The following is a 141193-nucleotide window of genomic DNA, read 5'->3' as shown; positions in this document are numbered from 1 at the left end:
TTCTTTCATCATCTTTAAATTCTATATACTATTTTAGTGAAAGGTTTGGAAATCTAACTCTCTCTCCCCCAACAGCCGTCCATTCTTCCCAGTACTTATTGCAAAACACTATCCCCTTGCCATTGGTTTTCTAGTATACATTCTTATATATACTGTAGACAGAGCCTGAACTTTGTTTTCTTTTTTTTTTTTTTAATTTTTTTTTCCAACGTTTTTATTTATTTTTGGGACAGAGAGAGACAGAGCATGAACGGGGGAGGGGCAGAGAGAGAGGGAGACACAGAATCGGAAACAGGCTCCAGGCTCCGAGCCATCAGCCCAGAGCCTGACGCGGGGCTCGAACTCCCGGACCGCGAGATCGTGACCTGGCTGAAGTCGGACGCTCAACCGACTGCGCCACCCAGGCGCCCCCTGAACTTTGTTTTCTCTTCTGCTGAGGTTTCTATCTTGTTGCCAGTGCCATTCTGTTTTAATTATTGTTGCCTTTTTAAAGCCTTACTACAACAGAAGAGCAAATCTTCACTCATTACTTTTTTTCAAAGATTTTATTGCTATTCTCGCCTGTGTATTCATCCACATAAGCGCTAATTCTTTTTGGAATTGTAAGAGAAATTGTTATGAGAAAAATTAGTATCATTACAAGCAATAGCTATTTAAAATCATGGTATACTCCCTAAAATTTGGAGTAAGACAAGGATGTCCTCTCTCCGCTTCTATTCAACATTGTGCTGGAGGTTCAAGCCAGGGCAATTTGGCAAGAAAAATAAATAAAAGTAATCCAGATTGGAAAGGAAGGGTAAAATTATCTCTGTTTGCAGATGACGTGATCTTATAAATAGAAAATCCAAAGGAATCCACTAAGAGACTATTAGAACTAACAAATGGGTTCAGCAAGGTTACAGGATACAGGTTCAAAATACTAAAATCAATTGTATTTCTGCACACTAGTAATAAACAATTGAAAAGAAAAATGAAGAACAATTCCATTTGTAAAAGCATCAAAAAATAAAATATAGGGTTGCCTGGGTGGCTTAGTCGGTTGAGCATCCAACTTTGGCTCAGGTCATGATCTCGCAGTTCATGGGTTTGAGCCCCGCATTGGGCTCTGTGCTGACAGCTCAGACCCTGGAGCCTGCTTTGGATTCTGTGTCTCCCTCTCTCTCTGTCCCTCCCTTGCTCCCACTCTATTTTTCTTTCTCTCAAAAATGAATAAACACTAAAAAAAAATTTTTAAGAAGTTGTTATGGTCAATGTCATTTAGAAAAGCCTTCAAAAAATTAAACAAAATACCAAGAAATGAACTTAATGAAGTATAAAAGTTGTACACTGGAAACTACAAAACATCACTGAAAGAAATTAACAAAGACCTAAATAAATGGAAAGATGTTCCATGTTCTTGGATAGAAGACAATATTGTTAAGATGGCAACACTCCTCAAATTGATCTATAGACTCAACACATTTTCCAACAAAATCCCGTTTTTTTGCAGAAATTGACAAGCTGGTCTTTAAAATCATATGGAAATGGGAGGGACCCAGAAGAGCCAAATAAATCTTGAAAAAAGGACAAATTTAGGGGACTCCTACTTCCCAACTTCAAAATTTATCTACAAATCAGGACAGTATGATACTGGCATAAGGATAGACATATAGATCAGTGGAAGAATTGAGAATCCAGAAAGAAACCCATATATTTATGGCCAATTGATTTTTCAACAGAGGTGCCAAGAGCATTCAGTGAACCTTTTCAACAAATGTGTTGGAACAGCTAGATATTCACATGCAAAAGAATTAATTGTACCCCTTCCTTACACCATACACAAAAATTAACTCAAAATAGATCATAGACTAAATGGAAGTGCTAAAACAATAAAACTCTCAGATGAAAAGGGAGTAAATCTTCATGACTTGGATTAGGCAAAGCTTTCTTAGAACACCAAAAGCACAAGCAACCGAAGAAAAAATAGATAAACTAGCCTTCATCAAAGCTAAAAGTTTTTGTGCTTCAAAGAACACCCTTAAGAAAGTGAAAAGACAACTTGCAGGATGGGAGAAAATATTTGTAAATCATACATCTGATAAGAGACTGGTATGCAGAATATATAAAGAACTGTTACAACTCAACAATAGAAAGATAATCCAACTCTAAAAGGGGCAAATGAGAGGGGTCTGGGTGGCTCAGTCGATTGAGCGTCCAACTTTGGCTCAGGTCATGATCTCGCAGTCCGTGGGTTCGAGCCCCATATAGAGCCTGATTGCCTGGAGCCTGCTTCAGATTCTGTCTTTCTCTCTCTCTCCCTCTCTCTCTCTCTCTGCCCCTCCCCCACTCAAGTTTTGTCTCTCTCTCTCTCTCAAAAATAAACATTTAAAAAAATCATTTTAAAAACATTTTTTCAAATGATTTGAATAGATATTTCCTAAAGAAGATAGACAAATGGCCAATATGCACATGAAAAGAAATAAAAAAACATTAGTCATTAGGAAATGTAAATCAAAACCACAATGAGACACCACCTGAAACCCACTGGGTGTGGAAACATTGAAGCCCTCATTCATACATTGCTGGTGGGAATGTAAAAGGGTGCAGCCGCTGTTCAAAACAGTTTGGCAGTTCCTCAAATTGTTAAATATGGCAGTTACCGTATGACCCAGCAATTTCATTGGAATAGAAATATACAGAAATATATCCAAAAGAAATGAAAACATGTGTCTACATAAAAAGTTGTGGATGAATATTGATTCCCAGATTCCCACCCTAAAACCTACAAACTAATCACCACTTACATTTCTCCCATCTCAGAGGAAGAGGTATTCCTATGTGCTTAATTTCCCTCTCTTTGCTTTGGGGCACTCCAGGTTTCCATCTCCTCCTTCATTTTGGTATTTCTCATCCACTGGCTCCTTCCTGTCATAATATGAATGTGTTCAAGTCCCTGCCAAGAAAAACAGAGAAAATATCAAGCTGCTTCTCGCTGTCAGCCTACACCATGTCCTGCTTTCCATCAGATTTGCTGAAGATGATTTATCCTCCTAGTCCTTATCCCCTTCTCCAGTCACACCCCAAACCACTGCAGCCTGGGCTCTCCATGCCCCCACTCACTCATAATTGTAAAACCCCAAGGCCTTTCTTCAGTCTTTATCTTACTTGACCTCTCTTTGGCATTGAGTAGTTAACCACTGCCTTCTCCAAACTCCCTCAACTCCACTCTCTGCCTCAGACTCCATTCTTCCACACTTTTGCTCCTGCCTATCCCTCGACCCACTATCTCTGGGTCTCCTTCAAGGGCTTCTCTTCCCCCATTTCTTAACATTGGTTTATTTCTGAGCCCTCTCCTCATTTCACTCGTCAGATTCTCCCTGGAGATTCACCCTTATATACGTGGTTTGATCCACCCTGTATATGTTCCCAATTCCCACAGGTCTGCTTCCAGCTGTCTTCTTTCCTGAACCCCAGATCCACACTTACAACTGCGAAGCAACATCCGTGGATGCTTCAAACTCAACAGGTTCTTAGGAGTTTGCTAAGGCTGCCATAACAAAATACCACCGACTGGGTGGCTCAAACCACACAAATCTATTTTTTCACAGTTCTGGAGGCTAGAAGTCCAAGATCAAGGTGCTGTTAAGTTGGTTTCTTCTGAGGCCTCTCTTCTTGCCTTGCAGGTGGCCGTCTTCTTGCTGAATTCTCACATGACTGTCCCTTGGTCTCTGTGTTGTCTGTGCCCTAATCTTCTGTTCTTTTTTTTTTTTTTAAGTTTATTTATTTTGAGAGAAAGAGAGAGAAAGACAGTGAGCACAAGTGGGAGAGGGGCAGAGAGAGAGAGAGAGAGAGAGAGAGAGAGAGAGAGAGAGAATCCCAAGCAAGCTCTGCACTGACAGTATAGGCTTGATGTGGGGCTCGAACGCAGGAACCATTAGATCATGACCTGAGCTGAAATGGGACACTTAACCGACTGAGCCACTCAGATGTCCATAATCTTTTATTCTTATAAAGAACATCAGTCACTTTGGATTATGGAGGAGGGACCCATCCATATGCTTGCATTTTACCTTACTTACCTATGTAAGGCCCTATCTCCAAATATAATCTGAGGTACTGGGAATAAGGTTTTCAACATAGGAATTTGTGAGGAACACAATTCAGCCCACAGCAAAGTTAAAAGCTGCGCTCATCGAGGTGCCTGGGTGGCTCAGTCAGTTAAGCATTCAACTTCGGCTCAGGTCATGATCTCACGGTTTGTGAGTTCAAGCCATGCACACATCGGGCTTTTTGCTGTCAGCATAGGGCCCGTTTTGGATCCTCTGTTCCCATCTCTCTCTCGGCCCCACCCCCACTGGTTCTCTCTATCTCAAGATAAATGAATAAACTTAAAAACAAAAAGTTGTACTCATCATTTTCGCCACCTCCAGCGGCTCCCTCTTCTGTAGTCCCTCTCTGCTGAACCCCTCAAGGCTCTAACCAGAAACCTAGAGGGTACAGTGTTTCCTCTTCAAAGATGGGACTAAGCAGAGGTGCTCTCACCAAACCTGCAGGCTACAGAGGGCATCTGCCTCTTGCCTGCTTCCCAGATGACATCAAAGACCTACTAGGATTGTCAGAAAGGACTCAGAAGCCAACTTGAGAGGCTTCCACGGGCCAATGGTGGAACAAATAGAGCATGGCCAAGGATAACAATCAATGGATTGAAATATATTAAATATACTTAAATCCATGACTTCATAATTATTTTTAAATGTTTATTTATTTTTTGGGGGGGGGCAGAGAGAGAGGAGGACAGAGGATCTGAAAAGGGCTCTGTGCTGACAGCAGAGAGCCTGACACGGGGCTTGAATCCAGGAACCATGAGATCATGACCTGAGCCCAAATCAGACGGTTAGGAGGGCAAATCCTGCCTGGTAAATCGGAAGATGACCCTTTTGTTTCCGTCGGACACCTGAGGAGTTCCAGATGAAGAACGCTGGTCTGGGAGCTGAGTTTTCAAAGAGAACTGAACCTGAATTGCTGTGTAGAGTGAGGATTTCGTTTCCCAGAGTCATCTAGTAATCCAGGAGGGAGGGGCAGGTGCAAGAGTTCTGAGGGCGTTCTGAGAGCAAGCAAAATTACAAGAGGCATGTGCTTTTAAGCCTTACTTTGTTATTAATTCATGATTTTAGTGCACTGTGGGCAGATGACATGATCTGTGTGTTATTGATTCTGTGAAATTTGTTATAGCTTCTTTTATAGCCAATGCAAATGTTCCTCCTGTGCTCCAAAAGAATACAAATTCTCTCTTGGGCGCGGAGTTCCATTATAGCTAATACAGCAAACATATTAGTTGCGTTTTTAGATCTTCACTATCTCTGTTTTTTTTCTGTTTGCTCCCTTGGTTTCTGAGAGGAGTGACTTTGCAGTAATACAGGCTGTAGGATATTTATTTAAAAGTAAAAAGATGAAGATTAATATTTAAAAGTTAAACATTTTTCAAATTGCTGGAAGTGGGGAGAAACAATGAAGAAAACAGACCAGGAAACAAATGATGGAAAGCAGCAAGGGAGTATTAAAAAACAATCTGAAATTATAAAAGATGATAAGAGTAAACCTATCAATCTGTATAACAATAACTGAATGGTGGAAACTTGCCAACTCAAAGACAATACTTTCCGATATGGTTTAAAAATGCAAAAATATGATAGCAATAAAAGATACACCTAAAACAAAGTTGCTCAAGGAGTTTGGGAAAGGCAAATCTCAGTGGGTTTTAAAATAACTTGGGGCGCCTGGGTGGCGCAGTCGGTTAAGCGTCCGACTTCAGCCAGGTCACGATCTCGCGGTCCGTGAGTTCGAGTCCCGCGTCAGGCTCTGGGCTGATGGCTCGGAGCCTGGAGCCTGTTTCCGATTCTGTGTCTCCCTCTCTCTCTGCCCCTCCCCCGTTCATGCTCTGTCTCTCTCTGTCCCAAAAATAAAAAAACGTTGAAAAAAAAATTTTTAAAATAACTTGACATCATTGATTCTCAAGTATATTCGAAAGAGTAGAATACAGAGTGACAAATATTTGTTGAGTGCCTACTGGGTACCAGGCATGTGTTACAAAGCTGCAATGATTCAGACAATGTGGGGTGAAGCCAGAATTCGGCAAACAGTCAGCAGAAACAGAGTGGAGTCTGGAAACAGTCTTTCACTTGTATAAGAATTTAACCTATGATAAAGATGGTATTTCAAATATGTAGGGAAAAGACAACTTTAACCTCCATCTTTAAAAAAGAACAGTAATAGGGGCACGTGGCTGGAGTGCAGGTTGCAGTCAGGAGAGCATGCAACTCTTGATCTCAGGGTTGTGAGTTCAAGCCCCACGTTGGGTGTAGAAGTTACTTATAAACAAACAAACAAAACACTTAAAAAAAATAGTGGGGCACCTGGATGGCTCGGTTGGTAGAACATCCAACTCTTGATTTCAGCTCAGGTCATGATCCCAGGGTCGTTGGATCAACCCCCCTGGAGTTCCACACTGAGTGTGGAGCCTGCTTAAGATTCTCTCTCCCTCTGCTCTTCTCCCCGACTCACGCACATGCTCTCTCTCTAAAATTAATAACAATAATAATAGCAATAAGTATTAAACACAGAGTTAGAGTTCCAACGCATAAAAAAATCATTCCCGATAGATTAAAGATATGGACATAAAAACCTCACTCAAGTAACAGAATAAAATATAGGAGTATATTTTTTATATTAGGGCTCTACCTGAATTGCTCAAAGAATTTGAATAAACAGTTCCCGGCAAATACAAAGGGCAATTAAACATGAAAAAATGCTTAACCTCACTACTAGTTTAAAATTGCAAATTAGCACAACAGTGGTATGCAGGGTGGGGGGGGGGGGCTGGGCAAAGGGGACACCCTTGGTGTGAATATGAACTGGCACAGCCTTTTTGAAGATCAGTTCAGCAGTATATACCAATAATTTTAAATGGGTCATCCCTTTAATCTGGCAATCCCATTTCTACGAGTTTACCCTGTGGAAATCTTCACACAGTGTTCAAAGATCTTTGTAGAAGGATGTTCAGTTCCAGGGGATTTAAAACAGCAAACCACTTGGGGTGGAGCCTAAATTTCCATTAACAGAGATGAAGAGGTCATAGCACATCAGAGAAGGCCAGGAGCTGTGTGGGCCACTGAGGAAAGGGGAGTTATGGGCTTGGCTTCTCCCCTCTCAGAGCCAGCCTCCCCACACTGGGCCTTGTACTGAGGAAAGCTTTCCTCTGCAGGGACCATGGTCTCAGCATCCCAGAGGATTTGGACCTTCCCATCCGGAAGGAGCTGTGGTCTCCATGCATGAGAGTTTATGTTCTTAGTCATCATCTTTGCTGATTTCACATTTATTTTGAGAAAAACACTTAAGTCTTGGGCCTTTTGGTTAGGCAAACTATCAAGATACATCATTGGGTGTATCTTATTTTAAATACAAGGGTTCAAAAGAGTGAGAAGCTCTGCATATTTTAAATTGTTGGGGATGGCTGAGGTTGAGAGTGTCTTTGTAAATGGTTCCCTTTCATTCATTTATGGATTCAACAAATGTGGGACCGACAGACACAGCCTCTCAAGAAGCTCCTCTCATGAGAGGAACTCTCGTGAGGGAGACAGTAAATACAAAACCCCAAAAATATAAAACTTCAAGTGACGGTAAGTGCTGTGAGGGGAGAGCGAAGGATTATGGGTGTCTGTGTTTGGGGTTCTACAGGGAATATAGAGGAACTTCCTTCCAGTTGGGAGGTCAGGGAAGGTTTCCCTGAGGAAATTACTTTAGGCGAGACCACAGAAAGATGAGGAGTGGAAAAGGAGCCCAGAACAGTTTGCATAAAGAGGGAAGGGTTTGTACAAAGGTCCAAGACAGGGAATAGCTGGGAGATTTATGCCGTTATGAGTTTTAACGCTGGTGTGGCCTGAGCACTGAGTGGGATGGCAAGATGGAAAGAAGCTACCGATTCAGGATCTGTGGGCCACTCTTAAGATCTATAATTTTCTACTAAGGTCATTGCAAACCTATTTATGGGTGAGGAAAATGTTTCTTTTTAACGAATAATATTCAGAGCAGGCAGTCCCTGCAGTCCTATTTTGGGCAAGGGGGTGGGTATACCCTGGTCAAAGCCATTACCCACAGGAAATTGGGAGGAAGGCCAGAAAGGTAGCCAAAAGAACCTGAGACGAATTTCCTCTTGAGAATGGAGACCACTGAGAGGCCTCCACAGGCATTGCTGAAGCACTTCCGTGAAACTGTTTCATGAGGCTGTGCATAGGCTCCAATCCAGACTGAAGAATCCAGACTCTGGGAGGTGCACTGGCCAGAGAGGTGGTGTCCTCCAGCAGGGACGGGGGGCAGCAAGTGAGCGGGTGTCTGGAAAACTGTGAGTCTTTCTATTTTGATGAGGTACCAATAGTTCATTTTTGCTTTTGTTTCCCTGGCCCCTGGAGACGTGTTGAGTAAGAAGTTGCTGCAGCCAAGGTCAAAGAGGTTTTTGCCTGCTTTCTCCTTGAGGATTTTGATGGCTTCCTATCTCACATTTTGGTCTTTCATCCGTTCTGAGTTTATTTCTGTGTATGGTGTAAGAAAGAGGTCCGGGTTCACTCTTCTGCATGTCGCCGTCCAGTTTTCCCAGCACCACTTGCTAAAGAGACTGTCTTTATTCCACTGGATATTCTTTCCTGCTTTGTCAAAGGTTAGTTGGCCATATGTTTGCGGGTCCATTTCTGGGTTCCCTATTCTGTTCCATTGATCTGAGTGTCTGTTCTTGTGCCAGTATCATACTGTCTTGATGATTACAGCTTTGTAGAATAGCTTGATGTCTGGGATTGTGATGCCTCCTGCTTTGGTTTTCTTTTTCAAGATTGCTTTGGCTATCCGGGGTCTTTTCTGGTTCCATACAAATTTTAGGATTGTTTGTTCTAGCTCTGTGAAGAATGCTGGTGTTATTTCGATAGGGACTGAATTGAATATGTAGGTTGCTTTGGGTAGTATCGACATTTTAACAATATTTGCTCTTCCTATCCAGTTGCATGGAATGTGTGTGTGTGTGTGTGTGTGTGTGTGTGTGTGTGTGTTCTTCTGCACAGCAAAGGAAACAATCAGCAAAACTAAAAGGCAACCGACAAAACAGGAGAAGATATTTGCAAATGACATATCAGATAAAGGGTCAGTATCCAAAATCTATAAAGAACTTAGCAAACTCAACACCCAAAAAACAAATAATCCAGTGAAGACATGGGCAAAAGACATGAATAGACACTTTTCCAAAGAAGACATCCAGATGGCCAACCATCACATGAAAAAATGCTCAGCATCATTCATCATCAGGGAAATACAAATCAAAACCACAAGGAGATACCACCTCACACCTGTCAGAATGGCTAACATAACAACGCAGGCAACAACAGATGTTGGCAAGGATGCGGAGAAAGAGGATCTCTTTTGCACTGCTGGTGGGAATGCAAACTGGTGCTGCCACTCTGGAAAACAGTATGGCGGTTCCTCAAAAAATTAAAAATAGAACTACCCTACGACCCAGCAATTGCACTACTAGGTATTTATCCAAGGGATACAGGTATGTTGTTTCGAAGGGACACATGCACCCCCACGTTTATAGCAGCACTATCAACAATAGCCAAAGTATGGAAAGAGCCCAAATGTCCATCAATGGATGAATGGATAAAGAAAATGTGGTATATATATACAATGGACTATTACTCAACAATCAGAAAGAAATCTTGCCATTTGCAACTATGTGGATGGAACTAGAGGGTATTATGCTAAACGAAATTAGTCAGTCAGAGAAAGACAAATATCATATGACTTCACTCATATGAGGACTTTAAGACACAGAACAGATGAACATAAGGGATGGGAAGCAAAAAGAGTATAAAAACGGGGAGGGGCACAAAACATAAGAGACTCTTAAATATAGAGAACAAACAGAGGGTTGCTGGAGAGGTTGTGGGAGGGTGGATGAGCTAAATGGGTAAGGGGCACTAAGGAATCTACTCCTGAAATCATTGTTGCACTATATGCTAACTAATTTGGATGTAAATTTAAAACATAAAATCAATAAAAAGCAAAAAAACAAAACTGTGAGTCTTTCCACAAGGGGATTGGTCAGAGTGTGGAAAGACCAACCATGGTGGCATCTGACCTGAAAAAGGGCTTCGAGAGCCCAGGCTTCTGGGTGGAGGGAGTTGAGGGATAGGAGAGAGGGAGTGCCCAGACAGGAACTGAAGTGGAGGCACTTGATCTTGAATGCTGGAGCATTTTCTCACACCTACTTTTTTAAGACTTCTCTTTTGTGCCTCATAGTTCACCCCAAGATTTTGGCGAAGTCTGCGGACCTTTCACCTGTGCTGATGCAAATCAGTGCACGGTCTGTGTTCACACCTCAGACTCAAGGATGGCTTTCCCAATGGCCCCCTCCTGCCTCTCTTCTGAGGCCTCCAAGATGCTGACAGCACCTTTCAAGAGAAGGTAGTGGTCCTGGAACCCCAGGAGGTAATGGATCAGAACACGGTAAAATGGAAAAAAAACAAGCAAAGTGTGAACATGAGAGACTCCCTGCCCCCAAATATTCTACAAAGGCCAGAAGCTTGACAGACAAATCTGATAATGCAAGCAAGAGCTCTTTAGTCAGCAGAACCCTTACATGACACAGGATGAACTAATTAGGCAGCTTTATGAGTGACCCCTCTTTCCTCTTTGACCCTCTCAAAAAGAAGATAGTTATAATCCATGCTAGTGAGGAAGATGCCACATTCAGGGCCGTGTCTTCAGATGCAGAAAGCTATGGCAACCATTCTATATTAATTTTTTTAATGTTCATTTTTATTTTTGAGAGAGGGAAGGAGAGACAGTACGAGTGGGGCAGGGGCAGAAAGAGGAGACACAGAATCCGAAGCAGGCTCCAGGCTCTGAGCTGTCAGCACAGAGCCCCAGACAGGGCTCAAACTCACGAACCTCGAGATCATGACCTCTGCAGAAGTCGGACACTTAACTGACTGAGCCACCCAGGTGCCCCAGTAACCATTCTAAAGTAGGAGACACAGGGGAGCCTGGGTGGCTCAGTGGGTTAAGCCTCTGACTCTTGATTTGGGCTCAGATCATGATCTCACAGTTGTGAGATCGAGTCCTATGTCACCCTCCACGCTGGGCATGGAGCCTGATTAAGATTCTGTCTCCCTGTGCCCCTTTCCCCTGCTCACACACCCCCTTTCTCTCTAAAATAAATAAGTAAATAAAGTAAAGTAGGAGGCACAAACTCCCATCTGGCTACAGGATGCAGGCATACGTAGAGAATAAACAGGCCACAGGAAGACCACAAAGCTGATGGAGCATGACTCAGTTCTGGCCAATTATTATCATATTGAGGGGGAAGACCTATGCTGCCTAATTTTCCCATTTAAAAAAAGCCCACATAAATCTAGATTATAATGTGAAATTTACAAGTTTTTATGTATTTGCAACTAATTCAAAATTTATAAAATGCATACCAAATCTGTTTGAGGTTGGATATTATATTCATTTCCTATGGCACTGTAACAAATTGCCACCAACTTGGTGACCTGAAGCAGCACAGGTGTATTCCCTTACTGTTCTGGAGGCCAGAAGTCTGACATCAATTTTACTGGGCTGAAGTCAGGGCGTCACCAGGTCCACATTCCTTTTGGAGGCTCTGGGGGAGAATCTGCTTCTTCTCATTTCCTAGCTTCTGGAGGCAGTCTGCATTCTGTGGCTCATGACCCCTTCCTCCGCTCCTCGCGTCCACATTCTCATCTCTTATCACTGTGTCAAATCTCCCGCTGTCCCCTACTTACAAGAGCATCTGTGATTAACTGCAGGGCCCGACTAACTGGATAATCCAGAATAACCTTCCCATTCCAAGACCCTTAACTGAATCACATGTGCAAAGTCCCTTTTGCCGTTTGAGATTATACTTACAGGTTCCAGGGATTAGGACCTGAATATCTTTGGAGCCATTATTGATCCCATCACAGGTATGTAGTTGGATATAGCCCTCAGATTTGAGCCTATCAGAGATTTTCCTGCAGCTAGAATAAAATATCCCTCAATTACCCCAATACTTTGGTCCCTGAACCTATGATTCTTTTTTTTAACAGCTTTATTGAAGTTTAATGTAAATACCATAAAATAACATATTCATCCATTGTAAGTGTACAATTCAATTATTTTTAGTAAATGTATAGAGCTGTGCAACTATCACAACGATCCAAATTTGGAACATTTTCATCACCCCAAAAAGTTCCCTTGCAGTGCTCATTTGCAGTCAGTCCCTATTCCCAGATCCAGCCCAGGCAACCACTGACCTACTTCTACGTGTATAAATTTGCCTTTTCTGTATAGTTCACATAAATGGGATCATACAAGATACAGTCTTTTGTGTCTATAATGTTTTTGAGGTTCATCTATGTCATGTGTGTATCAGTTATCAGTAATTATTCCTTTTAATTGCTGAGCAGTCTTCCAGTGTGAATACACCACATTTGGTTTATCCATTAACCTGTTGATAGGCATTTGGATTGTTTCCTGGTTTTAGCTATTATGCATAATGCTGCTACGAATATTCATGTACAAATCTTTGTGTGGACATGTTTTCATTTCTCTCAGTAGATAGTTAGGAATGGAATTTCTGGGTTGAAGGGTAGGTTTATTTTTAACTTTTTAAGAAACTGCCAAACTGCTCTCCAAAGTGGCTGTACCATTTTACACTCCTGTTGGGAATGTATGAGGGATACAGTTTCTCCACATCCTTGCCAACAGTTGTATAGAATATCTTTTTCCCATTGTATTTCCTTGGCACCTGCGCCAAAAGTAAATTGACCTTACATGTGAAGTCTTATTTCTGACTCTCAATTCTGGGCCATCGGTCTATATGTCCATCTTACTATCGGTACCACATTGTTTTGATTACTATAGTTTTGTAGTAAGTTTTGCAATCAGAAAGTCTGAGTCCTTCAACTTTATTCTTTTTCAAAAAATTTTTGGCTATTCTGGATCCTTTGCATTTCCACTTTGATGATAGAATTAGTTTGTCAATATCTACAAAGAAGGCAGCTGGGACTTGGATAGGGATTACATTAAATTTGTACATCAATTTGGGCAGTGTTGCCATGTTAAGAATAGTTTTTTTACGAATTTCTTAGGAATTTGTATATACAGGACCATGTCATCTGTGAATACACTTTTACTTCCTTTCCAATGTGGATATCTTTTTTTTTACTTGTTTACTTTTTTACTTTTTACTTACTATTCAGATTTTATATTCTTGAATCAATTTTCATAATCCATATCTTGCTAGGAACTTGTCCATTTCAACCAGGTTATTGAATTTGTAATATTCCTTTATATTCTTTTTATTTCTGTAGGATCAGTCGTGATTTTGCAATTCATATTTTTCTTTTTCTTTTTCCTTTTTTTTTTTAAATTTTGGTCAGCCTAACTAAAGATATGTCAATTTTGTTAATCTTTTCCAAAAAACCTAACTTTTTTTTTTTATTTTTGTCTCTGTTGTTTTTCTGTTTTCTATTTCATTTGTTTACACTTTAATCTATATTATTTTCTACCTTCTGCTTGCTTTGGACTCAGTTGGCTCCTTTTCTCCAGGTTATTAATGTGGAAGCTTAAGTTATTGATATGAGACCATTTTTTCTTTTCTAATATAGGTGTTTAAAGCTATACCTTTCCCTAAAAGCGCTGCTTTTGCTGCCTCCCATAAATTTTGATACGTCAAATTTTCTTTTTTTTTTTTTAATGTTTTTATTATTTTTGAGATAGAGAGAGAGCAAGCAGGGGAAAGTCAGAGAGGGGGAGAGAGAATTCCAAGCAGGTTTTGCACTGTCAGCATGGAGCCCAACACAGAGCCTGAACCCATGAACCCTGAGATCATGACCTGAGCTGAAATCAAGAGTCTGATGCCTAACCGACAGAGCCATCTAGGCACCCCAAGTTTTCTTTTTTATTCAATGCAAAAATAATTTTCCTTTTGATTTTTTTCTTTGAACCATGGGTTATATCAAAATGTGTTGTTTATAAGACACTGCTAAATATACAGAACAAACAGAGGGTTGTGGAGGCGGATGGGCTAAAAGAATAAGGGGCATTAAGGAATCTACTCCTGAAATTGTTGCACTATATGCTAACTAACTTGGATGTAAAATAAATGAATGAATGAATGAATGAACAAATAAATAAAAATTTTTTAAAGAATGTATTGTTTAATTTCCAAGAACTTAGGCATTTCCCAAATTTCTATCTACTTCCAATCTACTATCAATTTAGTATTGTCTAGAATATTAATTTGGGACTATTATGGGTATACTTCCTCTATTTCCTTTTCTCAGTCTTAAGTTTGTTGTTCTTGCTGTTGTTGTTTAGACAACAGAAATTTCACCAATGTATCAAATCACTCTTACTCTATTTCTTGCAAAGTCTCCTGGATTTGTATCTCTTCATATTTGCGTATTGCCTCCAAAATGTTTTAAACATTTTTTGTTATGAAAACTCCCAAACTTCTAGAAAAGTAAATTCAATAAACATCAATATATCCCTCCACCTATATTTAATAATTGTTAACATTTTGTAAACAACTTGCTTTATATATTAGGATAAACCATCTGGAATCATTCCATTTACCTTTTCATGCATCCTTGCTTTCTGGCACTCCAGAGATGTTTTCTCATGTGGCTCTTTTATGAGAAGCATTTTGAGACCTTGTTGCCTTAGAATTTTTTTCACGTTTGAATGACAACCTGGCTGGATATAAAACTTCAAGTTCAAAATTATTTTCTTCTGGTACTTAAGAAATATTATTCCACTATCTTCTTACGCCCAGTGTTGCAACGGAGAGATCTAATGTCGATCTAATACTTTTCAAGTTTTCTCTTTGGTATTTTTAGATTTTACCATCTGGTATCTTGTATGGGTTTTCCCTTCTCTCTTTTATGTTCCACTCTGTAGCCCTTCCAATCTGAAGCCATTCATTCTTTTCAAACCTGGAAAATGTGTGTCTATTATTTCTTCAAATAGATTCTTCTATGCATTTTCATTTTTTCATTCTGAATTCCTGTTATAGATGTGGGCATTTACTTCTACCTTCCTGATCTCCCAATTTTATTTTTTTTATCTCCTCATTCTTTTTTTTAATTATTTTTTATTTTTTATTTATTTTAGAAAGGGACAGAGTGTAAGCAGGAGAGGGGCAGAGAGAGGGAGACACAGAATCTGAAGCAGGCTCCAGGCTCTGAGTTGTCAGCACAGAGCCCAATGCGAGGCTCAAACCCATGAACCATGAGATCATGACCTGAGCTGAACTCGGACACTTAACCGACTGAGCCACCCAGGTGCCCCTATCTCCTCATTCTTTAATGAGTCCTTTTTGGAGTGTTTCTCAAAATGATATTCTCTAATTAATTTATTTTTCATTGGTTATATATCTCACTTATTGTGCTCTTTATTTCAACTACTATCTTTTTCTTACCTAATATTTTCATTTGGCTCTTCTAAACTTTTTCTGGTTTTTGCTTTATAGTGCTAATACTACTTTTGTATATTTGTAGATCTGATTTGAAATCCCTGGTCCATCTGTACTAATTCTCCTGCTTCTGTCCTCCTGCTTCTTCTGATGTTACATGTGATGCATTTTGCTTTTCTTTTGGTTTAATTTTATGCCTTGAGTGTACCACTACTTAGGCTTGTGGGACTATATTCCCTGAGGGTATTCCCTACTCTGCTCCATACAGCCTTTTGGGGAGGGACAGAAGGCCACTCAGTGTCTGTTAGCCTATTAAGTTCAAGGAGAGAACAGGGACTCCGATCTCTAGTGGGGCACCCCAAGCACCACACAATCACATGGCATCACGTCTGCTTGTCTTCACCTGGCCCCAAACTCCTTGGGGTCTTGGTTTTATTCCTCCCCTCCCCCCTGGGCTGGAAGGAAGCTGCCTTTCCCGATTGGAAGGGCCAGCCTGGGGATCTGGAGGGCAAAGAGTAAAGGAGTGAGGATACACTCAAAGACAGTTGTTCCCCTAATTTATCTACTCTTTTTTTTTTAATTTTTTTTTTAACGTTTATTTATTTTTTTGGGACAGAGAGAGAGAGAGAGAGCATGAACGGGGGAGGGGCAGAGAGAGAGGGAGACACAGAATCAGAAACAGGCTCCAGGCTCTGAGCCATCAGCCCAGAGCCCGACGCGGGGCTCGAACTCACGGACCGTGAGATCGTGACCTGGCTGAAGTCGGACGCTTAACCGACTGCGCCACCCAGGCGCCCCCTAATTTATCTACTCTTGACCCTGATAGGGCTTTCATGCTGTTCTGAGTTCATTCCCATGGACACGCTGACCAGTGGCCTGAGCCACTGCCTCTGCAGTTCTACAGAGAGAGGCAATGTCTGTCTGATGCAAAGGTATGGGAGAGGCAAGAACAGAAAGTCCATTACTTTTCTTTTATCCTTATGATTACTGTCACCTCTGCCTCAGGCTGCAACTACTCTACACACACGCACACACACACACACACACGCACGCACGCACGCGCGTGCAATTTTGTTCTAAAGAGGCTTTTAGCTCCCCAGGCGTTTCTTCTTTGTTGTTGCTATTTCCTGGATTTCATACTGCTCTCTATAATTCCTCCTATGTTTAGTTTGGGGAGGAGGCCAGCAGCCCAAGTGAATTCTCATCTTGGCAGAATTGGAACAGTCAAGAGATGTCTATTAGTCAAAGGAGAGGTAAACTAGACCATTGGATAGGTAAGGAATAGAATAGACTGGGCCTAGAGATACATATTTGGGAGTCATCAGGGCATATGTGGCTTTTCCAGCCACGAACCTGGATGAGATCTCTTGGGGAAGGATTATAGATATAGGAGGCACCTTTTGAAGAATATACTCTGGTGGTGCATGGGTGGCTCAGTCGGTTAAGCATCTGGCTCTTGATTTCAGCACAGGTCAAGATCTCACGATTTGTGGGATCAAGCCCTGCATTGGGCTCTTTGCTTGCAGCATGAAGCCTTCTTGGGATTCTCTGTCTCCCTCTTTCTGTGTCTCTCCCAACTCTCTCTCTCACACAGGCTCTCTCTCTCTCTCTCAAAATAAATAAATAGACATTTTTTTAAAAGAAAAATATATCCCTTACTGTAAATAAAAGTTTAGATCTGGCTTGTATATCAATCTCTTATCAGTTTGGCCGGTGTGAATCGGTCCTGGTGAGACTGCTCACTTTGGGGACCCCACGAAATTCAAGTGTCTGGCCCAGCAAATCTAAAGCTCAGACTCTGACCTACAGGGTCTCCATAGTTCTGTGCCAAGCCCCACCACCAGACTCCCTCTGTTAATATTTCCTTTATCATTTTAGAAAATGTGAGCAACAGAAAAAATGGTGCTTATGAAAATGTTTTGGCAAGTCACAGGGTGTGAACAACCATAAAACACCGAATCATTCTAACTGTAAATGGCCTCTTTCTCTATGAGCAAGCAAACAGGTGTTCACATGATCACAGGAAACTCCAAGACGTGAGGAATAGCCTGTGCACAGGCATGAGATCTAGGAGTCAGCAGATCCTGAGGCGGATGGAAGAGCACTACTGATGTGTTGTAACTGCCTGAGGGGTGCCCAGAAGCTCAGATGGGCTCCGACTCAGCCAGGAAGTAAACTGAAGGGTGAGTGAAAGCACAGACAAAGGAGAACATGCGATCAAAGACCAACACATAGGAAAGCCAGAGACAGAAGTGTAGAAAAGCTGAGACCTGGTAGGAAGGGGAGGGCACTTCAGTTCTTAAGATCTTCTAACACTCATAAATCCTCACTGTTCTGTGATTTCCTAAACAGACCTTGTCCCCCAACCCACTCCATCAAGCCATAGCTGAGCTTTGGTCATGACCAAAACCATCCCAGTGTTGATACCATAACCTCTCAATACACCACTTTGTGACCACAACCTCCTGTTCCTCCAGCCCCTACACGCTTAGTCTCACAACACTTGCTCTTCAATCTTATTGAGGCTTCTAATCCCTTGAAAACAGTCAGCAAGTATTGGTTGAGCATCTACTATGTGCCAGGTATGGTATCAGGTGACTTCCTTCCTCATTCCCTTCCTTGTTCAACTGGATTCTAAGAGGCATCACTTCACCCATTTCTGACAGCTCTCTCAACCTGGCCCCTGAATCTCCCCTGCACCCGTCCTAAACAAGGGTCACCATTCAATGTCAATGACCCTGCTCCGTAGTCAGGCCCCAATGCTTTCAGCCCCCACCCCAGCCATCACACACACTCAGAGAAATGAGCCACTAATGCCCTGGAATGATATTCACAGGATGCTTCCTGAACAAATCACCCTGACCCATCTACCTTTCTCAACCTGTTCCTGATCCTTCAGACTCTGTTTCTAGTTTCCTGTTTTCCCGTTCAGGACCATATCTCATCCCTCACACCTGGCTCAGGCAGATGTCTTTGCTCCCAAACTCCGTCTTACTGGAAACTTTACTCACCTGCTCCTATCTGCTGTCTTCCTTGCCCTTCTGACGCTTCTCATAGGTGAGCTTCCCACCTCGATGCTGGCGTCCCCTCATCCCTGCAGCCTGCCATCCACCCCACCCGCAGTTCTTCTTAACGTCATCAATAGCCTCTGGTTGCCAAATTGAGTGGACTCTGCAGTCCTGCCTTGGCCTCTCCGAGGCAATTGACAATGCAGACAACTTCCTTCCTAACAGGGAATTTACGGAAGTAACATGTAAGTATATTCTCATTGTACCAGAAAAAAAGAAGAAATCAAACCATACTGATGTATATAAAGAGTGAAACTCTGCCTTAGCCCCCACCCTACCTAGCTGTCTCCTGCACCATAGGTAACTATTATTAACAGATTGCCTGGAGCTCTTCGAGGCCTGTTTCTATGTATTTGCCTCCATATATATTGACTAGGACTTTTTCTTGGACAATTTCAAATACACCCAAAGAGTGGGGAGAACAGTTTAATGAATTCCCGTAAGAGTATTACCCACATTCAACAATTATCAAACCTTTGTCAAACTTACTTCATCTTTTCCTTGTGTGTGTGTGTGTGTGTGTGTGTGTGTGCTGCTACTGAAGTATTTTAAATAAATTCTACACTTAATGCATCTCTAAAATATGTCAATGTTTTCTTACAAAGATGTAATGTCATTATCACATTTAACAATAATTCCTTGGATTTCTGTAATAGTAGGTCATATTCAAATTTCCCCAGTTGTCTCAAAATGTCTTTTTTGATAGTCGGTCTATTTGCATTAGGACTCACATACTGAATTTGGTAATTGTGTTTCTTAAATTTCTCTTAGTCTAGAGCAATCCCTCTTTTGTTGTTTTTTGTTTATGCATTTTGAAATTTTATAAATATCATGTAAGTGATTTCATAGTATTCATTTTATGTAGATATAATAATTTACTTAGGTGTTCAGCTAATGATGAAACGTAATCTTACTCTAGTTTTTCGATAAACAATACCACAATAAAAAAGCACCTCACTGAGTACACTGAATATTAAAAAACACAGATTAGACGCAGCTGAAAAGAGAAATCATGAAGAAATTGTTGACGGAATTACTTAAAACACAGCAAAGAGAAACAGGAGAAGAATATTGTGACAGAGGATATAAGAGTTATGGTGTACAGAATGAAAGGACCTGTCATTTGTCTAATTGAATCGCAGGGTGTGCCTGGGTAGCTCAGGTGGTCAAGTATCAGACTTCAGCTCAGGTCATGAACTGATGGTTCATGAGTTTGAGCCCCACGTTGGGCTCTGTGCTGACAGCTCAGAGCCTGGAGCCTGCTTCAGATTCTGTCTTCCTCTCTCTCTCTGCCCCTCCCCTGCTCATGCTCTGTCTCTCTCTCTCTCAAAAATAAACATTAAAAAAAAGAAAGAAATCATAAGACGGGGTCACCTGAGTGGCTCAGTCGTTAAGCGTCTGACTTAAGCTCAGGTCATATTCACACAGTTCTTGCATTAGAGCCCCAAGTCATTGGGCTCTCCTCTGACAGCTTGGAGCCTGCAACCTGCTTTGGATTCTCCCTCTCTCTCTGCCCCTCCCCTGCTTGCATGTTTTCTCTCTCTCTCTCTCTCTCTCTCTCTCTCTCTCTCTCTCAAAAATAAATTAAATAAATGAGCATTAAAAAAAGAGAGAAATCACAGGAAGGCATTATGGAAAGAATGTAGGAGAAGCAATATGTGAAGAGGAAAAGGAAGAGTATTCCAGAACTGATGAAATATATGAACTCACAACACAGGATGCACCATATGATAGCAAGCAGAATAAATAAAAAGAAATCCACCCCAGATGCTTATAAGGAAACTGAAGAATACTAAAGACAGAGTTGTAAAAGCAGCCAGAGATTAAAGTTTTTAAAAGTGCAGTTGAAAACCTTTGTAATCTTAAAATTGAATTGGAAACATAGATATAAACTCACTATTTCCTTTTCTTTCTAAATAATAGGTATTTTCCAGCTCTGTCCTCTGTAGAAATGACAACCTGGTAGCAATAAGCACCCTTAACAACCAAAGTTTGCTCTCTAAATATCATTCTCACTAAAAGGAACCAGCGTTCCCTGGAAAAATGGCTGATTCCGTATCTGAGGCAGGAAATATACAAGATGGACCTAGGAGATTTCATTGACTCATAAAGTAATAAAGTTGTCAATGACTACCAGAGTAATGCCAAAAAGTTACAGGAGCCAAACTGAAAGGACTAAAGATGGGATAATCTCAGCATCTAAAATAATAATGGCTGTATTTTATTGAGCACATTAAATACACAAACTTCCATAATTTGATAATCTCACACACATACCCTTCATTAGTTACCTTGATATGACATCAAGTGCATTTCAATCAAGTAGTTGACGAAAATTTTCTAATAGATTAATTCCAACTAATAAATGGAGAAGGAATGATAGAATTAGGAGGAAATAACCATTTTGTGCCCTCCAATTCAGTAATGGATGCATTTAACATCAAAGTGCAATAACCAAACACAATTATGCTTCTTAGCATAATGCAACTGGAATGTCATCTACGACAGCATTTTGCCAAAATAACCTAAATCTAATCAACTCTCTAGAGTGAACTACCAATTTATGGGAAATACAGGAGCTAGAGGAACAAGTGAGATGACACCATGAGGAAGCAATCAGACAAATCCTGATTGTGGATATTCCACAAGACAAATGGCCTATTTTTTAATCAAGACATGAGTGGCATAAAAAAGGAGGTGGAGTGGGGCTGTGATAGATGAAAAGAGACTTAATAGCCATATCAACCAAATGCATGATGTGGACTCTGGATGCTGAGTCAAACAAACCAACTGTAAAAAGACCTTTTTGAGACAATCAGAGAAATTTGAACATGCATGAGGAATTAGATGATATTAAGAGATTAGCAAAAATAAAATAAAGCAAAAAATCCTGAGTTATCAACAGCACAATCTAATCCTTATGTATATCTGGAATTTGCTCTTTTTTAACTTTTTTTTTTTTTTTTTTTTTAAGTAAGCTCTACACCTAACAAGGTGCTTGAACTCAAGGCCCTGAGATCAAGAGTCACATGTTCTACTGACTGAGCCAGCCAGGCACCCATGGAATTTGCTTTAAATACTCCAGCAAAAACAAAACAAAATGCCTCAGGGAAGGGGAGGCAGAATAGAGGAAACACTATTGACAAAATATCCTTAACTGTTGATGTCAGGTGTTGGGAATGTGGAAGTTCATTAAACTCTTCTCTCTACTTTGGGGTATGTTTGAAATTTTCCATAAAAAAAATTTTTAAGGCAAAAAAAAAAAATGTTAAGGCAATCAGAAAGGAAAGTCATATCACCTACAAGTAAACAACGATTAAGCTGACGAAGATTTCTCAACAGCAAGAGTGGAATACAGAAAATAGCAAAATAATGTTCTAAAGGATTAAAAGGAAGTAACTGCCAGGATTGAATTATATATTCAGCAAAACTGTCTTTGAAGAATGATGTGAATTAGGGACGTATCTAAATAAACAAAAACTGACGTTTAGCACTAATAAACCTGCATTAAGGGACTGCTAAAGAATGTTCTTTCAGGAAGAAGGGGAAAATCCTAGAAGGAAAATCAGAGATTCAAGAAGGAATGGTGAGCAAAGAAATCGGTAAACAAGCAGGTATTGTTGCCTGTATAAAATGATTCTAGTAATGTCTAATTCATGTAAAAACAGAATTAAAATAACAAACAATAATGGCATCTGGGAACATGGTATGTCTCTCCATTTATTTCACATTTCTTTTCTTTTTTTATTTATTTTTTTAAACTTTTTTTTTTAATGTTTATTTTTGAGAGCGAGAGACAGAGTGTGAGTGGGGGAGGGACAGAGAGAGGAAGACACAGAATCTGAAGCAGGCTCCAGGCTCTGAGCCGTTAGCACAGAGCCCAATGCAGGACTCAAACCCACCAGCTGTGAGATCATGACCTGAGCCAAAGTCTGATGCTCAACCTACGAGCCACCCAGGCACCCCTCTTCTTTTCTTTTAAGCAATGCTTTAGAGTTTTCTTTATATGGGTGGTACACTTTTTAAAAAAAGTAAATCCTGGGGCGCCTGGGTGGCGCAGTCGGTTAAGTGTCTGACTTCAGCCAGGTCACGATCTCGCGGTCCGTGAGTTCGAGCCCCGCGTCGGGCTCTGGGCTGATGGCTCGGAGCCTGGAGCCTGTTTCCGATTCTGTGTCTCCCTCTCTCTCTGCCCCTCCCCCGTTCATGCTGTCTCTCTCTGTCCCAAAAATAAATAAACGCTTAAAAATAAATAAATAAATAAATAAATAAATAAATAAAGTAAATCCTAGGTATTGTATTTTTTTTTGTTTTTATTGTGCAAAATATACATAACAAAATTTACCATTTTAACTACTGTTAAGTGTATAGGTACAGTATTTTATAGTTTCTAGTCGCTACTAGAAATGGTATGTTTTGATCTTCATGGTTTGTTTTGTTTTTGAATGTTTGTTTATTTTTTAGAAAGAGAGAGAGAGAGAGAGAGTGCGTGTGCAAGCAGGGGAGAGGCAGAGACAGAAGGGGACAGAGGATCCAAAGTGGGCTCTGTGCTGACAGCAGACAGCCCAAAGCAGGGCTTGAACTCACAAACTCATGAAATCATGTCAGATGCTTAACTGACTGAGCCACCCAGGCACCCCAACCTTTATGTTTTTTAATCACTTACTATCGGTATGTAAAAGAACTGTTGATTCTTATATGTTGATCTTGTATTGGCCACTTAATTCTCTTGTTAGTTATAATAATTTTTCAGGTATCCCTCTTTTCTGGGTACATAACAACATCTGCAAATAATGATATTCTGGTTTCTTCCTTTCCAAAAATTGTACTTTCTTTGTGTCTTCTTCTCAAAGTAGGATCTACACTACAATGTTGAATAATGACAGCAATAAAGCACATTTTTGTCTTGGTCTTACATGTTATAGGAATGACTTCAATATTTTACCATGAAGTTTGTTCTTGATTCCTGGGAGTTTCCTTTTGTTAAGGAAGGTTTTGTGTGTGTGTGTGTGTGTGTGTGTGTGTGTGTGTCTGTGTGTGTGTGTGTCTGTGTGTTGTTTTTTTTTTTTTTTAATTTTTTTTCAACTTTTATTTATTTTTGGGACAGAGAGAGACAGAGCATGAACGGGGGAGGGGCAGAGAGAGAGGGAGACACAGAATCGGAAGCAGGCTCCAGGCTCTGAGCCATCAGCCCAGAGCCCGACGCGGGGCTCGAACTCACGGACCGCGAGATCGTGACCTGGCTGAAGTCGGACGCTTAACCGACTGCGCCACCCAGGCGCCCCGCGTGTTTGTTTTTTAATGTATTGTTTCTATTAAGTACTTACCTCTCTAGCTAAGGGCCCCATCTTCTCTCCAGCCTCTTGATTTTATCTCTCTTTTCCCACCCTCTGGACCATACATTATACAGATCCTGGGACCAGGCTGGCAAAGTCTCTTTTATTTATTTTATTTTTTTAAGTGTATTTATTTTGTGTGTGTGTGTGTGTGTGTGAGAGAGAGAGAGAGAGAGAGAGAGAGAGAGAGAGAGGCAGAGAGAGAATCCCAAGCAGGCTCTGCACTGTCTGCACAGAGCCTGATGCAGGGCTCAAACCCACAAACTGTGAGATCATGACCTGAGCCAAAATCAGAGTCAGACGCTTAACAGACTGAGCCACTCAGGTGCCCCCCCCTTTTTTAATGTTTTACTTATTTTTGAGAGAGAGAGAGAGAGAGAGCGTGCACATGCACTCATGAGTGGGGAAAGAGCAGAGAGAGGGGAGACAGGATCCAAAGCAGGCTCTGCACTGACCATAGTGAGCCCAATGCAGGGTTCGAACTCATGAACTCTGAGATCATGACCTGAGCCGAAATTGGATGCTCAACTGACTGAGCCACCCAGGGGTCTCCAAAGTCTCTTCTTTAGAGGGCTGGCAATGGGGACACTCATCTACTTTAAAATTCTCTCATCCCTTGTCATCCACCACACTCTCCCTTGGTTATTCTACAACTTCGCTGATATGCCCACCCTCTCTCTTCCCAGCCCCTTAAAAAGATACTGATGCTCCCCAGTCCTCTGCCTTTGGCTTGCCTCGTGCTCATGCTCCCTATGCAATCTCAGCTACTTCAGACATTGCACTTATTGCAACATGACCCCAAATCTGCATGTTTAACCGCCCCCCCTCCCGTCTTCCCCAAAGCTCCAGAACTGTATACTAGTTGCCCAGTACGCGTCTCCCATCGGATATCCGTCAGGACCTCACGTTCCACAGGTTCAAACCCCACTCACTTTCTCTGAGTACCACCACACCTCTCCCCTCCTGTATTCCTGAGTTTGGGGTGGCATACAGGAGAGAAGCGTGAAAGGCAGCTCATTTCTCCCTCATACTTGCTCCCCACATTCTGTACCATAGGCGAACCTTCCCATCGGAGCCTACCACACATACCCCGCCCCGCACGGAGCAGAGGCGAACTCAGGTCTCCCTCTGCTGGCGATTTGAAGAACTACAGTTCCTTCCTGTGGCCGCGCTCCCGCAGTGGCTGGCCTGAACAGGGCTTGGACTCCAGTGTTTCCGCTGAATAAGGTCGTTTTGCCCCTATCAGTAAGGCTGCCCTTTCGGGAAGTCAGCAAGCGGCGAGGAAATTAGTCATCCCCTCCTCTTCTAGACCCTGGCCATCCCACTGCCCCCACATTTCCACCATGCACACCCCCCCTCCACCCCTTTTCCTCGCAGTTCCTCCCTCCTATCCTGGCTCGCAGCCCGATGGGACCTCCCGGAAGGCAGAAGCCCCTTTTCTCCTGGGCTCAGCCAGCGGTGCCGGTGCCAAGCAAATGTAAGGTGGGCATGCAGCCTGCTGGACTAGACGCTGGGCATGGAGGGATCTCATCTCGCTTTTCAGCGTGTGGAAAGAAGTGTCCCTTCTGATGCAGCCCTGAGGATATGCAGCTTAAAAGGCACCCCTTCCCCCTGGATGGAAGAGGGCGGGGCTAGGGAAGTGTGAAGGTAAACCCTTGCCAGGTCCCACAGCTTGGTGCCCTGAGAGCAGGCTGGATTTCATTCTCCCATAGCATCTTGTTAAGTAAGGTGCCCTGGGATCACAGCTCTGCTGCCTCTGAGATAGGTCCCATAGCGTCAGGGAGAAACAGAGAAACAACAGACAAAAGAAGATGGTGGAGGGAGGCCAACAGCTTCTCCCGTCATTCAGAAGGTGGAATCAACTAGGCTTGGGGTTGATTAAAGTCATTAATACTAATTGAGTGTCCTGAGTGCCAGGCACTGTGTGGAGGTTGAGGAAGAGGGGGAAGTGACTCCTAAGTCCTCACATGAGAAACTGAAATGGGGACAGAGAAGAAGAGACTGGAGAGACTAGGGGAGGGAGATGATGGGCCCTGTGCGGACAAGCCCAGTGTAGTGAATCTGAGACCTCCAAGTGAGAGGCCCAGAGGACAGCTGACATACAGGCCGGAGCTCAGGCCCAACATCAGACAGCTGATGGGACCTGGTGGGAGCCCCTCACATACAGACATAACTGAAGCCAAGGGGTGAGTGTGTTCCCCAGACAGGGGGTGTAGAACGAGGAGGGAAGAGGGCCAAGGAGAGAGCAGGCCCAAGAGCATTGGCTCTGAAGGGGCCACAGAGGAGCAGGCAGACAGGGAAAAAGGGAGAAAGTGTGTGGAAACCCAGAAGAAGGAGGCAGGGGCCAGCAGCAGGAAGTCCCAGGGTAATAAAGGCCCCAAGAAGGGTCTGTTAGACTTAGCTACAAGGAGACTGGGGGAACAGTTTTGCTGAATGGTGCCAGGAAGAGGAGTACTACAGTGGACCGAGGGTTTGGAGATGAGGAAGGGGAAGAAGCTGTGAATGTACACATTATTGGGAAATAAGAGGGTTGCTTGTTTTCATGGAAAAGACCAAAGCAAGGTCTGGAAAGGGATCAAGGGGTGGAGGTTGAAGATAAAGGACAACAGGGGTGAAAGAGGAGGTAGTATAACGTGTGGCCCCAAACAATGTGACCAGAGGTAATCCGTTTTGAGAAGGGATGATAGTACTTAAATATCCAAAAAGGGATTGGTTAGGTCAAATAAATGTCTCCCAATATGGGATTTACTGCAAAAATAATTGCCCAATGATAGGCAACTAATTGGAACAAACACAACCTCTAACAATATATATTTAAATGTTTTGTTATGGTTTCTCATCATAAAACAATACACAGTTATTTCAGGAAAAATCAGAATACACCATCAAAAAAGGCACTTTAGAAAACACCCATAATTCCACACACCCGAAGTCACTTATACTGGTACTCTTGGTCCCCAATCCTTTCCTATGCATGTATCATTATTCTGCAAGAAGTGGAAGCATAGCATGCATATTAGGATATATGTTCTTTATAGCTCCTGCTGCAGAGCAAATTACCCCAATTCTTAGTGGTCTAAAACAACAGATATTTACAGTGAATCCCCATTATTCATGTATTCTGTATTTGCAAGCTTACTCGCTAAAATTAATTTGTAAGCCCAAAATCAAGACTTGAAGTGCTTTCATGGTCATTTGCAGACAGGCGCAGAGCAAGGAAAATTTTAGGTTGCCCTATACACACATTCCCAGCTGAGACTGAACAAGGTGATGCTCCGCCTTCTTGTTTCAGCTCTCATGTCTGTGTAGTGCCATGTTTTTCTATACTTTCTGTTGGTGATTTCACAGCTTAAAATGGCCCCCCAGTGCAGGGCTTCCGTGCTGTCTAGTGTTCTTTAGCACAAGAAAGCTTACGGAGAAAATGTGCATTATATAACCTTTGTTCAGACATGAGTTCTGGTGCAGTTGGCCATGAGTTCAATGTTAATGAATCAACAATATATATTAAATACAGTATTATTAAACAGAAATACACATGAAACAAGGCTACATATTGATCAGTTGGAAATGTGACCAGAGGCTAACAGGAACCTAACCGCGTATTTACCCTAAGAGCAACGGTTCAGTATTCGAGAAGTCAGTGTTCTTGGTGACTTTATAGAACCAACTGCTGTGAACAACAAGACTCAATTGTGTTATGTCACACTTTCTGTGGGCCAGAAATTTGGGAGCAGCTCAGCGGGGAGCAGCTCAGGTTTTGGCTCATGGTGTCTTATGAGGCTGTGGTCAAATGTCAGTGGGCACTGTGATTATCCGAAGGCTTGTCTGAGGCTGGAGGCTCTGCTTCCAGGATGGCTTCCTCTCGTGGCTGTTGGCAGGGGGCCCCAGTTCCTTGTCTCCCCAGAGGGCTGCTTGAATGTCCTGTAGGAGAGCACAGGAAGGGGGAGGCTGCAATGCCTTTGATGCCCTAGTCTTAGAAGTCTACAACACCACAAGCAACTCACTAAGCCCAGCCCATGCTCAAAGGAGGGATAATCAAAGAATTTTTGGACATTTTTAAAAGCTCACCATACAATATGTCTGAGAAAATACACAAGATACTAATAATACTTGTTTCCTGTGAGGAAAAGAACTAGGTGGCTGGGAGACGGAAAGGGGAAAGAGTTTACTTTGTACCCCTTTTATCTTTAAAATTTTTAACAATGTAAGTCTATTCTTTATCCAAAAATAAATAAATTGAATTTTAAATGACTCTAGAATATTATTATTATTTTGACCAAATAGCTATGCTGTTCAGCTTGATTTGGGCCAAACTGGTTTCAGTCCAGCTTAATTTCTAAAATGAGATCTCTGTGAAGACAGGACCAGTTGGAGCAGGAGCAGAGATTGGATTCATGGTGAAGAGGAGAGAAGCCTGGGGGCAAGAGTTGAGGTATTCCCTTTCTAAGGCAGTACTTTCTCTGTGATGTGGGGGACTTTGGGGGAAGTGGCATTTAGCTAAGCCATAAAGGAGGGGATAGATTTGCTCTGGTTGAGATGAGGGTGATGGCACCCCCAGCAAGGAATGTGTGAGCCAAGAAGGACATGTGGGAATGAGAAGACGCATCAGAACAGCTGGAGACTCAGGTGCACATGGTGGGTGAGATGCACAGGTTGGGCCCAGTGCATGGAGGGCCTTGAATGGCAAGCCTGACATCAGGGCTCTATTTGGAGGCAGGGAAGGTATGTGATCAGAGCTGTGGTGTAATTAGAGCAATATCTTGGGAAGATCTATCTGTGAGTTAAGTGTCAGTTGGACTTGGTAAGTCTGGAGGCCAGCCAATCTAGACTAAGACAATCTCACTGAGTAAGGGGGTACAACAGTGTAGTCACAAGCACAGGCTCCGGACTGCTTGGGACCTTGGGTCCACCACTTCCTAGATGTGTTACTGAATCTGAGCTTTAAACGACAATCTTTTTTTTTTTTTAAGTTTATTTATGTATTTTGAGAGACAGTGTGTGAGCAGGGGAGGGGGCAGAGGGAGAGGGAGAGAGAATCTTAAGCAGGCTTCATGCCCAGAGGAAAGCCTGATATGGGGCTTGATCCCACAACCTTGAGATCATGACCTGAGCCAAAATCAAGAGTTGGATACTTAACCAACTGAGCCACCTAGGCGCCCCAAGAATCTTTCTTATAAGGCTGTGTGAGGTGTACATTTGATTGGTAATTCTTGCACAGGGCCTGGCACATTGTTATGGGAAGCAGAGTCCCAGGGTGATTGATCCTAGGATTAGAAGAGAAAGAACCATGAGAAAGGCAACTTTTGGTGACTGATTAATGGGAGAGTGAGCGGATACAGTACATGTCTGTGCATGAGAGGGGGACACAAAGTCTCCCAGTTTCCTGGCAGCATAGCAGACCCATAAATAAAGCCAGAGAAAGCAGGCGAGGACAAGCTTTGGAGGGTAGAGAGATGCAGTGTTAGGTTTAGGGTGTCAGTCTCACAGGGTGGGCAGGAAGTTGACTACAGCTGAGAACAAAGGTCAGAACTATGGACATAAAATGAGAGCTACCTGAAAGCAAGTGTGACTGAAGATGTGGAGGACAGGAGAGAGCTGAGTGGATCCTGCTGAGGGTCTGCAGAACGGCTGGGGGGAAGGGGAAAGGGAGAAGAGACTGTGAGAGATGTGGGGAACCAAGAGAAACCAGAAGCCCCTGAAAGGAATATTTCAAACAGAAGGGCAGGGTCTACAACATTGCCTGCCTCAGAGAATCCAGGAGGACGAGGGATGTAGGGCCAGCGGTGGCCTTGGTGAGGGCAGTTTCACTGGTGTGGTGGGGGCTATGGTCAGAGGAGGAGGGAAGGAGGGGAGCAACCAGTGATGAGGGTGTATATTATTCTCATAGGAACTCCACCTGTGACTTACCCCATAGTTGTGCTCAACACTGGCACATGAAACATATACAGGGATGTTCATTACAAGTTCAAAAAAATTAGAAATCAATAAATAAGGCACGGTACCTCCATATATGGACTACCATGGAGCTATGGGAAAGAGTGAGACAGAAGTATATGAATTAAGAGGGAATAACCTTCAAGATCCATTGAATGAAAAAGGCAACAAAAGCAAAATATGTGCATTATCTGATATTTGTGGGGGGTTTTTTGTTGTGTGTGTGTGTGTGTGTGTTTTTAAATGTTTATTTATTTTTGAGAGACAGAGCATGGGCTGGGAGGTGCAGAGAGAGAGGGGGACAGAGGATCTGAAGCAGGCTCCATGTCAACAGCAGTGAGCCAAATGTGGGACTCGAACTCACAACTATGGATCATGACCTGATCTGAAGTTGATGCTCAACCAACTGAGCCACCCAGGCACCCCATTTTTTTTTAACATTATATGTTTTTTTTTCTTTTCCCCTCCCCCCCCCCCCCCCCCATCTTTGGAAAAATACAAAGAAAAAGGTAATGGCAGTTGCCTGGAGAGCCAAAAGACTGGGAAGGAGATTTGCTCTCTTTCTTTCCTTTTAAATAATTTGCATATGACCTAGCAATCCCACTCTTCGGTATTTACCCATGACATGTGAAAACTTATGCTCTTGCAAAAACCTGTACCAATGTACAAATAGCAGCTTTTTAAATCATAGCCCCAACCCAGAAACTGTCCAAATATCTGTTAACTTGTAAGGGATATGCAAACTGTGGTACACCCACACAGGAGAATACTGCTTAGCAGTGAAAAGGAACAAACTGTTAATACATGCAACAACATGAGTGCACCTCCAACGCATTGTGCTGAGTGAAAGAAGACACACTTAAAAGGCTACATGCTCTAGCATTCTATTTCCAGACATTTCTGGAAAAGGGAAAACTACAGGGAAGAAGTACAAAGGAGTGGTTGTTGGGTTGGGTGGAGGGGAGGCTGAGTAAAAGGAGAGAGAAGGAGGACATTTTGGAGGGTGATGGGAATATTCTACATCTTGGCTTCGGTGGTGGTTACAGGCTCTCTGCATTTGTCAAACCTCGAAACCGCATACCCAGAAGTGTCAATTTACCTTACACTGGATTTGTTCTACCCTTTTGTTCTTTGTCTCATATGAGGTAATTCCAAAAGAAGAAACATAGCCGTCCTGAAGGTTACTTTTAAGACTTTCGGATGCTGTTTTCAAGTTTCTAAGTTGAAAACACCATGCCCTAATATTCAGAAGACGACCCAGTTGAAGGCTTCAGGGTCCAGTGATGGTTGAGCTAGGCCTGTCTGGGGGTGTGCACAGGAGCCAGGCCAGGGAAAGGGTTTTCAGGAGCGGGGTATTAAGGAGCCTTTCGCTGGGCTGGAGAGGGGAGGAGGGAGGCTGACCTGAGCCACGCACCTGGTGGAGGGGAGGAACCGAGGTGCACAGGGGGGCCAGAGGCGGCACCCCACCTTCGCTGGGGTGTTTGGACCGCCAGGAAAAGGGTGAAGTGAGCCGTTTAGAGGTAGATCTTGGGTGTCTGTCCCTCACCCGAGGTCAGAGTCGGGGGGGGGGGGGGGGGCGAGTCCTGGCTTGGGTGCCCGTGATCGCAGAGATAGGCTTGGTTCTGGGCGGGTGTGGGAGCAGGGAGTCAGGGGCAGTGGTCAAGCCCCAGGGCGCGGTCACAAGGGAACGGGAGTCATGGCTTATCAGCCCCATCAGAGCCCGCCACACTCCATCTCCCCTCACCCCCACCACTTCAGCCCGCAGAGCTGGCCGAGAGGAGAGGGTGGAAATGGGCTCTCCCGGATTTCATTCATTTCTGCAGTCAATTGACCTCTAAAGCACTTCCCCCTGGCCCACCCGCCCCACCTTCACAGCAGGAGCAATCAGGAGGGAAAGCAGTATAATAGTAATAGCTTACACTTACTGCCCATTGGCACTGTGGTGATCTTTACAACTCCTTGAGGGAAGGAAGTATTTTTATCTATGCCCGTTTTACAGATGAAGAAACACTGAGATGCACAGAGGTTAAGAAACTTGCCCAAGGCCACACAGCTAGTGGTGAGGACCTGGGTTTTGAATTTGGGTAGAATTTGGTTTCCACCTTTAGGACTGGGCTACCTCAGGGCACCTGAGGGCACCAGTTTGTTAAGTCTGACTTCAGCTCAGGTCATGACCTCATGGTTCATGGGTTTGAGCCCTGCGTAGGGCTCTGGGCTGACAGCTCAGAGCCTGGAGCCTGCTTCGGATTCTGTGTCTCCCTGTGTCTCTGCCCCTCCCCTGCTCACGCTCTGTCTCTGTCTCTCAAAAATAAATAAATGTTAAATCTTTAAAAATAAAAAAAAAAAAAAAGAGTAGCCTACCTCAGGGGAGAAGGTCTCACTCTTGTGGAATGTTTTTGGTTCTCTCTCTCTCTCTCTTCTTCCCTCCCTCCTTCCTCTTTCTTTCTTTCTTTCTTTCTTTCTTTCTTTCTTTCTTTCTTTCATGATTAGTAGGCGATGGTTCAGTTCTGGTTCATAAAGGATTGATTCTGGTTCATAATGGTTCAAAGACAGACCTGTGTGCTGGTAGCAGATGCAGCCAGCGCTGCCATCCTGTGGTCATGCCAAGTAAGAAAATCTCTCCATGAGGGGAAGGGGTGCCTGGTGGCCAAGACTTTCCTAAGAGACCCCCCAGTTTAGGCAGTGTCTTCCAAACTGTAGCTTGGGACCCATTAATACTCATGAAACCTATTTGGAGGATCACAACTAGCATTTTTAAAGGAACATTAGAAAAGAATAGAAAATACTAGGGTGCAGGATATGTACCAAATAGAAACATCATTTTGTGGAATTTCTGTTTCAAATATATACGTGTGCTGGGATCTGCCGAAAATCTACTTCTTGCTATGACATGAGGCCAAAATGATTGGAAAATACTGATTCAAGAATCTAGATTCCCTGGGGTTAAGAATCTATTTTCTTCATTTATCATAACTCCTACATCCTGCTCTGTGCCAGTTTTTTAACACAGCTATTTTTTTTTAATTTCTAACAGTATTCTTCACTATATATTTTTTTGTTTTAATTATAGAAGTGATAGAACACATTCCAGTTGTAAGAGTCGAGCATTCCAGACGTGCAGAGAGCCACAGGAGAACAGTCACCTCTCCTCACCCCACTCACAGGCACGAGGGTCTCCCCTGGGGGCAGTTGGGCGTGCCTCCTTCTGGCCCTCTTTCATAGATGTGCAGGTACATGCATTCAAGTGCACATTAGTTGTTACTTATACTAAATTAAACTGCATTTAATGCATGGTGCCTGCATTTTTTTTTAATTTATGGTATCTTGGAGATCTTTTGATGTCCATGCCATGTAAACTTATTTCACTTCTTTTAAGGACTGAGTGATATTCCACAGTATGAACGAACCTTAGCCTCTCCCCTGTAGGCACCTTAGTCCGTGGTCTACTGCCCCTCCTATGAGCCTCAGCCTCCCTATTCTAAGCGCCCCTCCTGGCCTTCTCTCCCCAGGGCACTCATCTCCCTCATCTCTGCCTGGAAACTTTGGGGGCACCGCACCCCCACCCCCAGCTTCCTGGCTCCTCCCACCAGCCTTTTCTTTGTCAGTACAGGCCAGGCCCTGGCTGGCAGCAGCCACGGCCTGGCATGAGGAAGCCTCCAGGACGGGAAGACATTTGCTGAGGATGCTTAGCAACACTCTGAGTTAATTATTTAATTGGGTGAAACATCCATTAGGGAGGATTCTCACTTTCCAGACAGCCTGTGAGTAAACATGTCGAGAAGAGAAGAGTGAGGTGTTGGCGAAAGCTGCCATTCACCCTGGCTCCTCCCCAGCCCCCCACTCCTCAGCGGGGGAACGGGACCCCGAAGGACTCTGCCCAGACGTTTCCCCTGGCTGGGCCAGGCAGGGCAGGCTGGCCGGGCAGGCCTCGTAGATGGACTGTGTCCGTGAAGATGGAAGATGTGGCTCAGGGCCCTGCTACCTGCCAGTTTGAGGAATGCGGCAGCAGGAAACCCACTCACACCAGGTGGCTCACTCCGGAGGGAATTTAATTTGAGAACCCAGTAACAGGAGTGTTGGAAGAGCTGAAAATGGGAAGGTGAGGCAACTTCAAGATTAATAATTGCAAGAAGCTGCTACTGCCCCTGGAGCTGGACAGTGGAGGAGAGGGCATCCCCCGGAGCCCAGAGCTGGGACTGCCAGGTCAGAGCTACAACTCTGGAGGGGCCAACAGCTGGGAGCCGGAGGCCTTTGCCGGTAGTGTCTGACGGAAGTTGGAAGCACAGAATAGATGCCACTGTTAGCAGAGGGAGAGAGAAGACAAGAAATAATCTGGCCTGTTCCCTCTTTCTGCCTTCCAGTGCCTTACATTAGTTGAATGCAACAGAAAACCGGTGGACAGAGTGGCCCGAGAAATGTAATTTGCAGGAGTGGCTCCCTGCATGCAGAACAGTGCAGGGGAAGGGCAGGAAATGAATGCCAGTGCAAACAGGCATTGACCAGCACATGAGCTGGGCAGCTCAGAGGCCGATTGCAGTGCCAGGTCTGCTGGTATGAAGAAGCTTTGTTAGGAGAAGGAGACCTATGTTAGGTGCTGTGCTGCAGGTGTCTAGAAGAAAGAGAAGGCCTGGTTTGCTTGCACCTGTGCAAGGCTCTGCAGAGAAAACCCCTCTGGGCATGTTAACCAAGGAGATATTTAATACAGAGAATCAAGTACTTTCAAAATTGTTGGAGGGGCCAGTATAGAGGTTTCTAACCTGAACATCCAGGAATAATTTCCAGAAGAATTCTGAACTGACCTCAGCGGCACCACCACCTCTGAAACCATCCCTTGAACTATGGGTTTAAAACCATTGTGTCTGCAATACAGAGATCACAATATCAGAATTGAGTGACTACTGACATTGTCACCACTGTCATTGCCTCATGACACGGAGAAGCTAGAGAATGAATCTGCAGAAAACAAACAAACAAAAGGCCAGAAACAACCAGAGGCAGGAAACAGCCTCAGGCTCATGTCTACCTTCCAGATTTCAAGGTATAACCGACTGGTGGAATCCTATTCACTTCCAGAACCCTGGCTGCAAGGGGTTCTGGGAAATGTAGTTTTTCATTTTACAACACCTCCAGGCAAAAAGGAGATGGCAGGGAGGTTGAAGGAGCCCGCCCTCAGTGTCCACCACCCCATCTGGGGAAAGCTCCACCAGGTGGAAGAAACGGTGCAAGACCGTGGGACTCAATACATGTTGGGGACGCCAAACGGCACAGCAGTTCTGAGAGGGCAGCTCCCCCTCTGGCTTCCCAGAGTGGTAAGCTAACATATGTACGTTTAAGAGGGCTGCGCCCTGTACCGGCTCATTCCATTGTTCCACCTACCTCAGGAGACAGGGTTTATTTAGTACGTCCCCACTTACTCACAGGGAACCAAGGCTCAGAAATAACGCGCCCAAGAGCACATGCAGGTAAAGGGCAGAGCGGGGCACAGAAGCAGGCTGCTTGACACCAAAGCCCTTTTGGCTGGGTGTGAAGAGAGGCATGGGAACAGAGTAGATGGGCGTGGGTGGGAGGGGGCTGAAGGAAGAGCTTCCAGGTGAGGATCCTGGCACGAGCAGACACACTGAGGGGTTTGGGCATGGTGAACAGGGCCTGCTGCGAGCTGGGGGTGTGGTGGGGAGTGGGCATGCTGAGAAGGAGGGCAGAGAAGGGGTGAAGCCATGATTGGGAGGAGCGTTCCTGCTGCATACACCATACGTACTCAATGGGCACAGAGGGAAGGGGAGCTACAGGCCTGGCACGGGGGCAAGAGCCCATGGGAAAAGGGGCAGGAATGGGAGGCAGGCACTGATGAGGCAAAGAGCAGGGCCAAGGCCAAAAGAGGAAGCTGAGGCTCAGGTGAGCACCAGAGCATGGGGCATCCCTCACCCAGTTGGAAGCTGTTCTCTCCACCACCAAGTAAACATCACTTCTGGGCTGGAGAACAGCCACTGCCAGGTGGAAACATAGCTGTGCTGACAGCTGGTGGGAAGGGGGGGGGGGGGGGCCCGGCCTTATTCCTCCTCCAGAAAGCCTTCTTAGATTACATCCACCCATTGCTCCTAGAGCCAGGGCCAGCAGCATGGGTATCTGTCCTGCATGGTTGCCCAGGCCCCATGGTCAGACGAAGCCCCCCATGCTTGGTTTAGTGCTCTGCCATGACCGTCTGGGAATTCTCAATAATTTTTTTTTAATGTTGATTTATTTCTGAGAGAGAGAGAGAGAGAGAGCACAGGGGAGGGGAAAAGAGAGAGGGAGACAGAGGATCCAAAGACATCAGAGGATCTGATGCAGGACTCAATCTCATGAATCATGAGACCATGACCTGAGCTGAAGTCAGATGCTTAACTGACTGAGCCACCCAGGTGCCCCTCAATAATTTTTTAACCAGGGGCCCTGCATTTTCATTTTGCACTGGTCCCTGCAAACTATGAATCTAGTCCTGCCTGGAATGAAGAATAATTTAAGAAAGATTTCCACACATAACTCCTGGGGAGGGGGGAGGGGGGGAGTGTACAAAGCTCCCTTGGGACCTTTCAGGGAAGGTGGGTTGAAGGCCTTAAAAGGAATTCCTCCTGTTGTTTCCGATTTCATGTCTACCCCCTGCCGCCTCGATTCCCACACCTCACACACACCAGGAATATTCCTTTATAAACCTCTGTGACTTCCCCACATTCTGTACCCAGCCCTGCTGTAAGCTCTGAGAAGCAGGGCCTGTGTCATCCATCTGTTTAGTGCACATCTGACTCCCTCTGACTCCTCTCCACCCCCTCTGACTCTCCCTCCACCCCCTCTGACTCCACAAATGGTCATGCATATAATGGGTGCTCCGTGGGGCTTGCTGAGCTGATCAGAAGGCCAGGCGGGGAACCTAGGTGGACAGACTGACCATTTCCCATGGTCCTCTTCAGCAGCCTAGGCAGAAGCGCAGGAGAGGAAGAAGGGAGGGAGTGTGTGTGTGCACGCGCATGTGTGTGTGTGTGTGTGTCTGAAGGAGGGGGCGCATAAAACAGAAACAAATAAAGAGTTCAAATGTGAAACGATTAAAAAAAATAAATCGAAGGGAGTGAGATAAGGCACTGGAGCCTCTGCTCCCTAGTTAACATTCATTGGATTGAATAATCAGGCTTCATTATCTCAAATTGTCTGCATATTTGCCCTCAAAATGCTAATTTACAGTTGGCTGGGAGCAGTCTCGGCCTATTTTGACTAAAATATTATTTCACTTTATTGAGCATTGTTCTTAGCTGTCGGGCATCTTGCTTTGCGAGGGAAAGGAGGGGAAGAAATAGAGGGAGAGAGGAAAACATTTTCTATCAAAGCTCTGCCCCGCTCAAGTCTGATTATGGGCTCCCTGTTTTGCGTAGAAATGGCATTTCTAAGCCTCCAAGTAAAATTAGAGTCTTTATCATTTTCTTTTAGGGGACAGACAGTTTATCATTAATCTCAGAGAAGGAAATAGGAGAAATAATTTTTTTGTTTGTTTTACTGAAGGGGTGAAAAATCTTGCTCATCACCCCCTCCTCCCTCCTCAGCACTGAAGCAGCCAGATGGTCCTCCACCTCCACCTCCACCTTCTCATGACCTCCAAAGGCCCGAATTCTCTGCCTCTTGTCCTTCTCTGTCCTCTAGGCCCCAGGAACCAAAAAAATGGTCATAAGCCACTCACATCAGCTCTGGAGTCCGGCTGGAATTTCCCAGAATCTCAGCCTTGAAAGTCTACAGATGTGACCTCCAAATTTAATTCTAGGATTGAGTTAGAAAGACACGGCCTTCCTTGGAGCTAAAAGTCTGTAACAGTCCTTTCAAGTCTTTGCTCACACATGAACATGGTGTTTCAGACAGCAAGATGGGACTCTGGGCTGGGTTTTCAGCCTGGGGATGGACTGCACTGAGCCATCCTGACTCCCCACTCCCACCGCCACCCCACCCCCGCGCCATGTCCCTGTGAATGGGGACGGGAACTAGCGTGACCTTCATCTGGGGCAGCCCAAGGCCGGGCCAGTTCTGTCTGTGGTTAGAGTCATGGGAGAAAGAACCTTAAAATCATTTTATGCCAACTCCCAGAATCAGATGACAAAACTGAGACCAGAAAGGAGGTTACAAATCTAGTTCTGGGTCATCTTGGTGACTCAGGTTACTGTTTGGAGGCTTCTCTCCTCTCCTCTATCAGACTCCTTGCTCTTTTCGGTCCGCCCTCTTTCTATTTTTTTTGTAGTCTCTTCCCTGTCATAGCTCTTCTGTGGGCAATAAGTGGTTATTCCGGCACTCTGTGGAACAATAAGCTTCTAGACTGCTAGTCCCTTCTGCCCTGCCTTCACTGTGAAGGCCAGCCCGGGAGAGGGGATGCCCAGCCAATAGGCCTCCAGCTATCCTGCTCCAAAGCTATCCCCACCCCAGTCAGTCAGGCCTTCCTCTCCTCCAAAGCCTGAGGAGGACATCCTCTTTTCTGCTTCAGAAGAAGCAGAACTCGCAGGTTCGCAGGCCAAGACCCAGGGCCACTGTGTACAGTCTGGCAGGTTGTACACTGCACAAGGGCCAGGTGGGCAGTGGGGCTGAAATCCAACTCTTTCTTTCTTCACTGAGTCCTGTGCCCTGTAGAATATGGAGCTGCCTCTACCCAGAAAGATGCCAATGGGGCTAGCCATCCAGAGCTGGCTTACTTTTCTTTTTTTTTTTTTTTTTTTAATTTTTTTTTAACGTTTATTTACTTTTGAGACAGAGAGAGACAGAGCATGAATGGGGGAGGGTCAGAGAGAGAGAGGGAGACACAGAATCTAAAAGAGGCTCCAGGCTCTGAGCTGTCAGCACAGAGCCCGACGAGGGGCTCAAACTCACGAACCGTGATATCATGACCTGAGCCGAAGTTGGCCGCTTAACCGACTGAGCCACCCAGGCGCCCCAAGAGCTGGCTTACTTTTCTAACCCACCTGCCCCAACCATCTCAGCTCAGCCTCCCCCCAGCACTCCTCTCCTTCTAAATCATCCTGAGACTGAAAGTGTTGCCTGGATTCAGGTCCAGACTTGACATGTCCAGTCCCCTTCCCTGCCCTGGGATCTGTGTGCTGCGTGGGGCTTTGCCATCTGTATCCAATCGGATTTGAGGCCTCCTGGCACTGCCTCTGTCCACTTACTGCAGCCAGCACCTGTCCCCGTCTGGGTTTCCATGCACCCTGGTCACAATAGTTACTGCTGTCTTTCAGCTTCCTGACCTCCCGAGACACTGGACTCCCAGACCCTCTGTGCATGTCTCCCTAGCCAGCCCAGGCATAGGGTAACTGATCTGGGGATGTCATTAGGCATTTTACACAGGAGTTTCCGGAAGGCAGCATCATAATACAGCCTGCAGGCACGACAGCCACCTACGTGCACACAGAGCAGACATTACACACATACATCCCAGCCAGCACTGCACACACTCTGCAGACACACCCCACAGATACCACTCACCCTCACCCTCAGCAAACACTACAAACACACAGACAGAACCCAAGAGATACTACATTACACGCCCACACTCAGCAGACACACACAGCCAACACCCCCCCACACCAACCTACACTCATGCCCAACGGAATCCACACACACCCTCCACTGACACCACATACACACACCTCCCCAGGCACACACACATCCATTCACAGCAGACACCAGACACACACACACACACCCCCGGCAGACATCGCATACACGCCCACCCATTCGCACGTGCTCTGTCACATTCACTGGAGCTGGTGGCCATGCACCTGGTATGATATGAGAAAGCTGAGAAGCCCCCACCAGCCCACGCCCACATGCATAAGGCGGTGTTGTGCCCTCATAATTTGCCTGATGCAATTACTAAACGTGAGGAGGAGATTCCACTGCTTCTGAGATGCGGGACTCTGGCTTTAGGTCAGCTCTGTCACTGCAGAGACATGTGACCCAGATCACCCTCTCCTCAACCACAAATAAGGGGTTAGGACTTGTCCAGGCTTCAGATGCCCCGGGGTTCAGCATATAGCACATACTGAGTGTCACCCTGGGCTGAGTGCTGCAGGCCAGATAAGGAATTCCAGGCCAGACTTGGGCTCTGTCCTTGGGGAGTCAGTGTCTGACTGGAGAGAGAAGCAGCGCTTAATATCAGAGGATGTGAGAACAAACACATACCAGATGTGCAAATTCACGCTCAGGCAGAAGGCCTGAGGATTAAATGGAGTTCAAGGTAAAGCAAGCAACCCCAGGGTGGCCGCTGCAGCTGGCCATGTCTAGAGGGAAAAATTCACACTTGGGGTGAGGAGGGTGGAAGATTCTGGGGGCATTTATTCATTCATCAGCTACATTTAGCACTCACTGTCTACGTAGGACTTCGAGGGATGTGGTCACTGCCTTGGGCAGCACCATCCCAGCTGGGAGACAGTCAGTACCAACCAAGTGAATAGTGAAGATAACGTCAGGGTGATGTGCCTGATGTGCCTCAGGCTATGAGGCAAATCAGCAGGTCATGGGCAGTAACTGGAGCTCCCTTTGGCCAGGGGAGGGCTCACTTAGGACAATGAGGGCAGGCATGAGACCAAGGTGAGGCAAGGAGGCACTCTCTCTCAGGTGCTGACCCTGCATTGGCATGACCTTGAGAGGCAGTGCCTCCTTAAATTTGTGCCCTTCTTACCTCACCCTAGTCCTGGCCCTGTGCAAGGGTGTGGGGAGGGGAGGCACCTAGGCATGAGGTTCTAGGTCTCTGTCCAGTCCTTTTAGCCTGTTTTCTCTCCTACATCTCTGCTTGTACGTTCCATTTCTGCAGCCCTATGCTTGCCCTACCCCAGCCTCTGCCCCCAGCCCTAGCTTTCCTTCCCTGGGCCTCAGGGTGTTGGAGGAGGCCTCTGCTCCAAGGTCCTGCTCCTGGCACCCTTAAGGACTGCAGCAACAAGACTTGCCCCTACACAGAGAAGCCAAGCTTTGAACTGTCAGCTTAGGCCCAGGGAGGTCGCTCAGAAGGTCAAGCCTCATTTTTCTTGGCCTAGCGTGGCTGTTCTGGGAGAGGAAAGGGTGCATGCTGGAGGTCTGGAAGTGAGAGGGAAGAAAACTCACCCCAGCTAGTAAGTCTTGTCCCTGTGAGGCCATCGCTCAGTTCCTCTGCCCACAAAGGCTCTCATATTACTCTATTTCTCTCTTCCCCGGCACTGACCTCTCTCATTAAGGACTTGTAGAAGGGTCCATGTCTATTTCCCACTGGAAGCACTTGGGGCTCTGCACTCCACCTCCCTCAGTGAATGAATGACTGAATGAGGCCTCCACGAGGCCTAGGGCCCTCTGGGCAGACCATAGGAAGCAGGCCCTGGCCACTGCAGAAGCACTGGTGGTTTGAGTACACAGGAACCTCCCAACCCCCAGCTCCATACCGGGGCTCTCAGGATGTCAAGTCCAGCCGGGCCCCTGTGGATCCTCTGCAACCCCTCCCTGACCTTGCTTAGTACAGCGTGGTCTGAGGGTCTCACTTCCCTCGGCCTGGGGTGTGCCTGGACAAGTGTTCCCCTCCTCCCTCTACCCATCTTACCCCAGGCAACCTCAATGCCCTTTCCAGGGACATTCTCCGCCTCCAAGTCCGGCTGGAGAGGGGCTGGGGGATCAGAGGAGTGAGGGACGGGGAGAGGGTCGTGACTGCATTCTAGGCGCAGGGTGTGGAGCGGGTCTCCCCTCCCGGGGCTGGGCTGAGCCCTAGCCTTCCGCGCTAATCAATGGGCCGCAGCCGGCGGGAGGGGCAGGGCGGCAGGATTAGGGGCGGAGAAGGGCAATTACCCCCACAGGCCGCGCTCCGGCTTTCCTCCCGCGGTGCGGCTCAAATGCCACATTTCGGATGCAGCGCCGCGCTCGGCCTGTTTGCTCGGGAAGCCGGGGCCCCGGGGCAGGAAACCAACTCGCAAGTGTATCGGAGATTAGGGCCGGCGGCGGCGGGGGCGGACACTGGGCAAACACGCAGCGGCCGCCTCAATCCCCCGTCCTCGATTCTGCCCGCGGCAGCGCCGGCCAGGCCGCGACTCTGCTGCGAGAGGCTGGGTGGCGGGGGAGGCCGGGGCCCCCTCCCCCGCCGGGGTGGTGGGGCTCTGCGCGAGCCCCTGGGGAGGCTTGGCCGCCCGGGCCCGCCAGCAGGTGGGGGCCGCTCCAAGGGGACAGGCACCAGGCGGAGGAGCCAAGCAATTTTTTCTCCCTTCCAATGTTAAGAATTTTGCACCCTTTCCTTAATAAGTTTACACGTGGAGGACGAACTCCCATAAAAATTGGCTTGGTACAAAAGGTCAAGGTGCGAGAAGGAGAGGGGGGGGCGGGAGAGAGAGCAGGGCTGGAGAGGGGTTACGAGGCAGGGAAAGGGGGGAGGAACGGGAAGAGGGAAGGCGAGTGGGGGAAACCCAGGCATGGTCTCCTCTAGTCCCTCGGACCCTCGTTGACTCGCCTTCCAGGGCTGGTTCTAAACCTGCCCTCTCCCCGCACCCCTAGTTCACCGTCTGCCGGCTGGCGCGAGGAACCCCTAGCTGGGTTTGGGGAAGGAAAAAGAGCCAAGAGTGGAGATATGAAGACGAGAGTGGTAGGCCGCAGATTTTCGGCCGCACCAGCGGTCCCCGGGACGGAGCAGCCCCGAGCCAGCCCAGCGGGGCATGGCGCCTCCTGGTGTCCAGGGGACTGCGCTGCTTGGCGTTGACCGCCGCCCAAGCTCTGAGTCCTGGGCTGCTCAGGGAAGCAAGCCTTTGACAGGCTTCCAGCAGCCCCAGGGGACATGTCCAGAGTCTTAAGCCAGATCTTCCAGGGCCCCAGAGGTTGGAAGGACAATCTAAAACTCCTGAGCAAATCCTCTTCTTGCTTCTGTGGGATAGCCCCACTCCAGCCTCTCCCACATCCCTAGCTAGAGCTCCTCTGCCCTGCCCACCCAACTCACCCTCAATCCCTGCTCCTTCCTGTTCCCTGAACAGACTGATCGCTTCTACAAACGCCTTTGCTCAGGATTCTCAGCGGTTCCAAATCTTGCCCGTTCACGAAGGCACAAATAGCTGCCAACCTTTTCCTCCAGAAAGCCCTCCAGGATTTCTGCAGCTCAGAGGCATTTTGAACCAGTTTAGCACCTGATTTGGTCTTGGGATCCCTCTGGGAAGGACCTTAGCCATCTGTCTTCTCCTTTAAAGACAGGCTATATGTTGGAGCTGGGAGGTTTGGCCAGGGATAGACTTTCCCTCCACCACCAGACAGATGCTGGAGCTTGAAAAAGTAGTGGGCTGGTCCCTAAGGCACCTGTGCCTTTCCCTCAAGAGTGATACAGTTTCCCTCCCAGGGACCCTCACTGGTGCCTCACACAGAGGACTGGCTCCTCTGCCCCCCCCCCCCCCAGCCTCCACCTTGGGAGATAAAACCAGTGCTTTATCACTGCTCTTTTTGTAGGTAATGAAGTCCTTTCCCATACCATTGACATTTCTGAATTGAACAAACAAATCCAGTTCCCTGACCTGTGTGCCCCCTTCCTTTTCACCCTCCCCTAAGTTCCTTAGTGAGCTGCTGGAACCTCCAGAAGTGACCAGGTCAGGCAACTACCAGTTCCACGAGTGGAGGGGTTCCAGCCTCACCTACAGAGAGGTTGTGGCTAAACCCACCAGGAACTTGCCCTCGCTGTGGGTGAACATACTGGCCAGGCATTCAGCTTGTGGGTGCAGCATAGCAACTTCAGCCAATATTCAAATGAGCCGATCTCTTATCCCAGAAAATGAACTTTTAAGAATTTCTCCTAAATAGGGGGTGCCTGGGTGGCTCAGTCGGTTAAGCCTCCAACTTGTGGTTTCGGCTCAGGTCATGATCTCACAGTTGGTGAGTTCAAGCCCCACATTGGGCTCCGCACTGACAGTGTGGAACCCACTTGAGATTCTCTCTCTTCCTCTCTCTCTCTGCCCCTTCCCTGCTCGCTCTGTGTCTCTCTCAAAATAAATAAACTTAGGGGCGCCTGGGTGGCGCAGTCGGTTAAGCGTCCGACTTCAGCCAGGTCACGATCTCGCGGTCTGTGAGTTCGAGCCCCGCGTCGGGCTCTGGGCTGATGGCTCAGAGCCTGGACCCTGTTTCTGATTCTGTGTCTCCCTCTCTCTCTGCCCCTCCCCCGTTCATGCTCTGTCTCTCTCTGTCCCAAAAAAATAAATAAACGTTAAAAAATTTAAATAAATAAATAAATAAATAAACTTAAAAAAAATTTTTTAATTAAAAAAAAAAAAAAAAAAGAATCTCTCCTAAATAGTAACTTGCAGGGAACACAGTGCCAGTAGGGATGCTTGTCCTGAGGGGACATGGAAAACCATCGTAAGGCCTATCAGCAGCTGGCTGCCTCAGGTATATCAAGCATGCTGCACAACCACTTATTAAAAGTGAGGTGCAACTATATATATACCGACATGGTGTCCAACGTTAAGTGAAAAATGAAGCAAGTTAAAGAACAGTGTTACAGTTTGAGTCAATGATTTTTGTAAAAATCATTGTAATAAATATTTATGTTAGTGTATGTACAGAATAGAAATAAACCTGAAAAATGACGCTCACGGTGGTTATTTTGCTAGGGGATTATGGGAAGGCTTTCATTTTAATGGTAATTTCAGTATCGCTTTATTTTTATGCAACATGTATATATTAGTTTTGGAATCAGAAAAGAACCTTTACTGACAGGACAGAAGGGCCTTGGACATTTGAGGCTGGCCAGGATTGTGGTGTGGGAGCAGGAAAATGGGGTCCCCTATGTACTACACGCTGCCACCTCCCAGCTGGGACTGCGTAGGAGCGAGGGTCGCTTCCCTTGCCCCTCACCCCTCCAGGGTCGGGAGAGGAATCAGATGAAAAATGAGATATTTTTCGTTTTGACATTTGGGTATCTCCTGCAGTTACATTCTCTCGCCTGGGAGGTGGGGGTGCTTGTTTCTCCCCCCGCAGTGAGAAAGTGTTGACCACAACCAGACCGAGAGCAGTGAGAGCAGCGGTGGTCAGCGCCCTCACCGCTTCCTTTCTCCCGCCTGTGCTCTACTGCCCTCCGGACGCAGCGCTGCGCCCCTCCTCCTCGACTCAGGCTTCTTGTCCTGGAGCTTCTGAGGGGTCTACAGGCCAAACTGATCCTCTTAGGCTCCTACGTGAGGGGCCTTGCCGCCTGCCGCATCACACGGTCTGCGCGCGCCCCCTGCTGCCTGCCGCGAGAGACACTTGCCGTAGGCCCTGCCCTTCAATCTGCCCGTTCTAGGCACCCTCCACCTCTCCCGTCCAGGAGCATTCTCGTGGCCTCGCTGGGACCGTGCCCAGAAGGCATAGGCATTTAAAAAGCAAAATGGTGCGGGGCGAGTCGGTTAAGCGTCCGACTTCAGCCAGGTCACGATCTCGCGGTCCGTGAGTTCGAGCCCCGCATCAGGCTCTGGGCTGATGGCTCAGAGCCTGGAGCCTGTTTCCGATTCTGTGTCTCCCTCTCTCTCTGCCCCTCCCCTGTTCATGCTCTGTCTCTCTCTGTCCCAAAAAAAAATAAAGTTTAAAAAAAAATTTAAAAAAAAAAAAAAAAAAGCAAAATGGTGCCTCCATAAATGGAATCAGCACCCCCTTGAGGCTATCACCTCACTTTGCAAGGGGCCTAAGTGACTTTCCTGCATCTTGTCACACAGCAAGTTAGATACAGGGCCAGACCAGAGCCTAGGTTTCCTGACAGCAAGTCGAGAACTCTACAAACCACTGCTGAAACAGAGAGCTTAAATTCTCCAGGGCATTGTACGAGGAGCTTTCCAGAGACTTGAGAAAACCGGGTCCTGCCTCCCAGGAACCTTGAGCCCCAGAGCAGGTGCAGGCCTGATTCTGGGTTCTGCACACACAGGCCAGTGGCCAGCATCATGAGCCCACCTGTTCTGTTTCTGGGCACAGCCTACCCAGGTAGTGAGCACACAGGATCCTCCTCAGCACCAAGTTCAAATGTCATCCCAGCCAGCAGAGAAACACCAGCCCAGAAAAGCTCCAGAAGCATCCCCACCCCCCAGGCTGAGGCTATAAGTTCCCTGAGGAAGTGTGGACAATGTAAGGTCAGAGCCAGAGGAGCTTGGAGGCAGGAAGGAGTGTCCCTCTCTTCAGCCATGTACTAGCTGTATCACCTTGATAGGTGGCTTACCCTCCTTTCTGAGTCTTGTGTTCCTTATTTGTAAAGAAGTATTGATTTGGTCAAGGGAAAGCCAGAAGGCCAGTGTGGCTAGAGCAGAGTGTGTGCGTACATATGGGGTGAGGGGTGGTGAATAGTAGTGGATGAGATTAGAGAGAAAAGAGCTCTCGAGGGCCTTGTCAGTCTCTACCTGGGATGACTTGGGAAGTCATTGGAGGATATTTAGCAAAGAAGTGACCTGCTCTAAGCCCATTTACCAAAACTACCCTGGCTGCTGGGCTGGAGACTGGAAAGGGGCAAGGATGGGAACAAAGACACAGATAGGTAGCTCTTGTAGTGATCCCAACAAAAGACAAGAGGCTCAGCCCCCCTGTGGTAGCAGTGGAAGTGGCTGGATGAAGTCTGATTCTGGCTATATTTGAAAGGTAGGGCTTTGTAAGAATTATGCTGATGGACTGGATATGAGGATGAGAGAAAGGCTGGATCCAAGGAAGCCTGGGTTTTTTGGCCTGAACAGCTAAAGGGATGAAGTTGCCATTTTCTGGGATGGGAAAAGCTGCAAGGGGAGCGGGATGGGGACAGATGAGGAGGTGTGAGTCTCCCCAAACTCTCACTATGTGACTGTGCACACGCCTAATGTAAGCCTAGGTCTGTCTGACTTCTGAGACCATTCTTTTGCTCCACCACACTGCCTTCCCAGGGAAAAGGGAAAGCAAACAGGGTCCTGTCCTTGCCTCCTCTGCCTTCCCCCAGGTCAGCATCTTCTGGTGAAGGGTTGGCTGGAAGTCTGGGACCTCTCTCAAACTCTCCACGTGACTAGCTTGGGCTTCTTAGATGGAAACTGGATCCTGAGAGTGAGCATCCTGAATGGCAAAGGGAAAACGTCAGATCATTAGGCCCAGCCTTAGAAATTACACAGTGTCACTTTCTCTACATTCTACAGACTAAAACAAGTCATAGGTCTAGCCTAGATCCAAGAAGAGTGGCTGGGGAAGTGACAAGGCCTCCTTGTAACAGATTATATGGGAGGAAAATATTATTACAGCCATCCTTAGAACCATACCCTACCACAGAATGTTTGTGGCCTGTATGCCCATCAGGCCTACTTTCCCAAGAGGACAGAGAGGGCTGTTCCTGTTGCTTTTCCTCCTGCCCTCTGCTATACTCCCAACTGGAGCTAGTTGAATTGGTTTGTCTCAGGTAGGGTCAGGGATCTGTTTGGTCCACGGAGACTCTGAGAATGACTGGCCTTGGCCAGTGTCTGTGAGGTCTGTTGCTTACTGACCAAGTAAGGTAGTGGGAAACGAGTGGGCCAGGTGAACAGGTGCAGGAAGCTTTGGGGTTCATGGTTCTACCTCCTTCCTTCTGAGCAATGAGGGCAATTGGAATGAGAAGTCCAAAGCGGGCAGAGAGCCTTGCCATTCAAAGCATGGTCCCTAGGCCAGCAGCACTAGCATCACCCTGGAGTCTGTTAGAAACGCAGATGCTAAGGAGCCAACCCAGGCCTACTGATGCAGAGCTACAATTTAACAAGATCCCTCGGCGATTCATATGCATGTGAAGGTTTGAGAAGCATGTAGACTCTGGAACAGTGGTTCTCACCTTGGCTGCACAGTTGGAATCACCTGGGAAGGTTTTATAAGTCCTGATGCCCTGGCCACACCCCAGACCAACTAAATCAGCATCCCAAGGTGGAACTTGCATTAAGATGTTTTGCTCCCCACCAGACAGTTCCCACGGGGAGTGAGGAAGCCAAACTCCAAATGATTCCTGAGTCGGGACTCCTCTTTGGGCAAGCCCCACATGGCTCTTCTCTGGAAAGAAAGAAGTCAGGGCTGAGCTTCCAGTGAGGTCCAGCCCTCCCTCTCCTCACCAGAAGCTGTAGACATTTGTTTTCCCAGGTTATTCTCTGGACCCTGTAGGCTCTGGGTTCCAACCATGTTCCCCCTTCCCACGCCTACCTCTATGTTTGAAGCCAGGACTCCAAGGAGCAGCTCTCCATGTAAGTGTGAACAGCAAACAAATCAGTCTGGGCACAAACAAGGGCATTTCCTAACAGGAATCTCAGTTCAGTGCTGAACAAACAGGCAGCCAGAGCCCCCGCCCCACTCCTAGACCTCCAGCTGGCAGCAAGGCCCAGCCTCTGCACCTGGCCTGGAAAATGAGCTTCCCTGGGACTTTCAGTGCTCCTTCCCACTCAGTTCTCTTCCAACCTTTCCCCAACCCTTGACTCAACATCCCTAGCTTTAGTAGGGAGCGGCAAAGGCTTGGTGAGAACCCCAGAAACTTGCCTGGGGGATGAGGGGAGGTCTGGGCTGGTACACAGAGCCTGTGACAGATCTGTTCTCCCCCTGCCCAACACCACCCAACACTTACCTGCAAGACACACACACACACACAATCACCACCACTATCTCTATTTTCCTTTCTTCTAAACACAGAAACCTCTTTCTAGATGGTTCTCCCATCCTCTGCCCTCTCCAACTCCATCTGATTATAAGACACTTGGAGAGGTCACATATGCCATAATCCAATTCTTTTTGTCTTTCCATTTTGTCAATATCTCTGAGTTTCTGGATCCTCAGATGGGGTTTGAATGCCCCTGATGCAGAGAGGAACTAAAGACTGAAGGGCAGCGACCTTAAAAAAAGAACCAACACCTTTGTTTGGTGTTGTCAGTTATGAGCAGTTAAAGCAAGGTAGTCCCTAAAAGGATTCACCCTCTCTCACACATACTCTTCTACTACAATGCTATTTCCCCATTTACCCCAAAGGAAAAAAATCCTGCCCCAAGAGCTGTGGGCATGGAGTAAAAATCAATTCAATAAACTCAATTCCAACCATTTCCTCTGACACCCTCGTCATGGAATTTAGAGTCAGATGGACTTGGATTTGAATTCAGATACTTGACTACCTGTAAACAAATCACCTAGCTCTCCAGATGCAGTTTCCTTGTCTGTGAAGTGGGAATAACAGCAAGACTGTGGGGATCAAGAAGATAGCATCAATATGCACCCTGCACGGTGCCTGTGGTATAACAGGGTTGGGTAGAGGACCATCCCTCTTTCTTGTCCATTTCTTCAGAAACTGAAGGAATAAGTTTCTGGAGAAACAGAATTCTGAAACTAGAGAAACAGAATTCACTTCAGCAAATAGGTTTGTGCCTACTACGTGCTAGGCACTGTGGCAGGCACGGCTGATGGATAAAAAGACAAATAAAGTGCTGATTTTATCTGGAAGCTGATAGAGTGATCTGGAAGCTGAATCCTGGACCCAGTTTTGCCTTTTGTGCAAATCACTCCCCATTTAGTTGGGCCTCAATGTCCTTCCTTTTTAGTACAAGAAAGGGCTTTGGCTAGTTTGCCAACGGCCCAATCAGCTCTAAAGTACTCTAAGTGGGTAGAACACAAACTACCGTCATTGCACGAGGGTTGTTCTTCTCTGATCATTCCCCCTTCTTCCCTCCGTCCAGCTGACAGTCCCCCAAGGGGCCCATACTAACTAGCCCCTGTCTCTTCTCTCACAGCATTTTCTTTCTGCCTAATCTCACCCACTCCTTCCCTTCATAGGCTTTCCTCTCTTTGAAGGTTGTCTGCAGAGGAGAGCTTCCTCTAAGGAGCCTTCCTGACTCTCTGAAGTTATACTCTCTGCACTTCATACTCCCATAGAATCTCCCCCGTCGTGAGATTGTGAGTTCCCAATGGGAAGAAACTGTGTTCTTCATTCCTTTGTACCCCTCATTAACCCCGCACATAAAACAGGCCTCAAACAAACAGATGTTTGTTGACTTCAGTCTAATTGAAGAGCATAGGATTTCAGAGAAAGTCTTAAAAGCAGCGTACACACAAAAAAGTTAGGAAACAGTAGGTAACTGCAAAGTGCAATGTGTGTTGCCAGCATATATGGTGCCTCCCTGTGTGACTGTGCATTGCACGAAGAGAGGAACAAACAACAACCTTGTTTGCTCTTGGCCTGTCAGGTGCAAGGGGAGGCGGGAGGAGTAGATGAGGGGAGGAACAGGTGTGGGTTGGAGCTGAGACAGCCGGGCAGGGGGGAGGAGGTGTGTGGCTTCCCCACAGTAGCCTCGGGCCCTCTCATCCTGGGCTTGACTTAAGGCCTGATGTGTGTGTGCCCTGCATTGTAGCTCCCAAGACCTGCACTTGCCCCCACTTAGCACCTTTCTTCTGGACGCAAAAACTTTGGAAAGTTGAGAGAGCAAGAGAGATGGAGAGACCCTGCACAAGAGAGGGCAAAAGGAGAAAAGGGACAAGAATTCTCAAGGATGTTGGGAGTAAGGGCAGCAGAGGGGCTCCCCCATAACACATCTCCATCTTTCCAGGTCCCCAGGAGCTCTGGGATCCTGAAAAGGGGTCAAAATGTTCGTGTCTACAGCTGTGCTTCTTCCCTCAATCCAGAGAAAGAAACCCATTCTCTACCTAAGTGGCATAACCCAAGTGCAAAGCCTAAGTGATCAGTAACTATCAGCAATTATTATTATTACCATTTCCCCCCTCCTTTTCCTCCTCTCAACGTTTCACACCTATAGGCAAGTATAAATTTAAAAAAAAGAATATCATTGTGTCCACCACCACGTACCGTATCAAACATTTTTACTACAGTTGTTTTGTTTTAAGAGATAAAAGATTACAGAAAATTGATGGCCTGTGTGCCCTCCCTACTCCTGTTCCCTTCCTCCTCCCCAGAGCTCACCCTTAGTTATCATATTTTTCATGCTCAAGAATGTCTTTATACTCATACCACATATTTATGGCTTCAGTTATATATGTTTTAAACCTTTTTATAAATAGTGTAGTGGCTTTATATTGTGTCAACTTGGCTAAGCTAGGACTACGTTTTCCAGAATTTCCTTCCCTGCATGGTTCTGGGCTAGGGCTGGCCACAGGAGAAATCTGCATGCTACAGATTGGCAACAGAAGTGAAGTAGCAGCTGTCATGTTTACACTGTGGAAGGCAGGCCCTGTGGTGGCTCATGCATTATGACAGATTTGCTGGCTCACCTTGCTGGTGGGGGAAATGGGAGAAAGCAGATGGGCACAAAGCTCCTTTATTTCCCATCAGAGCCTCTACAGTTTCCCCCAACTCCTGGGCTAGTTGTGGATTTAGTTCTAAAACAAAGGACCAGATTCTTCTGCAGGTCACCTGAATTAACAAAGTTAGAGGCTTAGAGGCGGTGTGAGACTGAAGCAGTTTCTAGCTCATTCTTGCTCTTCTTCCTGGGTTCCAATTTGTCCTTGCTCCCCCATTTCACATCCATCTTTCCTTCCCCACTGCCTGCCAGATTATCCATTGATTCTGTGATCTAATTAGATTTAAAGGCATAAATGACCCTTGCCAAGGATTACCAAGGGCTACCAGGGGTATAGGGATCACTAGTACTCCATGTCACAGAATGGGAGAAAAATGATCACCTGTAGACAATTGTAATTTGGTGCCTATAGAAGTCAGTGCTTTGATTGACCAAGTAGTTGCTTGAATATAATTAGAATAAGATTGGTGGATTCTTACAATGCCCTGAAGAACTTGGGGAAAGAATATGATGAGTTGGGGCTCTAAATTCCCATCTCAAGGTCAATGTAAGGGACCTGATATTTTCTACGGCTGACGGAAGAATTTCTTTTACATTCAAGAAGAGTGGCAACAGGCTCAAGCTTATGGAATCTACTGGTCTTACCATGTTTCCTGAAGCAGCTGGCCTGAGAGAAGAATAGAATGGCCTTTTCAAGACTCAGTTACGGAACTACCTGTGTGGCGACACCTTGCAGGGCTTAGGTAATGTCCTTCAGGATGCAAGATGTTCTCTAAATCAGCAACTGATGTATACTGCTGTTTCTCCCAAAGCAGTGGTTCGTGGATCAAGAAGCAGAGGTTAGAAATGAGAACAGCTTCCCTCAATAAAACACACAGTGCTTCTCTAGCAAAAATGTTGCTTTCTGTCTCTGAAACATTGAGTTCTGCTGATCTAAAAGTATTAGTTCCCAGGGCCCCTGAGTGGCTCAGTCGGTTGAGCTTCCAACTCCGCCTCAGGTCATGATCTCACGGTCTGTGAGTTCGAGCCCCGCATTGGGCTTTGTGCTGACAGCTCGGAGCCTGGAGCCTGCTTCAGATTCCGTGTCTCCCTCTCTGACCCTCCCCCATTCATGCTCTGTCTCTCTCTGTCTCAAAAATAAACATTAAAAAAAATTAAAAAAAAATAAAAGTATTAGTTCCCAAAAGAGAAATATTCCCACAGAGAACACAGCAGTGGTTGCACTAAACTGGATGTTGAGTCTGGCCCCGGCTACTTTGAACTTCTCTTGCCAGTGAATCAACAGGCAAAAAAGAAGTTTATTGTATTGTCCGGGGTGACTAGTCTTGACTTCCAAAGGGGAGAATGGGGAGCCTCTTGGCATTCCCATTTCCTGTGATTAATGTCAATGGAAAAACTGCTACAACCCAATACAGGAAGAAGTGTTAATAGTCCAGACCAGAAACAAAGGTCACCTCACCAAGAAGAGAATATGAATGGGAAGTGGAAGAGGATTTATAAATACCAGCTAAAACAACACAATCAGCTGCAGAAATGAGGATGAAACTTTTCTTCTTATTTCAATGTAAATATTTTTGTGTTTTAATAAAAAAATTTCTTTCCCCTCCCCATTCCTCTACTGTGTGAATAAGTTTTTAACATTATTTGTCAGTAATTAATTTACAGGATATCACAGGAGAAATGTGACTCAGTTATAAGAGAAATGAACAACACTGAACTATGAATAAAGAGACTTTATATCCTCTTTTGGCGGGGAGCATTAAGAATGTACTTTTTGGGGCGCCTGGGTGGCGCAGTCGGTTAAGCGTCCGACTTCAGCCAGGTCACGATCTCGCGGTCCGTGAGTTCGAGCCCCGCGTCGGGCTCTGGGCTGATGGCTCAGAGCCTGGAGCCTGTTTCCGATTCTGTGTCTCCCTCTCTCTCTGCCCCTCCCCCGTTCATGCTCTGTCTCTCTCTGTCCCAAAAATAATAAATAAACGTTGAAAAAAAAAATTAAAAAAATTAAAAAAAATAAAAAAAATAAAAAAAAAATAAAAAAAAGAATGTACTTTTTATTTCTCCATATGGTTAACCAATTATCTGATAGGCTTTCATTGTGCAAGGGATAGATGCATCATGTTAAGTAGAGGCACAATTTGGCTATCATTGGCTTTTAAACTTCATTTCAAGGTTAACTGTAGTGAAAACAGGTATTTATGGATGCCAAGTTGACAAAGGGTGGGCTGCAGTGGCTTTGTACTGTGCCAACTTAGCTAAGTTGGAATCCTACTTCCTAGAATTCCCTTTCCTGTATGGTACTGGGCTGGAGTTGGCCATAGGAGAAATTTGCATGAGATGTGAAAAGTAGAAGTGAAGCAGCCATGTTTATACTTGGAAGGTTGTTATAGGGTCAGGGCTCTCCATTCTGTTCCACTGGCCCATTCATCTATCCCTATACCAATATCACACCGTGTTTATCACTCCAGCTTTATAAGAAGTGTTGCTATTGGGTAAGGCGAGTTCTTTCATCTTGTTCATTTTATTCATACTGTCTTAGATATTCTTGGTGCTTCCTTATACAGTTTTTTGAATCAATTTGTCAAGTTGTACAATTCCATAAATTTTAAAAATTCTCATTTCATTTCATTTTAAGATAATTTGGAGAAGAATTGTCATCTTTTGACTTTGAGTCTTCCTATCCATATATTCAAGTCTTATTTCATGTCCTTCAATACTAACTTTCTCTTTAAACATTTTGCACATCTCTTAAGTGTATTCCTATGTATCTTATAGTTTATGAGGCAGTTACAAGTGAGATATATTTTCAGCTACATTCGCTAATAATATTTACCTTTACCAATTCTTATATACTGATCATGTTTCCAGAAAACTTTCTCTGTGGATTTGCATCAACTTTCTCTGTAGATAATCATATTGTCTACAAATAAGAGTAGTTTGGTCTCTCCCTTTCTAATTCTTATATCTTTCTTTTTGCGTCTTATTGCATTGGCTAAGATTGCCAGTACGATGATAAATAGACTCTATGGTAGTGGATATATATGTCTTATTCCTGACTTTAATTGACACTGCTTCTGCAGTCTCATTTCTAAATATGATCTTTGCAGTAGGTTTTTACCCTTTAGTTTGGTAAAAGGTATAATTTTTAAATGAATTTATGTTGAATTTTATAAAAAAAAATTTTCTAGACCTATAAGATCATTATAGTTTTTTCTTCAACCTGTTTATATGCAATACCACTTTGATGACAACCTTTTACCCTTAAGTTTACTAAAACTTTACATTTTTAAATGATTGTATAAAATTGATCAAATGCTCCTTCTGCATCTATTAAGAATGTTATATATTTTTCTTTTATCTGTTAATATGGTGTATTCCTTTTGTGTGTATGTGTGTGAGAAGCTCTGTTTTAATAAGATTGAACCCTTTTCAGTATTCCTAAGCTGTAAACATTGGGAAACTGAAGCATCAAAGGAAACACATCAAGGGTCATCTGTAACAGAGAAAAATCTTAAAACTTCTTATTGTCTTTATACAATCAATGCATGATATTTAAGTAAAGCTGAATTCCTTATTAGGCATTTTTGCATATGCTGCCTTCTCCCTATCTTTATGTGCCTTTGTCTTGTCTTTGGCTTTCAACAGTTCTGCCTGGATAGCTTTATTTTCCAGTGCTATCTCCTGAGCTTTCTTAAGATCAGTCAATGCTTGGGGCACCTGGGTGGCTCAGTCGATTAAGCATCCAACTTCAGCTCAGGTAAAATCTCATGGTCCATGAGTTCAAGCCCCACATCAGGCACTGTGCTGATAGCTCAGAGCCTGGAGCCTGCTTCAGATGGGTTCTGTATCTCCCTCTCTCTCTGCCCCTACCTTGCTTGTGGTCTGTCTCTCTCCCTCTCTCAAAAATAAATAAATATTAAAAACAAAAAGGTCAGCCAATGCTTGATCTATTCTTTTAATCCTTGCCATCCCTGAGCTCTATAGTACCATGATTTGGTATTTGATGGGTCTATTTCAAGAGCCTCCAAACAACTGCCAATTGCTCCCTGCCAACTTGACATCTTCAGTTTACAAGCACCAATATTCAGCTCGCAGCTTAAAGCTGTCGGTGCAGCTTCAACCTATCTGCTTTCTCAATAAGTCTTTGAACCTTCCACATATCTTAAAACTTTCATATATTTTTTTTAATGGCCATCTCCCAGTTCTGGGATTTGAAGAAAAGTATTTCCAATATTTTTAAGTCTTCTGTTATTAGTAACATTTTATCTATATCTTTTAAATCTATATCTGCATCCTCAGGGAAACCTGGATGACTGTCATCAGAACCATCTTTTGGAGATATGCTCCAATCATCCCCTTCCTTCAATTCTTTGCATTCTGCAATAACACACAATTTGGCAGGTTTTACACCTTTCACTTCTACATTTTCCAGTATCCTTGCCACACCCATTCCTTTAATTACTTGGCCAAGTATCACATGTTTCCCATCCAAATGAGGAGAGGGAAACTGTTGTGATAAAGAACTGAGAACCATTTGTATTTGCAACCTGCATTTGCCATGCTCGATAAATCTTCCTGATCATGCTTATAATATTTTTATTATAAATTTTTTACCGTAAATACTTTCTCTTAATTTCACCTCAAATTTTTCACCGTAAATACTTTCTCGACCTGTCACATTTTGATTTGAGAAGTCTCCACCCTGAATCATAAATTTCTTAATAATCTGATGGAAAGGGCATCCTTCAAAATGGAGAGGTTTCCCAGTGGTGGGTCCAATACCTTTGTCTCCTGTACACATGCACAAAATTTTTCTGCAGTCTTGGGTACAATATCTGCAAGCAATTCTAAGACAATTCAACCAACTTGTTCCCCTCCAACATCCACCTCAGAAAAGACTTGGGAGTTACTAGGGTTGGAGGGCTGAGTTTGGGGGGATGGGTGCGGCATTTTGAATTGCAGATGTACTTGAGTGGGAACTCAGAGAACCTCTTGGACACCTGGCAGCGCAACCCGAAAGCCTGTTAATATGGTATATTCCTTAAGAGATTTTATGATGTTGAAATTCCTTACCTTTTCAGGACAAACCCTACTTGATTATGATTATTTTTATATAAATGACCAAATTCAAATTGCTAAGATTTGACTTAACATCTTAGCACTTTAGCATCATAGGATAATTGGTTTATGATTTTTGTCTTGAATGGAATAATCTCTATTTTATTTCCAGCCTACCCTGTCATCATTCCAAATAATTTTTATTATACCTTTTCTCTTTTTACTCTTGATAAATATTCATAGTGGTTTATTTTATTATCTCTTCCAAAGAACCATTTTGGATTTTGTTGATCTTCTCAACTGTACCATCTTTTTCTATTAACTGTATCTTTTTTTTCTATTTCATTACTTTTTGTACTTATCTGAATTTTCCCTCTATTTTCTTTAGCTTTTTCCCCTATTGGTTTTTTCCTACATACTTATATTGAACACAATTCATTTATTGCTAGTCTTTATTTTTATTGTAGCTTTTTGTTACAGAAATTTTTAAATATAAACAAAAGCAGAAAAACTACTATAATGAAACTCCATACAGTCATCAGCCAGTTTCAACAATTTTCAACTCATTGCCAACCATGTGTTGGCCAATCACCCATCCCAGATTGCTTTGAAGCAAATTCTGATGCCATATATTTTCATGTGTAAATAGTGCAGCAGGTTTTTCTAAAACATAAGGACTTATTATATACAACCTAAAGAAATATCACTAACATACCTTAAAAATATACCGTTACAGGGGCGCCTGGGTGGCTCAGTGGGTTAAGTGTCCAACTTTGGCTCCGGTCATGATCTCGCGGTTTATGAGTTCCAGCCCCACGTCCAGCTCTGTGCTGACAGCTCAGAGCCTGGAGCTGCTTCAGATTCTGTGTCTCCCCCTCTCTCTGTCCCTCCCATGCTCATGCTTTGTCTCTTTCTGTCTCTTTAAATAAACATTAAAAAAAATTTTTTAAATATACCATTACAATCCCTAAAAAAATAAAACAATAATCTTTCATGTCATTCAATTTCCAGTATTCAAATTTCCTCAATTACCTCATAAACATTTATACAGTTTCTTTGACTCCTAATAAGGTCTAATAATTGCAATTGGTTAATATGTCTCTTGTGACTGTTAACTTATAGGTTCTCTCTTCATCTTTTTTTTTCTTACGATTTATTTATTGATGAAGATAGATAGTGGGGCGCCTAGGTGGCTCAGTCGGTTAAGCATCTGACTCTTGGGTCAGCTCAGGTCATGATCTCATGGTTTGAGGGATCGAGCCACACGTCAGGCTCTGCACTGTTAGGTGTGGGATTCTCTCTCTCCCTCTCTCTATGCCCCCTCCCTCTCCCTGTCTCTCTCTGTACTCTGGATTTTGTGATTGCATCCCTGTGGTGTTTAAACATGTTGCTCTGGTCACTGTATTTCCTGTGACTTGGCAGTTAGATCTAAAGACTTGATCAGATTCAGGTTTGTGATAATAGGGACCACTGATGATCATTGCCACTATCCTTTATGCTGTTTTCTGTCCTGTCATTTTTGGTTGTCTGAAGTTTTTTTTCCAGTAGATTCTTCAGGCAGAGATCGTGAGAATAGTATTTTCATATATATATATAGCTCTTCACTAAAACATCTTAAAGAGCAAATTCAAGAACCATGAGTTAGGAAAGCTATCCTGACCTACCATCTCTTTCTGGTTTAGAAACACTCATCTCAGTTAAACATAGGGTAAGGTTCTCTTTCATGTTGTGTGAATGCTATTTGATTTGGACTTTTTTTCTCCAATTTCTTTGTATTTTCTGTTTACGGTTCTTTTTTTAAAAATTTGTCTCCTTTATTACCTTCTAGAAAAATGATAAAAATTTCCACATCCACACTGCTCCCCTTTTAAGACCCTTTGCTGTTTTGGGGGCACCTGGGTGGCTCAGTCAGTTAAACGTCTGACTCTTGATCTCCACTCAGGTCATGATCTCACAGTTTGTGAGTTCGAGTTCTGCTCGGGGCTCTGCACTGACAGTGTTTGGGATTCTCTCTTCCTCTCTCTCTGCCCCTCCCCTTCTCTCTCTCTCTCTCAAAATAAATAAATGAACTTTAAAAAAAATAAAAATCAATTTCTAATCTTTAAAAAATAAAATAAACCCTTTGCTGGTTTCAAAGCATGTATTGTATTTCTGTTCTTTTAGTCTTTGTCCATGAATTTTTAATATACAATCTTAACTATTATTTTTGCTACTAACAAATAAAATTAGTCAATATTTTTAATTCTTCTCCTGATCATGACAATAACCTTTTAACAGGCCCATTGTTTAATATGCCCAATTTTATTATTGCTGTTGAAATTTTAATTTTGTAATTTAAAAACATTATTTTTAATAATTAATAGTTCATGAAAATTTATTGACAGATTAAAAAACCTCTATGCTTTTTTGTGTGTGCCTTTTGAGTTTTGTTTTTTCTTGCTAATCTACTCTTTAACATGTCTCTTATAAAGAAGGGTCTTTGGGCAGCAAACTCTCTTGGTCTTTGTATGTCTGAAAATGCTTCCATTTTTACCTCTCTTGAATAATAGCTTAATATGTTAAATGACATAAAATTGTCACTTTATGTTTATGTTTAGTATTATGATATATAATTATAGTTATCCAAATTATAGGATATAAACTTCTAGATGGATAATCTCTCTCAATACATTGAAGAGACGTCTCCATTGTCTTTTTTCCCACTTTTTTCTGTTGTTGTATTACCATCTTTAAGTGTGAAGTCCAGAGGTATTAAATTCATTCACATGGTTGTAGAACCATCATCCCTATCAATCCCCATGACTCTTCATCTTGTATAACTGAAACTCTTTACCCATTAGATGGTAACTCCCTGTACTCCCCATCACCGTCTCCTGGAAACCACCATTATACATTGTCTTTATGATTTTGAACATGTACTTCATATAAACGGAATCATATAGTATTTGTCATTCTGTGCTTACTTTATTGAGTATATTGTCCTCAAGTTTCATCCATGTTATAGTGTATGGCAGAATTTCTTTCCTTTTTAAGGCTGAATAATATTCCATTGTGTGTGTATACCACATTTTGCTAATCCATTCAACCACTGATGGACACAAGTTGCTTCCATGTTTTAGCTATTGTGAATAATGCTTCTGTGAACATGGGTGTACAAAAATCTCTTCCAGACCCTGCTGTCAATTCTTTTGGGTAAAAACCAAGAAGTGGAATTGCTGGGCCATATGGTAATTCTATTTTTAATTTTTTGAGGAACTGTCATACTGTTTTCCATAGCAGCTTTACCTTTTACATTCCCATCAACAGTGCACGAGGTTTCCAATGTCTCTACATCCTCACCAGCACTTGTTTCCTGTCTTTTGGGTAGTGGCCATCCTACTGGGTAGGAGGTGGTATCTCACTGCAGTTTTGATTTGCATTTCCCTAATGTTTAGCGATGTTGAACATCTTTTCACATGGTCATTGGCCATTTGCACATCGTTGGTGAAACATCTACTCAGATCCTTTGCCTATTTTTTAATTGGGTTGCTTTTTTATTATTGAATTGTAATAGTTCTTTATATATCTTAGCTATAATTGTCTTATCAGATATATGATTTACCAATATTTTCTCCCATTCTGTGGGTTGTCTTTTTACTGTGTTGATAGTGTCTTTTTTTTAAGTTTTTATTTAAATTCCAGTTAACATACAGTGTAATATTAGTTTCAGGTGTACAATATAGTGATTCAATACTTTCGTCCAACACCCAGTACTCATCACAACAAGGGCATGTTGATAGTTGTGTTTTGATGCACAAATTACTAAAAATTTTCACGAAGTCCAATTTGTCTATTTTTCCTTTTGTGTTATAGTCAGGAAATCACTGCCAAATACAATGTTGTGAAGCTTTTGTCTTATGTTTTCTTCTAAGAGTTTTATTGTTTTAGGTCTTACATTTAGGTCTTTGAGCAATTTTTAGTTAATTTTTGTATGTGGTGTTGGGTAAGGGTCCACCTTCATTATTTTGCATGTGGATATACAGTTTTCCCAGTACCATTTGTTGAAAAGACTGTTTTTTACCCATTTAATGGTCTTGGAGTCCTTGTCAAGAATCATTTGGCCATATACATAAGGGTTTAATTCTGGGCTCTCTATTCTATTCTATGGGTCTATATGTCTGCTTTATGCCAATACCACTCCGATTTTATTACTGTATCTTTGAACTAAGTTTTGAAATCAGGAAGTAGAAGTCCTCCAGTGTTTTTCTTCTTTTTCAGTATCAATTTGGCTATACAGGGTCACTGGAAATTCCATACAAATTTTAAGATGGGTTTTCCATTTCTGTGAAAAACATCATTGGGATTTTAATAGGCATTGATTCTACAGATCACTTTGGGTAGCATTGACATTTTAACAATATTGCCTTCCAATCCATGAACATAGAATCTATTTCCATTTGTGTCTTCTCCAATTCTTTCAGCAATGCTTTCTAGTTTTCATTGTACAAGTCTTTCACCTCCTTGGTTAAGTTAATTCCTAAGTATTTTATTCATTTTGATGCTACTGTAAATGGGATTGTTTTTATAATTTGTTTTCAGATTGTTCATTGTTTGTGTATAGAAATGCAAATTATTTTCATGTGTTGACTTTGATTCCGCTACTTTGTTAAATTCATGATTTATTCTAACAAGTTTTTTTGTGTGGAATCTTTAGAGTTTTCCACATATAAAGTCATATTATCTGCAAACAGAGATATTTTACTTCTTTTTCACTTTGGATGCCTTTTGTTTCTTTTTTTTTAAAGTTTATTTATTTTTGAGAGAGAGAGATAACACAAGCAGGGGAAGGGCAAAGAGAGAGGGAGAGAATCCCAAGCAGGTTCTGTGCTGTCAGCATGCAGCAGCCTGATGTGGGGCTTGATCACATGAACCATGAGATCATGACCCCAGCCAAAACTAAGAGTTGGATGCTTAACCAACTGAGCCACCCAGGCACCCCTTATTTCTTGTTGGAAATTTTTTAGTAATCTCTACACCAATGGGGGTTCAAACTCATGACTCTGAGATCAAGAACTACATGTTCTTCCAACTGAACCAGCCAGGTGCCCCAACAGTTGTATTCTGTTTTTGTTTTTAAATTTTTTAAGTTTATTTATTTTGAGAGAGAAAGAGACAGCGTGAATAGGGGAACGGCAGAGAGAGAGAATCCCAAGCGGCCTCCATGTTGTCAGCACAGAGCTGGACACAGGGCTCGAACCCATATACCGTGAGATCATAACCTGAGCCCAAGTCCAACACTTAACTGACAGAGCCACCCAGGCGCCCCTTCTAGTCGTGTTTTGAATACAAGTGGTGAAAGCCTTGATCCTGATTTTAGAGGGAAAGTCTTTCATCATTGAATATAATGTTTACTATGCATTTTTATTCTATGATTCTTACTATGTTGAGATAGTTTCCTTCTATCCCTAGTTTGTTGAGTGTTTATCATGAAAGTGTGAAATGTGCTAAATTTTATCAAATACTTTTTCTGCATCAATTGAGATGATAATGTGTTTTACCCCCTGCATGTTGATGTGGTGAATTATATTCATCAATTTCCATATGTTGAACCATCCTTGCATTCCAGTAATAAATCCCACTTAGTCATGGTGTATAACCTTTTAATATGCTACAGAATTCTGTTTGCTAATATTTTGTTGAGGTTTTTGCACCTGTGTTCATCAGGAATATTAGACTGTAGTTTTCTTGTAGTGTCTTTGTTTGGCTATCCTGTATCAGGTAATGCTGACATCACAAAAATGAGGAAGTGTTCCCTCCTCTTCAGTTTTTTAGAAAAGTTTGAGAAGGATTGTATTAGTACTTCTTGGTAGAATTCCCCTGTGAAGTCATCAGGTCCAGAGGTTTTCTTTGTTTGAAGATCTCTGAATACTGATTCAATCTTCTTACTAGTTATAGGTCTATTCCAATTTTCTATTTCTTTGTGATTTAGTCTTGGTAGGTTGTGTGTTTCTAGGAACTTGTCCATTTCATATAGGTTATCCAACTTTGGCATACAATTGTTCATAGTATTGTCTCATAATCCTTTTATTTCTATAAAATTGGTAATAATGTCCCATCTTCATTTCTCATTTAGTAATTTGAGTCTTGACTTTTCTTCTTAGTCCATCTAGCTAAAGGTTTGGCAATTTTGTTGATCTTTTGAAGAATCAACTTTTGGTTTCATTAATCTTCTCTATTGCTTTTCTATCCTCTATTTCATTTATCTCTGTTTTAATCTTTATTATTTCCTTCCTTCTGTTATCTTTGGTTTTAGTTTATTCTTCTTTTTCTATTTCCTTAAGTTGAAAATTATGCTGTTGATCTGAGATCTCTCTTTTGAATGTAAGCATTTATAATTATAAATTCCCCCCTTGGTAGCACTTTCATTGAATCCTATGAGTTTTGGTATGTTATGTTTCATTTTTGTTCATCTCTAAGATTTTCTCATATCCCTCATGATTTTTGTTTTTATTTATTGTTTGTTTAAAAGTGTGTGGCTTAGTTTTTTTGTGAATTTTCCAGCTTTCCTTTTTTTTATTCACTTCTAACTTCATCTCATTGCTGTCGGAGGAGATACTTTTAAAATCTATATTTTAAAATCTATTGAGACTTAATTTGTGACCTAATATATAGTCTATCTTAGAAAATGTTTCACGTGCACTTGAGAAAAAAAAATGTGAATTCTGTTGTTAGTAGAGTGGTCTATATGTGTCTGTTAGATTTAATAGTTTTATTGTGTTAAGTCTTCTATTTCCCTACTTATCTTCTGTCTGGTTGTCCTATACGTTATTGTGAGTAGGTTATAGAAGCCTCCAGCTTTTACTGTAAAACTGTGCATTTCTCCCTTCAATTCTATCAGTTTTTGCTTCATATATTTTGGTCTGTCACAAAGTACGTAACTATTTGCATTAAACTTCTTGCTATGTTGAACTTTGTGTAATATATAATGTCCTTATTTGTCTCTTATAACCTTTTCTGGTTTATAATCTATTTTGCCTGATATTAGTATATCCACACCTGCTCTTTTTTGGTTACTATTTGCATGTAATATCTTATTCTATTGTCCCACTTTCAATTTCCTTGTGTCTTTGGATCTCCAGTGAGATATAGTGTTGATATAATAGATTTGGATCATTTGTTTTCATCTATCTATAAATATGCCCTTTTTGTCCCCATATACACAATAACAATTTTATCTTTAGGCACCAGACCAAAGTGGTAGCGAAAGTGAGGAGGAGTTTGGCAAATGATTGTAGGTGCTTCTATTCCCCTATTCCCCTTCCTCATATTTGGGCGAACAAATATGAGGAACATCCTTCTGAGGAACATCCTCTCTGGAGGACATAACTAGGTATCTCCTGCTGGAGGGGATAGAAGTTGCTTTCATCTCTACTTTCAGCAAAAGGTACTTGTAGTTTTTGACTACAGGAGCCAAATTCTGTAATATTTAACTTTCTTTTACAAATATAACAAATGTAAAATTAAACCATGATGCTACGGAATATTAAGCCAACCCAAATAAGGATTTCATAATTTGATAAATCTGACTGAAGTAAATTTTCAATAGAGATAATACAAACTAAGAAAAATATCTACCAACAGTCATAAAATGGATACTACTAATAAAAAAAGAACAGAATATTACATTTAAATATTTACACTGAAATCAAAAAACATCAAATTTACAAAGGATACAGAGCTTCACATCTACAAAGAAATAAACTAAGACTCAAAAGATTAAATGATGGAAATACTTTAGTGTAGAGAAAAGCTTGTGTCAAACCCTAGTTTTGTCATTTACCAGCTGAGTGATCTTGGCTATTGTTAATCAGCTTCTCAGAGTTTTAATTTCCTCACCTGTACAAAGTAAAGGTATTATTTGATTTACAAAGTGGCTATTAAGATTTAATATGATAAAATACCTAGTTCAGTTTCTCAAAGCCTAACAACTGCTCAATAATGATTATGATTTTACCCAAAGTCACAAAACCTGTTGGCAGAGCTGGTACTGGAACCCAGGTGTCTTGACTATTGGTTGATGTACTGCCCTTTCCAAGGCTGCACTGTTTCAAGGCTTACATTTAAGTCATGTTAAAACTAAGATTCAACTCCATTGGTATACAATATGGATGGACATATGCATATGACTTCAACTAAACCAAGGTCAAGGTCTGTGAATAAATTGATTGGCCATATTTCATTCAGCCCCATCTTCAGAAAGTCACTTCCATGACCTGAGTAAGAGTGAATCAGGTATGATACTAAACTGTTTATTAAACCACTTCTATGTAATTATCTCTCTTTAACCTATTTCTGTTCTCTCTGGAGGACATAACTAGATTAATTCCAAAATTCACTTTTGATATTTTTATGTTCATACACGAAGTACAGCACATTGATAGACCATTATATAAAGGGAATTTGTGAATCTCAAACAAGAAGAAATGCACATGTAGAGCTTTTCTCCCTATGCAGTACCCACCCCCTTAAAAAAAAAAAAAAGCACTGCTTTTGTCCAGTTGGACATGGTAGACCATATTTAGTGGAGTATGTCTGATGACCCTTGGGAAAAATCAAAGAAGTTCTTTTCTCATTGGATGGGATATAATCTCTGTTTTTTGATTGGGAAGTTTAATCCATTTACATTTAAAGTAATTACCAATAAGGAGGGCCTTACATCTGTCATTGTGCTATTCATTTTCTATATGCCTTATAATAGCTATTTTGTCCCTCATTTCCAGCATTACTGTCTTATTTTGTGTCTGGTTGATTTTTTTTTTTTTTGTAGTGAATTGTTTAAATTCATTTCTCATTTCCTTTTCTGTATACTCTATAACTATTTTCTTTATGGTTACCATTAGGATTATATTAAACATCCTAAAGTTCTAACACTCTAATTTGAATTTATGCCAGCTTAACTTCAATGATATTACAAAAACTCTGCTCCTTTACAGCTTTGTCTCCATCTCTTTTCAGTTGTTTTTGCCACAAAATTACATCTTTATATATTGTATGCCAAAAAACATAAATAAATATTTTATTTTATACATTTATTTTTTTTTAATTTTTTTTCAACGTTTATTTATTTTTGGGACAGAGAGAGACAGAGCATGAACGGGGGAGGGGTTAGAGAGAGAGGGAGACACAGAATCGGAAACAGGCTCCAGGCTCTGAGCCATCAGCCCAGGGCCTGACGCGGGGTTCGAACTCACAGACCGCGAGATCGTGACCTGGCTGAAGTCGGACGCTTAACCGACTGTGCCACCCAGGCGCCCCTGGAACTAGCACATTTAAAATATTTATTTATGGGGGAAACAATCGAATGTTTCCGATTCTGTGTCTCCCTCTCTCTCTAACCCCTCCCCCGTTCATGCTCTGTCTCTCTCTGTCCCAAAAATAAATAAACGTTGAAAAAAAAATTTTTAATGTGCTAGTTTCTTAAATTATGTAGAAAGCAAGATTTGCAGTTACAAACCAAAGTTAGAATAATACTAGCTTTTACATAGAAATTGTTTTTTCTTTAAATGTATTAATCTCTTATCATGTAGAAAACAAAAAGTACAGTTACAAGCCATCATTACAATTAATTTTTAAATTTTTGTGTATTTGAATCAATCAATACTTTCATTTATAGCTTCAGATTTTGACTCATCCTTTAATTTTTTTAAGTTTATTTATTCACTTTGAGAGAGACAGAGAGAGAGTGGGGGGGGGGAGGGGAAGAGTGAGAGAGAGAAGAATCCCAAGCAGACTCAGCACTGTCAGTGTAGAGGCCGATGCAGGGCTCGAACCCACAAAATGTGAGATCGAATGTGGTTTCTGAGCCGAAACCAAGAGTTGGACGCTCAACTGACTGAGCCACCCAGGCACCCTTTGACTCATCCTTTAAAAATCTTTTCCCTAACAGCTACACAAAAATCAATTCCAGACCTAAATGTAAAAGCTAAAATAACAAGGAAAGAAAAAATAACAGGAGAGTATCTTCATGACTAGGGGCAGGGAAAGGTTTCTTTTAAAGGACACAAAAGCAGATAATTAAACTTTATTAAAATTGGTAATTTTTGTTCATAAAAAGACCAACAATAAAAGAATGAAAAGGCAGACCCCAGAATGGGAGAAGATATTTTCTTCTCTTTACAGTGCAACAAAGAACTTGATCCCAAAATATCTATCTATATGTAAACCATTCAACAAATGAATAAAGAAAAGATAGTAACCCAATGTAAAAATAAGCAAAGCACTTAACAGGCACTTCACACAAAAAAGGATACCCAAGTGGTTGATAAACTTATGAAAAGATGCTGAACATAAACATCTTCAGGGAAATAATTGCAAATTAAAACCACATTTTGCTAAATGACACATAGCTAAGAGATTTAAATGTAGACAGTCTGTTAACCTCTCTTGCTCTTTTTAGTAATATTTATATTGAGAAAATTAATACCTGTCCTTAGAGGAATTTATAGCCTAAGTGAAATAAAAGAAAACAGATAACTATGTACTGGACAGTGAATTGTGTACTAACTCCAGAGCTAGAGACACAGTGAGTACATTCTTTACCAAAAGTCAGCACAAATAGACTTAAAATGTTCTTAAGCCTTCCATCTTTTTCCAACAAGTTTTTTCTTGTTCTTTGTCAACTCCCCCTAATTCCAGGATGCCTGCTGCTGCAGATTAGCCCATTGAGAGTCTCAGTGCATAAAGTGACACAAACCAGACCCTTGGCCCTATAAATCTGTCCTCATCCTATCTCTCACTGAACACTTTTAAGAAGTTTAGCCCAACACATCTACCAATGTAAATAGCCTCTCTCCTCCCCATAATAGTTACCATTTAACTAAAAACACCATCTCATTTAATTTGTGTACCAATCCCATCAGGTGGGTATTATTTTCTCACTTAATAAATCATTCCCATTTTACAAGAAATTAGAGGCTTGGAGTGAATAATCCACTTATCCAAAGTCACAGAAATGACAGATTTTAAAAAAAATTAATGTTACATTATGTTTTAGTATATACGCAATCAGGGGATGTAGACAACAGTAAATTTTTAATTAGGATGAAGAATGGAATTTATAATTGTAATCTAGACCTAGAGAAAAGCTAAGATTTACTGAACATTAGATAGATTTTTTTAATATTAAAAAAAGCGCAATTTTTCACTTATTATTTTTCAGTCACTATGCCAGCTACCAAAGATACCAAGATAAGACTTCATAAATACCATCACCTTGGTCATTGGTTCTCAATGTACAGTTCCGAGATCAACAGCATCAGCATCACCTAAGAAACTGTTTAAAATTAATATTTTTAAGCAGCACCTACATTACTGAATCAGAAACTCTCAGGATGGTGCCCAGTAATCTGTGTTATGAATGTTGTAGGTGATCCTGATGCATGAGAAGCACTGCCCTAAATCATCACTCTAGTCTCCCAGGTGAGGAAATTTAGGAGGTGACTTGAGAGTATGGATCAAAACAAAGATTTGCTAGAAACCAGTCTCCACTATGCCAATAATAGAAATGATGGAGATGTAAATATAGGTTTATCCAATCCCAAAATCCACATTTTTTTTAAAGTTTATCTATTTAAGAGAGAGAGAGAGAGTGTGCACACACAGGAGAGAAAGAAGCCCCAAATCCACATTTTCTATCCCTATGCTCCAATGACCCCTAACAGCATGAGCTGTTATTGTCTTTATGGGTCTGGAGAAGTGGGTGCCCATGTCCCTCCTCATAGGCATGCTGTTGGCACCTTGATACTGCCATTGGCGTGGGGGGGGGGGAGTCCTGGGGGGGGTGACATAGCCCCTCCCTCTTAGAGAAAATCTCCTTAAAAGCAAATATGTTGAGAAATGGAGTGGTGTGTGTAGGATTTGGGAGTTATGGGGGGAAGGGGTCCTCCAGAACTTTCACTTGATTGCCCCAGTAAGTCTGACCTCAGGTAAGTGAGACCCTGTCTTCTGAGTTTGCATCTCACCCATCCTTCCCCAGAGCTGTCACTGTGTTCCCTCATCTCTGACTTAGCCCCCACCCCCACCCCCACCCCACCCCACCCTCCACAGTAAGGCTACACTGGGACTATCTGGACCACCCACTGATGATTTCACCCACAATCTCAGCTTCCAGGCTGCTTGGGGTACTGTCCAGAAGGTGGGGCCGGTATTTGCTGAGTAGGAACAACAGAGGACAGGTAGCTGCTCACTCCAGCAAGGTTCCCCTGGTTCCCCACATGGCAGAGCAGACAGAGGCATATTTGTGTCCTAAATAGCTGATGCCTGTTGACAATGACATGGAACTGCCTTCGACTGAGTAGTTTCAAAGTTAGGCATTGATTTGAGGAGGCAGAATGCAGTAGGAGCCTGGGAAGCAAGAAGCCCTCGGAGCTCCACAATCCCAGCACAACGATCACCAAGCACCAGGCCAGTTCTAAATGCTTTACATGCATTAGCTTAGGTAATCCACACAGCAACGCCGTGAGATAGCTACTATTACCATCCACGTTACAGGTAAGGAAACACAAACAGTAACTTGTAATTTGCCCAAGGACAACAGCTAGAAGTACTCATTATTCATCTGTAAACCAGGGATACAAATGCCGGCCCTACACCTACAGAACTCAAGGAGTTTTGTAGTAACTCCTATGTATTGGTAATAAAGAGTATTTCTTAACCTGGAACTGTTACAGTTTTTTCCCCTTCCACCTTTTTAGACAGAGGAAAGTTCCTGGAAAAATCCAAAAGAAACTGGTAACCATGGAAGTGTCTCCACTCAAGGAAACTGAGGGGCTGGGGGACAGGATGGGAAATTTACGTTTCACTGTATTTATCAATATATTTAAATTAGATTTTATGTATGTATGTATGTATGTATGTATGTATGTATGTATGTATGTAAAGTCTGCTTAGCCCCAGGTGAAGCTGCAGCGAGCTAGGGTCCTTTTCCGACCGCACCAAGGAGGGCATTTTTAAATACGGAGTAAGGGAGGGAGTGCCCACCTTGACTTGGCGGCTTGACCGGCTTTGGAGGGTGGGGGCTTCGCAGCGCGCTGGTGGCCCCGCCTAGGCGGCTGGAAGAAAAGGCCGACCCCGGCCCCGCCCCGCCTCGCCAAATTTAAGAGCCCTCGTCCATCGCCGGGAATGCTCCTGGCCAACAAGTCTCTCTCCCTTTTGCGTGGTGCTCCCCCTCGTCCCTCGCGCTCCCTGCACGGCTGCCCACAGGCCGTGGCTTCACTCCCTGTGCCCGACAGGGCAGGGGCCGCGCCATGCCCAGCCCAGTGCCGCGAGGCAGCCGGCCGCCCGCTCCCCCGGGCGCAGGAGACGAGACCTCGGAGCTCCAGCGCCGCCCCGCGGGTCCAGGCAGGCCCCGCGCTCCCGGGCGCCTCGAGTCTTCCTTCTCCGTCGAGGCCATCCTGGCCAGGCCTGCCCGCCGCGCGCCCCCCGCCGCCGCCCCAATGTCCGGCGTCGCCGCGGACCTCGGCTCGGCTCCCTCCCGGTTTCCCGCGACGTGGCTGCCGGCCTACCTGAGCGTGAGTCTCTACCAGCCGTGCCCCCAGCTGCCCCGGACGGGGCTCCGCGTGGCTCACCTCTTCGGGCTCCAGGGCCTCGGCGTCCAGGGCCTCGGCGTCACAGGTACGAGCTGCTCGGGCGCCCGGGAACCGGGCGGGCGGCCGAAGCGTGGCAGCCGCGACAGCGGGCACAGGATAGAGACGTCCCTGAGTTTTGAGAACCACGCACGGTCGGTGGGAAGGGGGCCAATGACCCTTCACCTTGCCGTTGAACCCGAAGCCCAAGAGAGGGACTGGCCGAGAACAGACCACTGCACGAGGCTTCCCCCGCACGCACGCTGCTGAGGTGGGGGGAGATGTGTGTGAGCGCGCGGGTGCAGAGCAGAAGGTGCGGGGAAGGTCAGAGGGGGCCTCGGAAGACTGGGACAAGACCAGCCCTGGAGCTGCAGAGCGTCCCTTCTGGAGAATTAGTCTCTCGCTCCTTCCACAGCCCCTTTGAATAACGACTGTTAGCTTAGACTCTTCCCCAAAGTAGCTCTCTTCTGGAACGCACGGCCCAGTTAGCTGGGAGAAGCGGCTGCTGCGGTGGTGAGGTTCATCGAAGAGCTGTTAGCTGGCAAATGCCGGCACCCCAGTACCGCCTCCACCGCTCACGCCCAGTCCGGGTGAGCATAAAGCCCCACACTTAACTGCTCTCTGAGTCTGCTTGCGTAACCCGCTCTTAAAAGAGGAAACTCGGGCTCTGGGACTCAGGCACTTAAACCCCAAGGAGAATTTAACTGTGTACCTAACGTTCTCCTCTAGCATTTACATCCACCCACAGGAGCTTTTGCCATTTTTGGCAATCTGATTCACGGTTCCCCACCTCCCCTTGAGGAAAACAGGAGCAAGATTAACGCAAGCCTTGTCAACCCATACCAAGATCCATGTAACATAATCTTACCTGGTGCCTACTTCCTGGGTTCTCTCCATTCTGCATTTCCACCCCTTTCAGCTGGGCATTTCTCCACCCTTCCCTTCAGAGAAAGCCTAGGCTCTCAACCCTATCCAGATTCGTGCCACTGCATCTGAGCGACATGCCCAAGTTTCCAAAACAACTTTCCCTAACTGCCTCACACAGCTGAGGTCTGAATTGCAACTTACTGCTTTGTATTACAGTTAATCTCATTTTCAAATTAGTTTTTTTTTTTAATGTATGTTTGTTTGTTTGAGAGTGTGTGCTTGAGCAGGTATGGGGCAGAGAGAGAGAGAGAGAGAGAGAGAGAGAGAGAGAGAGGGAGGGAAGGAGAGAATCCCAAGCAGGTTCCAGGCTGTCAGCGCAGAGCCTGACTCGGCACAAATCCCACAAACCGTGAGATCGTGGCCTGAGCCAAAACCAAGAGTTGGATGCTCAACTGACTGAGCCACCCAGATGCCCCTCAGTTTCAAGTTAGTTTTTGCATAGGTAATCCATTCCTACAGTTCAAACTCCACAATGTTTCCTAAGACAGATGGAGAAGAGTTTCCCCTTATATTCCTGTCCCCCAGTCACCTGGTTAACTCCACCCCACAAGAAGCCAATGACACCAGTCTCTTTATTCTTCCAGGGGCATTTTATGCATATTTAATACCTAAATACGTGTGTGTGTGTGTGTGTGTGTGTGTGTGTGTGTGTGTGTGTGTATCTGCTTCTTAGGCTTAGAGCTGGCTCACTGCTCAGGCCTCTGGGGCACTCCAGACTGGGCTCCAGCCGAGGAACTTCAGGACACTGAGAGACCTCAAAAGAGGGTTCGGACCATGTTTAACTTGAAGCAGCTGGAAGAGTTGGAGAAAGTGTTTACAAAACAGCACAATCTAGTGGGGAAGAAGAGAGCCCAGCTGGCAGCCCAGCTCAACCTTACGGAGAACCAGGTGGGAGCAGGGACCCCTGTGGGGTCAGGGCTGTGCCTGGGGGCAGACACTGCTCTCCAGAAGGCCCTGGGTGAGGTTGAGGGGAAGACATGGGCCTTCTTCCTCTGTGCCAGGTCACTGAGGGAGACAGGCCCTAATCACTGGCACACTTCCTACATGAATGAGGAAAGTAGTCCCGTTTGAAATCACATAATGGGAACAACTATGTTAACCTAGTATTAACCTAGAACTTATGTTTCCATGTTAAAAAGGGAGCTGACCGGGGCGCCTGGGTGGCGCAGTCGGTTAGGCGTCCGACTTCAGCCAGGTCATGATCTCGCGGTCCGTGAGTTCGAGCCCCGCGTCGGGCTCTGGGCTGATGGCTCAGAGCCTGGAGCCTGTTTCCGATTCTGTGTCTCCCTCTCTCTCTGCCCCTCCCCCGTTCATGCTCTGTCTCTCTCTGTCCCAAAAATAAATAAACGTTGAAAAAAATAAATTAAAAAAAAAAAAAAGGGAGCTGACCATGAAGTTAAGTGTGTTCAAGGGACTAAATATTAAAAATAATAATAAATATTCACTAGAACCCTATACTTCACTTGAGCTACTACACCACTTTTCTGCTCTTTTCATAGGCAAACTTCCCATGAATTTGTTATAGTCACTCCATGTCCTCACTTCCCATCTACTTAACTCATTCTGATATGAATTCTTTCCCTACCATTCCATCAAAACTTCTCCTCCAGGTCTCTTAATGACCTCCATGTTGCCAAAGTCAACAGACGCTTTCCTCGTCTTACTCCCCACTCAGTACAGTTGACCTCTCCTCTTATGTAAACACATTCTTCTCTTGGCTTTTGGACACCACATTCTTGGTTTTCCAGCTCTCTGGCCACTTCCTCTGTGTCAACTTTGTAGGGTACTCTTTGTGACCTCGAATTGTCTCTGTAGCTGATCTCATTTATTCCCACGATTTTATTTTATTATTTTTTTAATGTTTATTCATTTTTGAGAGAGAGAGAGAGAGAGAGAAACTGAGCATGAGCAGGGGAGGGGCAGAGAGAGGGAGACACAGAATCCAAAGCAGACTCCAGGCTGAGCCGGACGCTGGGCTCGAACTCACCAACGGTGAGATCATGACCTGAGCTGAAGTTGGATGCTCAACCAACTGAGCCACCCAGGTGCCCCATCATTTATTCCCATGCTTTTAAATACCATCTATAAGCCAACAACTCCCAGATTTGTATCTTAGCTCACTCCTTTTTTTCCTAACTTGTACATTTATCTACCTTCTTTTTTTTAATTTTATTTGTTTTATTTAAGTAATCTCTACACCCAACATGGGGCTCAAACTCACAACCCCAAGATCATGAGTTGCATGCTCTTCTTGACTGAGTCAGCCAGGCACCCCTACCTTCTTTTTTTTTTAAGTTTGTTTATTTTGAGAGAGCACACATACACGTTTGTGGGGGAGGGGCGGAGACAGAGACTCCCAAGCAGGCTCCACACTGTCAGTATACAGCGTACGCAGGTTTGATCCCACCAACCGTGAGATCATGACCCGAGGTGAGATCAAGAGTCAGACGCTTAACCAACTGAGCCACCCAGGCATCCCTCTATCTACCCTCTTGAGGTCTCCACTTGGATGTTTCCTGGGTATGCATTTCAACTTAAGTCTAAACTTGAATTTGTGACCTTTTTCTCTCCAGATCTGTTCCTTTCCCTACTCATGGTCCCACCATCCATCCAGTTGCTCAAAATACCAAGTCATCCCACATTCTTCCTTCTCTCCCACTTCCATTGCATCGGCAAGCCTTGTCACCTCTACCCTCAAAGTACAGCTGGAATCGCTTCATTTTTTTCCATTGCCCGTAGTTCACACCAGTCCCAGCTCTTTCTGGATCATTGCAATAGCCCCCAGCTGTCTCCCTGCATCTCCTTTCATCCTTTCTACACAGAGCAGCCAGATGTGCAATTCACTTGAGATGCAAACAGGACTATGTCACATCCCATTTAGTAGCCTGAAAGCTGACACTCCTTATCCATAGCCTCCATAGTCCTAGGTGATCTGGGCTCTGCTGACCTCTCCATTTTCCCTTCCTTCACTTCCCCATCTCACTCTCAGCTATTTCAGCCACAGTCTCTTTCTTTTTGGTCCTCCAACACACCAAGCTTGGTTCTACCACAGGGCCTTCCTACAGGTTGTCCCCTGCCCCAGCCTGCTTTTCTCTGTTCCCATTAAACTGGCCTCTGATCCGGTGAACCTTAGCGTAAGTGCTGCTTCCTCAGGGAGGGCCAGACCCCTGTTCATACTCGCCTTTGTGTTTATGGATTTGTTTCCATATTTATTTCTCTCTCTCTCTCTGGACTGTGACTTCCATGAGGTCAGGGACCATACCTCTCTTGCTCACCACTGTATCACCATCACCTAGGATGGTGCCTAGTACATAGTAGGAGCTCCATAAATACTTGTTGGATGAATGAATGTGTCTAAAATTATAGGGAAGGGTGTTTTGAAGGAGATGCTTCCTTTAGAAGGAAGATCAAATGTGGACCAGAGATCAGGGGCCACTGTGGGAATGGGGGAAGCAGTGGGAACTGCTGGTCACATTCTAATTTCTGACCATTGCCTCCAATTATAGGTGAGGGTCTGGTTCCAAAACCGCAGGGTCAAGTATCAGAAGCAGCAAAGGCTGAAGCTACCAGCTGTGTCTGCCATGGCTGCCTCCCAGGATGAGCCCTCCAGCAGCTCTGACAGCAGCATCCAGAGAGAAGACACTGAGTCAGGAGTGGACAGCTGAGGACTGGGACAAAGGCTCAACGCAGGCTGTCTGGGCTAGTTCTTCCTGGGGACACCCACGGGAACTTCTGAGCCTTTTTTCTTCATCTGTATAATGGGTGCATTGACAATTTACTCTTCCCAGAGCTGACAGGATGTCTGTAAAGCTGTTACGGGGTGCCAGGCCCAGTGCTAAGTGTTCAGCAAGTGTTAAGGTTTATAAGTTCCCTTCACCTGGGGGTGTGGTGCTTGCAACTGAACTGGCCCCTCCAGGGATTAATCTTTTCCTGGCTTGCCTGTGGAGAAGGGGCTTCCTTGAATCAGTATTTGGGCCTAGAAGCCTCTTCCCCACCAGAGATGGTGGATATGAGAGTAAAGAGGAGGGAAAGGTAAACCATTTAGCCTACTTCAGAGTTTCCCAAAGTTTTCTTGTTTTGTCTGAACTGCTACCACTTTTAGGAGCTCAGCCCCAATTGTCTGCTTAGGCACAGACATGCTTCCCTGACCCCATCTTTTTCCCTCTAGCTACCCACTTTGACCCCTCTCCATCATTGTACAGAGAAATTTGGCTCTGCCTTTGCCAAAGCAGGCATTTTTTCACAAACTCTGCTGTATTTCCGTGAGACAGTTATAATTTTTCCCCTTCAAGCCCCTAACTCATGGTTCCCTTTCCTTCCCAGGAATCTGCTCCGTTTCTAAGAAGCCTGCTGATAGCCTACCCCTGTGAGGCCAGTCACCAGCAATTCCAGAGCTCATTTCTCTAGTGCTCTACATTCCTGGGCAGGCCTCTGTTCAGAGTATTGATTTAGAATCTCCAATGGCTTCTGGGTAGAGGGGAGCTGGTGAAAGGAGGCCTGCCCTGCCACCTGCCGGTGACAGAAGGCACGGTCCCCACTGCTGTCTGCTGTGTTCTGAGGGAGACAGGAAGGGCAGGGAGCAGAGGTGAAAAACCACATGCCTCCAAGTGGTGGTAGACCATCTTCTCCTAGACACTAGGCCACAGGCTTGAGGCCAGGGTCCAGCTTCAAGAACTCTTCTCTCCCCCTGTCTTCAGGGAAATCCTTCCTAATGCTGGACCCAAAGTCCACTCTGTTAATCAAAGGAATCTACCTGCATCTACCACTTCCAGCACCTGCCTCCTCAATTGACTCACCTTTTAAAAATAATTTTAAAAAAAATCAACAGTTAACCTATTCAACAGTTACTAGGGCCTACCCAATCCCCCAATATGACCATGAGACCATAACAGAAGCGGACACATCCTTTTTCAAGGAGCACAGAATCAATTGGAGGACAAGGAAACGACGCATGGTTGTCAGACTTGGCTGTGGGGACAGATGCTGTAAGTCAGTGGTTCTCAGCTTTTTGGGGTCCTGAATGAGAACAGGGCCTTCTGCTGTTCCCAGGACAATATGTATATGTACACTCACTTCTGCACACAATTTCAGGGGTCCTCAGACCTGAGCTCCACCATCTACCCCCTTCTACCACCCCTAGGCTGCAAAGTCCCTTAAGCCCCTGAAGGGTCTGAGAGAAGCACAAGTCCAGCTTGATCTGTCGAAGGGCTGTCTGCCCCGCTGCCAGAAGGCCCAAGGAGAAGGGAATTCTTGCACCCGACTTTGTAGATGGGGAGGTAGGGCAAGCTAGTCGTTCCTTTCAGGTAGAAGGTCAGAGAGGGTATAAGTTGGCCGGCCGCTGTCCCACCCCATGGCTGGATCCAGAGTGCCTGACTCTAGACGGGACACTGGGCGGACAGAGACAACAGACACCAAAACACGAACTGGACACAGATACATCAAAACTATACACACACGCACCGGCTATGATACATAGGTACGTACGAAGACACAGACGCAGAACTGCACAGATGTAAAAAACGCGGACCCAGCGACATCCAGCCATCGAACCAATCGACCTAAACACAGATTAAAGGGATCCCAATTTCCCAATTCGTACTTGCTAGCGCGCAAACCCTGGCAGCCTGGAGACACACTCGCCGGGGGCGGGGCCAGAGAGGGGCGGGGCCCCCCGGGTCGAGGCGAGGTCAAGGGTCAGAAGGCGGAGGCGCGCCCAAGATGGCGGCCTCCATGTGCGACGTGTTCTCCTTCTGCGTGGGTGTGTCGGGTCGGGCTCCGGTCGCCGTGGAAGTCCGATTCGTAAGCAGCGCTAAGGTGAGGCCGAGGCAGACCCGCCAGGGGCACCTACCGTGTCCGGCCTTGGAGAGAGCCCCGCGGGACCCTAGGCCCGGAGCCTAGAAGCTCCTGAGCCGTTCCGACTCTGCGGCTCAGCCCCTCCTCGCGGCCCGGGGGCTCCCCGTCTGTCTCCGCGCGCAGGCTTCCGGGGCGGTCACGCGGTGAATCGGTGGGCTCCGAAGTCTCCGTAGTCTCCGTGCGCGCCCCCTCCCTACGGGACCCGGTGCGCCCTCCGGCTGCCCTGCTCCTGCTGCTCCAGGCGGGGCCGGGTGGGCGCCGGGCCTTTTGGTCCAGGCTGGAGTACTCTGCTGCTGGGCCGTGGGGGTGGTGGGCGGGGACTGGCGGAGCAGAGGGTACTGAGGTATGAAAAAGAGTGGGCCCTCGGGGAACTTTCTGAGTGAGATTTGGGAATGGGGTGGGGAGAGAGGCCAGGACCCTTCACAAAGGCCTTGGGATGCTAAGGAATTTGGACTAGAGCTCGAAGCCCGTGGGAGCATTTGAAGCATTGAAACAGGAAAGCAATATGGTTTTGTGGTTATATTATCGTGTTTTAAAAGTTAATTGTAGAAAAATACTCTAAATGCATGTAAGGAAAGAGAAGATAAAAATCACTCGTAATCCTATACTTGTGCAAATATGTGGATACTAAAGTCACAATTTTAGGAACCTCTGATGCAGCAGGAAATCAACATCAATAAACCTATTTATACATATTTTTAAGAGCTGAGTAATAGTCTGTTTCAAGGGATTGCCACAGTTCATTCAGCCACCTACTTATTTATGCACTTTTGCGTTGTATTTTATTTTTCATCCCTGAGGGCAAAGGTCCTGGAGTTCAGTTTCTGTGCACACATCCTTTTGTTCTCTTCATCGGAGTATTTTCTTTACTAGTTAACTTTGCCAGTTGATACGTGCAAAATGGTATCACTTTGTTTTAATTTACAAGTCTGTGTTTACTGATGAGGTTGAATAATTTATCATGTATACCAGCAGTGCATATACCTGGTCCCTGCCCAAGATGTCAGCCTTCTAGTCATCTGCCTCCTGCTCTCCCCACCCCAACCTTCCATTGCCTTCTTTCCTCTCCAGTGCATCTGGAGCATTCCTTTCCTTCTGTGGTAAAGCAGCTCCCCAATATCCTTGGCCTCTTCAGCTGCTCACATCTCTGTCTCCACCTCTGTTCTTGATTGGCTCAGTTTGATGGTATCCCAGTTCCATCACTCCTTGCAGGCAGAGACACTGACCTTTCCCTTCACTAAGTCCCCTATCTCTCAGCCCCTCTCTTCTTTATTTCTTCCTCTGACCTCATCACTTCAGCCACTCTGCTTGCCCAGCTGTCCTGTCCCAGCCTTCTGTCAAACCCCACCTCTGGAAGAATGAGCTCGCTGCTCTCTCTATTCCCACACAGCGATCTTCTGCTGGAGAAAATCACATACACACCCAGACATGCTGACAAGGTGGTTTACTCCAGGCTTTTTGCATCTATGTTCATCAAGCGAGATTGGTTTGTGACGTTTTTTTCTTTGTGCTACCTTCCTCAGGTTACTGCATCACAGTTATGCTTGTTTTTTGGTAAAATGGAGAAGCTTTCCATTTTTTCTCTGTTACTAAATAGTTTTTAAATAGCATGAGAGTTACTTATTCTTTGGTTTGAGGGAGCTGGCTCATGAACCATATGGACTAGGGGCCTCACATGGGGGTTGTTTTTGACTATTTTCTGTATTGCTTCTATCGATATTGGCAGGAATGATCTTTCAAAGATTTACCAACTACTCTGCCAGGGACAGAACATGGTACTGTCTGACCAAAGACAGTGGATGCCAACCAGAATGCCATACTGGTGTGGGTCAGCCAGATACCGGCACTACTTCTTTCTCTAGCTTTCCTTCCTTTTGAATTCAGTTCTGGTAATTTGTATTTTTCTAGAAAATTATCCATTTAGTAAAGCTCTTCTTTTTTTTTTTTTTAATTTTTTTTTCAACGTTTTTATTTTTATTTTTTATTTTTGGGACAGAGAGAGACAGAGCATGAACGGGGGAGGGGCAGAGAGAGAGGGAGACACAGAATCGGAAACAGGCTCCAGGCTCTGAGCCATCAGCCCAGAGCCCGACACGGGGCTCGAACTCACAGACCGCGAGATCGTGACCTGGCTGAGGTCGGACGCTTAACCGACTGCGCCACCCAGGCGCCCCCATTTAGTAAAGCTCTTAAAGTTTACTACATGGTCTTAGAGTTTTGCACAATCTTTTTTCTAAAATTTATTTTTCAAATTGGAAATATCTTTGCAAGTTTATGCCCTTTCCACTCAAGGCATAAGCTTTCTCCAAGCCTCTTGGTAATTAATACTTAATGAGAGTGGCTTTCTTGGAACCCTGCCTTATGTTTGGGGGATGAGTGGTTTCATAAAGGAACAGCTATGATTCTGTTCCCTTTATTTTGATTACCAAATATTTTCTGCATTTGATCCTCCAGAAAGAGAGGGAAAGACATTGATATTTGCCCAATGTTGAGATTTGAGATTGTCAGCGATAATGTGGGTCCATGTTCATACTCCTTTGTCCCATAAAATAAGGCCATGTTTTCATTTTGCCAGATTGGGTCCAGGGCTAAAAGGCATGGAGGTGGGGTTCTAAGAAGACAACCAAGGGTGCATCAACGGCTTTGGCCAGAGGTTTTGTTTCAGCTGTCCCCCTCTGCTCAGGGCTCTCATGGTATACACATCCCTGCCTCTCTGACTTTGGGAGGTGCTGCTATCTAGCCACAGTGCCAATGCTAGAAGGAAACAGGGAGCTACCTGAGACGCCACATGACAGGACGTTTTACTGCTATGTCAAATCTTTTTTTAAATTTCTTTCTCTTCTTGTGACAGTTCAGTGCTGGCAGGGGCACCACCCCTCTTCTCTAAGTGAATAGTGGGAACAAGTGCCCGGCAGAGCCAGCAACTGCCAGGGTTCTGAAGCTGTCTCCTGAGTCCCTTTGCACATCTGAGAAATAGCAATTCAGCAGTTGTTTTCTCATCCTTCATGCCTTACATGATGTTTACAGTGCTTTAGACCAGAGTTCCTCAGACTTTAACGTGCATTTGAATCACCTGGGCATCTTGTTAAAATGCACATTCTCATGCAGCAGGTCTAGGGCATGACCTGAGATTCTGCATTTCTAACAGGTGTCCAAATGATGCCCATGCTGCCCACTTATCATCTCACTTAGAGTAGTAAGGAGCTAAAGCTCATAAGGTACATTCACCTGTGCTTTATCATGGCATCCTGGAAACTACCTGGGAGGTATCATTATGATGCTTTTCATATGTGAAACCGTTGCCAAGAAGTGAAGCAACTGGGGTGCCTGGCTGGCTCAGTCAGTGGAGTGTGTGGCTCATGGTCTCGGGGTCATGGGTTTGAGCTCCACGTTGGGTGTAGAGGTTACTTAAATAAATGAACTTAAAAAAAAAAAAAAAGAAAAAGAAAAAGAAGTGAAGCAGTTGGCTCCAAGGTTCACAGCAAGTAGTGTTAGGGTTGGTGCTAGGATTCACCCTTCCTTTCAGCATAACTCTGAGAACTTGGTGAGTTCCCCATCGACCAGGGAGATAGGGCACATTCTCCCCCAGGCGAGGCCTCCCTCTCTCCTGTGGCATAGGAGTCCTTTGCAACCCTGAGCAGTGGTGTCACCGCCAGGATCCTGGAGGGACACATGGGTGACTCGAAGAAAACTGCCCTGTCGTTACCGGCTGCTAGTACAGGAGGCTCCAGCCTGCCGTGAGACTTGGCCCTGCTCTGGCCATTCCAAAAATTCTCCTCTGGCTGACAGTGTGGCTCCCTCCCCATCCCAGGCCCTCTGCTCTGAGCAGACTGAAAGAGGTGTGACTGAAAGTAGGTCAGAGCTACATTTCCAGAGGAGGCAGCTGGTGGGCGGTGGGGGGGGAGGGGGGGAGGTGACCATGTTCCATGAACCCTCCCAAGGCAGAGGCCTCTCCTGAGAGGGAGGCGTGGTGGGGGGTGATGCTGGGAAGCCCTCTGGGAGCTATGTCCTCTTTCTCTCCTTATGGCCATCCTATTCCTTCTCTCCCTGTTAGGGAAAGGGCCTATTTGCCACACAGCTGATCCGGAAAGGGGAGACCATCTTTGTAGAACAGCCCCTGGTGGCTGCACAGTTTCTCTGGAATGCACTTTATCGCTACCGAGGTGAGCACATCTCATCCACTCCTCATGGCTGCTGGGCCAGCTGCCTGTATGCATGGAAGAGAGCTACATACATTCCCACTAGCTGATGTCTCTGGGAATTCAGGTGTTGGGAGAAAAGCTCATCTTGGAGAACCGTGCCTGAGAATCATGCTTGTCTCTAGTCTTAGGCCATTTGGGGCTGGGAGTGAGCGAGGGATGGGCTCTTCCAGCCTGCTTCCTGGGGGAGGACTGTCAGGCAGGCAGAACTCAGTGTGACCTGCAGTATCAGGGACTGGATATCATGTGGAAGGGCTCTGTGCCAAAGGGCAGCTCTCCACCAAGAGGAGGCCACTCGCCCCTTGGTCAAAACAGGCTGAGTTAGGGGTCAGAAGCAAGTAGGATGCCCTTAGCTTTTCCAGACACGTGCTTTTTTCACACTTTTCTTAGGCTAGAGACAAACATGAAAGGAGGGTCAGTTGGCTCCAGAATGTGGGGAAAGCTCAGTCTGGGGGTTAGGAGGGGAGCCCTATAGACTAAATCCCAATCTGCTTTTGAATGCATGTGAAATCATGCACCCGTTCTGTTCTTTAACACAGTTGTTCATTCACTTACTTCCCAAACATTTGTTGAGCACCTACCAAGTGTCAGGCACTATCTTTAGCCCTAGGGATGCTTCTGTGAAAAAGACAAAATGTGGCCCCTGCTCTAAAGACACTTACATTGTCACATGGGGCTCTCTCCCTCAGCCTGTGACCACTGCCTTCGGGCACTGGAGAAGGCAGAGGAGAATGCCCAGAGGCTGACTGGGAAACCGGGCCAGGTTCTGCCTCACCCTGAGCTGTGTGCCGTGCGCAAGGACCTCCACCAGCACTGTCCCCACTGCCAGGTGAGCATCCCTGGGGAGTGCACCTGAAAGGGAGCTGGCGGGAGAAGCCTTAGCTGAAGTCCTCTTTGGGGAGACAGGAATGACAACAGACCTGCTCGTGGCCCCTGAGAGCCATAATGTAGGGTAAGACATTCAAAAGGCTGTAACTATTCCAGTTGTGTTCTCCCTGTCCCGGTCCCGCTATCTAGAAAATTGGTTCAGTGGGAACTTGCCCTCTTCCCAGGAGCCTGGCAGGGGCTCTTCCCTCTACTCGAAAGCTCTCTCCTTCCCATAGTTCGACAAGCCTGGGTGCCCCTCTCGCATGCCCCCGGGCGGTGTGTGCTTTCTCATCTTACGATGTCACTGAGCTACTGCTCAGGGGCTGTTCGTAGAAGGAGTGCAGTCAGAGGAGGTGAGTACCACTAAGGAATGTCTGTGCCTCACCCCATGGCCAGATCCTAGGGTGTTGACCTCCACCCACTCCACCAGGTGATGTACTGCAGTGCGGAGTGTCGTCTGGCGGCCGCCGAGCAGTACCATCAGGTCCTGTGCCCAGGGCCCTCCCAGGACGACCCCCTGCATCCTCTCAATAAGCTACAGGAGGCCTGGAGGTGGGTAGCATTTCATCTCTTCTTCCCTTTATCCTCCCTCTCGACCTGCCTGCCCGCCTGAGATCAGCAGATGCAGTCATCTTTCTTAAACTGCCATCCCCAGATCTTTCCTCCAGTCTTAGGGTTAAACAGAAGTCACATCACCCAACCCCCTGCCTTCAGTGTGAGCCGCCACTCCCACTACCCTCAGCATTTTACACACTCCCAGGAAGAGCCCCATTAAGCCCATGGGGCGGTAAAGGCCTGCCCTCATCCTTGCCAATGACCTCTCTCTTTGGTTATAAATAGAGTTGATGGGAAGGATTCTCTGTAGTGATCAGACTGGGCTTCCCTGAACACAGCTACTGGGGAGGGGATTTCCAGACCAAATCTTTTTCTTTCTCCCCAGGAGTGTTCACTACCCCCCTGAGACTGCAAGCATCATGTTGATGGCGCGGATGGTGGCCACAGTGAAGCAGGTAAGCCCACCCAGACCTCCCACGGAAGCCCCTTCTGGCCTCATGTGCCCTTTGGCCTCAGTCTCCTCCTCACATCAAGTCCCTGGCTTGGATGCAGAGTTCCCTCTGCGCTTTCCAAAGGAGAGCTGCTTGCTGTGTAAACTCAGGAGCAGCTAACCATAAATCCGGCAGGAGACTCATCTTTCCTGCAGCCTCTGATCTAGGAGAGGACCTCCTCTGCAGCAACATTCACACATGCAATTTACAGGTGCCACTTTCTCAAGATTGCCTCTTATGTAAAGTGAGAGAAGCCACTCCAACCCATTCTGTTAGTATTGGAGCTCCACAACCCCATTCTCCTCTTTTTCCAAGTGTTGTTGAACTGGCCAGCCTGGCCCAGTTGGGGAGATGGTTGGGTGTGGGCAGGATGGGAAGGAAGTCCCCAGGCCAAGGAAGGGTCTACCTAGAATCTCATGTGTGATGGTGTTTCGCTGATGGCAGAGGCTTTAGAATCACAGGCTACTCTCCCGCCTGGGTATGAGGGACAGCAAAGAGATGGGTGTCCCTGAGTCTGCGTGCACACGCGTGCATGCCCAGGCATATGTGAATGTGATCCTGAAGTATATTTGTTCCCTGCAGGCTAAGGATAAAGATCGTTGGATCAGGCTCTTTTCCCAGTTCTGTAATAAAACAGCCAATGAGGAGGAGGAGATTGTCCACAAACTCCTGGGGGACAAATTCAAGGTCAGTCTTCCCCCATGATCCCCTCATCCCAATAGCCTTGGATGTTCTGTGGCTACCTGAGGGGAGCTCCACATTTGGTCCTTTGCCAGCCACAGAGCCTGGAGCCAAAAATCTATTCAGAGAACCTATCTTCTTGCCACTATTTAACTTTGTGACCTAACAGGGACCGAAAGTTGAGAAGTGGGGTGAACAGGAAGGAGGGGTCGGGTGCCCTGACATGGTAAGGCAGAATCTCATGATAGGATAGTGGCGGGTAAGTCAGTATAATGGAAAGTGGAGCGTCAGGGAGCAGGCGTGAAATAGCATTTTAGCTGCCAATGTGCTGAGTGCCCACTCCCACCCAAAGATTACACATTCTCACTGAGGACAGCAGACTTCCACGCAGGAGCTGCCTGAAGGTGCAGGCAGGGTTTCAAGGGCAGCTGGGGTGGGCCTTCCTGCATTTATTCTGAGGAGAGGAGGGGGTCGTCAAGCTTGTCTGGAGGCCAGGTCAGGGAGCCTGGAAAGTGGTCACGAGGACAGTCATCTGAAGCCAGGTTGCCTCAGCCCTCCTGGAAAATAGGAATTTGGGGTTCCCCACTCTGGCTTGGAACAGGCCAACAGACTGCCAAGGTTCTTTGGAAGTAAGAACTCTGTGGCCTTCCTTTGCCTTCAGGGAAAGTTCATTCTACAGAGCTGGCCCCTTTTCTTTTCCTTACCTGGTCTTCTGGGCCCTGCCTGGGTGCTAGTGGGAAATCCCCAGGATACAGGTCTCTCCCTGCTTCCCCTAAACCAGGGCCAGCTGGAACTTCTACGGAGACTCTTCACAGAGGCCCTTTATGAGGAGGCGCTCAGCCAGGTGAGCATGGGGAAGGTGGGACCAGTGACCTCCTGGTCATTCCAGCTCTCCAGGAGCAACCGGGTCAGCATCTCCTACTCAGAGAGTTAAGCCAAGACTGACTTGGTGTGAAGTTGGGATGGGATTGACTCACAGAAGACTTCCTGAACAGAGAGTTGTTTCAGGAGGAAAAGCGAGTGGCTGTAATCTGAGCACTCATTTTTCTTTCTCCCCACAGTGGTTCACACCAGATGGATTCCGGTCTCTCTTTGCTCTTGTTGGGACCAATGGCCAAGGAATTGGGACCAGGTTAGGAGAGAATGTTCCAAAGCTATTGCACTTGTCTGTCAGGGCTTGGGCGGGAGATTGACAGAGGAAGGTAGCCACACTTCCTTTCAAGATTAGGGTTTGATTCTGTGGCAGGAGAGCTGGACTGGATGCAGTGGTGGGAGTCAGAAAGACTGAGGTGGTAGTTTGCTCCTGGGAGCCTTGGTCTTTTGGGGAAGATGGGCCCCTGCCCTGGAGAAAGAAATGGGCTTAACCTGTCTGGAGGTGGAGAGCCCTGGGAGCTGGGCCTCCTTCTCTCCAACCATGGATGCCTGGGACCCCCAGCTCCCTGAGCCAGTGGGTCCATGCCTGTGACGCTCTGGAGTTGAAGCCTCAGGACCGAGAGCAGCTGGACGCCTTCATTGACCAGCTGTACAAGGACATCGAGGCAGGTTGGTGAGATGGAGCCTTGGTCTCACCCAACCTTGAATGACCCCCTAGCCAGACACACAGTCTTTCCCCGAGGGGGTTCTGAGCTAATGGTTGGGGAAGGTAATCCCTATGTGCCTATAGGAAGCTTCACATCTATCCACAGGACAAATAAGATAAGACATGACCCTGAGATCCATATAGAGTCTGGATGCTGGGGGAGGGGAGTGCTGGACAAGTAAGGTGATGTCATTTATAGAAAAGCAAGGTTTATGCCTCCTGGAAGCAAGTTTAGATGAAATGGTAGTGACTGGATGGCAAGACAGTGGAACCAGTGCCTATCCTTGTAAGTCTCGTTTTCTTTTTCCACCTGTAAAATGGATAGAATAACATCTACAATGTTACTGTCTTACAGCAACTGGAGAGTTTCTTAACTGTGAAGGATCTGGCCTCTTTGTGCTTCAGAGCTGCTGTGAGTCCCGGCATTGAGGAGGGGTACATCTCTCTCAGCCCCTTTTAGGCTGGTGGGGAGGAGTCTGGGAGCAGGATTAGGTCTGGGCTTCCTTGGAGATTCTCCTGGGACTTTTTGTTGCATCAGTTTTTCATTCATTCATTCATTCATAGGATTGCTTGTGCCTTAATATATGTTTATATATAAAACCTTCCAGTGGGCCAGGCCCTGTGCTAAGGCAGGACACAGAGCTCTGTTCCTTGCAAAGAGAAGCATTGGCCTTGCACAACCACTGCCCTCAGGCTCCTGGGAGGAGGGAGTTTAGGCTAGAAGGGTGGTCTCATCAGCACCTAACAGGGAGGAGCAGAGCCAATCACACAACTGTCTTTTCCAGATCTCAGCCTCCCCCCTCTGGTTTCCTCATTGTCAGCCCTCCCAAGGTCTGGGGCATGCTACCCCTCCCAAACTAGGCTCGCAGGGGGACTGGCTCAGCTGTTACCAGACATCCAGTTGCCGACTGAGTTAAGTGTCTGGCATGGGGTCCCTTTCACGGCCCTGTCCTTCCCTTTGTGGGACACTAGGAACACAATTGAGAACAAGTTGCCCAGTGCTGAGGACAGCAAGGGCAGTGATGGCAGGTGGGAGGGGGTGGCAAGAGGAAGTGCATTTGTGCCTGTGCTCTGTGGTCTTTAGGAAAGAGCACTGGATGGAGGGAGTCAGGAAATTTGGGTTCCAGGACCTCTGTAGCCCTAGCAGGGATCAGAAAACAAGGAAGGATGGGACCCAGTTCTTTGCAAGTTGAGGCTGTTATTTTTATTAGTCAGCAGTCCTTATTTCTTGCCTCTTGTGACCCAGGCAACCACAGCTGTGTCCCCAATGCAGAGACCTCCTTCCCAGAAAACAACTTCCTTTTGCATGTCACGGCCTTGGAGGATATCAAGCCAGGAGAGGTGAGAGGGCTAGGAGCTGTGGGGGGTGGGCCTTGCAAGTTCTCTCCAGGGATTGGAAGCAACAGTGGCTAGAGCCCCAAGTTCAGGCTGTTCACCTGATCCCCACATGACGCAGGGCAGGAGTCTTTTTACCCATGGTTATGCTCAAACCCACAGTACCCCCAATTCTTCAAAAAAAATAACCAGAAAACCTCAGAGCAGTGATTCAAAGACAAGTGCATGCCCAGGTTCTTGTCCCCAGCCACCTTTTGATCAACAAATCCACAGCTTCCAAGAAAACAAGAGATGGCTCTTCGTAGCATGGGCTATGGGTGCACGTGTGGGTTTGGGGTTTGGAGTCCTGGCTGTTAGCACAGTGCGCAGAGCCTGGTTGAATCTTCTTCCAGAGCTAGTAGCACCATGTCAAGATAACCTCTGACAATGGCCACAGACCTTAGCCATTGGCTGCCTATAGTCATGGCCTGAGGCTAACCACTGTCCCCTCTCTGTCTCAGACATAGGTTGTTTGAGCCTCTTGGTGGCCTTCTGAGAGCACAGGGAAATGAATGAGGGCCTAGCTCCTGGGAGATGGGACAGTGGTTGGGGAGGCCCTGATCCCATCTAAGAGACCGCACAGACTGTCAGACTCTACCTCTTCTCTGCCCTCCAGGAAATCTGTATCAGCTACTTAGACTGCTGTCAGCGGGAGCGCAGCCGCCACAGCCGCCACAAGATCCTCAGGTGCCAGCTGGGATGTGGTGGGTGGCTGGGCTCTGGGAGGCTCCATCCTGGTTACTGCCTGACTTCACCCTCACCACCATCCCCACCCCCCATCTCCTGCAGGGAGAACTATCTGTTTGTCTGTTCCTGCCCCAAATGCCTGGCAGAGGCTGATGAACCCAACGTGACCTCAGAGGAGGAGGAGGATGAAGAGGAGGAAGGAGAGCCAGAGGATGCAGAGCTGGGGGATGAGATGACCGATGTGTGATGTCACCCTGCCTGGAAGGGGCCTGCCCCAGACCCTGCAGGAAAAGGGGGACTTCCCACAGAGAGGAGGCTTGGAAGGAACTCCCCTACTCCCGTTGCCTGCTTCCCCCCCTCCATTCCAGCTCTGTTTCTGCCAGAGAGTAGTACAGAAGCTGGACCTTAGGCACGCCACCCCCCACTAGACCTCATGCCCTGGACACTGCTGCTGAGTGGCTCAGGCTCTGCGTGGTCACTGAGCCTCTCAGTGCTGCCCCCTCAAAACACACACACACTGAGGTATCCACTCCAGTCGGCGAGCAACTCCAACAGAGGTCAGAAACAGTGTTTCTTCCACTTGGCCCCATGGCCATGCTTCCCTGTCCACCTGAGGCTTCACCGCTTTCTACCTACTACAGACGGGGGTAACAAGAGATCGGCCTGACGGCACTGAAGAAGAAAGGGGAGGGGTGAGATGCCTTCACCTTCTTCCCCACTCCCACCTTTGTGGCTGCTAAGGCAACTGCCTCCTGCTGGCACCGCTAGGAGAGGCAGGAAGGAGCAACTGGATCTCCAGAGCACCTTCCCTAAGGCTCTGTGCTGGGGACACTGAACCAGGGGGATACCTTCCTCTCCCCACCCCCACTATTTGGACATCCAGGGGAGTGGAGAGTATAACCCCTTCCCCAGATTCCAGAATCTCTGTACCTTGTGCCTTGCCTCTCAGGCCCTGGCACAGTAGCTGGCCACGTGGGGGTGTGTAAGAGGCCTCTGCCTCTCTCAAGAGGGGCATGTGGGGAGATGACCCCTTCTTCACACTCCTTTCCCACTGAGGACTCTAGCAGCATGGCTGAGACTGAGTGATGACAGGCCTGTGCTCCTTAATTTCAGATGCTCAAGAGGCTTCCCTGGTATCAGTTTAACATGGGTCAGTGAGGAGCTCTCCCGGCCTCAATCTCCATCGTTAGGGTCTCCACAGAAGAACACTGAAGTCTTCCAGAAACCTAGAGGAGCTAGGCTAGATATTCTGAGATAAGCCCTGTCTGTGTCACCTGCCCCTCCACCCCCAGATTAGTACTACCCCTCACTCTTGGGTTGGATGCTGTGGGAACTATAGCCTATCACTTGCGATTTCTTTGCCTACTTTCCCTGGGCGGGGGCTGCCACAACCCCCTGCTGAGGGATCTCTGAGAGGGCAGGTGCCCACCCCATAGGCTCTATCCTAGATCATGAGCCAGGTGGAGCTCACCTGTCTGGCCTATTGGGTTCTTCACAGTAGCCAGCACCCCTCATGCCCCCGCCTGCCCACTGTTCTCAATAAAGTGTGAGTGGTGACAGGCCTCTGCAGGAATGCTTTGTGTAGAATGACTTGACAAGCTGTCTGAGGCATGCAGCAATCACATAGGTGGCACAGAGGCACATAGTTTTAGACCAGGCAATAGCAGGAGATGGGAGCTGCAGCCCCCCAGCAGGCTCCTCCCTGGTCACATCTACAATGCTGTGCAAATGCCAAGAGCAAGGACCTCCTCTGAGGTCCAGTGTGGATCCCCAGGACCAGGCTATCAGAGGAGTCTTCTCAGGGAACTGAACTACAGCTTCCTGAGTTCTTGAGCAGGAGGTAGAGTGTGCTGGGATCCAAGATTAGCAGCCTAAGCACTGGTTCTAAAGGACCTTGAGCAAGTCATTTACCCTCTGTGGGCCTCAGTTACCTCCCTTCAAAGCAGGGGCATGGGACCAGATGAGAGAGTGAAGGCCCCTCCCACCCTGTATGCTCTTATTCTAGGACACAGTTGCAACCCTGATGAGAGGCTTTATTGCTAAAAAGTCAGTGAGGGTTTATTAATTCCTCAAACACCACTCCAGCAGCTGCTGTGAAGTACACTGAAGAGACCCTGGGAAGGGGAGGCGAGAGCCAGGTGGGATGTGACAGGTCACAGATGGCTCTCAGGCCACCTGCCCTTAGCCCCTGTGTTCCAGATTCTAGTCCAGAAGCTCTGGGGCCTGGCTCTTGTCTATTCCCATAGCATGAGACATTTGGGGACCCCAAGGAAGGGAAGGCCAGTGGCACAGCTTTTCTTAGCATAGCCAAGGCCAAAGCCTTTTTCCCCTACCCGGCTCCACCTGTCCTCAAATGCTATCCCCAAATCCCAAATAGCAGAATTCCTGGATTTCCCCTTCCCAGCCCAGAGTTGTTTATGGCTGGTGTGTGGGACCAACTCTTCTACCAGAAGGTCCAGGGCGGTTGCAGCAGCTCAAAGGTGGGGATGCTGGTGACATTGACTGGGATGGAAATGATGGCCCATGGCAGCCCATGCTGTTCCAGGGAACGGCGGATCATGTAGCTGGGAGGGCATGAAGAAAGGTGGCGATGGTCACTTTCTCAGCACCCCATCATGCCCCATTGTCCCCATCACTCTGGGAGTTCCAGAGCCCAAGGACTTGGCCCTTCAACTGGGGCCCTCCAACATTTTTGGCCCAAGGACTCGGCCCTCCAACAGAGGCTTGTGGGAAGGGACTGGTGATTGCCCTTGACCTCCCCAAGTCATGGCACCCAGCCTGGTGCTGATACAGCCAGAGACAAGGAGCCCTCACCCATCTCGGCCGAGCAGGAAGAGGGCAGGGATGTCAGCTGTGCGCTGGGTACTGTCCTGGATCATCTCCACGTAGAAGCTGTCATTATCAACCGCGTTGTCAGAGATGATCACTGCCCGCCCGCCGTGCTCCTGCACCACCCGTGTCTTGGAGAGGAAGGAGCAGCCCCTGGAAGAGGTGGTGATGAGACCAAAGGAAAGGCAGGGTCCTAGCTACCCCTCCTCCAGACTGTCACACCGGAAGGATGAGAGAAGGACCGTGGAGAATTTTTTGTAAAGGCTCATACGTAAATGGCCAAAAGGCATGGGTAATCTTAAGACATCTCTTAAAGACCATTAAAAACATGAATTATTTAAGAACCGCTATTTCAAAGCACCACTCCCAACACTGATCTCAGAATCTAACCTACACCTGCCCTCCTCTTGTGCCTGTGTCTGTCCGCTCCTTACCCTCTCTCCACCAGAGCGATCTGGTCCTGGATGAAGAAACCGTTGCTGAGTTCTCCACAGGCCTCTGAAGGTTCCGCAGGGACAAGATGAATCTGTTCATACCTTGTGTGCTGAAAGACATTTAGGTCAGAGCGTGAGGAGACATGCCTGTTGTAGGACCAGGCTGACCATCCCATTCTACCGGTTCCTCACAAAGTTGAAGGAAACATAGAGTGGTTTCTGTGTGCTGGGCACTGGAGTATTTTTACTAAATTCTCACAAAGGCTTATCTAGTTGTCCTACTCCACGGTGCCTTTTAATGAGATATGTAGGGGAGTTGGTAGGATCCAGAAAGGGGAAGTAATTTGCCGTAAGCCACATAGTGCAGAGACAGCTAGCAGAGCCCTTGGTTTTTCACGATTTCATGTCCCCAGAGAAGACAGCTTCTCTCTGTCTGGTGCCCAAGTCTGTATTACACCCCGGGGAATAGCTAGCTGGAAGCCCTTCCCTCCTGCACAGCAGCCCCTGGAGGGCAGGCCTGGATTGTGCACCCTTCCCTGTCCTAGCAGTCAGGTATTGGTTGAAGGGATGAGACGGTCACCTTGACTTAGTGGGGTGGAGACAGGAGCAGAGACAAAGGGTCTCCCTGAACTTACAAAGATACCACCAAAGTCCTTGGCAGGTGTGGCCGTGAAGATGTATCGAATGTCTCCAGGACTCAGCACTTGGAAGTACAAATAATCATGGATGCGTAAGCCTGAAAGATAGAGTACAGGTAAGAAACTTCCAGGGAACAAGCTGGTTCAGGTTCAGGTCATGGACCACTTGTGTACAACTGGGCTGGCTATAATCTGGGCTCAGGGACCCAGCTTCAGCCAAGTGAGTCCTCCAGGTGGGTGAGATAGATGATCTCTGTCCTGGGGAGGATAGAACTGATGCAGATAGTGTTAGTAACCCCAGAGATAACAGCTGCTGCTGCTGCACTGATGAGCCAGGAAGAGTGAGAGCTCTTGTGTTCCGAGGATCCATCCCTCTTTGTTCTGAAGTGGACCTGAGAGTTTCAAGGTGGCGATGTGGTAGCCTAGGTATAAAACAATTTGTACTAAAACTTAAAAGTTGACTCTGGTTCCATTGCCATCCTCTTAGTCCAGCCACTATTATTTCTTGTCCTGACTGGTCCAGCTTCTTAATTGGTTTATCTGCCTCCATTCTTGCTTTCTACCATCCATTCCCCAAACAACAGCCAGGGGTCTTCTTGAAATATCTTAGAGCAAATATGATCAAGTCACCACTCTTATGGCTTCAGTACCCTTCAACGACTACCCTTTGCAGGGTCCTGTTCCATCTGCCCTTGGCTACTACTACAACCTTATCTACTCCTTTCTGGCCTCCTTTCAATTTCTTCACCTCTGCATCTTCTTGCAACTGTTCCCTCTATATGAAGCCTTCCTACCCTTGCCCCCAACCCAGCTCTACCTCTTCACCTGGCTCACTTCTGCTCTTTGGTTAGGTCATAGCTTAAATGTCACTTTCTAGAGAAACCCCTCTGCCCTATCACTGCCCTTTCCCTATGCCCATTCAAAATGTACTTTTTCTCCATTGACACTTTCAACATAATTTGTAATTATACACTATTCAGAATTGTTTAATGTCTGTCTCTTCCACTAAGGCAAAACCCACAGTTTTGTAGCTTAGTTCAATGCTGTATCCACATTATGTAACAGTGGCTAGGATATGTGGGTGCTCAATAAAGGTTGTTGAAGGAGTGAACAACTATTTTCAGCTCAGTCGCACTGAGGGAGAGAATTTCCAGAACAACCAGATTTTTCTGGGGTGTGGGATCCTCTCTACAGCACTAAAGTTTGATGTTTTGCCTGGACTTGAATCCTTGGTTGCCTTAGCCCAGAGAGATAGAGGAATGTGGAAGTGTGGAAGCTGGTCAAATAGTCAACAAACTATGAAGCCACTACTGTGTGTCAGGGGGTTAGGACTGATTGTGGCTTTAGCTGTCCTCTACTGCCCAAATCACAGAGACCAGATAGAGCTCCATTGGCTTGGCATTGGGCTTTACAGCCTTTCATCCTGAGAGTGGGGACTTCCCATGAGATACAGATATATTTCCAATGAGCCGCCTTTAACACTAAGCCCCTCCTCCTTACCACACACATCTTGCCTGGCCTTTGCATCTGCTGATCTGTGTAAATCAAGTGTGGTATATGTATGTGCTCACGTATGTGTATGGGTGTATATACTTATGTGCTCCTTTAGGTGCAAACAGGTTGTGTGTGTACGTGTGTGCTTGTACGTGGGGGCCCACGTGTAAGAATGTGTGTTCCTGTATATGTATGTGAGGGCTCACATACTATCTCCAGCTTGGAATATCTCTAACTGTCCCTTGTTCCTTCTCCTGGTCGCCCCTTCAGCCATCTGGGCCGGCACTACTGGGGGCGTGGAGAGGAGTCTTGCTTCGACGTGGGGAGCTGAGGACTCAGAGCCCAGCCTCAGGCCGCGCCCTGCTCACGTCCCTGGGGGCCACCACCCACCACTCCAGTCGCCCGTCCCTAGATCTGCCCTGCCTCGAACTCGCGGGGTCCCAAGGTGACCCATGACTCCCGGCCCGAGGCGCGAGCAAGCTAGACGGCCAGCCCCGCCCCGCAGCCCTGCCCGTTCCGCTCACCGTGGGCCGCGACGTATGCGGGGAGCCAGAGCACGAGACAACACCAGCCCGCGGCGCCGGGGACCATCTCCAGGGCCCGGCCCGGCGCCGCGCTTCTTCCAGCCGCCCCACTGTGCTAGCTCGCTGGACTTCAGCCTGACAGCTGCTCCGGCCTCCCGCCCCCAGACCCGCTCTTGCCGCTGGTTGGCGGACAGGAACGAGGCCGACGGCTGATTGGCTCTGATGCCTGTTCCTGTAGCTACACTTTCCGCCTCTGCGCCTTAGCCCACTTCCTATTGGTCGAGAGAAGTGGGGCCTAGGACTGATTGGCCTAAATTCTTAACAGCAACTGCCACCCCTCCCAACCCGCGCCCCAGCGTTTCTTAGTTTGGAGTCGACTGCAGGATTGCGCGGGCTGGCGGGCTGGCTGGCGGGCGGGGAGGAAAGAGCACTGGAGGTGGGCGCCCCGCTGGACTCACTTCAGCCCAGGAAAGTCGTGGCCATCAGCTTTGCAGGCTTGGCTGGATCCTCCCTGCGGCCGCCTCGCAAGATGACGATTTGCTTCTCCCAGCTGTGCTTTCCTCGTCCTCACCTCCCTCCTTGGGAAGGCATTCGTCTAGCGCCCAGATGGTCTCCCGCGACCTCCCCTCCGCTCGTCCTCTGACAAGTTCCACCAGCGCTTGCGCGCTAGGGTCGCGGCTTGATGATCCCCACGCTCGAGGAGGCTCTGGTCAGTGAAGAGCCAGAAAACGGGATTTGGGGCCAGGTGCCTGGTGCCCACGTCTGCTTCTCTACCATTTAGTGTACAACTGTGACCGTGGACACCTTTCATAACCTCTCAGCTTCAGTTCCTTCATCTACAAAATAGACATAACAGTACCAACGTCATAGGATTGGAAGGGCTTATGAGATCTCTCACCAGAGAGATCTTGTTTACCATAAGCCTGTCCCATAGCGTTCAATAAATGTGCTTACTGTGTTCCTTGGTCTGGCTTTCGGAGGTGGGGGAAGGAATGAGGGTTTAGTGGGTAATGCGAGCCGAGCAAGGAGTCTACATACTCAAAGAGAAATGCATAACCACAATCCTGCGACCCTTCGGTAACCAACGCCTCTCTCTCGGAGGCCCAGCCTCTGGCCTTTCTAGCCGTACTGACTCTGTGGTAGCAAACCATAGAGTAGCGGAAGTGGCCCGTCCCCTTCCTCTCCCGAGCCAACGGCTCGGCGAAGCTTCTGGGGATTTCTCTGGCGCGGGGGATTGTGGGGTTGCTGGGCGGCCCCGACGCGGAGAAGAGAGAAGGTGTAGCGGGACACTAAACGAACTTCCAAAATGATGGTGAGTGGCGTTTCGCCTATCTGTCGCCATCCGCTGCCATCTGGCCCCTGGGTGGCACCGCCCGTCCGGGGTCAGTTCCGTAGAGCCCTCCGCTGCCTACTAACTCTGTCTTTGCCCCCACCCCTTGTCTGTGGGCGACCCCGGCTCTCCGCGGCCTGTTTCGGCCGGAGCACGGAGCATGGGCCCTGGGCGAGGACTTCGTGGGGCTGGAGGGAAGGTTCTGGTGTCGCCGACTGGGGACTACAAATCCCAAGCTGCTTCGGGGCCGCAAGCCGGCTGAGGGGACCCGGTTTTTGGAGCCCCCCGCAATTGTAACCCGTGTTAAATGAGTCCCGACTTGAGCTTGCATACGCGGTCGGCGGGCCGACTGGGAAGCACTGGTGCCTGGGGAAATGTAGGATGTAAAAACGTGTGCTTCCTAGAACAGGGCCGAGGCAGCGTGGGGACCTTGTGTTGGGCTGAGCGGAAGGGCTCGACTAGGGTTGCTTGCCGGTCGGTCAGCCCGCCTGCTGCCACATAAATGGAAACAGACTTGGTTTGTACTTTAACACTCGTTCATTGCTTAAGTAAACGCGTATTGAGCGCCTGCTGAATATACCGTACCCAGCTGGTTGTTGCGGGTGCAGCTCCTCAGCCGGGAGAATGGAGAGGGCAGATGGGGACAGCACATCAGAGGTGGAAGGACCCGGGCTCTGACTCCAACCCTGTCTTGCCCTTCCGGATTTGGCCTCGGGCCAGGCTTTTCTTAGTTGGCCATCTAACTCTGGGTTTCGTTTTCTTGAATTGGGGGTCTTGATGAATCCTGCAGGGCCGCCCCCCGCCCCACTTCGGCATCATCTTTTTGTGCCATCTCAGTTGTAGATAACTTCCATGGATTCCCAAGCCTCCTGCTATCTCTTGAGTTGCTGTTGAACAGGGCCAGCGTTTAAGAAGGTGTTTGAGGCAAAACGCTGACTGCTCCCTGTAGTGCACTTGGCAATTAACTCCTTTCTATCCGTCAGAGGAAGTTCTCTGTTCTTTTCTGGGCTTCTGCTGCTTTTTCCTGTCCTGGTAGATGTCAAGCTGATACATATGAAGTGTTCTGTTAGGGAATGTCCTGTGAATCCAGTTGTACCCACAGAGAAGGAACCTAGGATTTATCTGTACTTTCTCCCCTTTATACCTCCAGTACTGCCCTTTTTCAGTCCCTCTTCAGCATTACCTTTTCTTGAAGTCGGCTTCATCTTCTGTGCAGAGTCAGCAGAGCCCTTGAGAGTAAGGGCTCTGGAGCCGCACTGAATGCCTAGTTTTGTAACTTAAGCTGGGCCACCTACTATGTGTGTGTGACTTTGAGCATGTTAAATTTGTGGCCTTCAGTGTGTTAGAAGGGATTCATTGAGCTAGTACATATGAAGTGCCCGGCATCAATAAGCAATTGGCAAATGTTAGCTATTCTGCTAGGTAGTGGTTTGCTTCCTTTCCTCCCTGTAATCTATCCTGCTGACATGGCTACCATAAGAGTTTTGGTTGGCATTGAAAGAACTGAGGATCAGGACCAAGGTTCTTCTGTCTGGTGATAAAACCCTTTACTGGGATGCTCCACCACACTTGGGTTTTTCCTGAACTGACCCCTGCTCTTTTTCCTTGTGGTATTAGCTGTTTATATCTCTCCTTTTGGAATGTGAGACTTCTGTAGGGCCTACGAAGCATAGGGAACAAAGGGACTGTGGGCAGCTGCTCCTTGCTTTGTATTTAAGAACTCTCTGTGGATTTGGTGTCACCACACTGCCAGTGCTTTTCCAAAAATTAGAAGCTGGTGCTATCTGAGTTCATGGTTTGAATGAAGCATGTGCAAGTATATGTAAAGTTGAATTTTTAACACCATAAGCTGCTGTATATTGCTTTCTATGTGGCCAAATCTAGGCTCTCCACAAATTGAGATTCCTATAGTCCTTACCTTTGGGAAGGTCATGCTTTAAGATTGATGGTGATATAAAAATTAAGCCAAGAGGAACCAAAGAGGGAATTACGGGATCCTCTGTTTGGGGTGCCCCTATTGGCTGCTGTTGAGAAAATATGTTAGAAGAATTGGGGCTCTGGTGAATCGCTGGCCTGTTGATAAGAAACTTTTGTTTTTTAAAATGTCTTTATATATATATATATATGTACATATATATATATACACATGCATATGTATGTACACACACATATGTATATATACGTGTATATATACGTGCGTGTATATATATATATATATATATATTTTTTTTTTTTTTTTTAAGTAAGTAAACTCTACAGCCAACATGGGGCTCAAACTCATGACCTCGAGATCAAGAGTCACATGCTCTACCAACCAAGCCAGCCAGGTGCCCCAAGAAAGTGGTTTTGGCAGAAGGTGCCAGGGTAGCTCTTATAAATAGGGGTCCAGTTTGGGGGGGAGTGAGAAAAAAATCTTTACATGCATTGATGTTAGCCTGTTGGAGAGGTGAAAATTTGTTGAAGGCAATAAGATGAACTTGAGACCCAAGTTAGTTTTTGTTTTGAAATGTAAGACTATCTGGGGCAAGGATGAAGCAAGGAAGCTTGGGGGCTGCCATGAGGAATAATTTAGCAGGACTAGGAGAAGGTGGGGACACCTTTTTCCTTACAAAAGGCGGAAGAGGCTTGAAAGAAGTTTGGCCAAAGAAGCCATTTCTTGCCTCCAGACCTGGGACACTGGTGAAAGGGAAGGAATTTTCCCTCCAGCCCATGCCTGACCCCAGATTTAGGGGATTATCTGACAGACATTCTTACTAAAGTTGCTTTTTTTTTTTTTTTTTTTTTTTTAAGTTTAGTATTTTGAGAGAGAGAACGCGCCCGTTAGCAGGGGAGGGGCAGAGAGAGAGAGAATCCCAAGCAGGCAGGCTCTGTGCTGTCAGAGTGGAGCCTGATGTGGGGCTTTATCTCACAAACTGTGAGATCATGACCTGAGTGAGCCAAAATCTAGAGTTGGACACTTAACCAACCAAGCCACCTAGGCATCCTGTCTCAGGCGTTCCTTAAAAAAAAAAAAAAAGTTTGTTCATTAGAAAAAAGTTAAAACAAAACATATAATACAAAGTGTCAGAACCCTCTTTACCTCCACTCTTATTCGTTAGCATTCGATGCACATCTTTCCAGCCCTCTTTTATGCACTTACATATTATATCTTGCCTCCTGCTTTCTCTCTCTTTGTATTTTATGTAGATAAATGTAAATCAGAACATGCCATTCGTGGGGCACCTTGGGTGGCTTGGTTGGTTAAGTGTCCAATTCTTGGTTTTGGCTCAGGTCATGATCTCTCTGTATGTGAGGTGAATCCCCGCATCAGCACAGGGGCTCTTCGCTAACAGAGCTGAGCCTGCTTGGGAATCTCTCTCTCTCTTTCTCTGCCCCTACCCTGCTCACTCAGGCGCATGTGCTTCCGCTTTCTCTTCTGTCTCAAAATTAACATTAAAAAAAGAACATGCCCTTCCTCTGCTAAAAGGTTTTCCAGGCCTTCCTTTTGTAGGAATAAAATCTACACTGCTTACCATGATCTACAATTGAGTATGCCATCTGGTTCTCACCTGCCTCTTCAGCCCTTTTCCAGTCTTCTGTCTACCCACTGCCCTCCTGCTACACTAGCCAGAGGAGTTGAACTTTTTCAGGAATTGGCCAGTGAATATGGAGTCAGCCTCATGGGTCACTAGACTTTCTGGTGTGTGAATCCCTGACTCCTTATTGTTGAGTTGACACAACCTTGTGCTTTCCTTTCCTGCTCAGATACCTGAAGCACCCACAGGGGTGGGCCTGGGCAGTGGCTTTCAAACTTGTTATGGCAATTTGTGGTAAGAAGTAAATTTTAAGTTGCAGCCTAATAGCACACACATAGCATAACAAGTTTTAAAACAGTTTTTATCTTCACTGTTTTGTTTCACACATACAAAATTAGTCACAAACACAGGGAAGACTGAGTCTGGTTTATGAGCTCATCTCTGAAGGCACAGGTTTTGATACAGACTCTAGTTTGCTAAGCTGAGGAATTACTGTCAGGCTAATGGTCACTGGAGCAGAGGCAGCTAAGCAGGCCTTTACGCGGGTATCCCTGTCTTCCCAGAGTTTCTGCAGGTCTGCCAATTAAGCCCCTTTGGGGATAGTGATTGTTCTCAAGACTGGCATGCAGGGGCACCTGGGTGGCTCAGTCGGTTAAGCGTCCGACTTTGGCTCAGATCATGATCTTGCAGTTCGTGAGTTCAAGCCCCACGTCGGGCTCTGTGCTGACAGCTCAGAGCCTGGAGCCTGTTTCAGATTCTGTGTCTCCCTCCCTCTCTCTGACCCTCCCCCGTTCATGTTCTGTCTCTCTCTGTCTCCAAAATAAATAAAACAAAACAAAAAAAGACTGGCATGCAAAATAGAGAAAAACTTCTGTGGGACATTTGGTTGGAGATTGGTCACAAGGAAGCTCTGTGGAACCAGCACGAGAATGGAAACACTGCTGTATGAATTAGACTGGTTTTGTGAGGCGGGACAACATGCTGCTTCCCTGCTCTCCAGCTGAGCGTTGTGGTAAAGCTGCCTGCCTGGGCATCTCCAGGACACCACCTGAAGCTGCTGGCGCCTCGTGTTTTGCATCAGTGCCCCATCAACTTCCCTAGGATTAAGCTGTAATGCAGATAAGTGGTTGCTTTGCCAGAGGGTGAACATTGGGCTTCTTCCTCCTGTGCTCTGACCTAATTCTTCAACACAGGGAATAGTGTCAGAAGTTGAAAAGGCTATGCTCGTCCAGCCGAGCGCTGGAGAACACAGTATTTGATTTGTTCTTTTAGACTAAATCGTGCTTCTCATGACCATTTTCTAGCACGCCTGTAGGGTATGTTGTAGTCCTGGCGGTATCCCTGGATATAGAGGCTGGTTAAGAAATCTATGTGGTGGACAGTGGGAATATGGTTTTAAAGGTCTCCAGAGGGGTGCCTGGGTGGCTCAGTTGGTTGAGCGTCTGACTCTCGATTTCGGCTCAGGTCATGGTCCCAGGGCTGTGGGATCAAATCCTGAGTCAGGCTCTGCGCTGAGCTTGGAGCCTGCTCCTGCACTTGTGCGTGCATGTGCTTTCTCTCTCAAATAAAAAAATAACAAAAGGCCTCCAGGTATTTCTGTTATGAGAGAGATGAGAACACTTTTCTTTTCCCCTCCCTCCTTGAATTTCATTGTAGTAGATGATTATTAAAAGCAGTCAATTGCTTTCTTCTGTAGCCCACACCAGTTATCCTGTTGAAAGAGGGGACTGATAGCTCCCAAGGCATCCCCCAGCTTGTAAGTAACATCAGTGCCTGCCAGGTGATTGCAGAAGCTGTAAGAACCACCCTGGGCCCTCGTGGCATGGACAAGCTGATCGTAGATGGCCGAGGTAAGTCTGCAGGGTTCCTCAGGCCAGTGTGCAGAAGAGGAGACTCCTGGGGAGTGCTGGGGCTAGCAGAAGTTGGTATCAGAAATTCCACTGCTTTTAAGGTCTCTGAGGGATTGCTCGCTAGGAGATGGTTCCATTTCATACATTGTCCTGAATGCTGGACCCTACAGGGATATACGGAAGAAGTTGGGCTCAGGAACATGTTGCCTCATAGAGAGATGCAGCCTGGAAACATGAAAGAGAACTATCTGAGTTAACTTTGGTCATTCCCATTGTATCATATTACCAAGACAGAATTCCCCCTCGTGTTTTAGTATATTAACTGACATGTGAGACAATAGTAGGTATCAGCTATGTCAAGGATATCTAAATGGTTTCTCATTCTCATTTAGTATTTTCTACATCCAGTTCAATGTATGCTAAATGCTGTTCAGAGAAAATCGGTAGCTCATGGTCTTCAGAAGTTTGTGATTTCAGGTGGCCCTTTGTGCACAGAGCTAAATCTATAAAAAGATCAGTTTATTTATGCCATGATCTCCTCTGCCCCATCCCAGTAAAGTGTGCTTGGGCTCCAAGTCCAACTGGAGAAAAGGTCTTTAAATTTTTACTTTGTGTTTGTTCCTTTTAAGGCAAAGCAACGATTTCTAATGATGGGGCCACAATTCTGAAACTCCTTGATGTTGTCCATCCTGCAGCAAAGACGTTAGTGGACATTGCCAAGTCCCAAGATGCTGAGGTGGGAAGATCAAGCATATGTGTTTAAGTGAAGTTTGAAACACATGCCTGCTTGCTCCTTTGCTCTTCTGTCTTAAAAGTTTTTTGATTATATATCTAAAGCTATGTCATAAGTAGTACGTGCTTATAAATTGTAAAGTATTTAGATGAAGTTAATCTTCTAAATTCATACTCTTGGGGCGCCTGGGTGGCTCAGTTGGTTAAGCATCCAACTTTGGCTCAGGTCACGATCTTGCGGTTTGTAAGTTCAGGCCCCACGTTGGGCTCTGTGCTGACAGCTTGGGGCCTGCAGCCTGCTTTGAATTCTGTGTCTCCCTCTCTCTCTGCCCCTCCCCTGCTCATACTCTGTCTCTCAAAAATAAATAAATGTTAAAAAAAATTTTTTTTTAATTCATACTCTTTCACTACATGTAGCTGAGATCTTAGGACCAGGCTCCTTTCAGTTACCTGGTAAATAGTTTAAGCTCTCATGTGTTAGTCACCTTTTAAGATGGGGCTGGAAACTTTAAGGTTTCCAGTTTAACTTTTTTTTTTTTTAATATTGGTAAAATATAGATAACATAAAATTTACCACTTCAGGTTTTTGGTTTTTTTTGTTTTTTTTTTTTAGTAGGCTTCACATCCAGCGTGGAACCCAGTGCAGGGCTTGAACTCACAACCCTGATACCAAGACCTGAGCTGAGATCAAGAGTCGGCTGCTTAACCTTCTGAGCCACCCAGGCGTCCCTCACTTTAGCCATTTTTAAGTGTACAGTACTGTGGCATTGACCAGTCTATCTTTTAAAACATTTCTAACACTGGAGTCTTGATACTAAATGTTGACAGAAACGGATTTGCATTTTACAGTATTACAGATAGGTTCTGAAGTTATATAAAAAGGTGTATTAGGACCCAGTAGCCTACAAAACAGTATGGCTTATATGAAATTAAAGTGGGAAGAGTCTGAATTTGACCTGTTACTGACTAAAACCTTTCTGGCCAGGAATTTGGCAGCTTATACCCTTTACCACAGTAACACTTTTTCCCTCTTTGAGAGTCCCTCACATTACACAATGGACATAAGTGAGCTGAACATAAATTTCTGCCAAATCAGAGGTAAGCTAGTTTTAGTTCTTCTTCTCCCTCATTAAAAATAGGGTTTAGAGGGGCACCTGATTGGTTTAGTCGGTTAAGTGTCGGACTCTGGCTCAGGTCCTGATCTCACGGTTTGTGAGTTCAAGCCCCGCATCCGGCTCTATGCTAACAGCTCGGAGCTTGAAGCCTCCTTTGGATTCTGTGCCTCTCTCTCTCTGCCCCTCCCCAGTTTGCATTCTGTCTCCCTTTCTCAGAAATAAATAAAATTCTTAAATAAATAAATGAAGGGTTTAGATCCCATTGTGGAATATTACCACATTAGAAAGGTTAGCAGACTAGTGATCTGTCAATTCCAAACAGTATTTAAAATATAAAGGACTTTGGCTGGTCCTGGAAGATTTGTTTTAGTAGGATTTGGCTGTAAATTATCTTTATGTAAACTCCTATAGTACTTTGTGCTCCTTGAAGAATATTTGTCTCATGCCTCTTGTTACCAGACACATAAGTATTGTATTATAAGCATGACTGGGATTGTCTTAATCATCATAGTGCCTGTATGTAATAAATAAATTGTTGGTTAGTCTGTGTATATGATTTCATATCCTGAAGAACTTTGTCAAAATCAGCCCTCTTTGGAGAATGGGCCTGGCTGAGGAATTCATTTTGTAGCCCAGAGCCATTTGATGGGATGGATACCTAACTATTGTCACCTTCCTTGTACTCATTGCAATCACCTACGCTTCCAGAAAAAACATTTCACACCCATTTAAACAGTCCCTAGTTTAAATGGGTAGGTTGCCTAAAAATGGAGTCTCAGGCCTTATTCCTCACTGTGAGAAATGTGAATTTCCTGTCATCCTCTTCCAGGTCGGTGACGGCACCACCTCAGTGACCCTGCTGGCTGCAGAGTTTCTGAAGCAGGTGAAACCCTATGTGGAGGAAGGTTTGCACCCACAGATCATCATCCGAGCTTTCCGCACTGCCACCCAGTTGGTATGGGAATACTGGCTACCTTAGCCTTGTGTTTCTCAGGATAATACCTTTAGCGGAGTATAGAGAGAGGTAACAGGGTTCCCTGGACATTTTCTCCCTATGAATCTCTGTTCTGCCATTCGGTAGCTATTTGACTAGATATTTCCTTAATCTCTTTAAGCCTCAGGTTTCCTGACTGACTCAGTAAGTGAGAGGTTTTTTGTTTTATCTAAAGTTCCTCATGACACGTATCTTGAGACCCTGCTTTTATTGACCTTTGACCTTCATTGTGTGATCTTAGGCAAGTCGGTCCCTCTAGGCTTTACTTTCTCCCTTAAATATTTCTGGTTCAGGGTGGTAACATGAGATCACATATGAGATGTGCTTTTGAAAAGATACTAAGTTTAACATACAGATATGTATGCCATACATAACATGTCTAATAATATATAAAGTGCTAGCAGTTGTCATGAGTGTTTTTCTTAAGCCAGAAGGTTTGGCCCAATCGAGTGTCCTAGCTTGTTTCCACTCATCTGTTTTAGTGTTCCTTGCATATTCAGAATTAAGTCCTAGAAATACCCTGATGATTCTTCAGAACTATACCTACTGTATATTTGTCACTCGGAGTTTTCTAAACCATAGAGCTGTGTGTTTCCGGGCAGCAACAAGACTCAGAAGTGTGTTTCAGCTGCAGAGTGGAAATGCTTACAATTTGGGAGTAAACAGATTGGAGAGTGGCAAGAGAGACTGGGACCCACCTCTCCAGTTTGCCTTTGGCACCAGGGACTCACTCGGCTTCTGTTCTTGGCAGGCAGTTAACAAGATCAAAGAGATTGCTGTGACCGTGAAGAAGGAAGACAAAGTGTAAGTTTGCAGCGGGCTTTGTCAGAGCCTTGACTTTTTGTGGCCAAATTGGATGTAGAAGCGTGTTGCCACCCTATATGGGCCTGGGGCTATTTGGCTCTTGCTAGACCCTTGGCTGTGCCCCAGCTCACAGCACAAAAGAGGCTGTAGACTGTAATTTTAAAGCTGTCACATACGAGGTCTTTGACTGCAGTCACCATCTGTCAATGATAATTTGCCCTAAAGATTGTAGAAGATGAAGTTGATGTGGGCTGAGTTTAGAGGCTAGAACAGAAGCCCCCTACACATTGCAATAGACTCAGACAAGGGGCTTTCCAGACCTGACACAAGTCCCACCTATCCTTGTGTCCCAGGGAGCAGAGGAAGCTGCTGGAGAAGTGTGCCATGACCGCTCTGAGCTCCAAGCTGATTTCCCAGCAGAAAGCCTTCTTCGCTAAGATGGTGGTGGATGCGGTGATGATGCTCGATGATCTGTTGCAGCTTAAAATGATTGGAATCAAAAAGGTGCAGGGTGGTGCCCTAGAGGTAAGCCTGCTACAGCCTCCCTAGGAGGCCTTATGCTTTCATATTGACCCTTCACACAGGTTGGTACAGGAGATGAACACATGTTACAGGAATAGAGAGAATGCGTGTTGAGCTGGAAGTCAGACTGGAGTTGTATTCCCCATACTGTCACTGCAGGCTGTGACTGTAGATATATTTTGTAATTTCTGTGGACCTATATTTACTTGTCAGCAGAACAGCAGTTTGAACTAGTTGATTGTTAGAATCTTAGTGTAATGTGGGAGGGGATGGGACTAGCTCCATCTGATAAATTATCTATGACCCTCTCAGTTAATAAGCCTGAGAAGTACTTCTCAGTCCATTCTCCAAGTGACATGCCCAAGCTGTCATGACCATGTCCCTTCTTTTATTCATTTATTTTGGATAGATGATACATAGTTCTAAATGTAAAAAGAATCCTAAAGGAAAAAAATAAACATCCCATTCACCACTCCTGCCCCAGATACAACCACTAATAAGTGAGTGTGTGTGTGTGTGTGTGTGTGTATGAGCAGGTGCTTCCAGAATTGTTTTACGCATCTGTAAATACATATGTAAATACTGCTTTCCTAAACACAAGTGCTTATTTATAACACATAGTATTCTGTAACTCACTTTTGTCCGTTTAACAACTTAATTTTTTTAATGTTTATTTATTTTAGACAGAGGATAAACAGTGGAGGGCCAGAGAGAGAGACACACACAAAATCTGAAACAGGCTCCAGGCTCTGGGCTGACAGCACAGAGCCCACATGGGGCTCAAACTCGTGAACCATGAGATCATGACCCTAGCCAATATTGGACACTCAACTGACAGAGCCACCCAGGCGCCATTAACAACTTATTTTAGAATTTGATCCATATCAGCATGTGGGGCTTTTAATTCATTGCTGTCCAATAGAACTTCCTGTCACGGTAGAACTGTTACATGTCTGTGCTGTCCATTTTATGGTAGCCACTGGCCATGTGTGGCTACCAAGCACTTGAAATGCAGTTAGTACAACTGAAGAACTAAATTTTTAATTTAATTTTTATTTATTTAAATTTAAATAGCAACATGTGGTTCATGGCTACTGCATTGCACAACCTAACTAACTTGTTCTTTTTTAACACAGTAGTATCTGTCTGGAAGCATTCTGTTGGTATCTCTATGCTACTTTGGCCTTTCTCCACTCTGGCCTGCCCTACTTCTTAATTTTCTCTTATCTTGGTGACCCAGCTTGAAGGGATTTGGATGGGGCAAGACCTGCTTCAAATATTATAGCCTGGCCCTTCACTTTTCTGTTCTTTGACTTTTACCCTTCTGAGTTGCATTCCCACTCTGTTGTCCTTTCTCCTGTCATGGCACATGTCAGTGGACTGAGGTTCTCTTTCTGTAGTAAAACTTGTGAGGAATTTGGAGGTCATCTGAGTTACTCCCCTGTCTTTGGCCCCAGGTACCAGTGCTTTCTTGGCCCATCATGGCTTACTGACTTTGTCTTTACCCATTACTTTGGTAGCAGTCATCCATCTTCTCCTGGGCCTTCCTATTTCCCTGGACTCTTGAGATTAGATTGGCCAATTCACTCAACTAGGGATCAAAAATAATAATTTGGTGGGGGTGCCTGGGTGGCTGAGTTGGTTAAGCATCTGACTTCGGCTCAGGTCATAATCTTGAGGTTCATGAGTTCAAGCCCTGCATCGGGCTCTGTGCTGACAGCTCAGAGCCTGGAGCCTGGCTTCAGATTCTCTCTCTCTCTCTCTCTCTCTTTCTCTGCCCCTCTCTGCCCCTCTCCGCCCCTCTCCCACTTGCGCTCTCTCTTTCTCAAAAATGAATAAAAATTTTTTTTTTTTTTTAAACAATAATTTGGGGCATCTGGGTGGCTCAGTCAATAGAGCATCTGACTCTTGATTTCAGTCAGGTCATGATCCCAGGGTCATCGGATCAAATCCCGTATCAGGCTCTGCACTGAGCATGGAGGCTATTTAACATTCTCTTGCACTTTGCCCCTCTCATTCACGCATGGGATCACGTGCGCTGTCTCTCTCTCCCACCCCCTTCCCTCTCCCTTTCTCTCATAAAATAAACAAATAAAACTAATTTATCTAGTGAGAAGGCCAGGGTCTCCAACCCACTTTCCTCAGACTATTCCCCATTCCTTAAATGCATGTAAAACCTTTAACACAAAACCTGACACACAGAATTCGATAAATGGTAGTAGTGATTATTGACTTATTCTCAGGATTAACAGAACTTCCTGATGTGTATCTTCAGCCCTTAACTCTCCCTTGAACCTCATGCTCTTGTATCTGCTACTGAACTCATTATCTCATTCTCCAAACCTGAAACCGTTTTCTGTGTTTCTTGACGAGTTGGTATCGCCACCATTGACTCAGTCACTCACCAGAAATCCAGGATTATCTTTGAAAATCTTTCCCAACTCCCACAACCTTTCAGTCACCATTGTCTTATTTTGTCTACCAATTTACTCTTTATTTCTTCAAGCTGTCTTTTTACTTATTCCCAAGACCATTGTCCTGGCAGTGGTCACCCTTCCTCCAGTCTTATGTCCCCTAAATCAATCCTATTTTCTGTTGAAAGGCGAAGCTCCACAATTTACTCTGTCCTGTGTGTAAAGCCTTTTGGGATTCCACATTGCGTACAGAATAAGAGGTAGGCCTTAACAGAGCCTGTAAGATTCTCCTAAACTGGCCTCTGCCTTCTACCTTACATTCCCACAACGGCAAATGCACTCTTTGATGCCACCACACTGCCTCTGCCTCTTGGGAACATCCTTTCCATTTTCTATTTGACTGATTTCTGCTCCTCTTGATTTGTCTCAGTCATCACAGTAGGAGGCTGTGAATTTGAATGATGCACGTATGTGTTCACTGATATACGACAGTATTCTAGATTAGCACTGGCAGAGAACATAGAGGTATTGAATGGAAATACCCTTTTTTATTGTGTGGGAAAAGACTTGGTCATTTAGCAAGAAAGAGATCTGAGATTTGAACCCAGGTCTTTAGATACTCCTAAAGTCAGTCCCAAGTGCAACATACTTTCTTACTATGTATGCCCTGCTGTTAAATCCAACCCACAGGAAGCCACAATGGTGGCTTGGGAACTATACAGGGAATTTCTGACTCCTAAGATCTTTTGGCTTCATCTCCTGGGAAGAGGAAGGACCTAGAATGCTGCACACAGGCCTGTGTGTGCGTGTGCAGTAGGAGCGTGTGTAGGTGTGTCCAGTAGAAGACTGGGGGGTGAGTTGGGATTGAAGAGGCCTGTGCCTTATTCATAAATGCCTGGTTCCTTGCCTGGCACTGTCAGTAAATACATTCAGTTTTAGCCCTTGGCTCCTGCTTTGAAGGCCAGTCTTAGAAAATAGCCCAAACAGGCCTTTCCCATGCTTAGTCCCTGTAAGCTGAATGATTGATTTTCTTTATACTGAAGGGATAACCAAAATATGTTTTGTATTTTTCCTAGCTTTTATGAAAGTGGAAAGGCTTTGTTGTAACAGTGAAATAAAGACGTGGTTAACTCTTTCATGTTTGCAGAAATGGACACATGTTAGTCTAGCACAGCACTAGCTTGATTTCATTTCATGCCAGTAGTGACTGAACTGTTAACTGTTTGTTTTTTTAAACAGGAGTCCCAGCTAGTAGCTGGCGTCGCGTTCAAGAAGACTTTCTCTTACGCTGGGTTTGAAATGCAACCCAAAAAGTACAATAATCCAATGATTGCCCTTTTAAATGTTGAGCTTGAGCTGAAAGCTGAGAAAGATAATGCTGAAATCAGAGTCCACACAGTTGAGGTAGGCCCCACCAGCTGGCTAGAGGCATGGAGTTGGTCAGCATTCTGGGCCAAAGTCTTGGGTCTTTGTGGCTCTCTTGGGCCCAGCTGTTTCTCAGGCTCCTTATGAGCCCCATTCTCCTCCTGTCCCCCTGAATATGTTGATGTCCAAATACTAGGCCCACTTCTTTTCTCACTCTTCTCTCTGTGAGTGAAGAGACTTGGATAGGGACCTGAGGAGACTTAGATAGGGGAGACCTGCTGAAATATTCTCTGGCCCCAGGGAAGGGGCTGGCAGCTGCCCTCCACCATACACTGAGCCCAGTGTTTTGATTCCTCTTACCTGGGCAGTTGAGGGCCCCTCTCCTCCTACACTGGGTCCCACACTGTAGGGACAGGTGTGCTCCCATCACTGATAATACCAAGGCTATCTCGAGTAGCAGTGTCATCCAGCTATAAGTAGGTGCTGTTGGGTAATGTGTCGCCCAAACACAGTGGCCTCTGGAGGGAATGGATCTTGTTATTGGGAACTCCATGGGTACAGCATCTTAGAGGAATCTACAACTCTGCCAAGCTAAACTATTTCTCACACCTTGGCATACCAGCTGTGGAGTAACTCCCAGTCCTGGGGTTTCTTTCTACTTTGGTGTCTGAAAGTTTTAGGTGATTCCTGAGTTCTCATGTAGGGTTCTTGTTACTTGGACTGGGGAGAGGCTATTTTGTTTACCCTTTTTAATTCCCAAATACATCAGCACGTTTTATTTTGGGGAGTATATTTTAGCCTACCATATATGCTAATCTCCCCCTGCCCTTCACGCCCCTCCCCTCCCCAAGCATCCTTATCCTTTTCTGGCTCTCTTCAGGATTATCAGGCAATTGTTGATGCTGAGTGGAACATTCTCTATGACAAGTTAGAGAGGATCCATCACTCTGGAGCCAAAGTCGTCTTGTCCAAACTCCCCATCGGGGATGTGGCCACCCAGTACTTTGCTGACAGGGACATGTTCTGTGCTGGCCGAGTGCCAGAGGAGGATCTGAAGAGGACAATGATGGTAACTAAACATTCACAGGCTGCTTCTTGGCTTTTGTGGCCCTGGAGGGGTTTTAATTTACTACGGGTATACTGGAATGCACTGTCAGGTTGGCCTGTTACTAGGCCTGTCTAAACCTTTTAATTTTCTTTCTTTTTTTTTTTTTTTTTTTTTTTGCCGTGAAGCACTCCAATCCCATGTGCATGTGCTCGGTGTAACCAGAGCAAGTCAGGAAATCTGATTAGTGAGGGAACCTAGCAGTGATGTTCTTATCAGCTAGATCAGTTCAAGTACTGATGTTTTCAGCCACATTTCTCCTTTTTCTTTTTGAGCATCTCCACAAGATATGTTAGGTCTAAAGCACTGATCCTAACTTTACTTGTTGGGCCCAAGGCACACTAGTTTGGGGGCGTGGGTGTCGGGTGAAGTAAAAGGTCTCCATCTTTTGACCAGGCTTGCTTGCCCTTCGTAGGTCTTTGTTCTGTTTTGTTTTCTCCTCTTTTAGGGAGGTAAATGGGAGGTTGTCCAGTGCAGGGAGTCCTGGGGCACTGTGGCAGGGTCTAGCATGGGAATTGGCGTTTGAGACTAGGTGGCAGGAAGCTCTCTTCTGACTTCACGTGAAGGTGATGTGATCTTCTTGTGCTTCTCAGGCCTGTGGAGGCTCCATCCAGACCAGTGTGAATGCTCTGTCAGCAGATGTGCTGGGCCGCTGCCAGGTCTTTGAAGAGACCCAGATTGGGGGCGAGAGGTAAGTAAGCCATAGGCCTGGGCTGCCTGCTGGCAGAGCTCATGAGACCTGCCTGGGTCTGGCCTTCTGACATCTTTTGGGTGTGGTATACAACATGTGCCGCTCTTTTTTGAGGTCTCACCTTTTGGGACATAAAGAACTCAGATATAAAGTATTTCAGGAGAGCAGATCAAGTTGGGTCTAAAGTCTGACTCTACAGTATCTTCTGCCCTCGGGTTACAGCCCCAGACCTTCCCCAAAACTCTTCAAGAGTAGGATTGGAAACCCTAGTGAGGAACAAAAGAGCAGCTGTTGAGTGTTGGGCGAACGTGGTGAGGTCATACACAACAGGTTGGCAGCAGAAAGAAGTTTACATGTATGATTTGATCCTGGGTGTAGGTATAATTTCTTCACTGGCTGCCCCAAGGCCAAGACTTGTACTATCATCCTCCGTGGTGGTGCTGAGCAGTTCATGGAGGAGACGGAGCGGTCCCTGCACGACGCCATCATGATTGTCAGGAGGGCCATCAAGGTAGTAGACAGGGGGTTTCCTGGATCTTTGTGGTGATTTCTGCCATATATAACTTATCCTTCCCTGGGTGGCCTGTTAGCCCTGATTGCCTCACAAATCATAGACAGACAGCCTCAGTCTCTCAAAATAGATCATGCTGCCTTAAAGGCTAAGACTTGTTCTCGTGAACAAACAGTGGAGCTACTGTCCTTAGCCATCCCAGTGATTGTACCAATGCCCTTGAGGTCCAAGGTGACCTTGGAGATGGTCAGAAACCATAAGGTCCACCAGATGGAGGTTGGAATGTGCTAGACAACAGCCACATCTAGGCTTCCTGGGATTTGGAATGAGGAACTACTCCCTTTCTGTGCTGGGAGGACCTTTTGACTGGCTGGTCCAACTCCGTTGTGGCTGGACCTTGAGCCAGGGGCCTGTTAGCATTAAGAGGTGGGTCTGGTCTCTGCAGAACGATTCAGTGGTGGCTGGTGGCGGCGCCATTGAGATGGAGCTCTCCAAGTACCTGCGGGATTACTCAAGGACCGTTCCAGGAAAACAGCAGCTGTTAATTGGGGCATATGCCAAGGCCTTGGAAATTATCCCACGCCAGCTGTGTGACAATGCTGGCTTTGACGCCACAAACATCCTCAACAAGCTGCGAGCTCGGCATGCTCAGGTGGGTCCTTCTCCTTGAGTCCAGGGATTGGGTGCATGGGGCTAAATTTTGAGTGTGTGCTATGCTTACTCAGGCTCCATAGAGTGTTCAGGCCCATGACAGGGCTGGAACTAAACCTAGTACCGACTCAACTGTGTCTCCTCTGAGGGCAGAGGGAAAGCCACAGTGCCAGGACTGGAGCCTCCAGCGTTTCTTCAGTGCTTCTACCAAGAGTATAATCATAGCTCCTTGTGGTGCCATCAGAGGAACCAGGGGGACCCTGCAGCCTCCTCCCTGGAAGCACACGCTGAGCACGTTACTGGGTTTCCCAGTGGTGGCGAGGCATGCCAGAGCCCTGCTGCTGGGCGGTCCAGCCACGGCGCTACCATCTCTTAAGTTGTGATCTCTGTGAGAACTTAAATGTGTTCGTTTGCTATTTAGCAAACATATGTTTAGAGATATTTGTTAAGTGCTCAGTACTGTGACAGCAGCGCTCCGTGACCTTGCTTCTGCTTTTGTTAGGATTTTAAGAGAGTCCCTTCACTCCTTTGCATCTCCATTCCCTCATCCGAAGTGGGGACTGATGGAAGCAGTGAGATAAGGGATTGGAAAGTGTTCCTCTTGAGAACTGTGGTGTGATATACATGGTCCTCGGGTGACCTGAGGACTGGACCTCCCCAAAACACGGCACGTTGCCTAGAGGAGGGCCCAGAGCTCTTGTGTGAGCAGCATGTCTAGGGTTTGAAGGGGGTGGTCGTTGGGGGCACAAGTGGGAAGAGAAGACCTGCACTTTCAGGTTCTTTGTGTGATGCCAGACAGATGCCGTCTTTCTTAGGGAAATGCTGCCAAGTTCAGAGTATGAGGTTTCCTAACGACCTTGTCTTTGGGAGGATTTGCAAGAAGAAACTTGAGAGTAGTTCCTTATTAACCTCCCCTCCTCTCCTGCTCTTTCAGGGGGGCATGTGGTATGGAGTGGACATCAACAACGAGGACATTGCTGACAACTTTGAGGCCTTCGTGTGGGAGCCAGCTATGGTGCGCATCAATGCCCTGACCGCAGCCTCTGAGGCTGCCTGCCTTATCGTGTCGGTAGATGAAACCATCAAAAACCCTCGCTCAACGGTGGATGCTCCCCCAGCTGCGGGCCGGGGCCGGGGCCGGGGCCGCCCCCACTGAGAGGCACCCGGTCTCTCATGAGTGGCCGGCAGGCTGGCTGCAGGGTATGCTTACTCTCCCCATCTTGGTTAGTTGGTATTACAAGGAAGGGGTCGTAATTGGCCCACTCTGTTCTCACTGAGGTTATTTAAATAAAGCTTAAGACTTAGAATTCACTTTGCAAATTATTTGGGCACCGGACTTTTACTGCTAAACGTCTTGACTCCAGCTCAGGATTTTACTTTCGTATGTACTCACCTGACAGATGGAAAAGTTTTCTTCTCTCCTATCGGACTAAGTCCTCAGCAGCGTCTGGTTTTTAAGGCAGAGGGTCCACTCTGCCAGCAGAGCTCCACCTGAGGGGCCTCCGTCCAGAAGTTTCACTCTGAGCGCTCTCTTAGTCCCAGAAGTAGTTAGGAGATGTGGAGTCCCTTCCTTTTCTTCTGACATCATCTTGTTTAGCCCTGGCCTTGCCAGGCAGTGCTCCGAGGACTTCTGTGGGTTTGAGTCAATGTATTCTATTACGTTGCTTGCTCCTTCCACTTGTATATTCTTTTTGGCTCAGTGTCCTGGTCTCTCTTACTCAAGATCTCTTGGAGGAATGTATAAAGAGGCCACGTTCCCTTTAAATTCTGTAGTGATTATCTTAAAAGTCCATTGAGGAGAGGTGGCTGAAGGAGCACCCACGTGGTCTTCTCTGTTTGACCACCAGTGGTCTTGGGGGTTCCTTTTGCTTTCTTCTGACCAATGGAGGTTTGCAGTGGCCACCACAGATCAACTAGAAACCAGCAGGGTTTGACTGCGTTCTCGTTTATACTAGTCCTCAGAGCTGGCCTGCAGCTAGCTGTAGTTAGTAACTGTTGAAGGTAGAGGTGAGTAACTATGTCACTTTGAGCCATGGAAGCTTTTGCTGCCTGCAACTGGAAGGTGATTAGAAAGAAGGTCTGTTGAGTCTGATCCCCTCTTGGTTAGATGGACTCAAAAGCAGGGATGGGGTGGTGATCAGGTCCCGACTGTGGAGTCTGACCTCCCTTCTAACTTGATAGTCTCTGGGTAAACTAATTTTTCTGAGCCTCAGCTGCTCTACCTTTGTTACGAACATAAAAGTAGCTGGCTCAGAGTTATGCTCATCTACCTGTTTGATGCTAGAGCCACTCACAATTTAAGCCTAAGCACCTGGTCTTTTTACTGGCTTTAAATCTTTCAAGACCTGAGTAATAATCAGTGGCGCGACTTCATTTTGCAAGCTGGGGTAGTCGAGGCCAGTGACGGGCAGTTTGGTCTCTCCCAGGCTAAACCTTATTGGCTGGCTAGAACTTCCGACAGAGGTGGCCAAGCCATTGAGGGACTGGACAGTGCCCGCTGCTCCTTTCGTCCTTGTGCAGGGGTTGTCCTTAAAGATGGCGTCTCCCAGCTGAATCAGAAACGACACCCCAAGGTTTTTTGTCTGCATGCAGACGCTGAGTGAACTGGGACAGGGATAGTGACCTGCATGGCTTTCAGCGACGTCTGCAGTCCTGACAGGTCTTCCTAATGCTTTATTCACTCTGTTGATGCCATTCAGGTCATCCAGCCACTTCCTGCCTCAGTGCAGTTTAGCTGCAGAAAGGTTTGGTGACACAGATGGAGAAATACGGCCACCTACCATTTACTTCCCCGGCAGATATTCCAGTTTCACCACCTTTTTATTGGATACAAAGTCATAAATTCTCTGATGCCCATGTGAGTCCTTTTAAATACATACACTCAGGTACATTCGGCACAGGGCATCTGTGGATAATGTGGAGCAAAGTGCTGGGATGGTGATGCCTGGGTGGGGCAGAGAAGTGGGGCCAGGGAAGGCCCCCTGGGGGCTGGAGGTACAGGCACCACTTCAGAAACAAAACCAAAAAATGCTCTCCACCCCTCCACCTCATTTGCTGGGGGTGGGGGGAGCTACCCTCTCACGGCTCAGGCGCATTGCAGCCTGGCTGTGCGGGGAAGGCAGGCCCGGGGGCCACTTGTGGAGGTCCCCGCTAGCGGTGCCCACTAGAGCCAGGCCTACCGGTGCCAGTCATGAGGCAAGCCTAGGTCACCTCAGGCCTCTGCACCTAAAAGCAGGACCCCTGCTAGGGCAGGGCTGAGGCCAGGGAGCCCGAGGCCAAGCCTCCTGGAGCCATGCCAGCAATGGCAGACAAGGCTTGGGCTCATGGTGGGGAAGCCTGCCTGATTGTCAGGGCAGTCTTGGGACTGGCCAGGGTCCCGGGGGGTTGGGGAAGAAATAGGAGCTGGTTGCCTTAGTCGGCCCTGGTATTCTGATCTTCACCCAGTCCTAAACCTTATCCTCAGGCAAAGGCTGCAGATGAATACACTTGTCCAGGAATAAATACATACACACGATACACAGCAGTATATACAGAAATGCGGGCCTGGAACAAGGCTGGGTGAGAAAGCATGACCACCAGGGTTAAGGAGAAGTGCCGCCAGGCCCCTGGGGGAGGGAATTCTACTCCTCAAGGACTGATGGGCTAGACAGATCCCATCAGTTTGGGTTAACTCCTCTGGGCACGTGGGCCCTGCACCCGCTCACCATCTCCCGTCTTCAACCCAAGTCCACCAGGAATTGGGTCTTTGGCACCAATAGTCACTCTGGAAAGGTCTTCAGCTTAGTGCCTTAGAGGGACTTAGGGACTGGGCAGCTTCCCACCCATGGCCCAAAGGACCAGGGGAACAAGCAGAACCCAAAGGGAAAGGATGGAGCCAAACCTTGGAGCAGCAGGCGTTGGGAAGGAGGTGGCTTTTTCGTTGTTGAAGGACTTCCCATGAGAGGCCGGCTCAAACCACTCACAGGACCAGGAAATCCTGGACTGCCTTGCTCCTTAGGTGGTTTCTCGGCCAGTGAAAAGCCATGGTTCCCGGCAGCACATTTCCTCTCCCCGGGGGGGTCAGACATACACAGCATCTCCTTTGTTCCCTGCTGGTGCCATGGGGAGGCAGCCCAAGCAAAGCCTGAGGAGTTAGCCTACCATTGCAGGCTATATAACAGGGAGAGGTGGTAGGGACACCAAGTGCTGGGGCCCATGGGACCTCTGCATGTGCCTGGGACCCCCGAGCAGGGCCTGCCTTGATTGGGTCTCTCAGGTACTCCTCTCCCTTGCATCTTACTAGGTGTGAGATGGAGGAGGAGGATTCTCCTTTGAGTGAGTGAGGGATAAGTGCCTCAGGGATGGCCAGGCCCTCCGTCCCTGTTTTCCATCCTCAGCCTGCTGCGTGGTTGCCAAAGAAGTGAACAAATGGAACAGGCCTGCAGACGAGCTCCCCGCACAGCAGCAGGGCTCATCCCGCTGAGAGTCAAAAAATAGCTGAGTTGGGGGACAGGGGGCCTGCAACTTTCTGGTTCTCAGCACACGTAAAGTCCAGGGTGCAGGAGTCTGTCAGCCCCAGGGGCAGCTGTGCGGTAGAACACGCTGTGACCCATCGTTCCCGTCGGCAGGAGCCTGTGCAATACGTACTCCCACACATCCTTTACACACACACTAAGCTGGCAAATACAAGGTGGGGACTTGCTGGCCAAACTTCCTGCCAGCCAGGAGAGGGGAGGCCCTGTTCACTCTTCTGCCCCCAGTGCTGGTGGTGGTCAGGGCTGTTGCAAGGATGGGTGGATGGGTGGGTGGAGTGGGTGAATGAACCTACTCCTGGAATCAGTTCTTTCAGCACTTTCTCCCACTCTAGCTCACTGCCCATGCACCCTGACCTCCTTTCCTGACATTCCAGTGGCTGCCCACCCCGGGAGAAATTACCCAAAGCCTTCTATTCAGGGATGGAAGCTTCCTGGGGCAGAAAAATCCCTCAGTAAGGCAGGCTCAGGCCAAGCAGGGCATCCCTTTGTGCTTTGTCCAGGAGATTGGGGGGTGGGGGTGGGGAACGGGGGCATGGGTGGGCAGCACCTCCGGTCCTAAGGTCTCAAGCGGGAGCTGTAAAGGGTGCAGTTGGCAAGGCAGGACAGATGCACCCAGGGTACCCTCATATCTTTTCCAGGTCCCTGGAGGACACAGAAAAGTCGTGCTTCTTCCTGTGACTCCGGGGGACAAGGCCGGGGAGGTGGGAGCCAGTGGAGCCAGCCGCTCTGGAGTGGGGGATGCCACACAGCCAAGGCTTTGTGCACGACTGGACAGGGAATTGCCAACATGACACCCTTGGTATTTGGGGTCTTCAAAGGGCAAGGCCAGAATAAGCCACGGGAGGAAAAGTCATCATCAAGAGCTGGGACAGAGCTGGGTGTGGAGCCAGGGGAGCTGGATGCTGAGCCTGTGGGGTCCCTGCTCTGGAGGACTTATTACAGGGTAACCCAGGCTGGGTCTTGATGTCTAAGCCAGGCTGTGGCAGAAAGTTGGGTCACTGCAAAGGGCTGAGGAACTAGAGGAGTCCAGCCCCAGCCAGGACCAGCAACCTAATGGTTAGGGCAAAGCTGGTCCTGTATAGGAGAGAAGGAAACCCTAAGATGGATTGAGGCTAATGTTTGAAAGAACTTTCCAAATGAATGTTGGCAGGACCCGTGGCCTCTACACCACCGTGAGGGTTCTGAGAGTAGGAACTGGGGAGACCTGAGTCTTTGGAGCCTTAGTGCCAGAACCTGGTCTTGCTGGAACTGTGCAAGTCTGTGAAAACCTGCTTGCGTTCTGTGACTTCTAAGCCAAATGGCTGTGGCTCAGGCCCCAGCACTGCCCCTAGGCTAAAGAACTCCAGCATAGCCCCCAGTCCATAGGGCCAGTGGAGACTGGGGAGGGAGGCAAGTCTGATGAGGGTGCTCTTCCTCATTCTTGGCCTCATGCGTCTGGTTCCCTACCAAGGCTACATCTTCAAGCAAGCTAGCCAGACAAGGAAGCAGCCCAAACCACCCTCCTGGCCTCCTCCAGACCCCAGCACAGAAGGCAGCCCAGTGACTCCCTCCCACCACAGCACTGGAGATCCAAAGGCCATTCCATTGCTGCCCAAGCACCTGGAATAGAAGTTGTTTCTTGAGGACAGGAACTGCTTCTCACTGCTGATAAAATTTCCAGAGCTGGTTCCTTGCCTCGCCAGAGGCTCAGGATTGGTGGAAGGTATAGAAACATGCACCTTTTAGCTCTGAATTTAGCTCTGGTGTGCCATGGGGGTATGTGGTTGTTGGGAGGAGGGGTCTTGTTTCTACAGCAATAAAAACTAAGTTTTCTCTACTTGGCAATTTCCCCACTTTGGGAGTGGTAGTTTCAGTATCCTGGGGAAAAGTTCTAGATGAATGTTTTGCCATTCCAAGCCCATTCCACTACCTCACTGCCCCCTGCCCCCCACTTTTGGCTGACCACATTCCCAGACCCCCAAGGCCTGTCTGTGTTATCCCTGGAGAATGTGGACCCAGAGCCTCGGCAGGCTGTCTGATGGGGGTGCCCCACAGAGGGCTGGAACAGGGCAGGGGGAGGAAAAGAGCCCTTCTTGCCAAGTCTGAGCTGCTTTGGGGAGCCCCGTCTGGCCTGGGGACTAGCAGAGGCCCCTGACAAGGGGAGGCCTGCCCCAGCAACCCAAGCAGCCGAGGAGCCACTCAGTGATTATGGCACGTCCTCGGGGCGATGACACCGGGTGCTGGTGGTGACTCAGCTCCTTCCTGGCTGTGCCCAGAAGGCTGCTCCAGTTGGGGGTGGAGTGGGGGTCGGAGGGCAGCTTCTGTCCAAGCCCCTGCCCTGAAGAGCCAGTGCCCGACATCAGGCCCGTTGCTCCGCTGTCCCAAGAGGAGGACAGGAAACTGTCAACCCCTCCCTGGAAGCTAGGGATAACACAAGGCCTCCGAAGGTCTAGTCCAAATCAGGGTCCCTCTGGAGGTCCAAAGAGAGTGCCCTGGTGTGGGGCCGGCAGGGGCCCTGCCGCCCCCCACCCCGGGTTAGCAGCCGCCGTCCACCTTGATGTGCAGGATCTTAGAGAAGCCGGGCCTCCGTCGTAGGGCCTGTAGACCGAACCCTGGTTAGTTCCCCTCAGGTTGAGGCAAGTGGGGCCCTCCCATCACACGCCCAGGTCACCAACCCCAGCCCAGGGATGCCACCTGGGGTTTTGGTTGGCCTAAGAGCCAACTCCTTACCTGGAGTTTTGTCACCATGTCCTCAAACAGCTTCTGGGCCTCAGGACTGCTGGGCTCTTTGAAATAATCAGCAATCCCAATCTGGACCACGATGGACTTGAGGTTCCGGCAAATGCCTGGGAAAAGGTGGGTAATAAGGTGATGGCTCATGTTTGGCTTGGACAATGGGGCTGCTCTTCTATCGCTAATTCATGAAATCAAAACCCTACAGAGATGGTCACGTGCCAGGCATTGGGAACCACCTAGAGGAGAGCACACTGGTGGCACCCAGGGGATCAACCACACGGGAATGCAGGGGAGGAGGAGGGCAAGGTCATAGAGCAGAGGCTGCAGTGAACTCTGGGAGGATGAGTGGGAAGCAGCCAATTGTGCAGGGGCTCTAGGAACTTCCCTGGCAGAGGGGATGGCTGTGCCATGGCCTGGGCATCTGGAAATGAATTAAAAGGACAGAGTGGCTGAGGTGAGGCTGATGGCTCTTCTCTGGAGCATGGAGGAGGGGACAGGCAGCAAACAAGTTGGGAGCAGAGGGCTTAAGGGACTAGATGTTGCCATGAAGTCAGTGGAGGAGGAAGAAGAAAATCAGGTGGCTGAGAAGGTTCTGGAGGTCATGATTTTAGAGGTTGAGCAGTTCTGGTGGTCAGTCCAGGGCCAGGCCATGAGGCTGATGGGGAAGGAAGAAGAGGATCCTAGAAATAATAAGAAAGTCAGGGAGCCTTCAGTGCTGACGATGTAGGTGTGACCAGGGCCTCAGGAAGGGGAGGCCTGCCCCAGCAGCCTGAGGAGCTGAGGAGCCACTCGGTGGTTACTGCAGATCCTCAGGGCGATGACACTGGGTGCCGGTGGTGACTCAACTGTGCTGGCTGTGCCCAGAAGGCTGCTCCAGTTGTGGGGGTGGGGGTGGGGGGGGTCGGAGGGCAGCTCCTGTCCAAGACATTGCCCTGAAGGAGTGTGAGCAGCCTGAGCTGGACACCCATGTCCTCAGTGAAGGTGGAGGAGTGGCCAGGAGTGAAGTATGTGGCTAGAGGGAGGTGGGCTCAGAGGAGGCATGGAGTCTACACCATGGAGAAAGGAGTCTTCACCCTGAGAATGGTCCTCACCCTCCCACCCACTCCAGAGGGTCAGCTTAGAAGAAGGGGATACAGAATCCAGAGAAGTACAGTAACTTGCCCAGTCACACAGCTAATAAGCAGTAGAGCCAAAATTGAGACCTAGGTCAGTCCAGCTCCAGAACCTGTGCTCCTAACCTGTCTGTTCTGCCTCTGCCCTTGGCCAGAGGCTCATGTGGGGCAGATGGCATTGTACAGCTCGTGTCTCCAACGTACGTAGAGCATAGGGCAATAAATGTTGAACCAAACCATTTGGACCAGATGCTGGCAAGACTTGAACACCACACTGCCCGCAGAAGACACTTGTGGCAAAGCCAGGATTAGCGTCCCGGTTGGTCTGCCCCCAGTGCTGGCTTGCTGACTAGGAGCGACAGACAGGGAGCTGGCTATGCTACTTGCTGATGTGGCACAGTAAGTGGTGACAGTGGTAGCCCCCCTCCTGCATTCCCATCGCTCACTGTTGAAATGCAGCAGGGCCTTGGGGGTGACGGGGGTGGCCGTGAGCACCAACATCTCCAGTCCCTTCAGGCCTTCCCGGCAGACCTCAGCTGCCACCTCCTGGGTGATCTCCGACACATGGTCCAGCTCCAGGACCTGCAGCCGCATGCAGTTTCTTGCTAGGAAGGGGAAGGAAGAGGGGAGGTCCTGCTGACAAACTCCCCAGGCTGCCTCCCGCCCAGTGCCTTGGTGCTCCTGCCACCACCCAGGCTGCAGCCCCAAACCCCCTGGGATTTCAGTGTTGCACCCACACCTGCTTCCCACCACCCTCCACCCCAGTCCCGAGGAAGGACTCACCGAGTGATGCCAGGCCCTGCACCCCACAGCCAGCGCCCCCAACCCCCAGGGCCCGAAGGTGGGGCCAACAGCGGCCGATCATCTGCAGGCAGCGGTTACTGAAGCGCGTGGGCTGCTGGCTGGAGAATGGGGCGGAGAGAAGGCTGTCAAGGAAGTTTCTGGTTGCATGACACCCCAAGCCGGCTCCTCTTTCATGCCCCGCCTTAGGCTGGGGCCCCCGCCAACCACCCAGCTGCTCCAGTTAGAAACCTGGAATCATCCCTGACTCTTCCTCCCTCACCTCCTGCCAAGACCTACAGATTTTGATTCCTGGATAACTCTTCGACCTCTCAATTCAGGCCACCATCCATATTCATCTGGATTCATCTAGAAGAATCCTACACACTACTGACAGTGAGTCATTCATTCCTACATTCTCTCAGTCATTCAACAAATGGGCCTCAAGTGTCCACTCCAGCTAACAACTGAACTAGCCCCTGGGGATATACATCAGGACAATATAAACATGGTCCCTTCCCTCAAGGAGTTGGGGGAGGGAGGGACACAGAAGGTAACCAATCTGATATAATCCTGTTTTTAAGATCTAAGATACCCCAGTGGCTTCCCAAGCACTCTCTAGATGAAATGCAAAAATCTAAACCCCTTAGGCCAGACCTGCCTAACCTTGCCCCAACCTTCCTTCCACACTCATTGCTCCCCTCTGCCCACCACCCACATCAAACTCTCTATTTCCCTGAACACTTCATCCCTCAATCTTCGCCCTGGCAGCAGGTTCTCTGGCGTCTGCTTGCACTTCGAACCAGAGATATGGAAATGGGCATTCATAGCCCCTACACTGAGAACTGCGAGTACAGCGTGGACTGAAACATAGAGAAATTATTGCAAAGCAAATGACAGCAGGGGTTGGGACAGGGTGCAGTAGGACTGGAGGCAGGGAGCAGTGCCAAGTTCTGCCAGGTGTTCACGAAGGACACTGGATGCCCTGGGAGGAGTTGTTCTGTGGAGAGAGGGCTTGGTGGACAAAGCGCAGGGACAAAAACGCCTGGTCTGAGGAACTCCAAGTAGAGCGGTGAATGATCTGGATTCTCTAAAAACCAGCTCAAACAAATGTGGCTATTTCTAGCTAGCGTTGCCTGAACACCTACTGTGGCCCCTGCAGGCCTTATGTACACATCTCACTGGAGCCAGCTACAGTCCTCCCAAAACTGAAAGATCTCTAATACCATCTTCACTCTGCACTTGAGAAACTAAGACATGACTGGATTGCCCAAAGTCTCACTGCCAGTAAGCCAGGGCATCACCCCCTGTCTGATTTGGAAGCCCTGCTCCCAACACTTACTTACACCGACTAATGAATGCGAATCTGTCTCCCCATTCAGCTTTTGGAATGGCTCAGATCTGCTCAGTCCTCAGCCCCAGCCCCAGCCCCACCCTGTCCCCACCTGACCCCTGCCAGGGCTCACCAAGGGTGAAGTGGCGCCACCTGGAGGGAGACAATCTCTCTGCAGCCTGCACCCAGAGCCCAAATGACCTCGTGGCCCACGGGGTCTGTGGCACTCCTGTTGAAAAGACAAAGGTGAGACCACCCACCCTAGTGGCCTTTGCTCCCTTCCCTTGGACCATAGAACTCTTGAGTCCCTTTGCCTAAGACCCCCGGGGAAAGAGTATGCAGACCCCAGGGATCCCTTTGGCCCGAGGCCAAGAGGGTGTGGACGTTGAGTCTAGTGGTGTGCACCTACCTGTAGGTGACGGCCTGCAGGGCACGGCAGTAGCAGCTGGCCAGCCAGAGTGAGCGGTCAGTGAGGATGTTGGGACAGTGGGAGATGCGCAGGATCAGCAGGTTCCCCCCAGCGGCCTTCAACAGGGACTCCAGCCCTGCTTCCAGGCAGCCTCTGGGGATGGCCAAGAGGTCAGGGCACTGCCTGTGGCCACCTCCCCCTCTGGGAAGCAACCCCCAAAGGAATTCTGGGTCTGCAGCCTGCAACACCCACCGGCCCACCCGCCATGGGCTCACCGGGTACTCCGGGCATATTCTTCCTTGCTCTCCTTCTTGCCCCGCTGCCGGGGCTTCAGGTTCTGCAGCGTCAGCGAGTGGGCCTGGGTGCACCACTGAGCCAGCATCGCCAGGAACTGCAGGGAGACAAGGGTTAGCTGGGGATGAAGGGGTCTGTGCTTGCCTGCCTAGAGGCAGACCAGCCCCTAGACAGGAGGCCCCATGAGAGCATTGTGGGGAGTCAGGCTGAAGCTGGGGTATTGTAAGCATTTCAAGGACCTGACCTTGAGGGGCCAGATTCTGCTGGGAGAAAGGTGGGTTCACAGCAGGGGCAGTGGACAGGGACAGGCACCTTGGAACAGACGCGGGCATTCTCCAGCAGCACCCGTGTCCAGACCGCGGGGTGACGAGCCACAAAGCGCCAGTCCCGGCAGACCTCGGCAGCGTGCAGCAGCGTGCGTGTGTCCAGATAGGTGAAGATGCAGAACAGGGCGGCTCGCATCTTGAGGATCTCTGGGCTGATGACCTCGTTGGAGCGTGAGGGGCTGCCCCTCTCAGCTCGCCGACCCCGCCCACTGCCTCCCTCGGGGCGGGCTGCACAGTACCAGAGGGTCAAAAGTCAGTGTGGAGGGTCAAAGGCCAGTGTGGAGGTGCGGGTGGGGAGATGGGGGGAGGGGGCTAGGAGCTGCCGAAGGAATAGTCACGAAAGACGCATGCTGGAGGGCCAGTGACTTGGGAGGAAGGACAAGGGGCCTCTGCTTCCCCCTCCTCTGCAACACCCTATCTCTATACAAATTAGAAAAAGGTGACCCTTCCTCAAGCAAACTGTCTTTTTAAGATCCTATATCATCACAGAGTCCAAACTCACCCCTTAGATGTAGCAACTGAGTCAAGAGTAGGGAAGGGTTTGGAGGGTGAGGGTACAGATGGTTAGAAACCCAGCCTCTGTGAACAGAAGGCCAGGGTGAGGCTGCCCAGAGCACTCACTCTACAGCAGTCACGCACCTGATCTCGGCCCTCTAACCTCCTGACCCTGACCCACCCACATATGCACATGGCCTTGTCCATATACAGAAGGGGGCTCTCCCTGCTGCTCTGGGACTTCAGCCTGCAGTTAACACTCAACTACTCTCCTGTAAATGTCAACGAGCCCACCACGTGAATGGACCCCTGAGATGTGGCATCCTTGTGCAATACCCAACCTGAGCGCCCCTGTGCTGCAGCCCTGCTCTGTCACGTGAGTTCCTTGCCCAAGCTCACAGGGCACCTGTAGGACAGTTTGTCATTCTCACTGTGGGGAGTCTGGGACAGGGGGGAAAACAGGTGTGGGAGCCCAAGGGATTTACCGCCTCAGCCCTGTGTCCCCTGAGAGGGCCCAGCACCAAGGAAAGACTGGCCTCTCTGGCCTACCCTCCCCAGGACTCACCTGAGAGCCGGCAGCTGCTCAGTGGCCCGGCCATAGCAGGCCCAGAGCGGGGGGCATCTGAGGGGCCCTCAGCCTCTGACTCCGTGGTTCGGGAGCCCACGTCCGAGACATCACCCTCCTCCCCCTCCGTGCTGTGTCGGCGGGGTCTGCGCTGCCAGTTCTGGATGGCCTGGCGCCGCAGGCCTGAGCTGCGAGGGGGCTGGGTACGCTCCGAGCCGCCGTTGGCAGCCTGGGCCCGTGTGCTCAAGCCCCCAGGGCCACTGTCCTCGGGGGCCCCCTCTTCTGGCCGGGGTAGCTCCAGACTGTCACTGTCATAGCAGCCTGAGCTCTGGGATGCAGCAGGGACACGGCTGGAGGCCCTGGGGTGGGGTGGACCAGACGGTGAGGAGCGAGGGGCACCAGGACTGCCCGAACTCCCCATGCCACCCCTACCACCGGCCAAGGGCAACCCACTCCCCCTACTTTCCAAGAGCCCCCTTCCAACAGTGTGGAAAGGCAGACATAGGTGACCCAAGGAATATGGGGAAAGGACAAGGAGCCAAGGCCTCAGATGGGCCAGCCATCCAGTGGGCCAGTGGATCTTTCCAGGGTGAGGGTGGGCTGTGGGGCGGGCCAGGCCCGAGGCTTACCCTGTGCTGGGAGAGGAGCCATGCCTTGACACGGCGTATGTACTAGGCATGGCCGGGCCTGCGTGGTGTTCTCGCTGTGGGCCCCCAGAGCGGGAGGGAGAGGCAGGGGGGCAGAGGAGGCAAAAGGGTGAGAAGGAACGGGAGAAACAGGGCACAAGATGGAGAGAAGAGAGGAGGGAGAGGAGAGAGAAGGAAAAAAGTTGGGAAAGATGGACAAATAGACAGACAGACAGCCCAGAGAGGCAGGCTCCCCGGCCCCCTCCCCACACCCACCCAGCACCCCAGACCCCGACTTGTGGCTCCCGGGCTCTCATTTGAGTGGAGACGGGCCCCTGAGAACCGGAGCAGCTGGATCACACCTCACTGGATCGCAGCATCAGGGGCCGGCACGTCTGCCCAATCAGAGGGGCCCCTACTTCAGGCCTCCAGTCTGCTCGTGGGGAAGAGCCAAAGAAGGGAAGCATGGAGCATGACGGGGGCGGGGGGGGGGGGTGATGCCAGGCAGTGTGTGAGGTGAGGCTGCACGGGGCAGGGGCGCAAGCGGAGTGGGGAAGGCAGGCAGGCACTCACCATTCTGCCTGGACCCCGGGGTCCGGGCCCGGCACCGCTTCCCCCCGCTCCACGGCCCAGGCTGGCGCTGGGCGTGCTGCCACAGCTGCTGCTGATGACCTGCAGCTGCCTCTCCGCCCGGTCAGCCCGCTCGAGCAGCTCCTCGATGAACTGCTGCAGCCGCAGCTTGGCACTGGCCTCCCGCGCCGCCGTCTCCTTCAGGAACTGGTCGATCTGTACCACCTCCCTGGGCCCGGAGCAGTCTCTTACCCCCATGCCTCGGCCTGGCCGCCCACCCACCCTCCGGAGGGGACCCCGAGCAGTGGGGAGAGACACGGGCACAGCTGCCTGTGGTCACGTGGGTGCACACGGAACAGGCCCAGGCACAATGCCCCATAGGACAGCACATACAGAAATGCGAACATCCACCCCGAGTCACACACTCACACCCCGCTGACCCAGCCCCAACACTCCTGCCAGACACCCCTCCTCCCCACCGAAACAGTCAGTCATACTCAGTGACACTCAGAGCCACCCCCTCCCTCCAGCAATGCTCACGGGCACACAGCCACGCACACTCATGTACGTGTCAAGTTCACTTGCAGGCACACACGCAGTCTGGGGCAGGCACAGTCCCAACGACACATTCCAACACACACACACACACATTTTCAGAACCATTCTCAGACGCAGAAGCCTCCGGGAAGTGCATGTCCACACAGCATGCTTCAGAGTGACTTCAGGATTCACAGTTGGTCATGCATCCACTCAACATTTACTGGGCACCTTCTAGGTGTTTGGCACTGTATTAGGGACACAGCAGTGGACAAGCCTGAGAAAAATCCCTGCCCCTGTGGAGCTTACGTCACAATGGGGACAGATAAATAACATCCATCTACTTCGAAATTCTACATTTAAAGACCAGGGAAATAAGAAGAAGCCAGCAAAGAAAACCGAGGAGGAGCAGACAGGAAAAAAGAAGGACATTCCAGGAGAGTGTCCTGGATGCCAAGTGAAAAAGGGGTTTCAAGGTTATCACTGTGTCAACGCGGCTGAGACACTGAGATGATGACTAGTGGCCTTGGCAACATGAAGGTCGTTGGTGACACAGAGGACAGTGGTGGAGGTGGACATCTGATCAGAGTGCATTGAAGACGGAAAGTGGGGAAGGAAACTGGAGACAAGGAATATAAACAATACTTTCAAGGAGTTGTTCTGGAAGGAGAGAAAAGGGGCTGTAGCTTAAGGGGGGCAGTGGGGTTAGGGCAGATGGGAGTAATGATCTTATGTCTGGATGCTTTTAGGAATGATACAGTTGATGAGGAAAGTCTGGTGATGGCAAAGGGGGAGAGCAGAACTGCGCTATGTCTTTGAGTAGGCAAAAGTAGGAAGAGGGTCTGGTGCCACAATGTAGGAGCTGGCCTTCGCTAGAGAGACAGAAAGGGAGAGAAACAATTTTCACAGCAGGCCCGTGGTCACACTTACATGTACTCACAGTCCCAAACACATACCTTCATGACACTCTTGGCCCCACCCACACCGTCATTACAGGCTTGTGGCTATAGATGCCATATTACAAAGCCATGGCCACACAGACACAAACACAGACACACTCAGGCCCAGTCACAGTGGTGGCAGGGGCAGTGACACACACGGGCACACCCGCCCACAGGGCCCTGCGGGCCACTCACTGCTGCTTGCGGCTCAGCTCCTGTTCCTTGTGCACCAGGTCCTGCTTGAGTGAGGCGAGCAGCTCCACACTCACGTCCACCTGGCGCGAGAGCTCGGAAGCACGCTCCTCCAGCTCCTCCTTCTCGCGCCCCAGCCGCGCACTCTCCTGTCGCGCCGTCTCCAGCTCTGCCGCCTTGCGTTCCAGCTCGGCTTGCAGCCGACCCACCTGGCCTGCGATCTTCTGCTCCACCTCTTCGCTCAGCCGCTCCAGCCGCCGGTCGACCTCCAGCTTCTCCAGCGCACGGATCTTGAGGCGCGCCAGGCCCTCCTCGTAAGCCACATCAGCGGGTGAGGGGGACGCGGGGGAGGCGGAGGCGGGCCCGGGTCCCGGCCCGGGCGGCGGCGTCGAGCAAGCCGAGGAGGCCACGGACTTGCGGGCGAACAGCTCCCCCAGCGGGATTTCGATCTCTCTCAGCGCGTAGCGCGCGGCGGCTGCGGGCACGAGGCCGGGCTCAGCCAGCTCCTCGCAGGGCAGGCTGGCGGGAACCAGGTCGCCGGCAAAGTGGGCGAGGGGCGCGTGATGGTGATGGTGGTGCAGCAGGTGCGGCGTAGCGGGCGACGGCCCGGCCGCCTGCTCCTTGCCCTGGAAGGACGTGCTCTCGAAGACCTCGCGCCGGGCGCCGGGCACCGCCAGCAGGGCGGCGGGCTCGGGCGTCAGCGGGAAGCCCGAGGCGGCGGCAGCGGCGGCTGCAGCGGCCGCGGCCCCGTCGCAGATGCTGTTGGTCTTGGAGAGGATGTAGAGCGTCTCGTACGTGTGGCTGTACTCCAGGTGCGCGCGCAGCGACGACAGGCTCCGGAAGCGCTTGTGCTCCCCGCAGCGGGGGCAGCGGTACGGCAGGTCCAGCGAGGCCATGGCCCCGCCGCCCCCGCGGGGCCTGGGGTCCACCGCGGCCGGCCCGCCGGTCAGCCGGGCGCGCTCATGGGGGGCTGCGGGCGAGCCCCCCTGCGAGGTCAGGAAGGCCCAGGGCGCTCACGGCCAGGGGCGAGGAGGCTAGAAGAGAGGGAGTAAGACTTAGGAGGGTGGTATCCCCACCTGTAAGGAAATGTACTTCCCCAGGAAACCCATGCCCATAATGGAGGGGCGAGGGGATACCAATGGCTTGACCTCCCGGAGGAGGCTGGCCTGCTCCGGTACTGGTGGGAGGGCCTGTACATGTATGAGAGTGAGAAAGAATGAGGATTCTTTAAGGGGGGAGGAGGGGGAGAGAAAGGCATTATTATTATGTATAACACTTCCAAGCTATATTCCAATTTAAACAACCCAAATGTCCAACACCGGTAGAATGGATAAATTGCGACATATTCATAATGGAATTTTATCCAGCAATAAGAAAAGGAAGCACGGGTACATTCAACAACGTGGATGAATCCATTCAATATTATGTTGCATGAAAGGAGCCAGAGGGTGTGCATACTGGAGGATTCCATACATATGGAATTCAAGAACAGACTAAATTGATCATGACAGAAGTCAGAATAGAAGTTACTCCTGGGGACGATAAACTGAGAAGGGGCAGGAGGGAACCACATGTGATGCTGAAAATGCTCTAGATCTTGATATGAGTGGTGGTTTTACATGTGAGTACGTGTATACGTAAACAATCAAGCTGTATACATAAGGTTAGTGTACTGTATGTATTTGGCTGTATGTATGTTACCTCTGAAAACAAATCTTTGGGGCGTCTGCGTGGCTCAGTTGGTTGAGCATCCCAACTCTTGATTTCAGCTCAGGTCATGATCTCCTGGTTCTTGAGATCAAACCCCACATCGGGCTCAGTGCTAACAGCACACAGCCTGCTTGGGATTCTCTCTCTCCCTTACCTCTCTCTCTCTGTTCCTCCCCTGCTCACGCACACACACTGCTCTCTCACTCTCTGTCTCTCCAAATAAATAAATATACTTTAAGAAATCCTTAAAAGAAGGTGTTATTTCCACCTTGATGGAAATACCCATCAAGACAAACTATTGGTACCATGTTGCAGTGACCAAATTGTCACCTCACCTGATGATACCTGTGTGTGTGTCCCTGTTTGTTCCTGTCCTGTTTCTGTACCACATACTCCCATCCCTGCCATGCTAGGCACGTAGCTCCTTTTTCAAATTTCTTTGCTAGGTTGGTCTCCAGTAAGTGCCCCTGCCCTGCCCTTTACAAGGGCCACCGTATTTGTCCTCTTCAGGCTTCTAGCACAAGACACCACCCTTCCTGGCATCCTAACCCTGCTCACTCTCAACTCCTGATGCCCATCCTCCCTCATCTCTGGCTTCTGGTCACACCACTCCTGCCTTGTGGAATCTCTACCCTATTCGTCACTGCTCTCCTCTTCCTAACTGCCTTCAACCACCCTCTGCTGTCCTGTGCTCCTCCGGGTCACAGACCACTGCTTATCAATCCAGTTGTCATCAAGGATCTTCCCCCACTGGTCCCACCGCTCATACTAATGACCAGTCTGTCTTTACAGGCTGCCATGAAGCTGCCCCATTTGGGTTCTCTGACCTCCTCTTCTTACTGCCTTCTGAATCTTCCTGTCTCCTGATGGGAGGTCCACCTTCATACCTACCCTCTCCCCAGCAGTCTGGTTTGCTCCCATTCACTCCCAGCTTTAAGCCACTAACTCTCAGCTCTGCCTCTCTATCCTGACTTGCTCTTGACTTCCCTTTGCCTTCAGGCATTTCCACATGGATATATGGGTGAACATCTGTTCCCTTTACCAGCCCAGAACCCAGTCCTCCTGGTAAAATCATTCTGCTTTGCCCTTGGGGAACCATCCTTCCTTCCCCACTTTCTCAGTCCCTGTGGTCTGAGTGGGGGTTGATGGTCCACCCCCGACTCCAGGGGTAAGAAAGTAATATAGACCTGGCCAAACAGAGTCCTGGGATGGGCAGAGATCGCCCAAGTTGAGTCAATGAGTCATTCCTCCAGGACTTTTCTGGAACTACTGGGGAAAAGCATCCTCTTTGCATTCAGGTTTCTAAGCTGATGGGGAAGGCTAGAGCTGCAAGGGCTATCTTTGTCTCTTTGGGGAGGAACCTCCTGGGAATGAAGCCAATACAGAGAGGCAGAGCTGAGATGGACAGATTTGTCACAGATACTGTTTGAGATTCTGGTCTGTTCAGTTGGGTGAGCCAATCAGTTCCCCTTTTTTCTTGACCATTTGGAGTTGGGTCTGTGGCACTTGCACTAGAAAGAAGTCCGAAGCCAGAAATTAGAGTGAGAAATTGAATGTTTTAAAGGAATAGGCCCTAAGGAAGAATTAGCTGAATTAAGTGGGGAAGTAAGATAGTACCAGATCCCTCCTCAGAAGCTGGTGAGCCCTACTACATAGCAGCAAAGCAGCTAATTAAACTCTTGCACTATCTCCCGAGCTCAGCTGATGTTCCTACCTGGAACTTTAGGGGACCTGTAGAAAAATGTCACCATATGGGGTGTGGCCTTTCCCGTGGCCTCAGTAAGGTCCGACAAGAAAGAGACACACTCTGGCTGAAAGGGGCACATCTGAAAGCGGACAGGAAGAAAATGCTGCTTTGCCTAGAGAGGCCCTTTCTGCCTGAGGCCAGTAATCCAATATGGCTGAGAGTCAGATAATTAAGAGCCAGTTCTCGGCTTCTAGCTAAAGTCAACTCAAGCAAAGACAGGGAGGCTGGAAACACAGACAGAGACAAACCTGGGCCCTCACAGGCTCTTGACTCCTCAGGCTCTCCAAGAACCCCTCCTGCTGTGCCCTCCCAGCTCTACAGAGGTTATCGTTGCTTTCATCAAAAGAGCCTTCCACTGGGATACAGCTTGAGTGAGAGAGGACAAATGAACTCTAGACTAGGGGTTTGCATTGCCCTTTGCAGAGGCCTAGCTAGAGGCAACAGAGCCATGGCTCCTGGGAAGGGCAGAGCACCAAGAACTGTTGCTAAGAGACAACTCCTGCTCCTCCCCCAACACTATCACCCGGGACTTGATTCACGAATTACAACTTCCAATGAGGTCTCTAGTTTGGTTAATGGCTCTGGGGACAACTGAATGCAAACTGACTGAAAGCTTCCTAATGATTAAGGGGATTGTATTGCCAGAAAAACCCACAAACCTGGAAAACAAAGGCCAGGGATTACTCAGCTACTAATGTTCCTCACTCCTTAAACTTGCCGTCAGTGGGAGGTGACTCCCCCCACCCCGCCCCGCCGCAATGCCCCTTTTTGTGTGTGGCACAGAGCATGAAGAACAACGAAGGCTCCTCGAGATGGCAGAACCATAGCAGCCAAATAGATGAGCCAGGGAACCTCATCCTTGCCAACTGGTCAAGCATGTGGACCATACTATGGGTCTGTGACCACTGAGCATTTTTCCTCATCTCCCCTCTTGAGCTGGGAGGGTTTTGTTCTTTCAGCTATCCAATCTTTCCTCCATCATAGTCTGGCCGTAAATTGAAAGACCATGAGTGGCTAGCTCAGTACCTTGCCAAACAGCCCATCACCAAGATCTTGAATTGGGTCTAGATGTGGTAAGTGGATGAGAACTTGGAACATCTCCTTCTGGAGATGGGACAAGTGTGTTTAACGTTTTGTGAGGGATAGCTGCATTATCATAAACAGAAACATTTAAAAAAATTGTACAAGTGGGGGGGGGGTCTGTGTAGATCTTGTTCAGACATGGAATGTAGAGGACATTTATTGTTTTTGCTGTTCAGCTCCAGCCCTGCTTTGTGGATGGACCCCCAGTTTTCCCTTGAGAACCATTGCCCCCACTTTGGGTGGGGCTCTGGGGGAGCACATATGACTTTAGCCTGTTCATCAGTCACAGCGCCAAACTCCAGGCCAATATAGCCACTCCAGGACCTGTGCTCAGCTGGTAGAATGTGAGCCTGGAGCTGCTTGTGGCCACTTCTTTTTTTTTTTTTAATTTTTTAATGTTTATTTATTTTTAGAGAGAGACAGAGTGTGAGTGGGGGAAGGGGCAGAGAGAGAGACACACACAGAATTCAAAGCTGTGCTGAGCTGTCAGCACAGGGCCTGACACGAGGCTCAAACCCACACACTGTGAGATCATGACCTGAGCCGAACTTGGGTGCTTAACTGACTGAGCCACCCAGGTGCCCCTGCTTGTGGCCACTTCTATCCTCCTTGGGCAAGAGAACAACAAGGCTCCTGATGACCTCCCTTGAGCATCCAGATCCAGATCTGCCTAAAACTTTAATCCAGGACTTGTCAATTGTGTGAGGCAACAAATATTTTTGTAGCCTAAATCATCTGAGTCAGTGGCCAGTCACTAGTAATGAAGCTGTAGACTAACACAGTGACCCACAGTGTAAAAAGCAAACCTTGGACTTCCCCTCACCCACTCCCCAGCGTCCATCCCTGTTCTCTTCAACAGTGCCACTGTCCTCCCAGTCATACCACACCACTGGCCATCTTGACTTTGCTCTCTGCTAACCATCAAGACCTGCTCATTTTCTCCATCAGTTCTCTTCTGCTCTGTGCTCTTCCTCACACCCAGACTGCTGGCCCAGGCTTCAGCTCAGAGCTCTATCTCGTCCCATATTAGGCACCAGATTCCTCTGTCTACCGAGAACTCATGCTCCTTCAATGGCTCCCAGCATCTACCAACTGCAGCCAAACTCAGCTTCACTTTTGGCCTCGCTGTACTCTCTCTTTTTTAAGTTTATTTATTCATTTTGAGGGAGAGAGGGGGAGAGAGAGAATCCAAAGCAGGCTCCGCACTGCGGAGCCCGATATGGGGTTCGAACTCACGAACCACGAGATCGTGACCTGAGCAGAAATCAAGAGTCAGAGGTTTAACCTACTGAGCCACCCAGGCGCCCCCTGGCCTCACTTTACTCTTGCCAATTTGAGAGGGAAAAGTGGCCTGGCTGTTTTGCTTGCATTTCTCTGATTATTATGGCTGGATATTTTTTTTCCCACATATTGAGCAGTCATTTATATTTCTTTGGTGACTTGCTTATGTACTATTCTTTGCTAATTTTTATACTGAACGTTCATATTTTCTTACTGATTTGCAAAGGCTTTTTATAATGTTGATCCCTTGTCATTTATATACTACGAATGTTTTACTCAAGTCTGTCAATTGGCTCGTTTACAGTCTTTACTGATATAATAAAGCTTATAGTTGGCTTCAGTAAAAATCTTTAGCATTTCTGATTTTGTTATCATGCTTAGGAAGTCCAGCCTTACTGAAGATTTTATAAACAGCTATATATGTTTTCCTTTCATACTTTGTGTAATTACCTTTTTTTTTAAAGTCTATAACAATTTTTTAAAATTAAGGGCCTTAGGGGCGCCTGGGTGGCTCTGTAGGTTAAGCGTCTGACTTCAGCTCAGGTCACGATCTCATGACTCGTGAGTTCGAGCCCCACATCGGGCTCTGTGCTGACAGCTTGGAACCTGGAGCCTGCTTCAGATTCTGTGACTCCCTCACTCTCTGCCCCTCCCCCGCTCACACTCTGTCTCTGTCTCTCTCAAAAATAAATAAAAAATGTTAAAAAAATTGTTTTTAATTAAGGGCCTTAAACAAATAATCATCCATAAACTGACAATGACTTGGTAGCATACACATACTTCAGGTTGTATGGTTTCCTTTTTATACAATGGAGTTTTAAATCCATCTAAAAATTTTTGGTATGCATGGTGAGACAAGGATTAAAACAAAACAAAACAAAACAAAACACTCCCTCTCTCTCTGCCCCTCCCCAGCTTGTACTCTGTCTTTCTCTCAAAAAATCAATAAAACATTAAAAAATTTTAAAAAGACACAACTTTTTGTTATGGACATCTTCACATATATTCAAAAATACAATATGAAGATAAACTATGTTATATACCCATCAACCAACTTCAACAGTTACCAACTCATGACGCTTCTGTTTTATCTTTATACCTGCTCCCCTGCTTTGTACTTCCCCCACCCCCACCACTAGATAATTTTGAGCAAATCCAAGTTTTATTTTACCCAAAAACAACTTAGTTATCTATAAGCCAAGGACTTAAATTAAAAAAAAAAACAAAAAACTTAGCAGGTGCCTGGGTGGCTCAGTCAGTTAAGCATCCTACTTCGGCTCAGGTCATGATCTTATGGTTCACAGGTTCGAGCCCCGCATCAGGCTCTGTGCTGACAGCTCAAAGCCTGGAGCCTGCTTCAGATTCTGTGTCTCCCTCTCTCTCTCTGCCCCTCCCCCACTCACGCTCTGTCTCTCTCTCTCTCTCTCTCTCTTAAAAATAAATAAACATTAAAAAAATTTTTTTTAAATAGTCACTGTTCTAACATCACCATCATTTAGGTATATTAACATCAAAATCATTATCATCCATCACCATTATCATTAGGTATATTAACACCAAAAAAGTAGTCTTGAGAGGGAAATCCAGAAGAGAGTTCTCTGAACAGACCAACAAAATAAATAGTCTTGTGGCAAATCTATTCAAAGTGCAAAAAAGAAAGAAAGAAAACAAATACATAACACTGTGAATGAGAAAAGGGATATAACCACTGACACAGAGATTTTTTTTTTTTTTTAATTACTAAAATGCCACCAGGTACAATTCTTGGCCCAAATTGTTGAAAATCTGGATGAACTGAATATTTTTCTAGGAAAATATAAATTATCAAAATTGACTCAAGAAGAAGTAGAAAACCTGAATGGATTAATAAGTATAGATAAAATTGAAGAAGTTGGCAAAGTGACCAGAGATGTTATAAATAGAATTCAGTTCACACACACACACAACTGTTCAGGAACAGGGTTATTCTGTGATGTATGGTCAGCTTGGTATCAGGGCACCCGTGGGTACCTGCCCATCCCAACTAAGTGCTGAGCCCTCCAGTGGGGGCACTTTCAGGGATCAGAACTGGCCAACCTGTTCTGTCCCCTCCCCATATACTTTTGAAGCATCCTTTTCCTACACAGCACCCTGCTAGCCAGGCTCTGACAAAGGGGAAAGTCTGGGGGTGCAGGCCTATGTGTGGATGTGCAAGGTAGAAGTAGGAAGGGACTTCTGCCCCACAGTTTCCCTCCATATGCTGGAGCTGAGGAAGGACTATGAATCATTCTTAGGAATATTTTTGCCTAGATGTATGTACTCCCTCGGCATGAGCATAAGCTTTGCCTGGATGCAGGCAAGAAGGTGATGGAGGCAGGGGGAGGTAGAAGAGGAAGAAAAAGAGAAATAGAAGTGTTGCCCGTTCAAATTCTATCACAGTCCTATATTAGGAGTATCATGACAGAACAGTTGGAGATTTTCCTTTGCATTCTAGTCTCTTCAAATCAGCAACCTCTGCGTTCCTAAGACCTGCCTCCTTTTTCAGCCTGGCCCTGCCCCTTGCCCCCATCCCCAGGACCTGTTATGCTCCTGCCATCTTTCTGAAATGCCTATCTCAAGTCTACTTTCTTTCAAATCCAGCTGAAGGTTTGCATTAGGTAGAAGGATTCTACAGGATGAACCACAGGATCTGTTTTTTTTTTTTTTTTTTAAGGCTTTCAGGTGTGTGAATCTCATCTCCTCAAACAAGACCAACCATTTCAAGATGTGTGTCTTCTCTGGCTCCCGTCTACTGTCACATTCTCACTGACTCTGACAGAAACACAGATTATCTTGCATTTTCATGGCTTCCACTACCATGTAATCATTGAGAATTCCTGCAGTGGATATTAGTATTTTTATCTGCTCAGCAAGTCTTCTTCACCTTCCGGTAATACATCTCATTCTTTCTGTGGTAAGCTGGCCCTCCCCATTCCATGTGGTTCTGACAGGGCTGCATGACCCAGGCCTAGCCAATCATGTCAACCATGGTGCCCCCATCTCCTTGGCCACAATGAACGACCCAGGAATGGACACATTCCTCAAGCTGAGCCAACAGAGCCATTCACTGGGAATATAAATGAAAGACTGAGGAGTCTCTTATTCCTCTGGAATTACATATTAGGATGCTAAAGCTATCTATGGCCTTGTGTAACCCCCACCTACTACATGGAGAAAGCCCATGCATGGCGGGGGAAAAATATGGCCACACTCAGAGCGCAGCTGAGCTAAAAGCTAGAAAGAGTCCTCACCACATTTTTGAGAACCCAGGTACAGTCATACCCCAAACACACCCATCCCCCTTCTTTCCAGTTACATGAGTTGGTACATATCCCTTTTTGCAAAAAAATAATTTGAGTGGGATTTCTGTCACTTGTAATCAAAAGTCCTAATAATCTCGCAAATCTGTATTTCTAGCCTAGCATGCTCTACTGAGCTCTATTAAAACATGAATTCATTCAGTGTATGTTTACTGAATACCTGCTCTGGGCCATGAATTTTATCAGGTGCTGTGCTGGGTATGCTGAGGACATCTTGAGATCTTGCCTTCAAACAGCTTGGGGTTCCCTGGGACAGACTAAGTAAGGTATTAGATGATACAGCAATAAAATAAATGCTGGGCAAGAGGCTAGCATGGGATTCTACACTCAACTTAGCTTGAGGAGTTGGGGAACCCCCAGAGGCAGTAGCATCTAAATGACTGGAAGAGTCGAGTCAGGTGAGGAAGTGTAATTATGAGATTGGGGGAGGAGAAGGAAGGCATTCTGAGTAGCGGAAACAGGATGCGCAAAGGCAAAAAAAAAACATCTCTCTCTGGGAACTAAACCCTAAGCTCTGTCTCAACCACTGCTACTTCCCCAGCACTTCCAACACTGCCTGGCATGGGGCAGGTGCTTGGGTAAGTGTTTGTGGAATGAAGGAAGGGCAAGGACTTAATCAGATATACAGTTTAGAAAATGGACTACTGAGGGCCAAGGTCAAGCAGAAGGCAGTTGGAGGCAGAAATTGTTAGCCAAGGTAGCAGGAGTGCAATGAGGACAAGGATGGATATGGGAGCAACATAGGAAGGAGAGTCAAGAAGGCTTGGTGACAGAATGATTGTGGCTCATACTAAAGGGAAGAGTCGAAGATCAAGCTCAGGCTTGGGTTTTGAGCATGTAGATAAATGGGGCTGTGGTTAAGGTAGGAGGGAAAGTGAAGGAAAGCAGGTTTGGGGGAGAGACGAGCCTGGTTGTAAATTCCATGAGTTTGAGGTTCCAGAGGGCCTTGGAAATAGAGATAGTCGTTGATACATAGTTTGCAATATGGAGCCAAAAATATAGGTCTGGCAACTTCAGCATAAAAGTGGATGAGTAGGACCAGGGAGAGGGTGCAGAGAGAGGAGAGCAGAGTAATAAAGGTGGACCCTCAGAAAAGCAGGGGAGGGAGAAGAACCAAGAAGTTTTTAAGAACCAGAAGCAGCAATGGGAATTTTGGCAGCAAACCTTTTGGAAGAGAGGATGTCAAGGAGGGAAGAAGTGGCAGTAGTGTAAATGACAGTGTAAACAACAGGAGTTGATGACACAGTCGGAGCAGAGGCGGCAAGGGTCCACTGGGGACTTCAGGGAAGACCTCTTTGATGAGCCCAGCCGATGGGGGCTGAGGGGAGAGTGAGGTGGAGACAGTGAGTACATACAGGAAGCTCAACTATGAAGGGGAAGAGGCAGCATGGGAGATTCCAGAAGGAATTTTTAAGGTGAGAGACACCAGAACATATTTAAATGCTTCTTAGAGATAACCTAATTCTAAAAATTTTTTTTTCAACGTTTATTTATTTTTGGGACAGAGAGACACAGAGCATGAACGGGGGAGGTGCAGAGAGAGAGGGAGACACAGAATCGGAAACAGGCTCCAGGCTCTGAGCCATCAGCCCAGAGCCCGACACGGGGCTCGAACTCACGGACCGCGAGATCGTGACCTGGCTGAAGTCGGACGCTTAACCGACTGCGCCACCCAGGTGCCCCGAGATAACCTAATTCTAATCTCTACTATCACTTCCACTAGCATGAGGCATACATAACCCATGCCTTAGACCTGACATTTATAGCAATCTTTTTTTTTTTAAGTGCTCCTTAGAAGCAGCCTGTAGAGAGGGAGACGATGAAAAGGTGGTATTTTAATGTAGGTGGCTCAGAGCTTAATGTGGCTAACAGTGTACTCATAATACATGATTCCTTCAAGCCCGCATCTTTCTCCTGTTTCCCATCTTGACCAACATCTTCATTATCTACTCAGCACCCTGGATGCAACCCCCAAGGCACCTCTGCATTCTCAAAGTCCTCTTCAGACCTCATCAATCACGGGTTTTTGTTCTACTGCCTTCTAGATATTTGATTCTTATTTCCTCTAGTCCCTCCCCCAGACCATAATTATCCGCTTCTATCTGGTCTGTTGATACTGTTTCTAACTGAAGTCTCTAACTCCTCCTGCTTTTTCTGAAAATACCAATCCAGTCGTGTCACTCTTCTTCCAAAATAAATCCCTGAGGGCAGGCCATTTTCTGGGAGGTAAAGTCCACCCTGCTTTGACTGCCCTCAAGCCTGGCCAGGACCAGACCACCAGACAGCCTTGCCAGCCTAGCTTTTGTGTCCTGCTTCCCATGTACATCCTTAATGAGCCCTGCAGGGCTCAGTTTCACTGAGAAGTACCATGTGCTGTCACACCCTCAAATCTTGGCTCATGCTGGTCCCTCTTCCTGGGACTCCCTGCACCAAATGGTGAATTCTGCAGGGCCACCTCAAATGCTACCCTTTCCATGAAGCCTTCCTTGACCCCCTCCCTCAGCTCAAATCACATCACAGCGTGAATCACTCCTTACCACAGCTCTTCACATACGGTAACAGGTGTCACATGCTGGATGGTCATGGACTTGTTTGCACATCAGATCCCACCCTATTCGTACACTGGAAGGCAAGGACAATGCAAATGATTCACCCTCACACCTTTCTCACCCACAGCAGACATCAGTATATCATTCTTGGAGGAATCACACTGAATAATGGATGAACTGATTGATTTCATGTAACCAAAGTGATTTCTATCACTCATTATCATGGAACTGGATGAATCTGGTTATAATTAAGTCCATCTAAGAATCACCTGGAATTACAAGTGCTTCCCTGGTTCGGCTTACGTCCCACCCACTGGGAAGTAAGAACTTGCTGTGTCTTCTTGCCTCTGTCACTCTAACAGAGCTCCAAGGCTTAGGGCTTCTGTGCTTCATTCTGTTTTATCCACCCGACAAAAAGATATCAAACACAAGGGCCATGCCAGCCACTGGGAGACACAGGGATGAATAAGACAGTCAAGCCCTCAAGACGCTTACAGTCTAATAATCTAAACAGTGAACATTTACCTACTAATTATTCTGATCAGATACCATGCTTCTCATTTAGTCTTCATGACAGTGCTGCCACATAGGTGGTATTGTCTCTATTTTAGGAGGAAAATGAGGCTCAGAGTGGCCAAATCATTTGCCCAAGGCCAGGAAGTGACTGTAATAGACTTTGCTCTGATGGCCTCCCTGGAACCATGCTTCCAGGATTCTTGCCCTTATGTTGTGCCCTCCCACACTGACTCAAAAGTTGGCCATGTAGTAGCAGAGGTTTGATAAGCAATTGTACCTTAGAGCTTATAACCTCTTACAGTATTTCTCTAGGGATACAGCTGCCATAAAAAAAAAAAACAAAAAAAAAACAAAAAAAACAAACTCCGGCTGAATTACCGAATGATTAGATATTGTATGTAGAGAGACCCTGAAGGATGAAAGACCACCTTGATGTTCCTTTCCAGCCAGTCCCTCAACTGAATGCTGCTGAGAGGTGCCAAGTGAACCCACAGCCATGGCCATAGTCATGGCCAACACACAGACCATGAAAAATAATAAAGCATTATTGTTTTAAGCCCCTACATTCTGAGGTGGTTTGTTGCACCACTGAATAATTGAAACAGTTACAAGTCAGGATTTGACTTGTAAGTCTACCTGATCAAGTACTACCTGATTTCAAAACCCATACTAAGAGTATATCAACGTATGTTACTTCTAATTGGGAGGGGAATGTTGCACCAACTCTACAATATTCACAGTAAATATTTGTTGATTGAATGAAGGGAGTGGGGGCACTTCCATAGAGGCAGGAAAGTCCAGGGAATTCAAAGGCAGGATGGCAATTACCTTTCAACAACTACCACCCCCTTCCAGCTACAAATATTCCAAAAACAAAAATATACTAGGCATCCCTAAATCTAGAAACATTTGTGTGGACATCACCAAACTTCCTCTCTGTCTCTTTTTCTGTTAAATTCAGATCAGGCAAAATCGAGAAGTTAGCAGAGTTTGGTTTTTGATGGTCACCCACCCTGCCCTCGACTCCCCCAACATGTCTCTGGCACCTCCTCTACCCTCTCACTTGGCCCTCTAGGCCCAAGAGCTCTTTCTCCCTCTTTTCATCTAAAATCCACATGCAGAGGAGGGGAAGAGGATTTGGATGTTAATAGATGGCTTTACAGGCCAAAGAAATGAAGCCCTAAGTTCAGTGCTTTCAGGAGACATCTGCCAGCAGGTGGAGGAGGTGTTCTAAGGATGGGGAGGCAGCTGGAAGTGTCCCTGTGGATGGAGAATAAAGGAATGCCCCCCCCTCCAAATCCCTCCAAATCCCCAAGAAGGAGGGGGTTGTGGCTCTCCACACCTGGGGCTGTGGTCCCCACTTGTGTACCTCCCAGGGCAATCACTATAGTCTAGTGAAGACCCACAGGGGTCAATGCATCCAGTCCCCTGCTTCCCGGCAGCCCTGACACTGCCTTTTCTGTCCTAAGCTCCCCTTCCCTCTTGTGCTCCTGCAAACATGCACACACCTCCCAAGGTCACACACACATGGCTCCAGCACCTGGATCCCACACCCGGAAAACCATCGGGGCCCCTCACAGCACACTCGACCTAAGGAGAGCAGGCCCCACTCCCGCTCCCAGGCACACCATGGCAAGTGCACACAGGCGCCGTGCCACACACTCACATGCAAAGCAATGCAGTGGGGCGCGCACATCCAGATCACTGTGGGTAGTCACCAGCGGAGGCACTGGGATATGAGGAGACAGAAACATGCGTGCACACACATGCACACCTCCAGATCATCCTGACTATCACACGTGCACGCCGGCACGCACACAGACACCCAAAGCCTCCCACCCTCAGACACCCGCACAGGTGCCCAGCCAGGCCTCAACACCAAGCCCCTCCCCCACTCTTTTTCAGAAGCAGGTGAAGAGGGCTGGGTTTGAGGGCGCTCCCCTTCCTCCCTCCCTCTGGCCCTGCTCTCCAAGGTCCAGAGTCCCAGAGGGGTCTGGAGCCCGCCCCCGCCCCCCAACCTGGCGCGGGGAGCAACTGGAGAGAAGCCGGGGGGGATGGGAAGCCTGGTCTCAAAACGTTCTGATTTTAATTCCTTAAATTAACCCCTTCCTTGCCTCTGGCCTGGCCTGCCCAGAATCCCTCCCTGTCCGGCAGCCTCGGGGGCCTCCCGAGGGCTGTGGGGGAGAAGGAAGAGGAGGAGGAGGCAGCGGCTGGGGTCCTCCCTGCCTTCTCTCTCCAGGAGCGGTCCCGCAGCGCGCCCATGACTCGCCCTTACCTCCTCCACCCCGCGGCGAGGCCAGGCCCCGCGGCCCTCGGCTGGGGGTGCACAGGCAGCCCCCGCGTGCCGTGTCCAGATGCAGGGCCGCCCTGGGGCCTCGGATCTCGTTCCCCTCCGCAGCCTCGGGTGGCCGCCGCGGCTTGCGCCCCCGCCTCCCTCCCGGGGCGGGGGCGGCCGAGCCTCCCAGCCAGTCGCAGCGGGAGGGGCACACAAACCGGGTGGGGGAAGGATGGAGGAGGAGGTGGGAGGAGGAGGGGGCTCGCGGCCGGAGGAAAGGAACAGAAGGGGGAGGGAGGCAGCGAGGAGGTGGGGCGGAGTCGGCCCCTCCTTCGGGGCGGGCTCTCCTGCGAGATGGGGAGCGGCAGATGCCGCCAGAAGCGGCTGCGCCGGGACCCCACGTTTTCCGCTGAAGGTGGCTTCGATGGGGGAGGGGTCCGCGGCGCCGCCCTGGGGGTGCAGGGACCGCTTGGCCGAGCCCTTCCTTGGTCCCGGTCTTCCAGGCTCCCGGCACCGCCCAGTGCACTCTCCCTACCCCAGGCACCTCTTCTGCCCACCTTTAATTCAAACCGCTCCGCCCTAGCCCTACCACTCCGGCTTGGGCCTGCTCCCACCCGGGGCAGATCCCGGGCGTAGGGGGGCGGTTCTGTGGGTCAGGAAGAGGGCGGGTGCGCTGCAATGCTCCTAGGATATGCGCCACGGTCACTAAGCAGCCTCGTGGGCCGCGCCCTAGGTTGTGCACCCGGCGACCTCCGGCCAGATGCGTGGTCTCGGCGGCGATTGCTTGAGTCAATCTCCTCTGGGCATCCCTAGGGAACCAGGAAAGCTTCGAGTGGCTGCTTTCCCAGGACCCAATTTTGCCCTTGA

General features: G+C 47.3%; 5 protein-coding genes and 1 pseudogene across 5 annotated transcripts; 3 read left to right on the top strand and 3 right to left on the bottom strand.

Moving 5' to 3' along the window:
- Positions 1–54580: 54580 nt before the first annotated feature.
- Positions 54581–55978, bottom strand: LOC121019127 (peptidyl-prolyl cis-trans isomerase D-like; annotated as a pseudogene).
- Positions 55979–69261: 13283 nt separating this feature from the next.
- Positions 69262–75425, top strand: NOTO (notochord homeobox). The gene is made up of 3 exons (XM_040458532.1): positions 69262–69721; positions 71288–71502; positions 74121–75425. Exons 1-3 carry the CDS (start codon positions 69370–69372, stop codon positions 74277–74279), a joined length of 726 nt encoding a protein of 241 aa, XP_040314466.1. The 5' UTR covers positions 69262–69369; the 3' UTR covers positions 74280–75425.
- An 870-nt stretch (positions 75426–76295) lies between these two features.
- Positions 76296–88473, top strand: SMYD5 (SMYD family member 5). Its single transcript, XM_040458530.1, has 13 exons — positions 76296–76428; positions 80522–80630; positions 81356–81495; positions 81964–82085; positions 82474–82543; positions 83162–83266; positions 84042–84104; positions 84322–84392; positions 84696–84802; positions 85195–85251; positions 86086–86180; positions 86830–86900; positions 87003–88473. Exons 1-13 carry the CDS (start codon positions 76333–76335, stop codon positions 87145–87147), a joined length of 1251 nt encoding a protein of 416 aa, XP_040314464.1. The 5' UTR covers positions 76296–76332; the 3' UTR covers positions 87148–88473.
- A 439-nt stretch (positions 88474–88912) lies between these two features.
- PRADC1 (protease associated domain containing 1) lies at positions 88913–92983 on the bottom strand. The gene is made up of 5 exons (XM_040458531.1): positions 92820–92983; positions 90799–90899; positions 90164–90273; positions 89715–89882; positions 88913–89464 (listed from the first exon to the last, which is right to left on the bottom strand). Exons 1-5 carry the CDS (start codon positions 92884–92886, stop codon positions 89344–89346), a joined length of 567 nt encoding a protein of 188 aa, XP_040314465.1. The 5' UTR covers positions 92887–92983; the 3' UTR covers positions 88913–89343.
- A 1015-nt stretch (positions 92984–93998) lies between these two features.
- On the top strand, positions 93999–111738 carry CCT7 (chaperonin containing TCP1 subunit 7). The gene is made up of 12 exons (XM_040458529.1): positions 93999–94131; positions 99361–99514; positions 100144–100250; positions 102191–102316; positions 103107–103159; positions 103513–103684; positions 107335–107499; positions 108341–108529; positions 109159–109256; positions 109635–109767; positions 110213–110419; positions 111353–111738. Exons 1-12 carry the CDS (start codon positions 94126–94128, stop codon positions 111572–111574), a joined length of 1632 nt encoding a protein of 543 aa, XP_040314463.1. The 5' UTR covers positions 93999–94125; the 3' UTR covers positions 111575–111738.
- A 1462-nt stretch (positions 111739–113200) lies between these two features.
- On the bottom strand, positions 113201–140771 carry FBXO41 (F-box protein 41). Its single transcript, XM_040458528.1, has 13 exons — positions 140327–140771; positions 125831–126861; positions 124161–124386; positions 123591–123664; positions 122962–123320; positions 121888–122129; positions 121557–121672; positions 121282–121434; positions 121006–121101; positions 119543–119661; positions 119206–119364; positions 117642–117757; positions 113201–117509 (listed from the first exon to the last, which is right to left on the bottom strand). The coding sequence occupies exons 2-13, from the start codon at positions 126721–126723 to the stop codon at positions 117447–117449; spliced, it is 2616 nt and encodes an 871-aa protein (XP_040314462.1). The 5' UTR covers positions 126724–126861; positions 140327–140771; the 3' UTR covers positions 113201–117446.
- Positions 140772–141193: the final 422 nt, after the last annotated feature.

The sequence above is a fragment of the Herpailurus yagouaroundi genome, unplaced genomic scaffold (assembly GCF_014898765.1).
Source record: "Herpailurus yagouaroundi ecotype Mexico unplaced genomic scaffold, PumYag 221, whole genome shotgun sequence".
Taxonomy (NCBI): Eukaryota; Metazoa; Chordata; class Mammalia; order Carnivora; family Felidae; genus Herpailurus; species Herpailurus yagouaroundi.
Note: the sequence above shows the minus strand (reverse complement) of the source record. Positions and strands in the feature narration are given on the sequence as shown.

What these genes read in the sequence shown, in the direction of transcription:
- NOTO (XM_040458532.1), top strand. Translation starts at nt 69,370, where the DNA reads ATGCCCAGCCCAGTGCCGCGAGGCAGCCGGCCGCCCGCTCCCCCGGGC. An exon ending in CCAGGGCCTCGGCGTCCAGG is followed by an intron (nt 69,722 to 71,287) that starts GCCTCGGCGTCA and finishes TCTGCTTCTTAG; the next exon opens with GCTTAGAGCTGGCTCACTGC. An exon ending in TCAACCTTACGGAGAACCAG is followed by an intron (nt 71,503 to 74,120) that starts GTGGGAGCAGGG and finishes CTCCAATTATAG; the next exon opens with GTGAGGGTCTGGTTCCAAAA.
- SMYD5 (XM_040458530.1), top strand. Translation starts at nt 76,333, where the DNA reads ATGGCGGCCTCCATGTGCGACGTGTTCTCCTTCTGCGTGGGTGTGTCG. An exon ending in AAGCTACAGGAGGCCTGGAG is followed by an intron (nt 82,086 to 82,473) that starts GTGGGTAGCATT and finishes CTTTCTCCCCAG; the next exon opens with GAGTGTTCACTACCCCCCTG. An exon ending in CTTTGTGCTTCAGAGCTGCT is followed by an intron (nt 85,252 to 86,085) that starts GTGAGTCCCGGC and finishes CTTGTGACCCAG; the next exon opens with GCAACCACAGCTGTGTCCCC.
- PRADC1 (XM_040458531.1), bottom strand. Translation starts at nt 92,886, where the DNA reads ATGGTCCCCGGCGCCGCGGGCTGGTGTTGTCTCGTGCTCTGGCTCCCC. An exon ending in CGCATACGTCGCGGCCCACG is followed by an intron (nt 90,900 to 92,819) that starts GTGAGCGGAACG and finishes TCTATCTTTCAG; the next exon opens with GCTTACGCATCCATGATTAT. An exon ending in TTCCTGCTCGGCCGAGATGG is followed by an intron (nt 89,465 to 89,714) that starts GTGAGGGCTCCT and finishes ATGCCCTCCCAG; the next exon opens with CTACATGATCCGCCGTTCCC.
- CCT7 (XM_040458529.1), top strand. An exon ending in GCTGATCGTAGATGGCCGAG is followed by an intron (nt 99,515 to 100,143) that starts GTAAGTCTGCAG and finishes GTTCCTTTTAAG; the next exon opens with GCAAAGCAACGATTTCTAAT. An exon ending in TTGTCAGGAGGGCCATCAAG is followed by an intron (nt 109,768 to 110,212) that starts GTAGTAGACAGG and finishes TGGTCTCTGCAG; the next exon opens with AACGATTCAGTGGTGGCTGG.
- FBXO41 (XM_040458528.1), bottom strand. Translation starts at nt 126,723, where the DNA reads ATGGCCTCGCTGGACCTGCCGTACCGCTGCCCCCGCTGCGGGGAGCAC. An exon ending in GGCTCCTCTCCCAGCACAGG is followed by an intron (nt 123,321 to 123,590) that starts GTAAGCCTCGGG and finishes ACCCCACCCCAG; the next exon opens with GGCCTCCAGCCGTGTCCCTG. An exon ending in GAATATGCCCGGAGTACCCG is followed by an intron (nt 121,435 to 121,556) that starts GTGAGCCCATGG and finishes GGCCATCCCCAG; the next exon opens with AGGCTGCCTGGAAGCAGGGC.